We start from the raw sequence: 144,179 nt of genomic DNA on the forward strand, positions 1-144,179 counted from the left end.
GTCTAAACCTCCCTGCCTCCCTTTCCTCCTTCAAGATACTCCTTAAAACCTACCTCTTTGGCCAAGCTTTTGGTCACTTGCCCTAATTTCTACTTAAGCAGCTTGGTGTCAAATTTTGTTTGCTTAATGCACCTGTGAAGCCTTGGGATGTTTCACAACATTAAAGGCACGATATAAATACATATATATATAAATTGTTGGTGCCATTGGATGACCTGAGCCTGCTGCCAGTGGATGACCAGAGCCTGGTGCCAGTGGACGGTGGACGATGTGAGCCTGGTGCCAGGGGATGATGCGAGCCAGGTGCCAGTGGATGGCCTGAGCCTGGGGCCAGTGGATGGCGTGGGCCTGGGGACAGAGGATGACCTGAGCCTGGTGCCAGTGGATGGCCTGAGCCTGGGGCCAGTGGATGGTGTGGGCCTGGTGCCAGTGGATGGCCTGAGCCTGGGGCCAGTGGATGATGTGGGCCTGGTGCCAGTGGATGGCCTGAGCTTGGGGCCAGTGGATGATGTGGGCCTGGTGCCAGTGGATGATGGGGGCCTGGTGCCAGTGGATGATGGGGGCCTGGTGCCAGTGGATGATGTGGGCCTGGTGCCAGTGCATGATCTGAGACAGGTGCCAATGGATTACGTGAGCCTGGGGCCAGTGGATGGCCTTAGCCTGGGGCCAGTGGATTACGTGGGCCTGGGGCCAGTGGGTGGCCTGAGCCTGGGGCCAGTGGATGGTGTGGGTTGGGACCAGTGGATAATGTGAGCCTGGTGCCGGTGGGTGATGTGGGCCTGGTGCCAGTGGATGATGTGGGCGTGGTGCCAGTGCATGATGTGGGCCTGGTGCCAGTGAATGACCTGAGCCTGGTGCCAGTGGATGATGTGGGCCCGGTGCCAGTGAATGACCTGAGCCTGGTGCCAGTGGATGATGTGGGCCCGGTGCCAGTGAATGATTTCAGCCTGGCACCAGTGGAAGACATGGAACTGGTGACAGTGGCTGACCTGAGCCTGGCGCCAGTGGTTGGCGTGAGCCTGGTGCCAGTGGATGGCCTGAGCATGAGGCCAGTGGATGGACTGAGCATTGTGCCATGGATGACCTCAGCCTGGTGCCAGTGGATGACTTGAGCCTGGCGTCAGTGGTTGCCGTGAGCCTGGTGCCAGTGGATGAATAGCGACTGGGGCCAGTGGATGGCCTGAGCCGGGTGCCAGTGGATGACTTGAGCCTGGCGTCAGTGGTTGCCGTGAGCCTGATGCCAGTGGATGACATGGGCCTGGTGCCAGTGGATGATGTGGGCATGGTGCCAGTGGATGACCTGAGCTTTGTGCCAGTGGACAATGTGGGACCAGTGCCAGTGGGTGACGGGAGCCTGGTGCCAGTGGATGACCTGGGCATGGAGCCAGTGGATGATGTGGGCCTGGTGTCAGTGGAAGGCCTGAGCCTGATGCCAGTGGATAACATGGGCCAGGTGCCAGTGGATAACGTGGGCCTGGAACCGTTGCATGACCTGAGCCTGTCACCAGTGGATGAACTGAGCCTGGGGCTAGTGGATGGCCTGAGCCTGAGGCCAGTGGGTGGCCTACGCCTGTGGCCAGTGGATGATGTGAGCATGGTGACAGTGAATGGCCTGAGCCTAGTGCCAGTGGATGATGCGCGCCTGTTGCCAGTGAATGACGTGGGCGTGAGGCCAGTGGAAAATGTGGGCCTGGTGCAAGTTGACGACATGGGCCTGGTGCCAGTGGATGACATGAGCCTGGTGCCAGTGGATGGCCTCAGCCTCGTGCCAGTGGGTGGCGTGGGCCTGGTGCCAGGGAATGCCATGGGCCTGGTGCCAGTGAGTGGTGAAGGCCTGTTGCCACTGGATCACCCGTGCCTGGTCCCAGTGGATGACATCGGCCTGTTGCCATTGGATGATGTGCGTCTGCTGCCACTGCGTGATTTTGGCCAGGGGCCAGTGGATGATGTGAGCATGGTGCCAGTGGATGATGTGGGCCTTGTGCCAGTGGACGGCGTGGGCATCGTGCCAGTGGGTGATGTGGGCCTGGTGCCAATGGATGACGTGGGCCTGGTGCCACTGGTGACCTGAGCCTGGTGCCTGTGGATGACATGAGCCTGGTGCCAGTGGATGACTTGGGCCTGGTACCCGTGGATGACCAAAGCCTGGTGCCAGTGGACAACGGGCCTGGTACCAGTGGATGACCTGAGTCCGGTTCCAGTGGATGAGCTGAGCCTGGTGCCAGTGGATGACGTGGGTCTGATGCCACTGGATGGCCTCCGCCTGGTGCCAGTAGATCATCTGTACCTGGTGCCAGTGGATGACATCGGCATGGTGCCATTGGATAACTTGAGGCTGATGCCAGTTGATGGCCTCAGCCTCGTGCCACTGGCTGGCCTGAGCCTAGAGCCAGTGGATGATGTGCGTCTGCTGCCACTGCTTGATGTGGGCCTGGTGCCCATGGATGACGAGGGCGTGGTGCCAATGAATGACACCAGTGTATGACCTGAGCCTGGTGCCAGTAGATGATATGGGTCTGGTGCCAATGGATGACGTTGGCCTAGTGCCAGTAGATGATGTGGTCCTGGTGCCAGTGGATGGCCTGAGCTTGGTGCCAGTGGATGATGTGGGCCTGGTGCCAGTGGATAGCCCGAGCTTGGTGCCAGCGGGTGATGTTGGTCTGGTGGCAGTGGATAGCCTGAGCCTGTTGCCAGTGGAAGACATGGGCTTGGTACCAGTGGATGACCTGAGCCTGGTGCCAGTGGATGATATGCATCTGGTGCCAGTGGGTGATGTGGGCAGTGCCAGTGGATGACATGCACATGGTGCCAGTGGATGAACTGAGCCTGGTGCCAGTAGGTGACATGGGCCTTGTGCAAGTGGATGAAGTGAACATGGTGCCAGTGGATGACATGGGACGGGTGCCAGTGGATGATGTGGGCCTGGTGCCAGTGGATGACATGAGCCTGGTGCCAGTGGATGACATCGGCCTGGTTCCATTGGATAACTTGAGGCTGATGCCAGTTGATGGCCTGAGCCTAGAGCACGTGGATGATGTGCATCTGCTGCCATTGCTTGATATGGGCTTGGTGCCAGTGGATGATGTGGGCCTGGTGCCAGTGAATGACCTGAGCCTGGAACCAGTGGATGATCTGAGCCTGGTACCAGTGGATGATTTGGGCATGGTTCCACTGGATGACCTGTGCCTGGGGACAGTGGTGGGCCGAGCCTGGTTCCAGAGGATGACGTGGACCTGGTGCCAGTGGATGATCTGCGCCTGGTGCCCGTTGGTGATGTCGGCCTGGTGCCAGTGGATGACCTGAGCCTGGAACCAGTGGATTATGTGGGCATGGTGCCACTGGATGACCAAATCTGGGGACAGTGGTGGCCTGAGCCTGGTTCCAGAGGATGACGTGGGTCTGGTGCCAGTGGATGATCTGAGCCTGGTGCCCGTGGATGATGTGGGCGTGGTGCCACTGGATGACCTAAGCCTGAGGACAGCGGTGGCCTGAGCCTGGTTCCAGAGGATGACCTGAGCCTGGTGCCAGTGGATGGCCTGAATCTAGCGCCAGTTGATGATGTGCGACTGCTACCACTGCCTGATGTGGGCCTGGTGTCAGTGGATGCCGAGGGTGTGGTGCCAGTGGATGACCTAAGCCTGGGGCCAGTGGATGGCCTGAGCCTGGTGCCTATGGATGACGTGGGCCTGGTGCCAGTGGACGACGTGGGCATGGTGCCAGTGGGTGACCTGAGCCTGGTGCCAGTGGATGATGTGGGCCTGGAGCCAGTGGATGACCTGAGCCTGGAACCAGTGGATGATCTGAACCTAGTGCCATTGGATGACATGGGCCTGGTGCCAGTGGATGATGTGCGCCTGGTGCCAGTGGATGATGTGTGCCTGGTGCCAGTGGATGACCTGAGCCTGAACCAGTGGACGATCTGAGCCTGGTGCCAGTGGATGATGTGGGCATGGTGCCACTGGATGACCTAAGCCTGGGGACAGTGGTGGCCTGATCCTGGTTCCAGAGCATGACCTGAGCCTGATGCTGGTGGATGATCTGAGTCTGGTGCCAGTGGACGATGTGGGCATGGTGCCAGTGGATGATGTGGGCCTAGTGCCAGTGGATGACGCGGGCTTGATGCCAGTGGATGGCCTCAGCCTGGTGCCAGTGGATCACCTGTGCCTGGTGTCAGTGGATGACATCGGCATGGTGCCATTGGATGATTTTGAGGCTGGTGCCAGTGGATGGCCTCAACCTAGCGGCAGTTGATGATGTGCGTCTGCTACCACTGCCTGATGTGGGCCTGGTGCCAGTGGATGATGTGGGCGTGGTGCCAGTGGATGACCTGAGGATGGGGCCAGTGGGTGGCCTAAGCCTGGTGCCAGTGGGTGACATGGGCCTGATGCCAGTGGATGACTTGAGCCTGGGGCCAGTGGATGCCCTGAGCCTGGCCCACGTCATCCACCAGCACCGGGCCCACGTCATCCTCTGGAACCAGGCTTAGGCCACCACTGTCCCCAGGCTCAGCTCATCCAGTGGCACCATGCCCACATCATCCACTGGCACCAGGCCCACATCATCCACTGGCACCAGGCCCACGTCATCCAGTGGAAGAAGTGGGCCTAGTGCCAGTGGATGACTGAGCCTGGGGACAGTGGTGGCCTGAGCCTGGTTCCAGAGGATGACGTGGGCCTGGTGCCAGTGGATGACGTGGGCCTGGTGCCACTGGTGACCTGAGCCTGGTGCCTGTGGATGACATGAGCCTGGTGCCAGTGGATGACTTGGGCCTGGTACCCATGGATGACCAAAGCCTGGTGCCAGTGGACAACGGGCCTGGTACCAGTGGATGACCTGAGTCTGGTTCCAGTGGATGAGCTGAGCCTGGTACCAGTGGATGACGTGGGCCTGATGCCACTGGATGGCCTCCGCCTGGTGCCAGTAGATCATCTGTACCTGGTGCCAGTGGATGACATCGGCATGGTGCCATTGGATAACTTGAGGCTGATGCCAGTTGATGGCCTGAGCCTCGTGCCACTGGATGGCCTGAGCCTAGAGCCAGTGGATGATGTGCGTCTGCTGCCACTGCTTGATGTGGGCCTGGTGCCCATGGATGACGAGGGCGTGGTGCCAGTGAATGACACCAGTGTATGACCTGAGCCTGGTGCCAGTAGATGATATGGGTCTGGTGCCAATGGATGATGTTGGCCTAGTGCCAGTGGATGATGTGGTCCTGGTGCCAGTGGATGGCCTGAGCTTGGTGCCAGTGGATGATGTGGGCCCGGTGCCAGTGGATAGCCCGAGCTTGGTGCCAGCGGGTGATGTTGGTCTGGTGGCAGTGGATAGCCTGAGCCTGTTGCCAGTGGAAGACATGGGCTTGGTACCAGTGGATGATGTGGGCAGTGCCAGTGGATGACATGTACATGGTGCCAGTGGATGAACTGAGCCTGGTGCCAGTAGGTGACATGGGCCTTGTGCAAGTGGATGAAGTGAACATGGTGCCAGTGGATGACATGGGACTGGTGCCAGTGGATGGCCTGAGCCTGGTGCCAGTGGATAGCCTGAGCCTGGTGCCATTGGATGACGTGCGCCTGGTGACAGTGGATGAATTGGGTCTGGTGCCAGTGGATGATGTGGGCCTGGTGCCAGTGGATGACCTGGGCGTGGTGCCAGTGGATGACTTGGGCCTGGTGCCAGTGGATGATGTGGGCCTGGTGCCAGTGGATGACCTGAGCCTGGAACCAGTGGATGGCTTGGGCCTGGTGCCAGTGGATGGCCTGAGCCTAGCGCCAGTGAATGATGTGCGTCTGCCGCCACTGCGTGATTTTGGCCTGGGACCAGTGGATGATGTGGATGCGGTGCCAGTGGATGACTTGAGCCTGTTGCCAGTGGATGGCCGGAGCCTGGTGCCAGTGGATGACGTGGGACTGGTGCCAGTGGACGATGTGGGCCGGGTGCCAGTGGATCATGTGGGTGTGATGCCAGTGGATAGCCTGAGCCCGATGCCAGTGGATGGCCTGAGCCTGGTGCCAGTGAATTACATGGGCTTAGTTCCAGTGGAAATTATTGGCCTGGTGCCAGTGGATGACCTGAGCCTGGTGCCAGCGGAAGAAGTGGGCCTTGTGCCAGACGATGACTGAGCCCAGTGCCAGTGGATGACGTGGGCCGGTGCCAGTGGATCAAAAGGACCTGCTGCCAGTGGATGGCCTGAGCCTGGTGCCAGTGGAAGATGTGGGCCTGGTGCCGGTGGATGATGTGGGCATGGTGCCACTGGATGGCCTGCGCCTGGGGTCAGTGGATGATGTGGGCCAGGTGCCAGTGGATGGCCTCGGCCTGGTGCCAGTGGATCACCTGTGCCTGGTGCCAGTGGATGACATCGGCTTGGTGCCTTTGGATGATTTGAGGCTGGTGCCAGTGGATGGCCTGAACCTAGCGCCAGTTGATGATATGCATGTGCTACCACTGCGTGATGTGGGCCTGGTGCCAGTGGATGACGTGGGCATGGTGCCAGTGGATGATCTGAGCCTGGTGCCAGTGGGTGACATGGGCCTGGTTCCCGTGGATGATGTGGCGCAATGCCAGTCGATGGCCTGAGCCTGGTGTCAGTGGATTACATGGGCTTGGTTCCAGTGGATGGCCTCAGGCTGGTGCCATTGGATGATGTGAGCCTGGTGAAAGTGGATGGCGTGGGCCTGATGTCAGTGGATGGCCTCGGCCTGGTGCCAGTGGATCACCTGTACCTTGTGCCAGTGGATGACATCGGCTTGATGCAATTGGATAACTTGAGGTTGATGCCAGTTGATGGCCTGAGCCTAGAGCCAGTGGATGATGTGCATCTGCTGCCACTGCTTGATGTGGGCCTGGTGCCAGTGGATGACCTGAGCCTGATGCCAGTGGATGATGTGGGCCTGGTGCCAGTGGATGACTTGGGCCTGGTACCAGTGAATCACCAAAGCCTGGTGCCAGTGGATGACATGGGCTGGTGCCACTGGATGATCTGAGCCTGGTGCCAGTAGATGATATGCATCTGGTGCCAGTGGATGATGTGGGCGTGTTGCCAGTTGATGATCTGAGCCGGGGGTCAGTGGATAATATGCACCTGGTGCCAAGTGGGTAATGTGGGCAGTGCCAGTAGACGACGTGGACATGGTGCCAGTGGATGAACTGAGCCTGGTGCCAGTAGGTGACATGGGCCTTGTGCAAGTGGATGAAGTGGACATGGTGCCAGTGTATGACATGGGACTGGTGCCAGTGGATGGCCTGAGCCTGGTGCCAGTGGATGGCTTGAGCCTGGCGCCATTGGAATACGTGGGCCTGGTGCCAGTTAATGACTTGGGCCTGGTGCCAGTGGATGATGTGGGCCTGGTTCCAGAGGATGACCTGAGCCTGGTGCCAGTGGATGACTTGGGCCTGGTGCCAGTGGGTGATGTGGGCCTGGTGCCAGTGGATGACGTGAGCCTGGAACCAGTGGATGATCTGAGCCTGGTGCCAGTGGATGATGTGGGTGCGGTGCCACTGGATAACCTGAGCCTGGGGACCGTGGTGGCCTGAGCCTGGTTTCAGGGGATGACGTGGGCCTGGTGCCAGTGGATGATGTGGGTGCGGTGCCACTGGATGACCTGAGCCTGGGGACCGTGGTGGCCTGAGCCTGGTTTCAGGGGATGACGTGGGCCTGGTGCCAGTGGATGATGTAAGCCTAGTGCCAGTGGATTACGCTGGCTTGGTGACAGTGGATGACATGGGCATGGTGTCAGTGGATGGCCTAAGCCTGGTGCCAGTGGGTGGCCTGAGCCTGGTGCCAGTGAATTACATGGGCTTGGTTCCAGAGGATGATGTGGGCTTGTGCCAGTGGATGATCTGAGCTTGGTGCCAGTGGATGACATGGGCCTGGTGCCACTGGGTGACCTGAGCCTGGTGCCAGTGGATGCCCTGAGCCTGGTGCCAGTGGATGATGTGGGCCTGGTGCCAGTGGATGACCTGAGCCTGGTGCCAGTGGATGCCCTGAGCCTGGTGCCAGTGGACGATGCGGGTCTGGTGCCAATGGATGACATGGGCCTAGTGCCAGTGGATTATGTGGGCCTAGTGCCAGTGGATGACCTGAGCCTGGAACCAGTGGATGATCTGAGCCTGGTGTCAGTGGATGATGTGGGCATGGTGCCGGTGGATGATATAAGCCTAGTGCCAGTGGATGATGTGGGCGTGGTGCCAGTGGATGGCCTGAGCCTGATGCCAGTGGATGGCCTGAGTCTGGTGCCAGTGAATTACATGGGCCTGGTTCCAGTGGATGACCTGAGCCTGGGGACCGTGGTGGCCTGAGCCTGGTTTCAGGGGATGACGTGGGCCTGGTGCCAGTGGATGATGTAAGCCTATTGCCAGTGGATTACGCTGGCTTGGTGACAGTGGATGACATAGGCGTGGTGTCAGTGGATGGCCTAAGCCTGGTGCCAGTGGGTGGCCTGAGCCTGGTGCCAGTGAATTACATGGGCTTGGTTCCAGAGGATGATGTGGGCTTGTGCCAGTGGATGATCTGAGCTTGGTGCCAGTGGATGACATGGGCCTGGTGCCACTGGGTGACCTGAGCCGGGTGCCAGTGGATGCCCTGAGCCTGGTGCCAGTGAATGATGTGGGCCTGGTGCCAGTGGATGACCTGAGCCTGGTGCCAGTGGATGCCCTGAGCCTGGTGCCAGTGGACGATGCGGGTCTGGTGCCAATGGATGACATGGGCCTAGTGTCAGTGGATCATGTGGGCCTAGTGCCAGTGGATGACCTGAGCCTGGAACCAGTGGATGATCTGAGCCTGGTGTCAGTGGATGATGTGGGCATGGTGCCGGTGGATGATATAAGCCTAGTGCCAGTGGATGATGTGGGCGTGGTGCCAGTGGATGGCCTGAGCCTGATGCCAGTGGATGGCCTGAGTCTGGTGCCAGTGAATTACACGGGCCTGGTTCCAGTAGATGACCTGAGCCTGGTGACATTGGATGACGTAGGCCTGGTGCCACTGGATGACCTGAGCCTGGTGCCAGTGGCTAACATGGGCCTGATGCCAGTGGAGGATGTGGGTCTGGTTCCACTGGATGGCCTGAGCCTGGTGCCAGTGGATGATGTGGGCCTGGTGCCACTGAATGACGTGGGCCTGGTGCCAGTACGTGATATGGGTCTGATGCCAGGGGATGACCTGAGCCTGGTCCAGTGGATGACGTGGACATCATGCCAGTGGATTACATGGGCCTGGTGCCAATGGATGACCTGAGCCTTGTGCCAGTGGATGACCCGAGCCGTGTTCCAATGGAAAATGTGGGCCTGGTGCCAGTGGATGATGTGGGCTTGGTGCCACTGGATGACCTGAGCCTGGCCCCAGTGGATGGCCTGAGCCTGGTGCCAGTCGATGGCATGGTCCTGGTGCCAGTGGATGACCTGAGACTGGTGCCAGTAGATGACATGGGCCTTGTGCAAGTGGATAACGTGGACATGGTGCCATTGGATGACTTGAGCGTAGTGTCAGTGGATGTCCTGAACCTGGGGCCAGTGGATGGTCTCAGCCTAATGCCAGTGGATGACCTGAGCCTTGTGCCAGTGGATGATGTGGGCCTGGTGCCAGTGGAAGACCTGAGCCTGGTGCCAGTGGATGATATGGGCCTGGTGCCAGTGGATGGCCTGAGCCTGATCCCAGTGGATGGCATGAGCCTGATGCCAGTGGATGACCTGTGCCTGGGGCCAGTGCATGATGTGAGCCTGGTGCCAGTGGATAACGTGGCCCTGGTGCCAGTAGGTGATGTGGGCCTGATGCCAGGGGATGAACTGAGCCTGGTCCAGTGGATGACGTGACATCGTGCCAGTGGATTACATGGGCCTGGTACCAGTTGATAGCCTGAGCCTGGTGCCAATGGATAACATGGGCCTGGTGCCAATGGATGACCTGAGCCTTGTGCCAGTGGATGACCTGAGCCTTGTTCCAATGGAAAATGTGGGCCTGGTGCCCGTTAATGATGTGGTCCTGGTGCCAGTGGACGACATGAGCCTGGTGCCAGTGGCTAAAGCGGGCCTGATGCCAGTGGAGGATGTGGGCCTGATGTCACTGGATGACCCGAGCCTGGTGCCAGTGGATGATGTGGGACTGGTGCCAGTAGATGACACGGTCCTGGTGCCAGTGGATGACCTGAGCCTGGTGCCAGTAGATGACATGGGCCTTGTGCAACTGGATGACGTGGACATGGTGCCATTGGATGACTTGAGCATAGTGTCAGTGGATGTCCTGAACCTGGGGCCAGTGGATGGTCTCAGCCTAATGCCAGTGGATGACCTGAGCCTTGTGCCAGTGGATGATGTGAGCATGGTGCCAGTGGAAGACCTGAGCCTGGTGCCAGTGGATGATATGGGCCTGGTGCCAGTGGATGGCCTGAGCCTGGTCCCAGTGGATGGCATGAGCCTGATGCCAGTGGATGACCTGTGCCTGGGGCCAGTGCATGATGTGAGCCTGGTGCCAGTGGATGATGTGGGCCTGGTGCCAGTAGGTGATGTGGGCCTGATGCCAGGGATGACCTGAGCCTGATCCAGTGGATGACACGCGCCTCGTGCCAGTGGATGATCTGACCCTGGTGCCAGTGGATGTGCTGAGCCTTCTCCTAGTGGTTGGTGTGAGCCTGTGATCAGTGGATGACCTGAGCCTGGGGCCAGTGCATAATGTGGGCCTTGTGCCAGTGGAAGTTGTTGGCCTGTTGCCAGTCAACGATCTGAGCCTGGTGCCAGTGGGCGACATGGGCCTGGTGCCAGTGGATGACCGTAGCCTGGTGCCAGTGGATGATATGCACCTGGTGCCAGTGGGTGACATGGACCTGGTGCCAGTGGATGCTGTGGGCCTGGTGCCAGTGGACGACATGAGCCTGGTGTCAGTGGCTAACACGGGCTCGATGCCAGTGGAGGATGTGGGTCTGGTGCCACTGGATGGCCTGAGCCTGGTGCCAGTGGATGATGTGGGCCTGGTGCCACTGGATGACGTGGACATGGTGCCAGTAGATGACCTGAGCCTGGTCCCAGTGGATGGCCTGAGTCTGATGCCAGTGGATGACCTGAGCCTGGTGCCAGTAGATGACATGAGCCTGGTGCCAGTGGCTGATATGAGCCTGGGGCCAGTGGATGACGTGGACCTGAGCCTGGTGCCAGTGGGTGACGTGGACCTGGTGCCAGTGGATGACATGAGCCTGGGGCCAGTGGATGACACGGGCCTGGCACCAATGGATGACGTGGACCTGGGGCCAGTGGATGACCTGAACCTGGTGCCAGTGGACGACGTGGACATGGGGCCAGTGGATGATCTGAGCCTGGTCCCAGTGAATGACGTGAGCCTAGTCCCAGTGGATGACGTGGGCCTGGTGCCAGTGGATGACCTGAGCCTGGTGCCAGTGGATGACGTGGACATGGGGCCAGTGGATGACCTGAGCCTGGTCCCAGTGGATGACGTGAGCCCGGTGCCAGTGGATGACCTGACCCTGGTCCCAGTGAATGATGTGAGCCTGGTCCCAGTGGATGACGTGGGCCTGGTGCCAGTGGATGACCTGAGCCTGGTGCCAGTGGATGACGTGGACATGGGGCCACTGGATGACCTGAGCCTGGTCCCAGTGGATGACGTGGGCCTGGTGCCAGTGGATGAACTGAGCCTGGTCCCAGTGAATGACGTGAGCCTGGTCCCAGTGGATGACCTGAGCCTGGTCCCAGTGAATGACGTGAGCCTGGTCCCAGTGAATGACCTGAGCCTGGTGCCAGTGGATGATCTGAGCCTGGTCCCAGTGAATGACGTGGACCTGGGGCCAGTGGATGACCTGAGCCTGGTCCCAGTGAATGACGTGGACCTGGGGCCAGTGGATGACCCGAGCCTGGTCCCAGTGGATGACGTGAGCCTGGTCCCAGTGGATGACCTGAGCCTGGTCCCAGTGAATGACGTGAGCCTGGTGCCAGTGGATGACCTGAGCCTGGTCCCAGTGAATGACGTGAGCCTGGTCCCAGTGGATGACCTGAGCCTGGTCCCAGTGAATGACGTGAGCCTGGTCCCAGTGAATGACCTGAGCCTGGTGCCAGTGGATGACCTGAGCCTGGTCCCAGTGAATGACGTGGACCTGGGGCCAGTGGATGACCTGAGCCTGGTCCCAGTGAATGACGTGGACCTGGGGCCAGTGGATGACCCGAGCCTGGTCCCAGTGGATGACGTGGGCCTGGTGCCAGTGGAAGCAGGGAGCGGAGTGTCCTCCGCCGGGTCGGCAGGGGGCGGCAAGGAGAGCTGGCGCTGCCCCGCCCCCGGAGCCATGGGGACGCGGACGGATGAAGGAGAGCGGAGGCCAGAGCTCGGACAGCGAGCACACTCTGTGGCGAAGTCCCGCAGTGGAGGAGCGGCTGTGGCGGGCACCGGCGGAGGAGGAGGAGGGAGAGGAGGGAGAAACCCAGGCGGAGTCCTCCGCCTCCGGACCCTGCAGCCGCACAGGAAGCAGGCGGTGGGCGCCGGGGAGAGGATTTGGCTTCGCGTCTGCATGGACGGGGAGGCGGCGACGACGTCCAGTGGAGCAGGAGGGAGAGGCTGCGGGCTCAGCCCCGAGACCTTCCCGCTACTCTTCGACTCGGACGGCAGGCTGGTGAGAGAGTCTCAGTTCAGGAAACTCATCTTCAGGGGAGGTGAGTGATGCACCCCAGGGGAAAAGAGTTTCTCAGGGGATAGAGGGGTGTGATACCCCCCTTCCCCCCCCCCCCCCCCCCCAGGGGAGAAACGCTCCCCAGGGGGAGAGGGGAATGATGCTCCCCACAGGAGAGCGGAATGATGTCTCCATGGCAGAAGAGCTCCCCAGGGAGAGAGGGAAATGTTCCCACCAAAGTACTTTTGCTCCCCAGGAAATAGAAGTGTGTGATGTCTCCCAGGGAAGAAGAGCCCCTCCTTTGCATGGGGATAGGGTGAAATGATGCCCCCCCTCCCCAGAGAAGAAGAGCCCGCAGAGGATAAGGGGGAGTGATGATCCTAGGGTGTAATAGTTCCCTGGGGAGAAGAGGTCCTTGGGGGATAGAGGGGTGTGAAGCCCCCAGGGCAGAAGAGCTGCCATCCCCAGTGGATATGGGGAGTGATGCCCCCCCCGGGGGAGGGTAGAGTTCCCCAGGGGAGCAGGGTGTGATGCCCACAAGGCAGAAGAGCTCTGCAGGGGTAGAGCAGAGTGATGCTCCCCAGGGGTGAGGAGCCTCCCCGGGAGAGGGGTGAGTGGTGTCCCACTGGGGCAAGAGATGAACGATGGCCCCGGGTGAAAGGTTCCCCAGGGGAGAGGTGAGTGACGCCACCACCCCTCCCCACAATTGTGTGATGCACACCAGGGGAAAGGTGACCAGGGGGAGAAGCGAGTGATTCCCCCCCCCCCCCCTCCCGTCCAGGGGAAGAGGTTCCCCAGCGAGAGAGGTGCGTGATGGCCCCGGGTCTGAAGTTCCCCAGGGGTGAGGTGAGTGATGCCTCCCAAGGGAGAGGTTCCCCGGGGAGAGGAATGGTGTACGGTATAGGAAGACGAGTGGGGAAAAAAGATAAAATACTGCATGTTCAGGCTAATTGCTTGTGGTGTGCTGAATGATAAATTAATACAGCAATATTATTTGTTCTTGTGTGTTGGTGGGTGATAAAGGGTTTATTAAGGGTGAGGTTGTAGTGTGTTTGCTTTGGTGATTCTGGTCGGCAAAGCTAAAATTAATGGAGGATTGTGCTATTTCTGTACACATTAGATTGATGAAAAGGTTAAGCTGCCTTCACTTTTCCCCGATTAAAGGTGTGCTTCTATTGCACTCGCAAACTAACCTATAGTATATTTAAGTATTGTGAGCATGAATGCTTCTGCTTGTAGGGTTGCTATACATTCAAAATGCAATGGCTGGGAGTGTAGCCCTGCATCTGCAGGTAAGCAGGCTGTATAAGCCAGTTGTGAGATGGGTTGTTTAGTATAACTGCACCTTCTTTCCTCCTCAAGTGGCTTCAATACGATGCTAGGATCTCCTGTTTGCTCTCTCGGAATGTAGTAAGCAACTTTGCACCAATTGGTGTGATTGCTACTACAGTCCAAAGTTTTCAGCAATGTGCTCTGTGCTATTTGCCCATTTTAATTCTGTTTGTAATGTGTCATACAAGCAAACTAACAAATTGTCATAAGCCGAGATTGCAAGATTTTCTCCTTGGAACCCTAGAGTTGTCTCTTTTTTGTGACCGCACTATAAATGTTGATAAGAGAACATTATACCAGAACTGTGAGGCTATGCCTATCAGGAAAGTATGGACAGGCTGGGGCTCTTTTCTTTTGAAAAGAGAAGACTGAGGGGTGACCTGATAGAGGTCTTTAAAATTCTGAAAGGTTTTGATAGTTTTGCTCTCAGTATTCAATCTAAGAGGCTGTCAATATAAGATAGTCATCAAGAAAACAAATCAGGAATTCAGAAGAAACTTCTTTACCCAGAGAACATAACATCATAACAACATGGAGCAGGAGTAGGCCATACTGCCCCTCGAGCCTGCTCCGCCATTTAATACGATCATGGCTGATCCGATCACTTCCCTGCCCGCTCCCCATAACCCCTTATCCCCTTATCATTTAAGAAACTGTCTATTTCTGTCTTAAATTTATTTAACGTCCCAGTTTCCACAGTTCTCGGAGGCAGCGAATTCCACAGATTTACAACCCTCTGAGAGAATACATTTCTCCTCGTCTCAGTTTTAAATGGGTGGCCCCTTATTCTAAGATCATGCCCTCTAGTTCTAGTCTCCCCCATTAATGGAAACATCCTCTCTGCATCCATCTTGTCAAGCCCCCTCAATCTTATACGTTTCGATAAGATCATCTCTCATTCTTCTGGATTCCAATGAGTAGAGGCCCAACCTACTCAAACTTTCCTGATAAGTCAATCCCCTCATCCCCGGTATCAACTTAATGAAACTTCTCTGAACTGCCTCCTTTTGTAAATATGGAAACCAAAACTGCACGCAGTATTCCAGGTGTTGCCTCACCAATACCTTGTATAGCTGTAGCAAGACTTCCCTGCTTTAGTACTCCATCCCCTTTGCAATAGATTCCATTGGCCTTCCTGATCACTTGCTGTACCTGCATTCTATCCCTTTGTGTTTCATGCACAAGTAACCCCAGGTACCACTGTATTGCAGCACTTTGTTTGCAATCTTTCTCCTTTAAATAATAACTTGCTCTTTAATTTTTTTTCTTCCAAAGTGCATGACCTCACACTTTCTAACATTATATTCCATCTGCCACATTTTTGCCCACTCACTTAGCCTGTCTATGTCCTTTTGCAACTTTTTTGTGTCCTCGCACATTACTTTTCCTCCCACCTTTGTATCGTCAGCAAACTTGGCTACATTACACTTGGTCCCTTCTTCCAAGTTGTTAATATAGATTGTAAATAGTTGGGGTCCCAGCACTGATCCCTGCGGCACCCCACTAGTTACTGATTGCAGACCAGAGAATGAATCATTTATCCAGACTCTCTGTTTTCTATTAATTAACCAATCCTCTATCCATGCCAATATACTACCCCCAACCCTGTGAACTTTTATCTTGTGGAGTAACCTTTTATGTGGCACCTTGTCAAATGCAGAGTGTTGAGAATGTGGAATTCGCTTCCATGGGGAGTGGTTGTGGTGAATAGTATAGATACATTTAAGGGGAGGCTAGATAAGCATACGAGGGACAAAGGGAATAGAGGGTTAAGCTGATGGAGTTAGATGAGGAAAGACGGGAAGAGGCTTGAGTGGAGCATAAACATCGGCTTGGTGCCAGACTTGATGTCCTGGTCTTCAAACACACTCTTCCTCAGGCGATCAAAGGCTACACTGCCACACTGGAGACGATGTTGGACCTCGTCATTGATGTCTGCCCTTGCTGATAGGCTCCCGAAGTATGGAAAATGGTCCACGTTGTCCAAGGCCGCGGAAGGAGTGTGCGGCAAACCAGACTCCCCACCCACCCTTTCCTTCAACCAATGTCTGTCCCACCTGTGACAGAGACTGTAATTTCTGTATTGGACTGTATCTTAAAGTGGAAGCAAGTCTTCCTCGATTTCGAGGGACTGCCTATGATGATGAAACATCGGCATGGACTGGTTGGGCTGAATGGCCTGTTTCTGTGTTGTACATTCTGTGTAATTATTGCAGTAACCAGGGACTGTTGGGGTGGGGAAGGGGTTACTATGTATTTTAGTGAGGTGTGGCAAAAGTTGCAAAAGCACTTGCACTGGTCCCTGGCGCGTTGCCCGGCAGGACCAGGAACCACATCTTCATTTAAAAAAATTTCTTCAGGTTAGCCACAAATTGAGTCACAAGCCAGAAATTTCTGCAACAGTTTCACTCTTAAATGTGCTGGAGACTAAGATGACTTGTCTGCAGTCAACCAATGTGTATGAATGCCTCACAATATTTCACATTTGCAGGGATTATGCAAAGCAGTCTGGGCTGCAGTGAGGTGCATATTTTAATAGTTGGTACAGTATTTCTTTTTTTCCTTCTTTCGAAATTAACCCAAACCGCCCATCTGGAAACTGGTGGGATTGTGCACAACGCTGGTCTTGTACGATGCCCTGGTTTTACTCTCTGTTAAAGTCTATTGGGGAGGGTGTTAAAACAGCGTTCTTACAAGTGCCCTTTCTCCATCTCTCACTTGCACCTGCCCTGTCTCTATCTCTCACCCGTGTCCGCGCGCCCGCTCTCTCTCCGCCTCGCCCGCGCGCCCCCCTCTCTCCCCCTCTCGCCCGCTCGCCGTCCGCGCGCCCGCTCCCTCCCGGCCTCGCTCGCGCGCCCCCCTCTCTCTCCCCCTCTCGCCCGCGCGCCCCCCCTCTCGCCCGCGCGCCCCCCCTTCTCGCCCGCCCTCCCCCCTCCCTCCTCCCTCCCCTCTCCCCTCTCCCCTCTCCCCTCTCCCCTCTCCCCTCTCCCCTCTCCCCTCTCCCCTCTCCCCTCTCCCTCCCCTCTCCCCTCCTCCTCCCTCCCCTCTCCCCTCCTCCTCCCTCCCCTCTCCCCTCCTCCTCCCTCCCCTCTCCCCTCCTCCTCCCTCCCCTCTCCCCTCCTCCTCCCTCCCCTCTCCCCTCCTCCTCCCTCCCCTCTCCCCTCCTCCTCCCTCCCCTCTCCCCTCCTCCTCCCTCCCCTCTCCCCCTCCTCCTCCCTCCCCTCTCCCCTCCTCCTCCCTCCCCTCTCCCCTCCTCCTCCCTCCCCTCTCCCCTCCTCCTCCCTCCCCTCTCCCCTCCTCCTCCCTCCCCTCTCCCCTCCTCCTCCCTCCCCTCCCCCTCCTCCTCCCTCCCCTCTCCCCTCCTCCTCCCCCCTCTCCTCCCTCCTCCTCCCTCCCTCTCCCTCCTCCTCCCCCCCTCTCCCCTCCTCCTCCCTCCCCCTCCCCTCCTCCTCCCCCCTCTCCCTCCTCCTCCTCCCCCTCCCCTCCTCCTCCCTCCCCTCTCCCCCCCCCCTCCCTCCCCTCTCCCCTCCTCCTCCTCCCCTCTCCCCTCCTCCTCCCTCCCCTCTCCCCTCCTCCTCCCTCCCCCTCCCCTCCTCCCTCCCTCCCCTCTCCCCTCCTCCTCCCTCCCCTCTCCCCTCCTCCTCCCTCCCCTCTCCTCCTCCCCTCCCTCTCCCCTCCTCCTCCCTCCCTCTCCCCCCTCCTCCCTCCCCTCTCCCCTCCTCCTCCTCCCCCTCTCCCCTCCTCCTCCCTCCCCTCTCCCCTCCTCCTCCCTCCCTCTCCCCTCCTCCTCCCTCCCCTCCTCCCTCCTCCCTCTCCCCTCCTCCTCCTCCCCTCCCCTCCTCCTCCTCCCTCTCCCTCCTCCTCCCTCCCCCTCTCCCTCCTCCTCCCTCCCCTCTCCCTCCTCCTCCCTCCCCTCTCCCCTCCTCCTCCCTCCCCTCTCCCCTCCTCCTCCCTCCCCTCTCCCCTCCTCCTCCCTCCCCTCTCCCCTCCTCCTCCCTCCCCTCTCCCCTCCTCCTCCCTCCCCTCTCCCTCCTCCTCCCTCCCCTCTCCCCTCCTCCTCCCTCCCCTCTCCCTCCTCCTCCCTCCCTCTCCCCCTCCTCCTCCCTCCCTCCTCCCCTCCTCCTCCCTCCCCTCTCCCCTCCTCCTCCCTCCCCTCTCCCCTCCTCCTCCCTCCCCTCTCCCCTCCTCCTCCCTCCCCTCTCCCCTCCTCCTCCCTCCCCTCTCCCCTCCTCCTCCCTCCCCTCTCCCCTCCTCCTCCCTCCCCTCTCCCCTCCTCCTCCCTCCCCTCTCCCCTCCTCCTCCCTCCCCTCTCCCCTCCCTCCTCCCTCCCCTCTCCCTCCTCCTCCCTCCCTCCTCCCTCCTCCTCCCTCCCCTCTCCCTCCTCCTCCCTCCCCTCTCCCCTCCTCCTCCCTCCCCTCTCCCCTCCTCCTCCCTCCCCTCTCCCCTCCTCCTCCCTCCCCTCTCCCCTCCTCCTCCCTCCCCTCTCCCCTCCTCCTCCCTCCCCTCTCCCCTCCTCCTCCCTCCCCTCTCCCCTCCTCCTCCCTCCCCTCTCCCCTCCTCCTCCCTCCCCTCTCCCCTCCTCCTCCCTCCCCTCTCCCCTCCTCCTCCCTCCCCTCCTCCCTCCCCCCGCCTCGTCCCCTCCCAGCATCACGCGGCCCTCTGTTTCGTCGCGTGCAGCCGCGCTTCCCCCCCCCCCCCAGCTCGCGTGATCCCCATGAGAATTTGAAGCGCCGCGTCAGCACTGCACTGCAGTGTCATTCTGGATTTTATATGCTCAAGTATGTTTCTTTTGTGACTCAGGCAAGGGTGCTACCATCTGTGCCACCGTTGACACTGGCAAGGGATAATGGTGCAAGGCAAAAAGTGGCGGTAATGGGACAACTAAAGAAACAAAAGATGGGTCTGTAGGAGATGAAAATGACAACTGCAGGACCATTACCAGCACCTGCTGTCCAAAACAATGGGAGCGGTGATTATGATCTGAAATGACTGAATTTAGTGTTGAGTCCAGAATGTTGTAAATTGCCCAATCGAAAGATGAGGTTCCTTGTCCTTTCCATCCAACAAATTACTAATTTTACTTAGTAACGTAGAATTTTACAGCTGAGAAACAGGCCATTCGGCCCAACTGGTCCGTGCCGGTGTTTATGCTCTCCTGCATTTTAAATTGTATGTTGTGGATTCTCTGGCAACTGAGGTTACATTTTGAATTTGAAGACAGCAAAATCACATTAAAATGTTTTTACATTTAAAAGAAAAGGGGCAGAGTGAGAATGCTCGTAAAGTGTATTCATATCTCCCATATAAATACAGAATTGTGGGGCAACAGACGGGGAAGGGGGGGCAAAAGAGAGAAAAAAGTGGCAATTGTGAATAAACAAAACCAGCGTGAGCAAAATATCACTCGTGAATATTTAATTATGCATCTCTCTCGGTGTTTCCGACCGAGTGCTGGTATGCAAATAACATAGCTTGCGACTGACAACGCGCAAAAAAACTTGTGCTTTTCTCTCGTTGTAATAATGATGGTAGTTTCGAGTCTGGACCCCGTGGAATATGTTGACAGAAGGCTGTGTCTCGCAGCAGATGGTCCGGGTGCTCTCTGTTGACGGTCTGGTGAATGATGGTAATTTATTCAGGTTTGTTGCTGGAGTCGGCCAGAAGCCGCCTTCCTGCAAGAGTCACATCTGGGAAACTCGTAACTGCACTGATTCATGCACAGCTGAGGAATGATTCAATGCCTTTTTCAGGTGTTTAGTCTTTATGAACTATGAAACTAAGCATGATCACTGTGAAGTTGTTGCAACTCTAAAGTCAACTTTGCATCTAACCTACAGCACAGACACTGGCCATTCTGCCCGACTGTTCACGCAAGCCTCCTCACACCCCATTTCATCTCACCCCTCTTAACATATCCTTCTATTCCTTTCTCCCTTATGTGCTCATCCAGCTTCCCCGCAAATGCATCTATGGAACCTGTATAAATTTAATCTGCCACGTGTCCGCCCATTTCACCAGCCTGTCTATGTCTTCTTGAAATGTATCATTATCCTCCTCACTGTTCACTATACTTCCAAGTTTTCTATCGTCTGCAAATTTTGAAATTGTACGCTGTACACGCAAGTCCAAGTCATTCATTTATATCAAGAAAAGCAATGGTCCTGGCACCTACCCCTGGGGAACACCACTGTGTACCTTCCCCCAGTTTGACCAACAATCGTGCACCACTACACTCTGTTTTCTGTAACTTCGCCAATTTTGTATCCATGCTGGCACTGTCCCTTTTATTCCATGGGCTTCAACTTTGCTAGCATGCCTATGATGTGGCACTTTGTCAAACGCCTTTTGGAAGTGGGGGTTCACCACGTCGACTGCATTGCCCTCATCAACTCTCTCTTACCCCATCAAAAATCTCGATCAAGTTAGTTAAATACGATTTGTATCACACGAGTGTGATGGAAGACTCTCCACTTGCCTGGATGAGTGCAGCTCCAACAATACTCAAGAAACTCAACACCATCCAGGGCAAAGCAGCCCACTTGACTGGCACCCCGTCCACCACTTCAACATTCGCTCCCTCCATCACCAGAGCACTGTGGCTGCATCTACAAGATGTACTGCAGCAACTTGCCAAGGCTTCTTCAGCTGTACCTCCCAAACCCGCGACCTCTACCACCTAAACGGACAAGGGCAGCAGGCGCATGGGAACACCATCACCTCCAAGTTCGCCTCCACGTCACACCCCATCCTGCCGTGGAAATATTTTGCAGTTCCTTCATCGTCACTGGGTCAAAATCCTGGAACTCCCTCCCTAAAGTCACTATGGGAGTACCTTCACCACATGGACTGCAGCATTTCAAGAAGGCGGTTCACCACCACCTTCTCGTGGGCAATTAGGGATGGGTAATAAATGCTGGCCTTGCCAGTGATGCCCACATCACAGGAACAATGCTAAATAGCGCTCAGCAAGCTCCCACAAAGAGCAATGTGATAATGACTAGATAATCTATTTTTAGTGATGTTGGCTAAATATTGGCCAGGACACCAAGGAGAACTCCTGCTTTTCCAGTAGTGCCATGGGATCCTTTACATCCACCTGAGCGGGCAGACGGGCTTCGGTTTAACATCTCATCCGAAAAACAGCATCTCCGACAATGCAGCACTCCTTCGGTACTGCACTGCATGTCAGTCTGGATTATGTGCTCAAGTCTCTTGAGTGGGACTTGAACCCTGGACTTTCTGACTCAAAGGCACGAGTGCTACCACTGAGCCACAGCTGACACCTAAAGTGTTCAAAAAGAGGAACTAAATGGCGAATCTGAAATAAAAGCAAAAAATACTGCAAATACCCCGCAGGTCTTATCAGCTCTGAAAATAAATAAACTTGCATTAGCGTTTCGGGTAGGAACTCCTTGTCATTTCTGACAAAAGTTCGCCACTTGAAATTGTTCGCTGTCCTTTTAGAATAGACTAGGATTCAGGTTCTCAAGTGCTACTTATTTCCTTCTGTTGTTTATTTTAACAGTCCCTTGAATAGGTATCATAAAATAAAGTTAGACTTATATTTGTGCTTTCACTGTGTTGATCTTGTTACCATGGTAATGGACTAAATGTCATTGAGATGCTGGTGGCCATCCATTCTGTCAACTGTTGTCGCCATTTGAGTTTCCTGCACCACATGTACTCTTTTAAGTAAGTGTAAATAGAAAGAAAGGGAGATAAGGAGAATAGAGCAGGCATATGAGGTTAGGCTTAATACTCTTGGGGAGGAGTAACACCAACACAGACTGGTTTGGCCAAGTGGCCTGTTTCTGTGTTGTAATTTCTATTTCCGTCTTTTGGTTGCGATGTTAAACCAAGGCCACGTCTGCTCACTAAGATGGTCGTAAAAGATCCCATGGCACATGTAGTTTTTGCAGCCCTTTGTGCATTGCAATATCCCTGGGTTATTGCAACTGTAACACCAATCATCGGGGTCAAGTTTCGGCCTGAGTTGCTCCTGTTTTTTTGGAGCAACTGGTTTAGAATGGAGTATTTTATAAATTGCAATTCTCGGCATTTAGTTTGCTCCAGTTCTAGTCAGTGAGAACAGTTTCACTTTGGAACAGAATTTCTTTTTCAAAAGGGGGTGTGTCCGGCCACTTACGCCTGTTTTGAAAGTTTAGGCAGCGAAAACTTACTCCAAACTACTTAGAATGGAGTAAGTGAAGATTTTTGTACACTCAGAAAAACCTTGCCTCCACTTAGAAAATCAGGCGTAGGTTACAAATCAGGCGTAGGGAACGAGGGGGGGGGGGGGGGGGGGAAGGGAAGTAATTAAATTCTACAAGCATTCAACAGTCTTACTTATACAAATAAAGAGCCATCCTGAATAAAAAAATTATAAGCAAAGACAAAATATTCAATGTTCCAACCTGTGTGAAGCAGCAGCAGCCTTTGAACTGCGGTGCTTCAGGCAGGCCTTCCTTCCATCTAGGAGACAGGGGCGGCATCAGTGGCTCCACGGCAGCCGAAGAAACAGCAAACAAGCAGTCTTCGAGCTGCGAAGGGGACTGAGGCCATTCGGCCACGCGATAAGGGCAGCGGCAGTGGCTGGACGGCAGCCGAAGACACAGCAAGCAAGCAGCCTTCAAATCAACACTTTCTTCAAGTCCCTTTAAAAATGGCTGTGTGCCAATGTTCATGCACGTGCGCGCGTGCTCCAACGCGCACGCGCAAGGCTGTCGGCATGTTGTCTCATTTAAATTAGCCCCGCCCCCCCACCACTTCTAGAATTGGCGCGACTCTCTTGCTGCGCCGCGCCAAGCTCCAAAGGACCTGCAGGGAGCTGGAGAATCTGAAGGTATTTTTTTGATGCACTTTCGGGCGCGAAAAACGGGCGTCCAGGTTGGGGCTGCGCCGTTCTAGGCGCGGCCCGAAACTTCACCCCATAGTTCTAGCGACTAAGTGTTGTATTTAACACGTGGGGGAAAAAAACCTCTCAAATCGCATGACTGAGATACAGCAGCTGTGAGGTTAAAAAGCCAGTAACTTGCAAGCACCTCGGGTCCAGCTATTAATGTATTTCACATGATTAATAAATATCTCGTACTCACTGGCATGAGTTTGCCGTTATTTTAAATCTTGCAGGCCAGGTAGTATCTTAATCCATGGTTCAAGGCAACTCGGGGACATCATTTATACCATTAAGGCCTCTGCTACTTCACAGCACGAGATCTGTTGACAGTCCCAACTTCCGGAGCAGCACTGTGAAGCAAATTAGGCAGCACAGGTGTTTGTAGAGGTGTTGAGAAACAGCCTAAGCTGGTGGGGGTTATTTTTCTGGCATTCCCAATTGTAATATAGACACTGCTGCTAAAGCGAGACAAAGTAGCATCATTTCTGGCTGCCAGCAGCTTATTGTTCAGCCCATCTGTAGGAAACTGCAATGGTTGGGGCTTTTGTTCAATGGCCTACATGTATGTTTCCCCATTGGAGTTGGTAGAGCAGCCAGAAAACAAAGTTGCAAACAGCAGATTTTAAAGAACTGCATGCACGCGCAAACACGCATGCACACTATGGCTATGAAGTTTTTTTTGTTCACGTGATGTGGGCGTCGCTGGCAAGGCCGGCATTTATTGCCCATCCCTAATTGCCCTTGAGAAGATGGTGGTGAGCCACCTTCTTGAACCGTTGCAGTCCGTGTGGTGAAGGTACTCCCATAGTGCTGTTAGGGAGGGAGTTCCAGGATTTAGATCCAGCGACGATAAAGGAACGGCCGATATATTTCCAAATCAGGATGGTGTGTGACTTGGAGGGGAAAGTGGAAGTGGTGGTGTTCCCATGTGCTTGCTACCCTTGTCCTTTTAGGTGGTAGAGGTTGTGGGTTTGGGAGGTGCTGCCGAAGAAGCCTTGGTGAGTTGCTGCAGTGCATCTTGTAGATGGTACACACTGCAGCCACGGTGCGCTGGTGGTGGAGGAAATGAATGTTTAAGGTGGTGGATGGGGTGCCAATCAAGCGGGTTGCTTTGTCCTGGATGGTCGAGCTTCTTGGAGTTGCACTCATCTTGGCAAGTGGAGAGTATTCCATCACACTCCTGACTTGTGCCTTGTAGATGGTGGAAAGGCTTTGGGGAGTCAGGAGGTGAGGCACTCACTGCAGAATACCCAGCCTCTGACCTGCTCTTGTTGCCACAGTATTTATGGGCTAGTCCGGTTACATTTCTGGTCAAGGGTGACCCACCCTCCCTCCCCCCCCCCCCCCCCCAGGATGTTAATGGTAATGCCATTGAATGTTAAGGGACGGTGGTTAGACTCTCGCTTGTTGGAGATAGTTATTGCCTGGCACTTGTGTGGCACGAATGTTACTTGCCACTTATCAGCCCAAGCCTGAATGTTGTCCAGGTCTTGCTGCATGTGGGCATCGACTGCTCCATTATCTGAGGAGTTGCAAATGGAACTGAACACTGTGCAATCATCAGCGAACATCCCCACTTCTGACCTTATGATGGAGGAAAGGCCATTGATGAAGCAGCTGAAGATGGTTGGGTCTAGGACACTGCCCTGAGGAACTCCTGCAGATATGTCCTAGGGCTGTGATGATTGACCTCTAACCACCACAACCATCTTCCTTTGTGCTAGGTATGCCTCCAGCCACTGGAGAGTTTTCCCCCTGATTTCCATGGACTTCAGTTTTACTAGGACTCTTTGATGCCCCACTTGGTCAAATGCTATCTTGATGTCGAGGGCAGTCATTCTCACCTCACCTCTGGAATTCAGCTCTTTTGTCTTTGTTTGGGCCAAGGCTGTAATGAGGTCTGGAGCCGATTGGTCCTGGCGGAACCCAAACTGGGCATTGGTGAGCAGATTATTGGTGAGTAAGTGCCACTTGATAGCACTGCTAACGACATCTTCTATCACTTTGCTGATAATTGAGAGTAGAGGTAATTGGCCGGATTGGATTTGTCCTGCTTTTTGTGGGCAGGACATACCTGGGCTTCCACATTGTCGGATAGATGGCAGTGTTGTAGCTGTCATTGATGTAAATTGGTGGAACATGAGTTTGTGCCTCAGCATCGCCACGCAGCAAATTTCCAATTTTGCAAGGCGCTCTACAAGTGCACGTCTTTCTTTCTATAACTATAGTATGAAAATTTACCATAAAATCTGCAACAATCTGAGCACTGTGCATATCAGGTGGAGCACGTGATATTGCGCAGTCATAACTCCTGACTAAACAAACAGCTAATTATTTTATCACATCCTTTTCAAATGAGTACACACAGTACATGTTACTCACAAAATGCAGAACTACTTGCAATTAAATGTATATTCACATGCAGTTGACCATGCAGTGGAAGGTTTATTTCATAAGGATTATAATATAGTGAAATAAATAATGTTGGTAAAGCAACTTATGTTGTCTCTTTACTTGATTAGTAATGAAAATAGTCATTGCTTCAGGTTCAATACCTTTATTTTTTTCAGCATGCAAAGCAATTTACTAACATTGTACTAAACTTTAAAACACAAAATGTCTGTTTTTATATAATTCTGAGCCTGTAGTGAACTCGAATCTGCCTCTTTTCCCTTGGTTGGATTCCTCTGTCACCCGACTTAATATGGCCCCTCCCCTCCAGCACATTTCCATTACAGCCAGCCGAGCCCAAAGACTAAGCTTCAAGGCATGTAATGGCCCAGAAAACCCAGTCGACTGCTTCCTGTGGGCGATTGGGTAAAAAACTTTAAAAAGAAGCACACTTGCCTGAAGCTGCTGCACCCGTGCGAGTTCCCAATCCTGAGGCCTCCACTAACTGCGCGTCGCAGTGCGTGCATGTGAGGACGTGCACAGGGCTGGAGCTGCAGTCACATGGCTCTGGGCAGCCAATCAGGTAAAGTATGTTCTCATTCATAATAATGGGAACTCCGTAAGTTGGAGTTACCATTATTATGAATCAGAACCCCACCCCACCCCCCACACACAAAACATTAATAAAAAATACACTACATATTTACCATTAATTTAAATTAGTTATTTATGTATTAAAAAAAATATTCTCTTTTTTTTAATTATGCTTTAAAATAAATTTAACGTAGTGGGCAAGGGTTTAAAAAAATGTGTTTTTAAAATGTTATTTTTTATGTTTTAAGTGTGTTTTAAAACTCTTACACCTGTAAAAGTGGGCAATGTGCCTGCTTTTATCAGGCGCAAGAGTTTTCAGGACATTTGCTGGGCAAGATATGGGTAAATACCACAATCTTGCCCATGTAAATGTCTTGGCTGATGAGATATGGAAGATCTGTTAAGCTCCAGCTCTAGTTTGACCGATCGGAAAAGCCGGTTTTCAGCTCATGCGCATTGCTTTTGTGATGCCTTCCCGGGTCTGTACACACTCCGTACGGATCCGGGAGGCCAGAATTTCTGCCCCATTATGTCCCTTATCTCATCTGCTCCTAATTCTTAATTGGCCTGCTTTTCTATGTTAACAAGGGTGTCTTACGTACACTGTTTTGCAGCTGTATGGCCAGTCTGGTTTCCAGGCAACTATCTCGAAAGCTTTTATTTGGCAAGTTTTTTTAAGGTCCAGGTACAATGTCTTTTGTTCAATTAACAGTTGCTAGCAAGCTCACACACACATTATCTATGGATTATTATGCTGGCCCACCATTGTACCTAGCCCTATCCTAATTAGACAGAGACGAGGCTTATCTTTGTTTTTAGCTTCCTACAAACTTTCTTTAGTCAATAGTTAATGGAGACCTTGCCCAAGTTTCGGGTGGAGTTGCTCCAATTTTTTTGGAGCAACTAGTTTAGTTTGGAATATCTTAGAAATTGCAATTCTCGGCACTTAGTTTACTCCAGTTCTAGTGAGTTAGTTTAGGTTTGTTTTAGTTCAGGTATTTTTTTTCAAAAGGGGGTGTGTTCAGCCACTTGGGCCTGTTTTGCAAGTTTTGGCAGCGAAAACTTACTCCAAACTAATTTAGAATTGAGTAAGTGTTCACTTTTGTAAGTTCTGAAAAACCTTACCTGGAGTTAAGTTTAGTGCAGGCACAGCCAGAGACGGGGATGTGGGAAGCATTAAACACAAAGGACTGTAGCATTAAACACATCACTTAAAATGGCCTAAAACCTCTTGTGGTGATATTTTTTGCCTTATGAGGACAGTTGTTTCTCTTTTTTTATAAATAAACAAGTGTAGGCTCCCGGCTGAGGCAGGCACATCAACTCCTAATTGTGGCTAAGTTGATCCTTTGGAAATCATCATACCCCATTAGTCCAACCTATTACTTGAATAACTCACCTCAGACTAGATTATCTCTCATTTGTAAAAACTAACTGTTTGGCATTGTGCCTCTGTCAGGGACTGACTGTTAGGGTGGGTTACACCACGTTACACTAACGTACCAATGTCTCCTACACCCGCAACAGCACTCTTTTTCCCTCCCCTCCCCCGCACCCAACCCCTTGCAGCCAGCAGCAGGACCGATCTGTGCGTCTCAGATACTGCAGGGCAATCAGTCGCTGGCTTCCTTGGCCCACGGACACCCATCCCACTGCAGCAGGAGAGATCTCCGAGCCACGACACATCACACCAGCACGCCCCTCGGTCATGGATAGGTGCGGGAGGCAGGCATGACTGAAGGGGTGAGGGATGTCTATCTTTTGCAGGTGTTCCTAAATGTTGTGTGTGATATGATAATGGACCATGATTCAGTTGTAATGTTAAGTAATAAACTTTATTGAAACATTTACAATGCACTTTACTTTAGTGCAATAATTCTTGTCATGATTCAGTTTCAATGTACAATATATTTCATTGAAATCTTTACAATGTACTTTACTTTAGTGCAATAAAATCATTCTTGTATCAAATTTGATATGACTCTTTCTGATCACTTTAAAAACTCCAAATACTTATAAAGTTTTAAAATTAGAAAACTTAGTAAACAATTTCAATTTGTGAACAAGATCACTGAAGAACCTTAAGATAACTTTTAACGCTGTAAATTTAGACAACTTATTAAATGTGAGAACATGTACACTTCAAGATCACTTAAAAACTCCTAAGATCACTTATTTACTTGTAAAGTTACAAAACTTAGTACACAATTTCAATTTGAAAACGGTTACAACAGTGGCATCAACAACTTACTACATCAACACCATCAGCAAAGAAAGGCTGCACCAAGCTCTCATCCACATCTCGGTGCATGTGCACTGCCTCATTGCGGGAGGGGTAGGGGAGGTGGGGGGTAGGGGAAGAGAGGAGGTGGGGGTGTGGGGGAAAGAGGGGGTGGGGCGCTAGGGGAAGTGAGGGGGTAGGGGAAGAGAGGGGGTGGGGGGATGGGGTGGGAGGTAGGGTAAGAGAGGGGATGGGGGGTTTGGGGGAAGAGAGGAGGGTGGGAGGGTAGGGGAAGAGAGGGGGTGTGGGGGCGGAGAGGGTGGGGTGTCCCAGTTTGGGTTTCTACAGAGGCTGATACTGGGATTGCAGTGGGAGTGGCATTTGATTGGCCGGGAGGTGTGTGCTGCTTGCAGCTGCTAACTGCCTGATAGCCTCTGCCAGTGTTTGCGCTGCTCCACAGATTCCCGCACTCAGTTCACGTGGCATAACTGCTATTTGTCCAGACAGTGCTGTTAGCTCATCCCCAACCCCTCTGATGGTGCCCTCGAGGGAACGGGTAAGATCATTGCCCTCCACACCCAATGCAATAACCTCAAGCGCATTTGTTGAACGCTGCATCTCAGGAGAGCCTATTCGGGTTCTCCTCCCTCTCGCCCCGGCTCTGCCTCGCGGCACCCCTCCAGTGCGAGGCACAGGGTGGGACGGTGGGGCCCTGGGTGTTCCACACTGCATTCCACCAACACCACCACTGGGACCCTCTACCTCAGAAGATGTGAAACCATGGAACTTACATCACTAAACGTGGATGGGTACGTGAGGAGATGATGGCATGCCTCATCAGAACCTAAAGCACCACGCAAGGATGGGGGGTGGATGAAAGAGTGGAATGTTAAATGAGAACTCATGGTATTGTCTGGGAGAGTGAGGCCCTGCATTATGGACTGATCCATATTACGATCAACATTCTCCCCTGAACACATATCCAATCCCTCCTCCTCCCCTCCACTGCCTTGGTCTTGATAACACGCATCTGAATCTTCTGGATTGGCATCATGTTCTGCAAAATATAACCGAACAGTCAAATGGTTAGCAGCACAGGAGTGGGCAGGATGGGTGACATGAGTAGTCTTGCACATAGCAGGCTAGGCAGCAGGTTGATTTGTAGGGACACGATGCATTTTCAGAACTTATCCTCTCCCAAGCGTGCGGGCCCAGCTTGTGTATCACTGATTGCTTTTCTCCAGGCACGACTCATCAGGGCAGCAACCCTCTGTTCAGGGGTGTCAGTTGGTGCAGATTTGTTTGTGTTCTTTCCCTTTTATTGTGAGCCAATTTCTTCTGCAAGGATGAAAAAATAGCTTTTTAGAGAGGGTGCCTTTCTGCTGGGCGGGACTTATACAGCTGGTCACATTTACAATTGCAATTCTATTGAGAAAAGGAAGATATTACTTACACTGTTATATTATGTGGACTTGTATTTACTCTGTACAGCCACCAGAGGGCTCTTCCCCTGGAGTCCCAAGACCATAAACTTAGCGACGCCTCCCTGGGTGCATTGCTTAACTGTGAGCATGTATTACATCTGTGAACGCAGGATTCTAAGTCCGCATCGATACCGAGCCACCACACGTGGGATCTGGCTATAGCTTTCATCATTACGATGCCTGGGTGGGTACTGTGGAGGTCATTGATGAAGGTGTCTCTGCCCTTCTTGGGGACCACTACTCGATTGCCCCACAGAAGGCAGTCTGCCTTTATAGACATTTCATCTTTGCGCTGCTGGAACGGCTTTATCTCTTCCTGCATTTCACCTGGGACACTGGACCAGCTCCCGTGAAGCACACAGCTTTTGACTAGAGATAATAAGGGGTCCTGGCTTGTCCAGGTTTTGATCTGCCAGGCAGTGACGGGTGATTGTTCACTCTCAAATGCTTCCATAACCATGGCTAGATCTGCCATGGTGAGCAATGGCAGCCGACTGAGAGCATCGGCGCAGTTTTCTGTGCCTGGCCTGTGGCGGATGGCATAGTTGTATGTGGACGTGTACTCCAAGTGGATTGAATGTGAGATAATGTCGGCTAGCACGTTCGCTGCCACTACTGAAAGCCTGCGGGCCATGTTTGCCACTCACGGCCTACCCGATGTCCTGGTGAGAGACAATGGGCCATGTTTTACCAGTGCTGAGTTCAAAGAATTCATGACCTGAAACGAGATCAAACATGTCACATCTGCCCCGTTTAAATCAGCGTCCAAAGGTCAGGCAGAGAGAGCAGTGCAAACCATCAAGCAGAGCTTAAAGAGGGTAACTGAAGGCTCACTGCAGACTCGCCTATCCCAAGTCCTGCTTAGCTACCGCACAAGACCCCACTCACTCACTGGGATCCCACCTGCTGAACTCATGAAAAGAGCACTTAAGACAAGGCTCTCGTTCGTTCACCCTGATCTAAATGAACAGGTAGAGAGCAGGCGGCTTCAACAAAGTGCATACCATGACAGCACAAATGTGTCCCGCGAGATTGAAATCAATGATCCTGTATTTGTATTAAATTATGGACCAAGTCCTAAGTGGCTTTCCGGCACTGTCGTGGCCAAAGAGGGGAGCAGAGTGTTTCGGGTCAAACTTTCAAATGAACTCATGCACCAGAAACACTTGGACCAAATCAAACTCAGATTCACGGACTATCCTAAGCAACCCACCTTGGACCCTATCTTTTTTGATCTCCCAACATACACACCAGTAACAACGGCACCACGGTTGACCACAAAGCAGAACCCATCATCCACAGCAGCCCAACAGGGCCCAACTCACCAGGTAGCCTAGCGAGGGCCCAACAAATGATTCAACAACACCAGCTTTCGCACACATGATCAATCAGGGCAAGAAGGGTCCCAGGTCGACAAAATTGTAAATAGTTACACTAATGACTTTGATGGGGGGGTTGTTGTTATATATGTGGACTTGTATTTACGCTGTACAGCCACCGGAGGGCTCTTCCCCTGGAGTCCCAAGGGAGCCCACAATCCCTTGGGAGCACAGGTATTTAAGGAGGCTTCACAGGTTGGAGAGGCACTCTGAAGTAAACTCTGCACCTGCAATAAAAGACTACGATCACACTTTACTTTGAGCTCACAGTATTCAGTCTGACTCTTTCTCCATACACAACATTAACGACTTGACCAAGGTCCTGCCATTTCTTTTTACATTGGGCCCAGATCTCCTGGTATTCACCACTCCGCAGTATTCGGCTGCAACTAGGTCCCAGCGTTTCTTGATTTCTTTGGGTGCCACTTTTGTGCGGCCTCTGTTGCTGGTGTCCAGCTCCTGCCATCTCCCCTCAATGACATTAACTAGTGTCTCCACTTCTTCATGCAAGAAGTTCTTCGTTCTCGCTGCACGTTCTTGCATTGCTGTACTGGATTTCCACTCAGTGATTTTTAAAAACACACAGTCCTTTCCTTGCATGCACATGTGCAGCACTCCTTTACACTCCAAGAATCACTTAAAGACTTTTCACTCCTTCCCTTCCTGCACCCAGAAATCACACAGCTCACTTTAAATGAGTGCCTGCCATGTTCTCCCTTTAAATGGCCAATGGCCAATTGCCAAGGTCGAGGACCCATTGCACATGCGCGTACGCTGTAACGCGCATGCGCAAGGGTGCCTACTGTGAAAGAGATGCAGGGCCCTCTAGGCTAGCTGCGATCGACTTGCTCCGCCCCAGGGAGACTCTGCTGCGCCACGCCACGCTCCAGGATGACCCGAGAATTCCCTGAAGATTTCGCCCCACCTTTTTTCCCAGACAGGTTACATAAATCACGAAGGTGCACCGTTTTCAGCAGCATCGGAAACATGGGCCCCTTGAAACTAATGACGATTCTAGCTGTAAGGAAATACTAATTTAAACCAAAAGCTAGTTCATTTGCCTCATAAGCTAATGCTAAAGTAGCCTTACTTTTCCATCAACCTCCCTGCCTCTTCTCCATGTTCCAACATATGACGCTGCATGTAATACGGCACATTACTGTGTTGCAGAGTGGAGGCAAGGCCGCCCCCTATGTGAGGGGGAAATTCAAAAGGAGAATCTTGCTCTGGATGGCATTGCACTGAACTGCAAACTTCTTTGAAGTGGTGTATGGCACTGAGAGCTAAAGAGAGGAGGGGAAACCTAGAAGTGGAGAATACAAGAAGAAATAGAAAGTAAAAGAATGTGCAAGACTTAAATCCACTGTGGAATCATGGCGGTATAGTAACACAGGGAATTGTAAGAATGAACTTGACTGAGGAGATGACAGTGTGGCAAGCTGGGGAGGGTGGGTGAGTTAATGACTGGGGGAAGCTGGGGAGGGTGGGTGAGTTAATGACTGGGGGAAGACAGTGAATTCAAATATATATATATTTTTTTTTAAGTTGTTCACCCGCCTTTGCAGAATGTTGCTGTATACAGCGTAACCCACAATAACGAGAGCTGCATCGGTTTTCATATCCAGTTTTGCCAGACCGTGACTCAGTTTCCCTCTCAGTAAATGAGACAATCGTGCGAGATAACCACGCGATCTCACCAACCCAGCACACACCATCCAAACTAGTCGTAAGAAAGTACGTGTATGTGCAGCCCTTTTGTAAAAGATGTGACAGAATATTGAGCCGTTTTGTTTAGTCAGGAGTTGTGACTGTGCAATATCTTGCACTTCACCTGATGAACAGAACTCAGTTTGCTATGGGTTTTATGGCAAACTTTCACAGCTACAATATTGAAAGAAATGAAAAATGGACTTGCATTTCTATAGCACCTTTCAGGACGTCTCGAAGCATTTTACAGCTAATTCTTTTGACGTCTAGTCACTGTTGTAATGTAGGAAACGCGGCAGCCAATTTGCGCACAGCAAGCTCCCACAAACAGCAATGTGACCAGTTTTAGTGACGTTGGTTCAGAGATAAATGTTGGCCCAGGACACAGGAGAACTCCCCTGCTCCTCTTCAAAATAGTCCCGTGGGGTCTTTTACATCCAACTGAAAGGCCCTCAATTGAACATCTTATCCGAAAGACAGCACCTGCGACAGTGCAGCACTCCCTCAGTACTGCACTGGGAGTGTCGGCCTGGATTTTGGGCTCAAGTCTCCGGAAGTGGAGTTGCACAATGTGGACCTAACTCGGAAGTGAGAGTGGTACCACTGAGCCACGACTTATTGTCAAATGGTCTAGAATTCTCTGTATACAGCAAATTATATTCATTAAAAAAATATGAAAGTAATGCTGTTAAAACTACTGTGTTTCATTTTTATAACAATCCATCTTCGTGGAATAGACAAACCTTATGTGACCTTACCTACTTTGCAGAATAGTGTCTGGGCAAATTGGCCATAGTTAATATGCACCTCGCCATACTAGATCAGTTGTCTTTGAGTCATACCTAGTTTAGACAAAGTGCTTTGTGTGGTTTTGGTATTGAAGAGGAAAGCCATATGCACATATAGTATGTCATAGAATGACATGGTGAGGGAACTAACGGATTGAAATGCTTTCTTTCAGTTATTAACAAGCCAGTCTCTACTGCAGTCAAGTCATAAGAACATAAGAATTAGGAGCAGAAGTAGGCCATTCGGCCCCTTGAGCCTGCTCCATCATTCAACAAGATCATAGCTGATCATCTACCTCAACTCCACTTTCCTGCACTATCCCCATATCCCTTGATTTCTATAATATCAAAAAATCTATCAATGTGTCTTGAATATACTCAATGACTGAGCATCCACAGTCCTCTGTGGTAGGGAATTCCAAAGGTTCACAACCCTTTGAGTGAAGAAATGTCTCCCCATCTCAGTCCCAAATGGCCAACCTCTTATTCTGAGACAATTACCCCTAGTCCTAGACTACCCAGCCAGGGGAAACAGCCTCCCTGCATCTATGCTGTCAAGCCCTTTGAGAATTTTCAGTGTTTCAATGAGATCACCTCTCATTGTTCTAAACTTAGGGAATATAGGCCTAGTCTACTCAATCTCTCCTCATAGGACAATCTCCTCATTCCAGGAACCAGTCTAGTGAACATTCATTGCACTCCCTCTAAGGCAAGTATATCCTTCCTTCTGTAAGGAGACCAAAACTGTACACAGTACTCCAGGTGTGGTCTCGCCAGGGCCTTATCGACATAACAAAAACAGTTTATCTGGTCATTATCACATTGCTATCTGTGGGAGTTGCTGTGTGCAAATTGGCTGCTGCGTTTCCCACATTACAACAGCGATTACACTCCAAAAGTCCTTAATTGATTGTAAAGCGTTTGAGATGTCCGATGGTCGTGAAAAGCGCTATATAAATGTAAGTCTTTTCTTTCACTCACCGTCTCAAGTACTTTTGTAATACTGTCTCAAATTGAATAATGTGGAACTGGCGTCATCTCATAAAGGAGTAAGATCCCTCTAGTAGATGCAGCACAGGAGGAGGCCATTCAGCCCATCGTGCCTGTGCCGGCTCTTTGAAAGAGCGATCCAATTAGTCCCACTTCCCTGCTCTTTCCCCAGAGCCCTGCAACTTTTTCCTTTTCAAGTATTTATCCAATTTCCTTCTGAAAGTTACTATTGAATCTGCTTCCACCGTCCTTTCAAGCAGCGCATTCCAGATTGTAACAACTCGCTGTGTAAAAAGAAAATCCTCTGTATCTCCCCTCTGGTTCTTTTGCCAATTACCTTAAATCTGTGACTTCTGGCTACTGACCCTCTTGCCACTGAAAACAGTTTCTCCTTGTTTACTCTATCAAATCCCTTCAGTTGCCTTGAAACTGGCGGTGAATGCCATCCTGTTTACTTGAGCCTGTGAAGGTCACTCTGTGCCCCAGTTTGTAAATGTCAGCCGTGGCTCAGTTGGTCGCACTCTTGCCTCGAAGTCAAAAGATTGTCAGCTTAAGTCCCACTCCAGAGATTTGAGCACAAAAGTCCAGGCTGACAGTGGGAGCGCTGCACTGTCGGAGGTGTCGCCTTTCGAATGAGACGTTAAACTGAGGCCTCGTCTGCCCCCTTGGATGGATGTAAAAGATCCCATGGTACTATTTTAAAGAAGAGCAAGGGAGTTATCCCAGGTATCCCTTAATCAACATCTCACATTGCTGTTTGTGGGTTCTTACTATGTGCAAGTTGGCTGCCACGTTTCCTACATTACAACAATGACTGCATTTCAAAAAGTATATCATTGGCTGTGGGACGTCCCGAGGTCATGAAAGGCACGATATAAATGCAAGTCTTTTCCTGTAGATACTGTTGCCAAGGTAACTGTGCCATTTGACCCCGCCTCTTCCCCCCCCCCCCACCCCATCCCCCCGCCCCCTTGGAATCCCCTCATCATCTTCCGTTAAATTTAGTGAAAGAACTAAAAGCAATTTCCATATCTTGATCTTGCATGGGGGCGGGGGGAGGGGAATAAAAAGAAATAAAGGATGTGACTTTGAGAGAGCAGTTTGTTAATGTGTGCAAACCTGACTGGCCTTTGATGCCCATTTGATGCGTGCGAGATCACTGTGTGTCAGGTAAAAGCTGTGCCAACAAAAGTCAAAACAGCTTATTTTATTCTTTGATATTTTTTCAATTTCTTTAACCGTTAAAATACATAAGAGGAAAGCTGTTTGATTCTGTATTTATATAATATGGCCAGGAAGTTGTGAGGAAAAAGCTTTTTAAGAATACAGTAATTGTCAGCTCTGAAAGGGCTTGCTGTATTTCTAATCCTTGTACGCCATGCCCTTTCCATGTAGAACTGTCCATTAGTATGCCTGTGTTGTAATGTAATATTTCTAGTCCCAGTTGTGGAATCTGTCACAAAGAACCCCAATGGTATGAAGCTCGGGAACCTTTGATAGAACTGTGACAAAATGAGAACAGTCATCTCCTTCATAACTTAAACAACATCCTGTGGGCATGGCATACAAGAATTAGAAATACAGCAAACCCTTTCAAAGCTGGCAATTACTGTATTCTTAAAATACTTATATACTTATATAATGCAGAATCAATCACATCTGATGTTCTGAAGCTCCTCTCGCCTGTATTAACGGTTAAAGAAATTGAAAACAGTCAAAGGCTAATATATGCATACATATATGTGCATATGATATGTATTTAAGGGGAAGTTAGATAAGTACACGTCGGAGAAAGGAAAAGAAGGATGTATTGATGGGACGAGATGAAGTAGGGTGGGAGAAGGCTCATCTGGAGCATAAACACCAGCATGGACTTGTTGGGCCGAATGGTGTTTCTGAGCTGTAAATACTATGTGATTCTACATTTTTGCTTCTTGAAAGCAAATATTTTGTCTTGGTGTGGGTAGAAGTGAGTTAAAGCAACACATAAATACTTTCCAGGGATTTGTACACTGCTTTAGGGGTTAACTAGGCAGCCTTGGGGGTGGGGGGGGGGGCAGTGGAGAAGGATGTCACCAGGAATTCACTCCATGTCTTTGAAATGCTGGTTGCTATGAAACTTTCAGATGCACGATGTGCTTGAGATAAAGCTAACTTACGCGTCACGTAAATGTTAGAAATCCACAAAGTGTGCCAACTTCAAGCATATTAACCCAAGATCTATAATTATTTGAAACCATCTTTACTTGCCTTTGATCTGGTGTGTTGAAAGCCAAGTGCGGAGGGGTGTAAGTGCAGCTGGTTCCGTATTCTACTACACTTGTTTTCCACATGGTGATGTGCGACTCCTCGGGCATAATCACATTCAAATCTTCAAAGACTCGGTTAAAAGTTTCTGAAGAGGACCATTCAGGTTTTTGACACGGTTATTTTCAAAACCATTTAAAATAGTATATAAATTTAGTATTATTGGATGTTTTTTTCTGCTATATTCATTCTGCAGGCCTGTAATTATAAATATTGTAAATAAATTGGCCTAGTAGTTTTAACCTGAAAAATATGATCCTAAGCTGGTTTTCTAGTTCTAAGGAAAGGATAGGACTGCATAGTGAGCAGCCTAGGCAAGTTCTAGTGTTCAGTACCTTGGTAGATATAATTAATGATTAATCCTCTGGCACTCCTTCTTCCATAGAACTGTTAGTTCCAGATCGTAGGTGGATGCATCTGTCTCTGGAAAGTGAATTTTGATGCGAGCTCGAATAAAATGAGCTAGGAAATACCCCGAATTATAAAACTTCATGAGAAGTTGGGGATGGAATGAGGAAGTTTTCATTTTCATCATCAAAAGATGAGGTTGCCTTTGGGTCTTTGCAACTTTTTGATACCGTTAGCTGTGGCTCTGAGTCAAAAAAAGCTCATGGGTTCAAGCCCCACTCCAGAGACTTGAGCACACAATCTTGGTCAACACTCCCGGTGCAGTACTGAGGGAATGCTGCACTGTCGGAGATGTGGTCTTTTACATGAGCCGTTAAAACCGAAGTCCCATCTGCCCTCTCAGGTAGATGTAAAAGAGCCCACGGTACTATTTCAAACAAAAGCCAGGGTTTTCTACTGAGTCCTGAGGATAATATTTACACCTCAGCCAACATCACTTTAAAAAAAAATTATCTGGTCATGATCACATTGCTGTTTGTGGGACCTTGCTTGTGTGTAAATTGGCTGCCACGTTGCCTAGATTACAACAGTGACTACACTTAATATTTCACTGACTGTAAAGCGCTTTGGGACAGCCTGAGGTTGTGAAAGGTGCTATATAAATGCAAATCATTTTTTAAATGTAGGGTACATCATAGACTTTAAAAAAAAATTAAAGTGAAAGTTCTCCAATAATTGGGAAAGAAATTCACTTAAACCCAGCATCCAAAATTTTCAGCATACACAACGCAGGTTAAGAAGAGAGCTTGAAAGAGTGTTACCACTGGCCAATTTTAACAAACTCTCTCACTATTTTCTGTCCATTAACTTTAATGGATAGAAACTTGTCAGCGGTGTCCCTATGGTTTTTCCAATATGAGCGACGCACAAGCAAGGCTTTCCATCAATAGCACGAACACAATAACGGCCCCATTGGATGGTTCTGAATATTGCAAGCAGTGAAGGTCACAGCTTCCATCTCTGGTCATTCAATCAGGATAATAGAAAGAAGAACGAAACTGCATTTATATAGCACCCTGCACGACCTCAGGACGTCCCAAAGCACTTTACAGCCAATGAAGTGCTTTTGAAGCCTAGTCACTGTTGTAATGTAAGAAATTGTGCAGCCAATTTGCACAATGGCGAGGATGCTCACTTAGCTCATAGATTAATATAAATATTACATAGAATTTACAGCACAGAAACAAGCCATTCAGCCCAACTGGTCTATGTCGGTGTTTATGCTTCACACAAGCCTCCTCCCATCTTACTTCATCTGACCTGATCAGCATATCCTTCAATTCCTTTCTCCCTCGTGTACTGATCTAGCTTCCCCTTAAATGCATCAATGCTATTCGCCACAACCACTCCAAGTTCCACATTTGCACCACTCCCAGGGTAAAGAATTTTCTCCTGAATTCCTTATTACATTTATTCGTGATTATCTTATATTTATGGACCCTAGTTTTGGACTCTCCCACAAGTGGAAATGTCTTCTCTACATCTACTCTATTGAACTCCCTTCATAATTTTAAAGACCTCTATCAGGTCACCCCTCCCTCAGCTTTCTCTTTTCGAGAGAAAAGAACCCCAGCCTCTTCAGGTTTTCCTGATAGTTATAACCTTTCAGTTCTGGTGGTATCCTTGTAAATCTTTTTTTACACCTTCTCCAGTGTCTCTATATCCTTTTTTGTAATAAGGAGACTAGAAATATATGGTCAGCCAGGGTTTACACCTCTGTTTGCTATCCAGTGAACGCTGCTAGTGGTATACATGTTGGAGCTCTGCACCCACGTTCCACATCTCTTGACTCAACTTGAGATGGCAGCCAGGAAAGTTGATGGAGTGAAGGCCAGAGGCAGATATGTGCTGGTGGGAGCCAGAGAGGATGCAAATTGTGATTTCAAAAACATTTATAAGTGTGTCAAGCTGTGTTTCCATGCGTAGCACTCTTGCCTCTTGAGTCAGAAGATTGTGGGTTTGAGTCCCGCTTCAGAGACTTGAGCCCCATATTCCAAGCTTACACTCCCAGTGCAACACTGAGGGAGTGCTGCACTGTCAGAGGTGCCGTCTTTCGGCTGAAACGTTAAATCAAGGCCCCGTCTACCTCTCCGGTGGACGCAAAAGATCCCAATGCACTATTTCGAAGAGCTGAGGAAGTTCTCCCTAGTGTCCTGGCCAATATTTATCCCTCAACCAACACCTAAAAACAGATTATCTGGTCATTATCACATTGCTGTTTGTGGGACCTCGCTGTGCAATTGGCAGCTGGGTTTCCTACATCACAACAGTGACTACACTTCAAAAGTACTTCATTGGCTGAAAAGCACCTTGGGTCTTCCTGAGGATGTGTAAGGTGTGATATAAATGCAAATTTTTTCTTTCCAAAACACTTTTTAAAAAAAAACTCAGACTCCAAGGAAATTCTTAAAAAAAAAATTAAATTTTTCAAATCCTGTTGGGATAATCCTCAGTATATCCTGTAGTGACGCAGTCTAGATCATTTCTCCAGTCCGCATCTGTTATTTGAAGGAATTCCCCAACTTCTTGGAAAGCTGAAAGGACATGTAATAGGGATCCTGAAACATGTTACAAGCTAGAGTTTTAAGATTGTCGACGCCTCCTGGATTCCAGGAGTTTTGAAAAGCGGGTGCACTTCACCGTTACGTTCTCGTGTTCAGGTGGCGTGGATCCCAGTATTCGTAAGGATGCGTGGAAGTTTCTCTTCGGGATGTATCCCTGCACCTCCACAACTCGAGAGCGCAAGACGCTGGCGTTGGAGCTTTACGTCCGCTACAAGATGATGAAGTGTAGGTGGCAGTCCCTGATACCAAGTGGCACCACGATGAGGGTGGATGAATCTGACAGTAAGTTCTGCCCCAACTATGTACCCATGTTTCGAAATTGGAACATTGGGTCACTTCTTTTTAAGTTCCGCTTTGTTGTAGAATTCTGCCGGGGATACTTAAACATAAGAAATAGGAGCAGGTGTAGGCCATACGGCCCCTCAAGCCCGGTCTTCAATAAGGTAGAGAATTCCAAAGATTCACAACCCTTTGAGTGAACCCTAACCCTAATCCTAACCCTTTGAGTGAAGAAATGTTTCCTCACCTCAGTCCTAAATGACCGACCCTTTATCCTGAGAGTATGATCCCCTAAACCATGTTAATAAAAATTGAGGAAAGATACTGGCCTAAATCTTGCTGGAGCAGGGCATCTTGTTGCCTGGCTGAGGGTTAGACTTTTCTTTCTCCCTCAGCCTTCAGCTCCAAACATTTTTGCACCGCAAATTGCTGGAAGTGCGACAGCATCAAGGCATCTGGGACAGCGCGCGTAGCGGGGGATCGGGAACAGTGCAGCCAATGTCTGATACACATCCAAGGTACTGGGCACCGACGACAGCACAAAACAACTGGTTATTTAACACAAACGCGTTTAGGTGCTATGGCTCCGATCTGATAATGTTGGGATGGGTCGCAGTCTATATAGACAGAATGTCCAGATTGGATTTAATTTGATTGATGAATCTGTACTGAAACAGAATAAATATATAAATTTCTTTAACGGACCCGTATGCATAGGCTTAGCTCCTGAACTGCGCCCTATTCCCATCCATATTTCAATACCAATTGCAATCCATGATTAGCGCATGGGCTCAATAAATATTAATGTAAAAATATCAGTTGGGTGAAAATCATAACATGCCCGGCCGTCAAAACACTTATTTTATTACTTAATTCTTTAATTAAACCTCAATTAAGTAATAAAATAAGAATTATACTGCACAGAAGGAGGCCATTTGGGATAAGTCGCTCACGCTAGAATTTCCTGGAATTTCTGCATCATCATCATCATCATCGGCAGTCCCTCGAATCGAGGATGACTTGCTTCCACGCCAAAAATGGATAAGTTCACAGATGTTCCAATGAAAGTCCTAAAATTCCAGGTCCTGCACTACATCCTGAAGGGTGGAAGATGCCTGTGCGTGGATTTTTTTAACGTGTGGTGGCCATTGCACACCAGCCACCATACGGGCTTGACAGAGCTAGGTCTTGGTCCAGTGGCAAGGATTACCCAAGACAACTGAAGACCAGCTCTGCTGCACGGACCTAGTGCACACACACATCGCAGTGTGGGCTGGCCTGTGCTGCCCTTGGGCCCCTGGTCCCGAACTCACGCCTCCCTTGGACCCCGATCATAAGCAGTGTGTACACAACAGGACAGTTTACAACAAGCCCCTGTCGTGCTGACTTATCACGACCTAAAGACACCCTCCCATGAACTAAACTATCACCGGACCCTTACAACACTAAACCCCCTCTGGTTTGGTAAGAACATACAGGCACCCCCCTTTCCCAGCTAAATGACCTTGTGGAGGTGTAGGCTTGGCAATGCTCATCTAGATTGCCCTTGATCTTGCTTGCAGCTTCTTCCCGTACATCTTGGCTACCTGGTTCCGTACCGGCCTTGTGGTATGCGAGTCCCAGTCTGAGTCGAAGTCCGTCTCAGTTGAAAGAGCAAGGCTCAGCTCCTCTTAACATTCTGTTGTGGTGAGGGCAGGAGAGAGAGCGAGAAAGAGCTATCCCAAATGGCTCTCTGATATACCCCTCCAATACACAGACCGCTGTCAGTGTTTTAATGGATGCAGGGCCTCGGCATGGCTTCCAAGCTTCCTCCCAGGTTTGGATGGGTCATCCACTCGAGTCCTTTGTGGTCTCTTCCCAGCTTCCGGGGCCTGGCCTCCAGGATAACAAAAGGTGCTTCAGGTTTGATGTCTACTTGATATGTTTTAATGTCTTTAATGGTTGGTGATGGCTTCGATCTTGTTTCGATCTCCCAGCCGATTTAAGTTAGCGAGTTCATCTTCTCAAACAGTGAGTCGCAAGCCTCGTTATCTATGTGGGCGCCTCGGGCCATTGTTCCCAAGGACAGGCCGTTACCATATGAATGCAACCTGGTTTTTCCATTGCTTCCTCCAAACAGTCTGTCCAGTTTTTAAGAAAGGTATATCTAAAAATCCATGTGGTCTGCGCTGACTGCTACAGGCCCTCTCACAACAATGACGTACGCCATAGATACTACGGCGCAAGATTTCAGTAAATTCAGGTCCAGACAGTGATTGGGGGGAAACCTCTCCCATAATCTCTTGATGTGAAGCAGTCTTGGTTTTACAACGATACGGTCTGTGTAGTCTGATCACCTGAATCCGTTTCAGCGTGAGATCCTTTTCCAGAAGATGGGGCTAGACTTTCCATTAGTTTTGCATTGATACCACCCACTTAACGTCCATTTTAACGCTGAGATGAGGTATACCGCCCATTTCGCAAAAAAATGGAAACTAATGGTCATTTATCACTCACTTATTGCCCAGCGTTACTTTCGGCATTTAGTTAACGGCGAGAATTGATAATACCGCCCGCCCATTTTTTTTACCATAAAGGTCAGACTAGCCAAAACTAACAGCCATAATATTGGCAAGCATTACTTTCGGCATCTCGCCCACATATTGCAAAAAATATCGCTCGCCGAAACAAACGCTGAAAAAAAGTTGCTCTCGCCTGACCTTAACCCAGCGGTATGGACGCCATTTTGTAAATCGGAGGACTTTTCATATAAAAGGCTGCTTCAACTTCTGGGGAGTTTTTATGTAATGTGGAGTTATTTTAAGGTGATTTGAAAATCTGAACAAACATCTTATCATACTGTGGATGATTTGAATTTATTTTAGGTGTTTTAGTAGGTAAATTTATTGTTTGTGAACAATAGCTATAATACTGATATTGTAATGGGGCCTGTAATTTCTCAGCCTGTCTTGATGACTACGCACATGCTGCAGATTACAGATGGCAGAAGGTATATTGAAGAGCATTTTGTGGCCAATCAAAGAGGTGGCAGACTGCTGAGGAGGACAAGAACTTACACCCGATGCACTTACAGGGAGAGGCGGTCTTACCTCAACTTGTCCGATAACACATGCCTTAGGAGACTGCACTTCCGGAAAGAGGTCATCAGTGAGATATGCCAGCTCATTAGGGAAGATCTGCAGCCTATCAGGACCGCACTGTCCATTGAGGTCAAGATAACTGCGGCACTTTCCTTCTTTCTACGCATCGGTTTCTTTCAGGCCTCAGCTGGTGACATTTGCGCTATATCTCAGCATGCCACACATTGCTGCATTCGACAGGTGACTGAAGCCCTTTACGCACACAGGATGGACTTTATCAGCTTCCCTATGACCAGGGAGGCACAGACTGAGAGGGCTCTAGGATTCTCCAGAATTGCAAACTTCCCCAAGGTGCAGGGAGCAATAGACTGTACGCACATCGCCATGCGGGCACCTTTTCAGGATGCAGAGGTTTTTCGGAACCGAAAGGGATTCCACTCCCTGAATGTGCAACTCATTGTCGACCACAAACAAATTATAATGGCAACTTTCCGGGCAGCATCCATGATGCTCATATCCTGCGTGAGAGCACTGTATCTGACATGTTTACCAGTCAGTCACAAGGTCAATGCTGGATGCTTGGTGACAAAGGATATGACCTGGCTGATGACCCTCCTGCGTAACAACCACACAGAAGCGATACAACGAAAGCCACATAGCCACACGCAATATCGTGGAGAAAACCATTGGAGTGCTTAAGCAACGCTTTAGATGCCTGGACCACTCAGGAGGCGAGTTACAATACCACCCTGAGCAGGTAGCTCAATTCGTGATGGTGTGCTGCATGCTGCACAACTTGGCTATCAGGAGAGGACAAGAATTGCCAGAAGGGACTGCCGGTCCATCTCAGGTGAGAGAGGAAGAGGAGGACAAGGAGGTGAATGATGACCTCGGGGCAGACAACCAGGCTGACGATGAAATCCTGCCCCCGCCCCTCTCTAGACCGCAGGAAAGGGCCCGTGGTGGCTACATAGCTGCAAGACTCTTGCGTCAGCAGCTCATAAATGAGTGCTTTGCTTGAAATAACATTGGTGGTATTTACAGAGCTGCAAGACTGCGGTGTCTTCAGCTCATACATGAATGGTGTGCATTATCTTGGTGACAATTAAACTTAAAGTTGATTCAAGTTACGTTGAATTATCCCCTTTCATGTTGAGCATTCACCAGTGTTCAACATTACAGCTATCTGAGAAAATGTGCAACAATGTTATGTTAAATTTAAAAAAATTAATGAGAACATTTGTATAAATTCATAATTATAACTCTTTAAAAAAAAAACACCCCACCCCACAACAAATTTATAACTTTTATACCATTTATTACTTTTTTACATTTCTAATAACACTAATAACACAAATAACACACATGCAAATACAAGGTACCCCCCTCCCAACATTTATTAACTAGCAACAAAAGCAAGAACAATACTGTCACAACTCCAACTCCTGCGGCCATGCACCTCATTTTCCTTTTCGCCCCCGCACCTTCTCCCCACCTCTACCCCTTCCCCCCCCCCCCCCCGACTCCAAGCCGCCTTGACGCAGTGCTCCTCAGGCGCTGCTCATTGGGGGGATGATGGAAGATCCGCTGGTTGGCCGGATGCTGGAGAGGACGTTTCCGAGGAGGAAACGTCCTTTGAGCCAGAAGCAACAGCTTCCTCCTGGCTCGCATGTGTTGTTGGCAATGTGGGTGCAGCACCTTGGGGTTCAGTGCTGCATTCCGGGAACACTGGTAGCCCTCTGGCACTAGTGTTCCTGGTTATCACCTCCAGGGCCACCGCCATCTGCGGCATGTTCTCCGTCATGTTTGCGGATATGGTGGCCAGCTGTTGGGATATGCCTCTCATTGTCTGGAGGATCTGCTGACCTATGTCAGCACTCCTCCTGGACAAATGTACCATGTCCCCGCTGAGATCTGCCAATCGTGGAGCAGTCCTGCTGCGTCGAACCAACCTCCACGGGGTCGGCGCCAGCATGGAGACACTTGGGGTGCCCTGCGGCAAAGTGCTGGGACCTGCTACCTCCACGGTGGAGGAGGACATGGTCGCAGGAGCAGTAAATGTAATCGGTGTGCTTGATATGGAGCTTGTTGCTGCAGGCTCCTCCAACTCCTCACTGTCGTCAGTGGAGAGGACAACCTGAAGATCAACGGATGATATTCGAGGCTCCTCACCACCAGAAGCACAACCCACTGCAGACTCCGCCGCAGGATCATCACCTCACCTCGGTGCTGTTGGCAGTGACTGCGCTCTTGGCTGAGCTACAAAACATAAATGAGGTAATTAGAGGAGAAGGGTATGCTAGGGTCACAGGGTGATTCAAACGCTACACACAGCATATGCATGAGAACAGCACTACCACTATCAAAATAATCACAGACATCACCTTTAATGAATGTAACCAAATTCTGCATTACAATGATTTTCATGAGCCCATCCTTAATTACTTAATACTTTCATCAATCATCTAACTTATTTGGACGGATATGAGTGGGTGTGGCATCTATTGACTTTACATCACGCAATGGAGTGTACTTTACTCACGTGGCATTACATCAGGTTCTGCTGCTACATGCGTGAACAACCAGAGGTGGATCCCCACTAGTGCCAGCGCCCGCTCCTCAATGTCGGTCAGCTCACACATCACTGGTGGGCCGCCACCCGTGCACCGCTGCTCGGCCCTATTCTTCGAAAGCTTCTTCTGCAAAAAGTAACAACAGCATGACATGGCATAAGATCATTGCTAGGTACTGTCACAGATACTGATGCAACACATAACTGACAGATGTTATAATTATTATTATCATTATTAACCTAAAGACATACACCGTAAAAGTAGGATTTGAGTAAAACATTACCAGTCTAACTGCAATACATCAGATCTGAAACTCTGCCGGAGCTGACAAGGTCGTTCCAGCGTTTGCGGCACTGGTTGCCCTCATGCACCTTGTGCGGCACCAATGAGACCACCTCAGCGATCTCGGCCCAAATCTTCTGGTAAACCTTCGGGGTAGGCTTCCTACGCCCACCCCGGGTCAGTTGACCCCAACGTGACTCCACCTCCTGCAGGAGGGCAGCATTTGCCTTGTCCGAGAATCTTCTCGCTCTTTTTTTGTCCTCCCATCTCCAATTCCTCTCCAACCTCACTGCTCTCACCAGCCTCCTTCACCTCTACATCGTGCTCTCTCGCCGCCTCCATTTTATTTTTAGTTTTGTGACTGATAGTGCTATTTTTTATTATTACTCAGAAAAATCGTCCCACAACAGCCAAACAAACCACAAACACCTACACAACACATCCACAAAAGCTTTCTCTCTCTCTCCTCTTCTGCGCATGTATTGATGACCCCTGACCTCCTAAAACGTGGGAAAAGACCATTGCTATGGGCGCTGACATTTTACGATAGAAGAAAAAAAAATACCGCCAACGACAATTTCACATCGCCAGCGCTAACGTCCATTTTATAAAGTGGAAACTAGGGGGTTTGAAAATGGGCGATAATCCGGCGCTCTCAAAACCCATAATAGTTGCCAACACTGGAAATAGCACCTATTTTTGGGCAATAATGGAAAATCTAGCCCTGAGCCTGGTAACCACTTTGGTTTCACACACCGGGTGCAGTGCTTAACAAATATTCACATTCACGCTTGAAACCTTTGTGTTTCCAAGAACCGATGAGCTAATCAACCTTTTTTGTTAACATTTAACTGATACTTTGATACATACAAATAAAAAATTCCATTGCCCTGACTATTGCCTTGGTTTATCAACTCTGGATGTATCCCTGAGGATGCATCACATGAGCTCCCATCTCCACCTGCCTCGCTGTCAAACAACTTTTCCTTCCACCCCCCCCCCCCCGCCCCATCTCCAATACTTTTATACTTAATAAACAGATGTATTCAAACAAAGTGTAAAAAGAAAACACAATTTTTTTCTAATGCCTCTGATTTCTCTCCCCCGGTGTTGCTTGCAGCAGTGTTCAGGAGATTAATCTTAACTTCCTGGAGATTCCATCACAATCATCAGCAACAACTTGCATTTACATAGTGCCTTTAACATAGGAAAACATCCCAAGGCTATCAGACAAAATTTGTCACCGAGCCACATAAGCAGATATTAGGACAAGTGACCGAATGCTTGGGTCAAATAGGTAGGTTTTAAAGAGCAACTGAAAGAGAGATGGATGGAGAGGTTTAGGGAGGGAATTCCAGAGCTTGGGACCTAGGCAGCTGAAGGCACGGCCACCAATGGTGGAGCGATGGAAATTGGGAATGCGCAAGAGGCCAGAATTAAAGGAGTGTGGAGATGTCAGAAGGTTGTAGGGCTGGAGGAAGTCACAGATAGGGAGGGTGGGGTGGGGTGCGAGGTCATGGGAGTATTTGAAAAAAGGATGTGAATTTTAAAATCATGAGTAGGCAACCCTACTACAGGTAGCCATCGTGCTGGCAGTATAACTGGGAGTGGCCAGCTCTACGTCATTCTTGGCAGCTTCCGGTACATACCAGTGTAATGGCACCCTTCGATGTTATCTTACTTGCGAAGTAGATGGTGTGTGCTGGGCTGATCTATGGTATTTCTTACTTTGTCCCTGTAGCCGATCTTTATGAAGCGGCCCTTGCTTATCAACAAACTGGTGGCAATCTTGAAGGGCAAGAAGTGGATCTATCGGAGGAGAAGAGTGAGCAGATGACCTTCATAGAGCTGCAGGCAAAGGTCGGTTTCATAAACGGCAAAAACGTTGCTGAAACTGTACCAAATGTTTGTTTCACACGTGGTATTGACTATACAAATCACATGATTAAAAATTGTGTTTGAAACATTGGAACAGGAGAAGACCATTCAGCCCCTCGAGCCTGTTCCGCCATTTAATTAGATCATGGCTGATCTGTACCTCAACTCCATTGCCTTTGCTCCATAGCACTTAATTTCCTTCCCCAACAAAAATCTATTAATCCCAGTCTTGAAACTTTCAATTGACGTAACCTTGGCAGCTTTTTGAGGGAGGGAGTTCCAGGTTTCCTCCATGCATTGTGTGAAGAAATTCTTCCTGACATCACCCTTGACTGTCCTAGCTCTAATTTTAAGGTTAAGTGCCCTCTTCTTAAGGTTATGTCTGGTTTTGGGCATCCTACTTTGGGAAGAATGTCAAGGCAATGGAGAGGTTTGGAAGAGAATGGGTAAAATACCAGGGACCAAGAGTCTTTTGTTAAGAGAAGAGACTAGAGAAATTGAGGCTGTTTCCATTAGAACAGAGATGATTAAAAGGATATCTGATGGAGGACTTCAAAATTATGAAGGGGTTTGATGAGAGAAATGGGCAAAAGGATTTTCACTGGTTGTTGAGTCAGTAATGAGAGGCATAAATCTAACATAATAACCATAAGGAAGAAGAGGTTGGGAGAATTTTATTTCTATATAGAGGTGTGTTGGGACATGGGATGCCCTACCAGAAACAGCATCCATAATAGCTTTTAACAGGATTGCTATTAAAAATGTAATAGAGTATAGGGAGAGGGTAGGGGAATGCAACGTGTTGAATAGCTCTTTTAGAAACCTGGCACAGACATTATTGAGCCAACTGTGCTGTAAAATACTTAACTCAAGGCTCAATTTTCTCCAGTTATCTGCACCGTTTTTTTGGCGTGTGCTGCTTTTTTTGGTGTAAATTTAAATTTCCCAAGTTTCCCCAAAGTTTCTGCGCCAGGTTAACTCGATCACGATTTTTTTGCAACATAGGGGGCGTAACCTGATGTGTGCGCCAGTTTTTCACATTTATGCAAGTTTGGCCAACTTACATTTTTCCGAGGACAGCGAATGTGACCATTCCCAAAAAACCTTCTGGGCATTTAAGAAAAACCAGCGCACGTTAAAAAATCGGCGCAGAAAGACCATCATTGTTTTTAGGTGACGTTTTGGAGGGAGTCAAAAGCAAAGAATATGTATCATGAAGCTTAATTTTTTCAAAACCAAAAGGGAGAAAATGGAAGTCTAATGCAATTCTTTAATTTGTGATTTTTTTCAAAGTACCACGCCACCACCGAATGTCTCCTCACCGGGCTCGAGGGTTGGAGTGTCGGCCGGCAGAATTGCTCCCTTGCCCGGACGCGGGCTCGGGGATCGGCTTCAAAAGAAGCCCGGAGGGATCTGGTGGGGTGGAAGCCGAACTGAAGAGATGAGAACCCTTAGGCTATACAGCAGCTTCAAAAGAAGCCTGGAGGGTGGGGGGGGTGCTGGATGCCGAGCCCCTGTGTCCGGGTGAGGGAGCGATTCTGCTGGCTGACCCTCGAGCCCGGTGAGGAGACGTTCGGTGGTGGGGTGGTACTTTGAAAAAAATCACAAATTAAAGAATTGCATTAGACTTCGTTTCTTTATTGAATGCCTAGCTTCCCGTTCTAAGCAAGCCTATTGCACGTGCGCAGAACAGGGTGTGGTCCATACTAGGGCATAGACCTTGGGCAGAGAGAGAGAAAAGGAAGCTCTGCTGTTTTGAGCTTGCAAAGCTACAATTAAATTATGGGGGTAATATTGACTGCCATACCTCGTGCAAGTCTTCTGTATGATGGTGCAGCGGAGGAGACGATTGATTTGACGTCATCACATGAGGAACCTCAGAGCACGTAGGATGATGGGCAGGAGGCCTTACCCACATCGGGTATATTGAGACAGGCGTTCTTACATGCACCCAAGTGATGCAGACTGAGAGAAGGCTGTGTTTCCGCAAAGATGTTGTAACCGAGATATGTGAGTTAATAAAAGCAGACCTGCACCCTAGAAGTGTTAGGAGGACTGCTTTGTCAGTTGAGGTAAAGGTTACAGCTGCATTTTCATTTTATGCATCTGGATCATTCCAGGCCACAACTGAGGATGTGTGCGCTATTTCTCAACATGCAACACACATCTGTATTCGGCAGGTGACTGCTGCACTATATACCCAGAGGAATGACCACATAAAGATCCCCATGACTGCCCAAGCAATGCGTGACAGGGCAGTGGGCTTCTCCAGGATTGCTGGCTTCCCAAAGGTACAGGGCTGCATTGATTGTACCCACATTGCCTTGCGAGCACCTTTGGAGGATTCCAAGATGAACAGGAACAAAAAAGGCTTCCAGTCTGTGAATGTGCAGCTCGTGTGTGACGACATGCATCGCATCATGACAGTTGATGCGAGATACCCTGGGAGCACCCATGATGCATTCATCCTACGCGGGAGCGCTATATCTGCCATGTTTCAGCAGCAGCCAGAAGGGCAGAGCTGACTGCTGGGAGACACAAGGTACGGCCTCACCACCTAGCTCATGACACCCCTACGCATAACCCGGATAGAAGCTGACCAGGATTACAACATGTTGCACATTGCGACGCGCAGCATAATAGAGACGGCCATTGGCATCTTGAAACAGCATTTTCGATGCCTGCATCGTTCCGGAGGCTATTTGCAATACTCCCCTGAGATTGTCAGTCAGTTCACTGTTGTGTGCTGCATGCTGCATAACTTAGCCATCATGAGGCAACAGCAGCTGGTAGTGGAAGACCCACCTGAGGTGAGAGTGGCTGATGATGAGGAGGAAGATGCAGAGGAGGAGGATGACGAGGAAGCCGTGCAAATACCTGAACCTGGAGCACGACGGCGTGTTTTTGTAGAAATTATTTTCTTATATTTCTTTGCTAGAAGATTTACAGGAGACTTGTTCCCATCCTACCAGTTTCTCTCGGTGTCCAGCCACTAGGAATTGTATGGAAGCACTTCATGGACTTGGATTCCATTGGTTTATTGCTTCCCTGAAAATTTTGGCTGAAATGGACAACTCTCCAAATGTTGCTATTTGGGCTTGACAGTGTAGATGCTGAGAGGCTGTTTACCCTGGCTGGAGAATCTAGAACTAATGGGCATTGTCTCAGGCTAAGGGGTTATCCATTTAGGAGTGATGAGGAAGAATTTCTTCACTCAGAGGGCTTATGTGCCCAGATATTTAGGTCATTTCCGTTTAACTCCTGTTACAGATGTCAGACATGAAGACAATTAATGGCATAGATTTACAGCATGTATGATTGTTGCACTTTCTGCACTAAAAAGGTCTTGAGTTGGATATTGAAATGTCATTCTGTGGAGAAGATTGCAGAAATTAAATTGACTATAGTGACTCCTAGAGGAATTGCAGTAATTGGTTTTGAAGTGTTACAGATCATCATGATGACTGACTGATAGACTGTGATCTTGGATATTGTGCACCTTGCTTGTGGGCTGTCGACTGAGAATGTTAAGCATAGAAGGGGGAAAAAAGCTCATTTAGGCTGTTAAACCCATTCATTCCAGTGGGTCATGTAAACTTCAGCTCATCAAAATCTCTGCTGCTTGTATTGTAAACGCACCAAGTCCTGTTTACCTATCACCCCCACTGTGCTCACTGACATACATTGGCTCCTGGTCCGGCAACACCTCAGATTTAAAATGATCAACCTTGTGTTCAAATCCCTCTGTGGCCTTGTTCCTCCCTATCTCTGTAACCTCCTCCAGCCATACAAACCTCCGAGATCTCTGCACTTCTCCAGTGCTGACCTCTTGTGCATCCCCGATTGATGGCCATGCTTTCAGCTGCCTGGGCCATAAGTTCTGGAATTCACTCCCTAAACCTCTCTACCTCCTTTAAGAGGCTCCATAAAACAACAACCAAGCATTTGGTCACCTGTCCTAATATCATTTTATGTGGCCCAGTGTCGATGTTTGTTTGGTAGTATTTCTGCGAAGCACCTTGGGATGCTTTACTATGTTAAAGGTGCTATGTAAATGCAAGTTGTTGTTTGTTGAGGGAAGTTGACAATCACCAATAATCACAATTGAGAAAAACGCTTCCTCTGTCCCGGACTTGTTGGGTCACACTGCCCACAGTAGGTCACCCTGAGACCTGGGCCATTGTTACTGGTGGACAATTATACCTCTTCATCCCCTTCTCATAGGAAAGTACAAGGCCTCCACTTGGCAAAGTCAACACACTGTTGACGCCAAGTGCGAGTCCCGCAATTGTTTGAAACTTTTTTTTAATACTCACCATTCACGTGGAAAATTTAAATGTAGATTTCTACAAATTTAAGTTTCCTTTATAAAGCTCGAATATTTTTTTTTAAACTTCCGCATGTGGCAGTATTTGGAGTTGCTGTGCTTCATCTGGTCGTAAGCAAGATTTTATAATAAAAACCCCAAGCCGTTACATAAAAGAATATGGGTCACCATTAAAATGGATTTATTTAAATGTAGCCTGCACAGTTCATTATTAACCTTTGCTGATCTAACACTGATACTTCTAATCGTGGAATCAAAGAATCTTACAGCACAGAAGAAGGACATTTGTGCCTGCACCGGCTCTTTAAAGAGCTAACCCATTAGTCCCATTCTTCCCCCCCCCCCCCCCCCCCCGGCCACACCGGTCTTTCCCCATAGCCCTTCAAATTTTCTTTGCTTCAAGTATATATCCAATTCCCTTCTGAAATGATCATCCGAGCCAAAATTAACAGGACAAGTATGGATTCATTAAGGAAAGCCAGCACAGATTTGGTAAAGGCAAATCATTATTAACCAATTTGATTGAGTTTTTTGATGCGGTAACAGAGTGTTGATGAGGGCAATGCGGTTGATGTGGTGTACATGGACTTCCAAAAGGCGTTTGATAAAGTGTCACATAATAGGTTTGACAGCAAAGTTGAGGCCCATGGAATAAAAGGGACAGTGGCAGCATGGATATGAAATTGGCTAAATGACCAGAAACAGAGGGTGGTGGTGAATAGTTGTTTATCGGACTGGAGGAAGGTACACAGTGGGCTTCCCCAGGGGTCTATTCTAGAACCACTGCTTTTCTTCATATATATTAATGACTTCGACTTGGATGTACAGAGCATAATTTCAAAATTTGCAGATGACACAAAACTAGGAAATACAGGTACAACATCTGAAATCTGGCAACCTCGGGATCGAGTCCGTACTGGTTTTTGGGTTTTGTCGGATTTCGGCTCTCCTCACCTCCCACCGATTCTCCGTTCCTCGCCGCCCACCGATTCCTGCCACTCCTTGCTGCCCGCCGATTCCTGCCACTCCTTGCTGCCCGCCAATTCCTGCCACTCCTTGCTGCCCGCCGATTCCTGCCACTCCTTGCTGCCCCCGGGCACTGCGCCTTTTTTTTTACCAGTTTTCTCATCCCTCGCCACCCAATGTCGCCTTCTTGACCGCCTCAAATATTTCCGGTGTTCGGAATTCCAGATTCGGATGTTGTACCTGTATAGTAAACAGTGAGGAGGATAGTGATAGATTTCAAGAAGACATAGACAGGCTGGTGAAATGGGCGAACACGTGGCAGATGAAATTTAACGCAGAAAAGTGCAAAGTGATACATTTTGGTGGGAAGAATGAGGAGAGGCAATATAAACTAAAAGGTACAATTCTAAAGGGTGTGCAGGGACAGAGAGACCTGGGGTTATATGTGTACAAACTGTTGAAGGTGGCAGGGCAAGTTGAGAAAGTAGTTAAAAAAGTATACAGCATCCTGGGCTTCATAAATAGAGTCATAGAATACAAAAGCAAGGAAGTTACAATGGACCTTTGTAAAACACAGGTTCGGCCTCAACTGGAGTATTGTGTCCAATTCTGGGCACCACACTTTGGGAAGGATGTGAAGGCCTTAGAGAGGGTGCAGAAAAGATTTACAAGAATGGCTCCAGGGATGAGGGACTTCAGTTATGTGGATAGACTGGAGGTTGGTCACCTTAGAGCAGAGAAGGTTGAGAAAAGATTTAATAGAGGTGTTCAAAATCATGAGGGGTCTAGACATAGTAGATAGAGAGAGTCGAGAACCAGAGGACACAGATTTAAGGTGATTGCAGAAGAACCAAAGGCAACATGAAAAACATTTTTACATAGCGAGTGGTTAGGATCTGGAAATCACTGCCTGAAAGGGTGGTGGAGGCAGATTCAATTGTGGCTTTCAAAAGGGAATTGGATAAGTACCTGAAGGAAAACATTTTACAAGTCTACGGGGAAAGGGCAGGGAGTGGGACTAACGGAAGTGCTCTTGCAGAGAGCTGGCACAGTCTCGAAGGGCCTAATGGCTTCCTTTTGTGATGTAACTATTGTATGATTCTATGAAAGTTACTATTGAATCTGCTTCCACTACCCTTTCAGGCAGTGCATTCCAGATCATAACTCACTCTGTTTTAAAAAAAAAATTATTCTCCTCTCCCCTCTGGTTCTTTTGCCAGCTTAAAGCTGTGTCCTCTGGTTACTGACCCTCCTACCATTGGAAACAGTTGCTTCTTATTTACTCATGATTTTGAACACCTCTATTAAATCTCCCCTTAACTTTCTCTGCTGGAAGGAGAACAATCCCAGCTTCTCTAGTCTCTCCATGTAATATCCAAATCATTTGATCAAGCAATGTAACGGAGAAGTATTTCATGGCAAAATAACAATAAACTATTCATGAGATGACATAAAGATGAATGTTTTTCATCTATATTCTCTAGGTTTATGTGGACCGCCAAAGAATCGATTTGCATGAACTGCATGAAGCAATTAGGATCATTGACAAAGATGTGCCAAGAACTGAACGAGTCCTAGACTACTACCAGTAAGTTACTACATGTATGCTAATGATACGCAGCTCTACACCACCTCCACCTCCCTTAAACCATCCACTGTCTCTATAATATCAAACTGTTTGTCTGATATCCAACACTGGATTAGTAGAAATTTCCTTCAATTAAAGATCAGCAAGACCGACGCCATTGTCTTCGGTTCATGCCACATACTCCATTTCCTTTCCACTGATTCGATCTCTCTCCCCAGTTCTCCCCTTCATAAACTTGAGGTCATCCAAAATTCTACTGCCCACCTCCCCTGTGCTTGGTGACCACCTACATTCCCAGTTAAGCAATGCCTCGATTTTAAAAGTCTCATCCTTGTTTTCAAATCCCTCCATGGCCTTTCATCTCCTTATCTCTGTAATCTCCTCCAGCCCTATAATCCCCCTAGACCTCATCGCTCCTCCAATTCTGGCCTTTTGAACATCCCCGATTTTAAAAGGTCCACCATTGGCGGTTGTGCCGACAGTTGCCTAGGTCCTAAGCACTGGAATTCCTTCCCTAAATCTCTCTGTCTCTACTTCTCTTTCCTCCTTTAAGACGATCCTTAAAATTGTTGGAGTGGATTTTCGGACATAGCAAAGCATGATTGGGTAAGCCAATTATCTGCCTTGCCACTAAATGAACTTTGTACCAAGAAGCCTATCTGCTGTCTGCTGATATGAACTCTGCAGCAACAAGTGACTCATGGCCAGGTGCAGGCCACTTTTTAAAGCTTTGCAACAGAATAACTAAAAGAGGAAGGGCCCCCAAACTCGCGCCATGCTATCAGGTTTCACTAGGACTAAAAGGTTGTGCAACAATATGATTGGTTGTATGTAAATGAATTGCATTGCCATATGGATTGATTGGTTGTATGTAAATGAATTTAAATGATTGTATTCCGCCCTCTGTAAACTGCTTATAACCCCGCGGCACCAGGCACTCTGGAAGAAGGTGCTTCGCAGGCCGCGGGATCTCAACTCTTCTCCCAGAGCTCTGTTAGCAATAAAGTTGTCTCTCTTACCTTACCAGAGTCTATGTGAATTTATTTTCACTAACAAATTGGCGTCATGAACAGGATACCGCGGAGCTGGATAGTCGTATGACCCAGTAGAACGGGACAGTAGTCAATTTCTGACCACCCATAAATTATACTGGGGGAAGCGGCTGGCCGGCGAAGTGGTAGCAAACGAATAAAATAGATTAAGTAAGTAAAGAGACATAACTTGATAGTATGTGATAAGAGTTAAGAAATTCAGACTGTAGTGGCGTACAACGCAGACTGAAAGTAAAATAATTAGTGATGCGGGGATTGATTATTTTAGTCCAATGTTCATAGAAGGTGATATAGAAATCGGTGCGGAAGGGAGCTGATCACTCCAACCAAGAGCCGGATTCCGGTGGTAAGGAAACACGTTAATCTTCGCGAGCAAGACAAGAGGTCTCTGCGAGGTGAATCGTGGCCGTGAGTATTTAAGTTCGGAAATTCCATAAACTAGAGGGGAATACAGGAACATAGAGTAAACATCTTCAATGGCAGGTAAGGAAACGGACGTAAAATGTTGACCGCCCGGGTCCCTAATTAACTCTTACATGACCGATCGACAAGTCTTAATTTAAAAAATGCAGAAAGACGGCTGGGATGTATCCCAGACATTAGAACAACCACGAAATTGGATGGCAAAACACAAGAAAGAAAAAACCAAAAAGGCCGGAGTATTACTAGTACATCAGTTAGCAGGACTAGTTGAGCAAGTAAAGGACGTTAGAGAGAAAAGGGAGGAGCCGCGTTAGCAGCCAATGCCGACTTTTCAGGGGGACATTGGACACACGCGGTACCTTTAACCACCGAAGTAGATGGTCAACAGGCGGCCTTTGGCCCTTTTAAAACTGAGATCCAACGAGTTTTAGGTAATGCCCCTACTAATTGGAGTAAAATTACTACAACCAAACAACAAAAGGGGGAAGGAGCCTCAGAGTATGGGGAACGATTATTCCAGATATATCAAGAATACTCTGGACAGGGAAACCCGGGCCGCGGCGACCGAGCATTTATCCAGGCATTTAAGGACGGACTATCCGCTGCACACCAGACCATTATAAAAATGGGAGTAATTGTAACCCAGGATTATGATGAACTGGTCGAGTGGGCTAGTGGCGTTCAGGGAGGAGGCGATGAAAAATCCCAAACAAAGATAAAACAAGAAAGGGTTTTTGTAGCAGGGAGGGGGGCGGGGGAGGACAGAAAAAGGGGACATGCCATAACTGCGGGAAGGTGGGTCACTTTGCCAAAGAATGTAAGGGGAAACGCATGGAAAAACAATGCACATATTGCGGCAAAAAGGGACATTTAGACGCGACCTGCTATAGTAAAAATTGCTATCCTAATAAGGCAAGGACCCTGTCAGAACAGGAATACCAGCAGTGGCAGGAGTACAGAGCCACCCTGTGATGCCCAGCGGCCCCTGTACAAAGTAAAAAGGAGGGAAGGACATATGTGTCTGCACTAGTAGGGGGCCGACAGTGTGAGATGCTAGTGGACACGGGAGCCTCAATATCCATTACCAATCTACCCCTTCCCGTAACCGACAAAAAGGCTTTAATAAACGGAATAGATGGACGGCCAACTCCGGCCTACCTGAGCTCCACCCAAGTGGTGGAAATTGATAATTTATGTATACCCATGAGATTTTACGTCTGCAAGAATCGTGAGGGAACAATATTGGGGAATGACGTAATGAAGGAATTTCAGGCCCTGATTGATTGTGGCAAGGGGAAATTAACATGGCCAAAGGCAGATGGCAGTAAGGGAGATTTGGGACAGATAGCTCACCATATGGAAAGTTTAGGTGTAGCAACAGCCACAAAAACCAACTGGCATACCGAGACTGGAGGATATGGCGGCATTTGTACCCCGGGCACAGACAAAATTGGATACGGGAAAGGCGGACATGGACCCTATTAAGGTCCCTGGACCATCTCATAAACCACACCGGCAATACCCTATAAGACCCAAAGCCAGAACAGCAGTTGTAGAAATAGTAAAGGGACTAGTGGAAAAAGATATCTTAAGAGAAACTGTTAGCACCACTAACTCCCCAACATGGCCAGTAGGGAAGCCAGATAGGAGTTATCGACTAACCATTGACTACACCGCCCTTAATAAGGTCACCCCAAAATATACCCGATAGTGGCCAGTCCCTCCACAATCCTAAATGGATTATACCCTGAACATAAAATCTTTACAGTCCTGGACATAGCCAGTGGCTTCCTGGCACTTCCCCTCGACCCAGAATCGCAAGAGAAATTCGCCTTCATGGTGGAGGATAAACAATATACTTGGACCCGATTACCACAAGAGTTCCATAATAGTCCTGCCATATTCCACCGAGTCATGAGCGACGTACTAAAACAAATAGAAGTACCGGCAGGAAATAGTATTTTACAATATGTCGACGACATATTAATAGCTTTAGAAACCAAGGAGGGACATCAGGCAACCCTATACCTGATGTTACGAGCTTTGGAGACGGCAGGCCTTAAGGTCAACCCCAAGAAAGCCCAGGTAGGGAAAACCCAAGTCCTGTACCCAGGGTACTGCCTTTCAAGGGGGTTGAAAAAAATGCCCTCGGATAGGAAAAAGGCTGTCAAGGACATGCCTAGACCAGTAACGGTAAGTGGGGTGAGGAAGGTACTGGGTCTCTTTAATTACAGCCGGAACTTTATCCCTGAGTTTGCAAAGATTGTCGAGCCTATACAAAGACTAGTAAAGGGAGGAAAACCGGCCCTAGACCTTATAGAGTGGGGCCCTGAACAAGAACAGGCGTATAGTAAACTCAAGTCAGAACTAGTCTCCACACCTGGATTGGGACTGCCTGACATGGGTAAAGATTTCCACATCCACTGTACCAATGAAGATGGGTTCTATACGGCCGTGGTCACCCAAGATCACGGGGATAAAAGGCGACCTATAGCCTATTACTCCACCGCCGAAGGACCGGTGGTGACCGGATTATCCAGATGTAGAGCTGCACTAGACTGTGCAGCTTGGGCAGTAAAAAATAAGCGAGCCCGTGGTAATGATCGGAAACATCATTCTCCACTCCAAACACACGTTGGTAGAAATGTTAAACACAGGAAAACTGAGAACCGTTTCTAATATGAGACGGGCAAAGTGGGAAGCAGTCCTCTTGCCACCCAACAAAGCAGTAACTATAATTAGAGATGTAGGGGAAAACCCCACGGAGGGCATAGTACAAGAGGGAGAGCCCCACGATTGTGGGGACGTGGATATGGACATGGAAGAGGATAGAATAAAAGACACACCCCTTCAAACCGCAGAACAAACCTTGTTTGTTGTCGGCTCGCGAAAATACGTAGAGGGACTACCTCGTATCGGATGGGCTGTAGTTAACCAGGATCTAGAGACAGTCGAATCAGGGCAAATTAGTGGGGGATCGTCAGCTCAGGTGGCAGAATTGGTAGCCCTCACCCGGGCACTGGAACTATCAGAGGGTAAGATCGTTAATATCTATACGGACAGCAGATATGCATTCGGGGTAGTACACGATTATATGACAGCATGGGGGAGGAGGGGTTTTATCACAACCAACGGACATCCCATAAAACACCAGCTGAGAATAGAAGCTCTCTTAGCAGCCAGTAATAAACCAAAACAGGTAACGGTCAGTAAAATTAAAGCCCACCAAAGGGAACCGGACCGAACCAGTCCAGATTGGCTGAGTCACCAGGGAAATCAAGCTGCGGACTTAGCTGCACAAGAGGCATTAGAACAAGAGGAGTGTGAGGAAGCCTCAGTCAGCGCCGCTGTGGTCCGAGACGAACAGATAAGTATCGAGAAACTACACCAGGACACTTCTGAGGAAGAAAGGGTTATGTGAACAAAGCAGGGCGCAACGCAAGGAAAGGATAATGTTTGGAGACGAAACGACAAGGTAATGGCGCCTGAGTGCATACAGAATACCTTATTGGAGTTGCACCATGGCCTGTCCCATTCGGGACGAGAGGCCATGACTGGGAGTCTTGGAAGAGATTGGTGGTGGAAGGGGATGGGGAGAGATATTGCCATCGATGCGTTACGTGCGCACAAAATAATCCAGGCAGGCCCATTAAAATTAAAATGGGACACCAGCCCCGTCCACGGGGGCCATGGGAACATTTACAAATTGATTTCACAGGTCCTTTGCCCCCATCCCATGGAAAAAGATATTGCCTAGTGATTATAGATCAATTTACCCGGTGGGGGGGAAGCTTTCCCCACATGTGATTGCACTGCCTCAACAGTGGCAAGGATATTGACCGAGCAGGTGATTCCCCGATGGGGAGTGCCTCTTCAGATAGATTCCGACCAAGGCACCCACTTCACCGGGAAGATTGTAAAAACAGTATGCCAGCTGATGGGCATAAAACAAAAATTTCACATCCCCTACCACCCGCAGAGTTCTGGAATGGTAGAACGCATGAACCGTACCCTTAAGAACGCCCTCGTCAAGGCCATGCAAACGTCAGGAAGAACGTGGACAGAAGTATTACCTATTATATTGATTAAGTTAAGAGCCACGGTAAACCGGACAACCGGATTAACCCCTTATGAACTAATGACAGGAAGGGCGATGCAATTACCAGAAAGCATCATAACAGGTGGGGCCGACGTAGGCCCATTAAAAGACAAAATTAAACGGTATGTTTTGGAACTAAGCACTCAACTCAAAGGGATGCGTAAATTAGTAAGAGACAATCAGGAAGAGAGAGACGCTTAGAAAGAGCTTAAAAGGCTCCCTGACGTCCCGATGGCGGGACGTTGCGTCATGGTAAAAACATTACCTGAAAAACCAGGGTTTGCACCAAAATGGAATGGCCCATATGAGGTCATAATCAGTGGAGACACCTGTGCCTGTCTGGACATAAGAGGGAAGAGTGTATGGAAACATTGGACCCAGTTGAAATTGTACAAAGAAACTAATGAGTAAACATAAGACATGTGATTCACGATAATGTAACCAGGATACTTGTTTATGCACCCCGAACAGGTGACGACTGCAAGCAAGTCCAAATTAAGGCTACTGCTAATGTGTAAATATTGTATTGTTTGAGCGTCACAAACATGTCTAAGATAGCGTATATAATCGCGTTACTCTATGTTGTCATGGTTGTAAAGCTAATAGGATTAGAAGATAACTTGTTTTTCAAGACCCATATACGTTTACACGGCAATCGAACCGTGTGTTACCCACTAGCCCAATCAGTAGAGGCCCTGTTCGTGGCCACCCCTGGGTGGACCCCCCGTGACTTATATACGGCTGATACCTCGGACGCACCCTGTGAGGGAAAAACGGGCGAATATAGAAGGGGTATACAGGGAAGATGCGTGGAATTAATAAATCCCACAGATCCTGTGTGCAGGGGGTCCCGGGGAAAGGACAAAATGGTATGCTCAGACAATGCAAGCTACTCGCTTTGCTTCTCGGGGCGAGGATGGGGGTGTGTATATGCCCTGGTCCCCGAGAACGCCACCTGTGTGCAGACGCAGTGTGCCCGTCAGCACTGTCGAGTGCATAGAGGCCAGTTTACTTGCACCTGTAACAAGCAAAGATGCCTGAACGTGACTGCAGGGAGGCAAGTTATCTGCAGTCAGTGCAACAGAACTCATGTCAGCTCAGAAACATGGGCATACCCGTTTGATGCTTACCAATTGGTAGGATTGGGCTCAAATTCAAGGGAACCGAGCAATTGGTGGTATAAGCAATTCACAAGTGTTAGCAACACCGATGTAAAGTGTTATAGAGCTAAGGAGGGATTCGTGCTCCTCCTCGACGGCACCTTCAAGACCGCAACACCGGCCCTCCCGGTCCACTTTGCAGCAGGAACTATAGGACCACTCACTGTTCCATGCCCCAAAAGGGGGCATACCCGGAGAAGGATAGTAACACGGGCCATCAGCAAGGAATAATGTCGGTTGCCAGCGTGATCACCGGAAAAGAACATCTGATGGGAACACCCGGAGACGCCGAGGAAAACGGAGTGGACGATGCAGGCACAGACCACTACCTATGAAGCGTAGGCTAGAGCTACAGGCAAGGTGTACATAGGAAATGTCAGGGAAGTAACTTGCCTTGAAGGCTGCATATTAGGCACTGAGCCACCTTCATTGTGGTCATCTGGATTTCGTGAACATCCTCCAGGACCAACAGGGGGAACTGTTGGAGTGGTTTTTCGGACATAGCAAAGCATGATGGGGTAAGCCAACTATCTGCCTTGCCACTAAATGAACTTTGTACCAAGAAGCCTATCTGCTGTCCGCTGATATGAACTCTGCAGCAACAAGTGACTCATGGCCAGGTGCAGGCCACTTTTTAAAGTTTTGTAACAGAATAACTAAAAGAGGAAGGGCCCCCAAACTCGCGCCATGCTATCAGGTTTCACTAGGACTAAAAAGTTGTGCAACAATATGATTGGTTGTATGTAAATGAATTGCATTGCCATATGGATTGATTGGTTGTATGTAAATGAATTTAAATGATTGTATTCCGCCCTCTGTAAACTGCTTATAATCCCGTGGCACCAGGCACTCGGGGAGAAGGTGCTTCGCAGGTCGCGGGATTTCAACTCTTCTCCCAGAGCTCTGTTAGCAATAAAGTTGTCTCTCTTACCTTACCAGAGTCTCTGTGAATTTATTTTCACTAACAAAGTCTACCTCTTCGACAAAGCTTTTGGTCATCTGCCCTAACATCTTATATGGCTCGGTGTCAAAAACAATTTTTGCTAACACTCCTGTGAAACGCCTTGAGATGTTTTATTACATTAAAGGTGCTATATAAGTATAAATTTTTGTAAACTATTGCACAAATATGAAAACCTATATAGGACTGATTGCTTTCAAATTCTACTAGGTAGGCAATTAGGCACCTCAATTAATCATGCATTTGTCAGAAGTTCAGGTTATTTTGTTTGTCTGCCTGATCTGTTCATGTACTTACCAATGATGCCTGTTCCCTTCTCTAGAAAGGAAGGTGCGATCAACCTAATGGTGTTGAGAGACATACTCATCACTTTTGCTGCATTTCATCCAGGTAACGCAGTCATTACATTTGCTTCCCTTGCTAGCGTTGCTTCTTTAAATCATCTATAGAAAAATAATGAAAGAAAGACTCGCATTTATATAGCACCTTTCAGGAGCTCAGGACATTCCAAAGTGCTTTACAACCAATGAAGTATTTTTGCAGTGTAGTCACTGTTGTAGGAAACGTGGCAGCCAATTTGCACACAGCAAGCTCCCACAAACACTAATGTGATAATGACCAGATAATCTGTTTTAGTGATTTTGATTGAAGGATAAATATTGGCCAGGACACCGGGGATAACATCCCTGTTCTTCTTCGAAATAGTGCCATGGGATCTTTTACGTCCACCTGAGAGAGCAGACGGGACCTCAGTTTAACATCCCATCCGAAAGACAGCACCTCTGACAGTGCAGCACTCCCTCAGTACTGCATTAGAGTGTCAGCCTAGATTTTTGTGCTTAAGATTTATAGATACTATGGGCCCAAGTTTCCGATGCTGGAGAAAACGGTGCACCTCTGAGATTACGTAACCTATCTGGGATAAAAAAACGCGCTGAAATCTTACCGGGGAATTCTCCGGTCGTCCTGGAGCGTGGCGTGGTGCAGTGGAGTCTCCCTGGGGTGGAGCAAGCCAATCGCAGCCAGCAGGGGGGCGGGGCTAGGGATCAGCGTTCTTCTGAGTGCCGGCAGCATTGCACAGGCGCGTGGGAGCATGCGCGCATGCGCAGTGGCTCAGCAGGGCGTTTTTCCCCCAGTCTGTCTTAGAATGGTGTGAGTACTGGGGAGGAATGGAGGAGCGTGGGAAGGGGGCACTGGGGAGGTGATCGGTGGGGGAGAGATATGGGAAGGGATGGAGGAGCGTGGGTTGGGGGGCACTAGAAATGATCGGAGGGCTGGAGGAGAGAGCAGGGGGGCCTCCGTCCTGCCTCCCCCCTCACCCCTGCGTTCAGCCCCTACCCCCCCACCCCCTCCCTCCCTCATCCTCCTCTCACTGCACCCCTCCTCCCCTCTCCTCTCCTCTCCCCCCTCTTCTCTTTCCCCCCCCCCCCCCACCCCCTCACTGTCAGAGACAGGGAGAGAGAGAGACATTGACTGATAGAGAGAGACACACACTGACAAAGACACTGACAGAGACACGGAGAGGCTGACAGAGACACCTTCCCTTCACAAAGGTAGGACTTCTATTTTTTATTATTGATTGGTTGCTTATTACTTTGGTCTTGGTGCTTTCAGGTGCAGGGTTCCTTCTATTTTTTATTAGTTAATTGCTTATTACTTTTTGTGCTTTGTTTCGTGCTTGGTTCTTTAAATGTACTGCTTTGTTTAGTGCTTAATGCTTCTTTAATGTTGTTGTGAAGGTGTTTATGGAAAATCCTCTTAACTTCCCCCCCGCTACCCCTGTTGTGATGTTAATGTATCCTTTGTGTACAATGCTTCCCACCCCCCTCCCCCCCCCCCCCGTCTCTGGCTGTGCCTTCACTGAGCTTAACTCGAGGTAAGGTTTTTCAGAACTTACAAAAGTGGACACTTGCTCCATTCTAAGTTAGTTTGGAGTAAGTTTTCACTGCCGAAACCTGCAAAACAGGCCTTTTGAAAAAGAATACCTGAACTAAAATGAACCTAAACTAACTCACTAGAATTGGAGCAAACTAAGTGCCGAGAATTGCGATTTCTAAGATACTCCAAACTAAACTAGTTGCTCCATGAGCGACTCCACCCGAAACTTGGGCCCATACTGTCATGTATTTCACCATCTTGCAATGACAATAGTTATGTAACTGTAACTCATGCACACTATACCTGTACCCTTGAAATGCACACCCTGACCACAGGAGGTGAGCTTGCGGGAGACACTCCTCACCTGGGTTTCCAGGTATAAAAGGGGAGGTCCCACCCAGGGTCAGCGCTCCTTGGTCCTGGGAATAAAGCGAGGGTCACAGAGTGACCGTGTCTGATATATACATGCCTCGTGTGAGTTTGTAACAAGGTGCAGAGACACTACATTTGGCGACGAGAAACGGGAATCATCGACCCACGAGGATGGCCACCGCTGGCACAGAGGAAAGCTACTGTGTGGGTGAGGACTGGGACGACTTTGTGGAAAGACTCCAGCAGAGCTTTGTCACAAAGGACTGGCTGGAGGAGACAGCGGCTGACAAGCGGAGGGCGCATCTACTGACCAGCTGTGGTCCACAGACGTATCCGCTGATGAAAGACCTGCTCGCACCCCAAAAGCCAGCGGACAAATCCTTCGAAGACTCAGCCAGCTGATTAGTGAGCATCTCAAGCCGGCAAGTAGCGTACACATGGCCCAGCACCGGTTCTACTCTCACCGGCGTCGGGAGGGTCAAAACATCTCGGACTTCGTGGTGGAACTGCAGCGTTTGGCCAGTCTCTAAGTTCACCGATGCCTGCAGGGGGGAGATGTTAAGGGACTTTTTCATCGAGGGCATTAATCATGCCGGCATTTTCAGGAAGCTCATAAAGACCAAGGACCTGACTTTAGAAGGGGCGGCGTTGATAGCTCAGACCTTTATGGCAGGGGAAGAGGAGACCAAGCTAATTTACGCATGCAGCCCTGGTTTTAACGTTGCGATGAACCAGGGAGTTAATGTTGTAAAAGTGATACAGAACCCCGCAGGCAGGCAAGAGCAATTCGACACCGCCCAGGCAGGCAGGCAAGGGTAATTCGACACCGCCCAGGCAGCAACAAGCTCCAGGGTGGGCCCGCAACAGGGACAATGGAAAGGGGATCGGCAATTCACGCCATCACGAGGAACAATGCATCCCGTGATGGGACCATTAACACCCTCCCTCAGAGTGCTTAGAAACAGCCAAACGGGCCATCAGACAGGAATGCCTGGGAATAGTCCTTTTGTTCACAGCGCTCTCAGCTCGTGCTGGAGGTGCGGGGGTAGACACACTGCCAAAAGCTGCAGGTTCCAGCTTTATACCTGTAGGATTTGTAATGTCAGTGGACACTTGGCCAGGATGTGCAAAAAGGCAGTAGTGAGGCTAGTCTGCGAGACAGAGGAACCAGACGAGGGGTCTGTAATGCAGGATGAGGCCTGGGAAACAACCATGGATGCTGAAGTTCAGAGAGTTCATGTGGCTGACGTCCACAGCACATACACTAAAACACCATCCATGATGATGAAAGTCTTACTGAATGGCATCCCGGTGCACATGGAGCTGGATACGGGAACAAGCCAGTCACTCATGAGCGCCCAACAATTTGAGAGACTATGGCCACACAGAGCTAGCAGGCCCAAACTGGAACGCATTGAAACGCAGCTACGTACGTACACCAAAGAGACCATCCCAGTGCTGGGCAGTGCAAACTTGGTGGTAACGCATAATGGATTACAGAACCGGCTGCCACCCTGGATTGTTCCGGGAAATGGCCCCACGCTTTTGGGGAGGAGTTGGCTGAGATGAATTGGAAATGGGGGGATGTGCACACCATTTCATCCGTGGAGCGAAGTTCATGCTCGCAGGTATTGCAAAAATTCGAGTCACTCTTTCAACCCGGTGTCGGAACGTTCAAGGGCACTAAAGTAGTGATACGCATCACTTCGGACGCCAGACCAGTGCACCACAAAGCCAGAGCGGTGCCGTACGTGATGCGTGAGAAAACTGAACGTGAACTGGACAGGCTGCTCAGAGAGGGCATAATTTCGGCTGTTGAATTCAGCGACTGGGCAAGTCCCATCGTTCCCGTCCTCAAAGCAGATGGCTCGGTTAGGATTTGTGGCGACTACAAAGCCACCATCAACCGAGTGTCACTGCAAGACCAATACCCGCTTCCGAGAGCGGAGGGCCTCTTTGCCACACTGGCAGGTGGTAAGCTGTTCACGAAGCTGGACCTCATTTCAGTCTACAGGACTCAGGAACTGGCGGAAGATTGCAAGCTTCTGACCACCATCACGACGCACAAAGGATTATTTGTCTACAACAAGTGCCCATTCGGCATTCGTTCGGCAGCGGCTATCTTTCAGCGAAACATGGAAAGTTTGCTCCAGTCCATCCCTGGAACGGTCGTATTCCAAGACGACATCCTTATAACGGGTCGAGACACCAAGGAACACCTCCGCAACCTGGAGGAGGTGCTACGCCGATTGGATCGGGTAGGCTTGCGGCTGAAAAAGGCCAAGTGCGTGTTTTTGGCCCCAGAGGTCAAGTTCCTGGGCAGGAGGGTTGCCGCAGACGGGATCCGGCCCACTGAATCAAAAACTGAGGCGATTCGCCGGGCGCCCAGGCCCGGCAATATGTCGGAGTTGCGATCATTCCTGGGACTTTTGAACTATTTTGGGAACTTTCTGCTGAACTTAAGCACATTGTTGGAGCCGTTACACATGCTCCTCCGTAAAGGTTGTGAATGGTTTTGGGGGGATTGTCAAGAACGGGCTTTCAATAAGGCGAGGAACCTGCTGTGTTCCAACAAACTGTTGACTTTGTATGACCCCTGTAAAAAACTGGTTTTAACATGCAATGCGTCATCCTATGGGATTGGGTGTGTATTGCAGCAGGGTAACGATGACGGCCGACTCCAACCAGTAGCTTACGCCTCCAGGTCACTCTCCCAGGCAGAGTGTGGATATGACATGGTCGAGAAGGAAGCACTCGCGTGTGTGTACGGTGTGAAAAAGATGCACCAGTACCTTTTCGGTAGACGGTTCGAGCTAGAGATGGACCACAAGCCGTTAGCATTGACAGCCTTGCTGTCGGACAACAGGGATGTTAACGTGTCAGCTCGCATACAGCGATGGGCCCTCATGCTGGCTGCGTATGACTACACCATACGTCACCGGCCAGGCACCGAAAATTGCGCTGATGCATTCAGCAGGCTCCCACTAGTCACCACCGAGGGGCGTCGGAGCAGAGCGCCGAGATGGTCATGGCCTTTGAGGCTTTTGACACTGCGGGCTCCCCCATCACAGCCCGACAGATCAAACTCTGGACCAACAGGGACCCCCTCCTATCTATGATAAAGAAATGTGTCCTGACTGGGAATTGGGCGCCCGCACACATGGCATGCCCCGAGGAAGTCAGGCCGTTTCAGAGACGGATGGATGAACTCTCCATCCAAGCCGATTGCCTGCTATGGGGCAGCCGGGTAGTCATGCCTCAGAAAGGAAGGGAAGCGTTCATCAGGGAACTCCACAGCGAGCACCCTGGCATCGTGTTAATGAAGGCCATTGCCCGCTCACATGTATGGTGGCCGGGGATTGACTCAGACCTGGAACACTGGGTTCGCAGGTGCATGACGTGTGCTCAGCTGGGCAATGCCCCCAGGGAGGCTCCACTCAGCCCATGGCCGTGGCCCACCAGACCACGGTCACATATTCACGTAGACTATGCGGGCCCGTTCATGGGGAAAATGTTCCTGATCGTAGTCGATGCATACTCGAAGTGGATCGAGTGCATCATATTGAACTCGTGCACGACATCCTGGTCAGCGACAATGGCCCGTGTTTTACCAGCCATGAATTCCAGGAGTTTATGTCGGGCAATGGGATCAAGCACGTCCGGACAGCGCCATTCAAGCCGGCTTCCAATGGCCAGGCAGAACGGGCGGTCCAAGTCATAAAGCAGGGCATGCTCCCTTCAGTACCGCCTATCGCGCCTCCTGCTGGCCTACAGGTCCCGGCCGCACTCGCTCACGGGAGTCCCGCCAGCGGAACTCCTCATGAAACGCATGCTCAAGACGCGGCTGTCCCTCATTCACCCAGACCTGGCCGACACTGTTGAGGGCAAGCGCCAGTCCTAAACCTAGCTTCATGATCGAGGCTCAAGGGGGAGGTGTATAGAAATAGATGACCCGGTATTTGTTCTTAACCATGCCTTGGGACCCAAATGGCTTGAGGGCACCGTAATTGGCAAAGAAGGAAACAGGGTCATGGTGGTCAGACTAAACAATGGGCAAATATGCCGCAAACACTTGGACCAAATAAAGACAAGGTTCAGTGCAGACACGGAGGAACCGGAAGAAGAGCATGATGAGATAGCACCCACACCACTGCCAGCGTACGAGCAACAAAGACAGCCCTCAGCATGCACAGTCCCTGCGGCCAGCCCGGACAGGCCGGAATCACCTCAGGTGACAGACACGCATGCCGAGGCTCAGCCACCAGAGCCACAACTGCGGCGCTCCACGAGAGAGCGTCGACCAGCCGATAGACTTAACCTCTGAAACTAAAAGACTCAAGGGGGGAGGTGATGTCATGTATTTAACCATCTTGCAATGACAATAGTTATGTAACTGTAACTCATGTACACTGTACCTGTACCCTTGAAATGCACACCCTGACCACAGGGGGTGAGCTTGCGGGAGACACTCCTCACCTGAGTTTCCAGGTATAAAAGGGGAGGTCCCACCCAGGGTCAGCACTCCTTGGTCCTGGCGATAAAGTGAAGGTCAAAGTGACCGTGTCTGATATATACATGCCTCGTGTGAGTTTGTAACAAGGTGCAGGGATACTACACATACCTAATCCCCAGAGGTAGCATTGCGTTTGATATCTGGTGGTGAAGTAGGTGTATTAGTGATTTGAAAATATATCCACCAGTAACTGTCACATTTAAAGGAAATAAATTATTGAGAGGGCAGATAGCTTCACACCACTTTTGAATCAATTAATTTGTAATTTTTCCATCATAAGCATTCTAGGCTTAATATTGTCCCAGCAGAGCACCTAAAAGGAAATTTTAGTTTTTTGAAAAGTAATAAGAAACAAACGGGATTTGTAGAGGGATCAAGAAGTCGGGCTTCAGAATCAGACAGATTTGCCATTCTATAGTCGCCTTCAAAAAGGACCCTGCAATCAATATATAAAACTGGCATTAATAACTCTGGCATTTTTGATCAAAAAATAACTTGTGCGTTACGAGATATTGCCATGTGCATTCCCTAATAAATGTTTTTTTTCCCCCTGTCTTTTAGACGTAAGCTATGCTCAAGGCATGAATGACCTTGTTAGTCGCTTCTTAGAGGTGCTGGACTCTGAGGTGGATGCTTACTGGTGCTGTGCCTTCTACTTTGAGAAAGTTTCTTTTGACTTCAAAGAAGAAGGCTTGATAAGGAAAATTAGTAAGTCTGCTTTAGCCATTCATTCAAATTTGGGCTGAGATCGCTTTCTCTTTCACCGCTCCGCCATTGGTGGCCGTGCCTTTGGCTGCTGAGGCCCTAATCTCTGAAATTCCCTCCCTAAACCACTCCACCTCACTCTCCTTCTTTAAGATGCTCCCTAAAACCTACCTTTTTGACCAAGTCTTTGGTCACCGATCCAAATATTTCCTTATGTGGCTCGGTGTCAAATTTTGTCTAAAAGCAGTCCTATGAAGCGCCTTGAGACATTTTACTACATTGAAGGCGCCATCTAAATGCAAGTTGTTGATCTTTTTGCATGCTAAACAGCTATCTGTGGGTGCACAGAGGGTATGGGTTAGGCAAAAATTCTGTCACATTGAGTGACATTGAGTTTAACTACTTGTGAGGAATACTACTAGCACAGTTGTTACTATATGGAAATATAACCATCCTAAAGTAATTGTGGCAGTGAGTAAACTGACTCCATCTAGCACCTGTTTAGACTCAGCAGTTTCACTTTTCCTGCAATGTCTCCTATTTGATTAAACAGGTTGAACCTCTTATCCGGGACTCCCTTATGCAGCACCACCCCTTGTCCAGGACCATTCCCGGCCGTCGGGTGGGACATGCACAGAACGCGGTCGGTCAAAATCCTTCCTTCCCTGCCAACTCCCGCGATTGTGATTATTTTTCTAAATGGTTATCTATTTTTCTCTTTATTATTTTGTTGCAGATCTATGTTTTTGTTGCAGATCCCCCCCCCCCCCCTGCGGCCTTCCTCGCTGCTACACTTCCAGCCCCCAGCCAGCCAGCCTCGAAACATCACCAGACTCCCGTGATCGGTCTCTCAACATACATTAAAAAAAAATTCATACAGGGTACTCACCAATATAATCGTTCTCCTCAATGACAGGATTATCGGCTGCCTCCTCTTCCCTGCAGCCACAGTCCTCGGGCTGACTGCTCCTCCGCTCAGCGCTCCCTCCGGGGGTCCCACCATCACTTTGGGCCCGCTCAGGCCGACAACCTCCTCTTTCCCCCCGCCCCCCACCTTCGACCTCGAGCCGCCTCCCTCCTTCCTTCCCCCCTCCCCAGGCCGCTGACCTCCCCTCAACCGGCAAAATCCCTTATTTGGCACAGGCCAGGTCCCGAGGGTGTCGGATAAGGGAGATTCAACCTGTATTAATATTACATTTTTAAATGTCCTAGTGTTCCTTACAAATCAGATCTTTCATGCCGCAAGCAGAATGACAGTGCACTAAACCAACTATGGAAAGAAATTCCGAAGATATGTTGATGCAAGGTGTAAATATGCAGCAAAGCCCCAAAGAATGCTGAGAGGATCTGCAGTAGAGAGGAAAGAAAGACTTTCATTTATATAGCGCCTTTCACAACCTCAGAACGTCTTGAATCACTTTACAGCCAATGAAGGACTCTTGAAGTTTATTCACTGTTGTAATATAGGAAATTCGGCAGCCAATTTGAGCACAGCAAGATCCCATGATCAGCAAATGTGGGAATGATCACAATCTGTTTTTTTAATGATCAGATAATTCTTTTTTTTTTCAATTCTGGTTGAGGGATAAATATTGACCAGGATACCGGGGAATACTCCTCTGCTCTTCAAATAGTGGCTGAGTTTTATCTGGTTACACTCTGCTGCCAGGGGTGAGGCAACCCGAATCGTCTCAGGGTTATTTCAGGCAGGTGTGGCTGTCACGTGTGGTGCAATTCTGTTACCAGTCTGAGGTGAGGGGGGGCGGGGTGGAAACGGAATTTAGTGTACCATCGCCCTCCCCCCCCCCGGCCCCCAGCCCCCAGCCCCCAGCAATAGTAGTCCCATTTTCTATCATGCCACTTTGCCCGGTCAAATTTGAAATCTCACCCCGAGACCCTTCGCCACATGCAACACAAGCGTTGATCGAGCATTAAAAAATTCTGACGGTGTTTGATAGAGTAGACATAGAGATCTTTCCACTTCCAAAACTAGATGCTGTAAATATAAGATAATAACTAATAAATCTAATAAGTAATTCAGGAGAAACTTCTTTACGCGGAGTGTGGTTAGAATGTGGAACTCACTACCAGCATTGGGAGGATGAGGTGAGTAGTATAGATACATTTAAGGGGAAGCTAGATGAGCCCATGAGGGAGAAAGGAATAGAAGGATATGTTGAGAGGATGAGATGAAGTAGGGTGGGAGGAGGCTCATGTGGAGCATAAAGACTGGCATAAACCAGTTGGGCCGAATGGCTTGTTTCTGTGCTGTACATTCGATGTAAATGACAGACTGTATGCTGTATGATATGCTTCCCTCATTTAAATGTTAACAATTCGGCCCCTGCCCACCCAGCATAAGGCATTTTGATCTCAATGTTAACCATGAAATTTAGATGAAGTGTTCATCAATGGTGAACTTCCCTTGTGCTAACACATTAAAGGAATCATGGATGCAAAGAGCTGCTTTGCTATTTTCAATAGATCATTTTAAAAAAAGAGCACAAAGATGTGAAAACGAATGAGATTTTTTTTTAACGTTATTCTCTTCTTTCTAAACAATTGTGAACTTTAACCTTTGACTTAAGACCAACGCTGTTTGAAAAGTGACTCCATCTGCGTTTGCCCTTGTGAATTTTACATTAGCAGCATGTGTGCTGGAGCCTGCAATTCTCCTTGCACTGAGGTTTCTTCTCAGCCATGTTGTCATTGGAAGGGAAGAGGGGTCCAGAGATCAGGCACATTCCCAGATAGAGAGGGAAATCATGTTGAATCACCCTGGGCTGCTCATATGCGGGGTGGGGCATGTGAGCCTCTGAAGGCTCAGCTCAGAAGCAGTAATGGTGGAGGCCTGTGAACAGATAGCTAGTGCACATAATATAAAAACACAAAATGCTGGAAATCTCAGCGGGTCAGGCAGCATCTGTGGAGAGAAAAACAGAGTTATCGTTTCAGGTCGATGACCCTTCATCAGGAGTTTTTATTTCAGATTACAGCATCCGCAGTATTCTGCTTTTGTGTAAGTTGTTGTAGCTAGTGCACATGATTGGCTGGAGAATAGATTGTGTCCTGGGAAGACCTGAAAGGCAGAGAATCTTGCAACACAAAGAGGCCATTTGGCCCATCGTGCCTTTGTCTTTGAAAGAACTCTCCAATTAGTCCCACTTCCTTCTGCTCTTTCCCCATAGCCTTGCATTTTTTTTGTCCCTTTTCAAGTATATATCCAGTTCCTTTTGAAAGTTCTCTTTGACTCTGCTTCCACCACCCTTTCAGCCATTCCAGATCATAAAAACTCAGTGTAAAGAAAATTTATTCCCATCTCCACTCTGGCTCTTTTGCAAATCACCTTAAATCTGTGTCCTCTGGTTATTGACTCTTCTGCCACGGGAAACCGTTTCTCCTTACTTACTCTATCAAAACGCTTCATAATTTTAAATGCCTCTATTGAATTCCCCCTTTACCTTCTCTGCTCTAAGGAGAACAAACCAAGCTTCTCTAGTCTCGCCACGTAACCGAAGTCGCATCCCTAGTACCTTTTTTTTTCAAATACACTATGTCTTTGATTTAGTGTTGGCATATGCTTTCTTTTTAATGTGAATATGTTTCTAATCTAATGTAATGCTGCTGTTTCAATGTTACAGAATTGGCACTTTGCTGCCATCTCCTGCCCAACACCCATGTCATGCCAGTTTGTGCTTTTATCGCTGTTAGTTACCTCTGCTTCAAGGCAATGCCCTTGCTCATCAAACTATGAAACTAATGAACATCAAGACCTTGGGAGAGTGTGCAGAGGAGATATACCAAAATGGTACCAAGATTGAGGGACTTCAGTTATGTGGAGAAGCTGAGATTGTTCTCCTTGGAGCAGAAAAGTTTAAGGGAGATTTAATCGAGGCGTTTAAAATTATGAAGGGGTTTGATAAATATTGGCCAGGACACTTCATAGGATCTATTCCGTACACCTGAAAGCAGACGTTTCTCCTTATTTACTTGGTTTGATGTTTCATCTGAAAGACGGAACCTCCGACAGTGCAGCGTTCCCCTCAGTACTGCACTAGAGGGTCGGCCTAGATTTTGTGCTTTAAGTTTCTGGAGTTGGGATTGAACCCAAAACCTTCTGACTCTATGAGGCGAGAGTACTATCAACTAAGCCACAGCTGACAGCTATGTATGCACATAGGGCACAGAAATCCATGTGGTTTCCAGCGTAATTTCTGTGGGAGACTGTTGGAAGCGGGTTGAGGCCTGGTTGTGGAGATTCTCTGCTGTTTCCAACATGTCTTGTAAGAACTTCCGCCATCTGCTTACAAGGTCAGTGCAGTCAGGGGTGGGGATTCCCTATGCCAAGATTTCCAGTGCATTGGCCAAGTTGGGTGCTGAAATATCTCTTGAGGCCGGTACACTCAACGGGCGAAAGTGGGCACCGGGCCAAGTAACCAGCCTCGATCTCCAAAGAAAGCCAACATAGTTTTATTTCAAAAATTTCTAGGAAACATGGCCAGGGTCAGGGAATGTTCGGCCAGTCACTCTCCCCATTCTCCCTCCCCAGTGTCGGCCCAGAAGATGTCGGAGATGCATTGCTAATAGCCACCTGGCCCATGCAAATTAGATCCTATCCCACTGACCTCGCAAACTCTGGTGAGGTCAGCATTGGAGGGCACAATCCTGGCAAGACGCGCCAAATCATGCCCTGATAAACCTCAGTTAGCTTCTTTGGTCCCTTGGTTTACTCCCGATGTTGACTGCTAGCTTCCTTGCAACTCCTTGATCTGAAATGGCAATCCATGTCGAGAAAAAGTTTGTTTCCGTTCCTGGCCTGAGCCTGACCTAAGGCTATTTTACTTGAAGGCCAGATGCAGGAGAGGAAAGTAAATGTGTGCGCTGCCCCAAACCTAACGTCTCAGTGTAGGGTATTTGGATATTGGCACTTCGGTGCACAAACAACTGTCTGTGACTGGCCAGTGAACACGCACAAAGTCATGCTCTCATGTTGGCACCGGGGCCAGTTAACGGGCAGTCAGCCATGTGCATAGGGCCTCGGCAGCTGAAGGCACGGCCGCCAATGGTGGAGCGATGAAAATTGGGGATGTGCAAGAGGCCAGAATCCAGAGACTGACTGCACTGTGTGACACAAGTGTGGCACAGCGGTGTGTATATATATATGTATATAGCTCTTAACTAGTTGTAGAAATGAGGACCTGATGGAATTGAAATGATTCATGTTTGTGACCTGTTCCTATTAATGACTATGCTGAAACCTAATTAAATGTAGTGAATAGATTGGGATGTGGTTCAGTCCTGGGACTCCAAACTCATGGCTGTCTATGTCTCAAAACAGTGCTGTTAACCATTAAGCTGTCAGTCCACCAGATATTGATCTGACTGAATAGTGGAGGATGTTTTTAAAGAGCAATAATAATATGAGAAACCAGAACTAGAGGCCATAAATATAAGATAGACATTAATAAATCCAATAGGAAATTTAGGAGAAACTTCTTTACCCAGAAAGTGGTGAGAATGTGGAACTCGCTTACCACATGAAGTGGTTGTGCCAAATAGCACAGATGCATTTAAGGGGAAGCTCGATAAACACGAGGGAGAAAGGAATAGAAGCATATGTTGAGAGGGTTAGAAGAGGAGTGGGAGTAGGCTTGTGTAAAGCATAAATGCCAGCATGGAGCAGCTGGACCGAATGGCCTGTTTCTGTTGTAACTTCTGTGGGCCCAAATTTCCCCATGAGTTGCACCGTTTGTTTTTGGTGTATCTTGATTTTTCTGGTGTATCTTTTTAGTTGCAAATATGGCCATTTAATTTGCGCCAGTGTAAGTGAGTTCGTTAGGTGTTTTGTTAGGTCAGTTTTTTTTTCAAAAGGGGGTGTTCCCAGCCACTTACACCATTTATGCCAATTTGGCCAGAAAAAAGTTGTACTAAAATAACTTAGGGCAGCGTATGTGTCCACTTTTGTCCGCACAGAAAGACCTTACTTACAGTTAAGGAATCGGTGCAAGTAACTACATTTCAAGCACCACCAAGCAAAGCACAAAAAGTAATAAGCAATTAATTAATAAATAAAATAGAAGGGACCCTGCACCTAAAGCACCAAGACCAAGGTAATAAGCAATCAATAAATAAAAAATAAAAAAATAGAAGGAACCCTGCACCTAAACAACATTTCAAGCACCACCAAGCACCAAACAAAGCACAAGCAGTAATAACCATTCAATAAAAACTAAAGAACTGAAGTAAATAATTAAATGAACAAATACGAAGTAAATCCTACCTTCAACTAAACTCAGCACGGCTGGCCGTGCGGGAGTCCCTTCGGCCTGGGATAGAGGAGGGAGAACTCGACTGCCGCCCCACTGACTTTCAACCCTTTTTGGGTGGGAATTTTTTCCCTTTTTGCCCATTTTCCCTTTTTCCCTTTTTGCCCACTGACATCTTCAAAGAGCTTCACACACACAATATTTGTAATACAACCTAACTGCATGTTGCTGGTTATTTATTGATACACAGGATAGGATGTAGGTTAAGCACATGGCTGTCACTATATATGCTTCTTTAACATAACAAGACTGCCACCCAACCAAAGGAACGCAAAGCTAGCCCAGCATGACAAGCGACGTCGCTACACGACAAGCTATCCTCAGTCCAAACCACTAGACTGCAGCCAAAGACGACCCACCTCTCCCCCCTCTCTCTTGCCCCGATCAAAATTCAGTCGCACCAACCTGTTTCTTGCAGCCCTCAGCGGCCGGCCTGTGCGGCAGGCCATTCGGCCTGGGATAGGGGTTGGACGCGTTCTGCAGGCATCATTATCACAATCATGGGACGGAGCTACTGTGCATGCACGACCGCTCTACTGCGCACACATGCAGCTGCCGGCACTGTTTTCGGCGCAGGGCTGTAGCTCCGACCCCCCATGCCACGTGGAGCACTGCGCCGGGACACACAACAGAGCGGCCAGAATCGTAAGTTTTTCAGCGCACAAATTCGGCGCATTTCGGGAGAGTGCACCAAAAAAAGGGGTTGGGGAAAGTTGGGCCCTATGTAAGTCCATATCAGTCTGTAATCTGTGAGAAGTGCCAAAGAAGTACCTTTCATTTTCCTTGCAGTATCACTTCACCATTTTAATTCAGTTTATCTGAACTTCATGGCCAGATTTTGGTGGGAACATTTATTCAAAAGTCCAGGTTCCTGGACTCCCCAGCTGTGCTGCCTGCTTTGGGGCTTGCGCGCAACCTTTAAAATCGGGGCCTTGTGTGGGATCACATGTGAAGGATGGTCAGTTGAGCATGGTTGTGAGGCACAGTTGGTACCTTTGGAACCATAACCTGGGATGAATCAGGAGAAGGCGGCAAGAAAATTGCGTGCTTATTAGGTGGGGTGGAAAAGAGATTGTACATTTTATTTGCTCGTCCATTGTCAGAATTCTTTTATTCTGGGTTTTGATTTGGTAACCCCTGTGGGGCCACATTTTTGCACATGGAATCCAAGGGGCATAATCTTAAAGTTAGAGCTAGGCCAGAGGGGTCATGTCGGGGAATCACTTCTTCACATAAAGCGGAGTGAAAATCTCGAATTCGCTTCCCTTTCCCCCGCCTCCCCAAAAGGCTTGGGGTCAATAGAAATTTTCAAAACTGAGATTGATAGGTTTTTGTTAGTCAAGGGATATTAAGTGTTACGGAACCAAAGCGGGTAGATGGAGTTAAGATACAGATCAACCATGATCTAATTAAATGGTGGAACAAGCTCGAGGAGCTGAATGGCTTCCTCCTATTACTATACATCCTTTAGCATGGCCTGTCTCAATGAAGGGCTTTCATTAATGAGCTAAGACCTGTTTTGATCATTACCTTTCAGTTTTAAGTTTGTTTGCGATAATTAACTACAAAGTACTTTGTGTGTGTCCAGGACTCGAGGAGCAGCTCCTGAAGGAACTGGACTCGCAGCTTCACGCTCACCTTCTGAGGGATGATGTGAACGGCCTCACCTTCTGTCACAGGTAAGGTAACGATAGCTGATCATCACCACCTCCTTTTCTCTTTCCAGGTCCTGGCAGATCTGCTGATACTTATTTTTAAAAGAGCAATAATGAGATGAGAAGCCAGAACTAGGGGCCATCAATATAAGAGTCACTAATAAATCCATTAGGGAATTCAGGAGAAATTTCTTCACCCAGAGAATGGTTAGAATGTGGAACTTGCTACCACATGGGGTAGTTGAGGCAAATAGCATAGATGCATTTAAGGGGAAGCTCGATAAATACAAGAGGGAGAAAGGAATAGAAGGATATGCTGATAGGGTGAGATGAAGTCGGGTGGGAGGAGGCTCGTGTGGATCATAAACACCGGCATAGACCAGTTGGGACCGAATGGCTTGTTTCCATGCTGTAAAATTCTATCTAGTAGCCATTACCTCATTCTTCATCTTTCGTTTAGCCTCCATATACAAGTAGGATATTGCCGTTGACCCATAGGAGGAAATAACCCAGCGGCACTGTCCCAAGGTCTGATTTAGATCCTTAGACTAGATTCTGCATCACTTTGATATTCCTCCTATTTGTTGAAATAATCTTTTCTTGGAGCTGTTCTTGTTCCACTGTAACTTCGCCAGAAGAGTGAGAGAAAACCTGTTGTGCTGATACGACAGTGGAGTGACTCTGAGGAAATTCCCGTTCCAATGCTAAATTACCCATTGAAGGTTCATCGACCGTAGCACCTTCAGTCAAAACTTTTGATACGTTTTATCAGCTATGTATTATTTATTGGTTTTGAACCTGAAAGTCAAACTGAGACTAGATTTATTTTATGTTGTTGGGATGATTTGAAGCAATTCTTTAAGTCTCAGGGCACTCAGCAATTGCACCTCATTTATGGAGATCAGTTTCCAATGCTCATATCAGTCCTCAAAACACAAGTAATGTGTTTATATTTCAAGATTTCCATGCAGCCCTTCCAGTGACTTCCTACACGTTCAGTGTTTTTAATTCCATGCACGCACTGATCACTGCATACTTAAGTACCTGTATTACTACGGTGATGAGAGAATTTGTGCTGTTGCGTTTTGGGGGTTTGGGTTTGGTCAACTGAGAACTCTGCTTTCATAATAAACATCTCCGTTAGAAATAACATTCAGGTTAGTTATCATACAGCACAAAAGGAGGCCATTTGGGCCAGCATTCCTGTGCCGGCTCCTTTGAAAGAGCTAGTCAATTAATCCCAATCACCTCTTTTCCCCCCATAGCCCTGAAAACTTTACCTTTTCAAGTATATATTCAATTCCCTTTTGAAAGTTACTATTGTATCTGCTTCCACCGCCCTTTCAGGCCGTGCATTCCCAGATCAGAGAAATGATCTAGGTTATAGGTAATAGGAGTTCGATTCCATTCCAGAAAATCCGAGGGGAATTTGACACAAGCACTTTGAGCAGTTATATAAGAATATAATTGCGATCCTCATATCGTAAAGTGCCACAAAAACTTGTTTTTTGATGTAAGATCATAACCCATGCCCTCAAAACAAAATTCTTTCTATTAAAAAAAAAATGCTTTGGGTATCGAGATGACATTATAAAATATGGTGGGAGCAGACCCTCTGTTAACCTTCTCTTTCCACTTTCTTAACGTGCAAAATAAACCTTCTGCCTGAGTTTGACGTGCAGATCTAAGTGTCTGCTTGTCTGCTGTGCACTATGACAGAGTACATCAATCCATTTGTTTAATGTGCTTCGGGGGAAGTTAATAACAACTGTCAGTCCATTGAAGAGATTTCACTGTTGTGGTTGAACATTCAAAGGACACAGAGAAAAGGATTGATTTGTTTTAACATAAGAAATAGGAGCAAGAGTAGGCCCTACGGCCCTTTGAGTCTGCTCCGCCATTCAATAAGATCATGGCTGATCTTCCACCTCAACTTTCCCGCCCGATCCCCATATCCCTTGATTCCCTTTGTGTCCAAAAATCCATCGATCTCAGACTTGAGCATCCACAGCCCTCCAGGGTACAGAATTCTAAAGATTCACAACCTTCTGAGTGAAGAAATTTCTCCTCATCTTAGTCCTAAATGGCTGACCCCTTATCCTGAGACTGTGACCCCTAGTTCTAGACTTTGCAGCCAAGGGAAACAACCTCTCAGTATTTACCATATCAAGCCCTCTCAGAATCTTATACATTTCAATGCGATCACCTCTCATTCTTCTAAACTCCAGAATATAGGCCCATTCTACACAATCTTTCATCATATGACAACCCTCTCATGCCAGGAATCAATCTAGTGAACCTTCGTTGCAACTCTCTCTAAGGCAAGTATTTCCTTCCTTGGGTACGGATTTCTTAAAATAGAAAGGTGGCACTTGGACAGTCGACAGGTGTCAGAAAATAATTAGGTCCTTGGGCATGCTGGTTTTTAGGTTTTCCACTTGCATACTGTGGCACTGGAGCTGCATGAATATTATAGTCATCCAGCTACTCAAATATTGTAGTCATCAAGCTCCTCAAATATTAGTATATTTTATTGTTGTGTTAAGGCATTCCCCCCCCCCCCACAACAACTGGATTTTAGTTTTAGTTTGGGGGGGGAAATGCCTTAATTCTGCCCCATTATCTTCCACTATTATTACTTTTAAAATTTATTTTTACTGTTTTCTATCAAGTCTTATCTGCGGTAATCTGTCTTCTCATTGTTTAAAATTGTTTACTTGCATTCATTCTTCTTTTGGAGATGAGCCATTTTTAAAAAAAAATTTTTTTTAACATCAAACATGGAAGAGGTGTTTGTGGTACTCAGAGGGTTAAAAAAATATCTTTTGAGTGCTGAATATGTCACTTCATTTTTTTAAATGGAAAAATACAAATCTTGCACATTATAATAGCAAATGATTGCCACAAGCATTTTTATTTCATATTTAATAAACTGGAAGCAGACTGGAAGCCTAGTGTTCAGATTGTTTCCTCGCATTATTAACATTATGAAGGTGTGTGATAGGGTAAACGTAGAGAAAATGTTTCTACTTGTGGGCGAGACCAGAATTAGGGGCCATAAATATAAGATAGTCATTAATAAATCCAATGGAGAATTCAGGAGAAACTTCTTTACCCAGAGAATGAGGAGAATGCAGTTGAGGCGAATGCCATAGATGCATTTAAAGGGGGAAACTAGATATTACATGAGGGAGAAAAGTATAGAAGTTTATGCTGATACGGTGAAATGAAGTAGGGTAGGAGGAGGCTCATGTGGAACATCAGCCATGATCTAATTGAATGGCAGAACAGACTCGAGAAGCTGAATGGCCTCCCCTTGTTCCTATGATATTTGGAGGTTTAATCTTCTGTAAAAGATCAATTGCAGTTCAGGGAATGCAGTGATGGGATGGTTCTGTAATTGGCTTCAATATCCTGATGTAAGAATGGAAAAATTAGCCAGTGTTTCTACTTCTGACCATTGTCTCGAGACTCCCTCCTAAAATGTTATTTTTTATTCATTCATGGGATGTCGGCATCGCTGGCACAGCCAGCATTTATTGCCCGTTCCTAATTGCCCTACACCGGCTCCTGTCTAATCTCTCCTCTGTAGCCATCAGAACCTCAGTCTGTGTTTCCATGGAGGTGGAGGGCCCTGACTGCTCCCTGGCTCCTTCTTAGATGAATAAATACAAGATCGTTATTAATAAATCCAATAGGGAATTCAGGAGAAACTTCTTTACCCGAAGTGTTGGAATGTGGAACTTGTTACCACAAGGAGTAGTTCAAGCAAATAGCGCAGATGTGGGAGAAAGGAATAGAAGGATATGTTGTCACGGTGAGATGGTGAGGGGTGGGAGGAGGCTCGTGTGGAGCATAAACACCGGCATGGACCAGTTGGGTCTAAATGGTCTGTTTCTGTGCAATAAAATTTTATTTAATTATGGTTTTGAATAGAAGTGGGATAACAGCCTGTTCCATTCGTCCCTCTGGGACTGCCTTCCTTTCCCTGTTGGCAGGTGGCTGCTCCTGGGATTTCAGCGGGAGTTTGAGCACAGCGACGCAATCCGTCTATTCGAGATCCTCAGCAGTCACCACCTCGAGTTAAACTCGCTGGAGGCAGAAAGGGCACGTGACTCAGAGAGAATGTCTTATTTCGAGAGGGAAGGTGAGTGCCCCATGAAATCAGACGCAACCTTGATTGTGTCAGCGAGCTGCCAAATAGTCCAGATTGCCTTTGTTTGACTAATAAGCTTCTGCTTGTTTGTCAACTGTTAAATACTAACATCGCACTCTGTCCCACTGTGTACTATTAATGTTATTTTTATCCATCTGTTCCTAGTTCCCTAGTAGGTCCATTACAATACGAACATACGACGGGCAGCAAAAGACCAGCTGGTCTAACAAGCCTGCTCCACACTATGATGACCAGGGTATCATGTCTAAACACGTCTTTCTTCCACCCCCCCCACCTTCCCAATAGAGGCAAAAAAAAAGAGTAAAACCCAGAGCCAATAAGAGAATAATAAAATTCCTCTCCAACCCCCTCAGGTGATCCAAACCTGTCCAGGAGATCACACGGACCAAGTATTATCTATAAAGACACTTACCTGCTATACAACAATAACTTGTGTTTATATCGCGCCATTAATATAGTAAAACGTCTCAAGGAACTTCACAGGAGTGTTAAAAGACACAAAATAAAGATAGACACCGAGCAGCATAAGAAGAAATTATGGCAGATGACCAAAAGTTTGGTCAAAGAGGTTTTCAGGAGCGTCTTAAAGGAGGAGAGCGAGGTAGAGAGGTTTAAGGAGGGTGTTCCAGAGTGTAGGCCCAGGCAGCTGAATGCATGCCCACCGATGGTTGAACAGTTATAGTCAGGGATGCTCAAAGGGGCAGAATTTGAGGAGCGCAGGCATCTCAGGGGTGTTGTGAGTCTGGAGGAGATTACAGAGATAGGGATGGGCGAAGCCATGGAGGGATTTGTAAACAAGGATGAGAATTGTATAGGATGTGATCTCTGTCCCAGTCAAGAACTTTAACCCTGCTCCCTCTTGAAGGCACCTACCACACCAGCCAGCAATATATTCCAGAGGCTCACTACACTCTGGAAACAGAAGAAGCATCTACAGTGGAGTTCCAAGCTGTGATAGGGGAGCTGCAATTGGTGTCATTCCCCTCTTGATAAGGAAGTGAAAATTAGCCAGGATTTCTGCTACTGATCACCACCCAGTGATCTCAGCTGATGTGTGCACAGGTGTTGACACCAGATAAGAAAAGGATCATAAGTGCTTGTGATACTAAGCACAATCAAACACTATGTTCAGGCTCACACGGGTGTGGGACCAGAAGGTGTCTGTACCCTATGCAATCAGATAGAATTATGAATCAGTAACTTCAGAGGGGGAGAAGTGGAAAACAGAATGACTTTGTTGGGCAGTATGTGTGCCACCGAGTATAGGACATGATTTGCACCAGTAATTCTGGAGTGTCGGGTCTGGGTTTACACCAGTAATTCTGGAGTGTCGGGTCTGGGTTTACACCAGTAATTCTGGAGTGTCGGGTCTGGGTTTACACCAGTAATTCTGGAGTGTCGGGTCTGGGTTTACACCAGTAATTCTGGAGTGTCGGGTCTGGGTTTACACCAGTAATTCTGGAGTGTCGGGTCTGGGTTTACACCAGTAATTCTGGAGTGTCGGGTCTGCGTTTGCAACACTCAAAAAAGACTTGAAGAAAGACTTGCATTTCTATAGCGCCTTTCATGATCTCAGGATGCTTTGCAGCCAATTAAGTATTTTTTGAAGTGTAGTCACTTTTGTAATGTAGAAAACCCGGCACCCAATTTGCACACAGCAAGCTCTCTCAAACAACAATCTGATAATGACCAGATAATCTGGTTGTGATGTTGGAGCAGGGATAAATATTGGCCAGGATGCCGGGGCTAACTCTTCTGCTCTTCTTCAAAATAGTGCCATGGGATCTTTTACGTCCATCTGAGAGAGCAGACAGGGCCTCTGTTTAACATCTCATCCGAAGATGGCACCTCCGACAGTGCAGCACTCCCTCAGCATGGCATTGGGAGTGTCAGCCAAGAATTTCACCCCCAGAATGTTGTCCAATGTCAGGATGTGATTTACGTATCTGAAGTGGGACTTGAACCCACAACCTTCTGACTCAGATGAGGGTGCTACCCACTGAGCCATGCTGACTGTGTATTGCACCTTATGTGTTCCGTGCAATACACATAATTATGACTGGGGAAAGTTCTGTCTGTACAAAAGCAAACAAAAAAGAAAAGCATTATCTAGGATAGATATGGGAATGGATCCATTTCTGCCCCAGCACGATTGGCCATGAGACATACAACCTCTCTGCTAGCGGTTTGTAGCTTGTATGTGAAAAAGAAGTGAAGTACAGTTTTAAATGTGAAAGGAAAGTTGAAACCATTTCCGAAAATACATTATCAAACTCATTGGGTGGGTAACTCCCTGAAGTGATTACACCATTGGTTTTGTTAAACAGAATCATGTTGAGAACACTGCTGTTACACTGCAGACACCACATGAAAGCAACGCAGTTTTCACAATGAATTGACACAGAAGCTGCAGTATTTTACTGAAAAATCCAACGCCTGCTCTCAATTTAATTTAAGCCCGTGATTCAAGGCGGAATACCTATCCCCAGCTCCCTTGCTAAATGTGTTATTTTGGATTTATTAATTTGACGCTGGAGGATACTATTAGATATAGCAATTTTCCTGGGTCAAGAATTTCACCCCCCAGAGTGTTGTCAGATACCAGGATGCGCTGTAGTTTTCGCGGAGGATTGCATCATCTGTTTGCTAAAATCCAGTTCTTTGCAGGACTTGTATAAACTGGTGCAAGACATTGGCCTCAAACCACAAAGCCACTTTTAATTAGTAAGGAATGAAGTATGATTTATGATTAATTATACTAAGAGCATAGGAACAGGAGTCCACCATTCAGCCCTTCGAGCCTCCCCCGCCATTCAATTGATTCATGGCTGATCTGCACCTCAACTCCAAAAACCCACCTTAGCTCCATATCCCTTGATACCGTTACCTAACAAAAATCTAGCGATCTCAGTCTTAAAAGCTACAGTTGTCCTCCAACACTCACAGCTTTTGGAGTGAGAATTCCAGATTTCTACTACCTGTGTGGAAAAAGTGCTTCCTGATTTCGCTACTGAACAGCCTGGCTCTAATTTTAATATGTTCTCTTGTTCTTGATTCATCCATCAGAGGAAATAGTAGGGCACAATTTTCCCCAAACCCCTGTTTTCTAGCGTACTTACTCGAGTTGCACCGCTTCAGTAGGAGATGCTCCAGAAATAAATCTTCCTACTTTCGCCACTGTTTGGCCTCTTCTCTGCAGCCGCGCAGCGTGGCCAGTCGCCTCGGGGCTGGAGTCTGCAGTCTGTGCCGTGACGTCTGCGCATGCGCGGTGGCAGTTCAGCACGACCCTTGAGTGAAAGGCTGTGTTCAAACTGTCTTTGAAGTGGCGAACCTGCCAGAGTTGTACGTTCACTACAGTGTCGAGCTCCCAGCCTACAAACTGCGCTGCAATAGGTAATGCCATCAGTACAGCGCATCGCTGCAATCACCATATTGTTAAGAGACTGAAGGCTGTTTGTTCAAAATACCATGGCTGAGGGAATAGTTCAGCGGCTGCATTGAAATTGTGACCGTGCTTATTGTTAAAGGGGCTGTATGGCATGCTATTGTTTACCAAGTTGTTGGAGGGTCTGTATGCTCCCTCCCCCCCCCCCCCCCCCCCCCCCAGCCTCTACGTTGACTTGCCGCCACTCTGTGGCCCCGATGCCGGCCAGTTAGCTCCCTCCTTCCCCCAGCCCAGGCCAAGTGGCCTCCTGCACCAGCCCACTGCCTTCCCGGGCTGAGTGCAGAAAGGTAAATTGCAGTTTGATGCTGAAGGTACGACTTCAATTTTTTATTTCTTATAGAATTGCGGTAATGATTATTTCTTGATTATTTTAATTGTGCGAAGGATGGTTTTGCAAGTCTGTTCCCTCTATTGAATGGATTTTACTTTTCAATGTTTCGTTGTTAGTTTTTGTTTGCAAATGCACTCGCATTGATTTATTTAACATTGCTAAGGCTTGGTTGGTTCAAGTCCAGATCCTCTCCGTTTCCCGCCCCTATCCAGGCCTCCGATGTACTTATCTGCGGCAATTTCTTTAACTCTCCACAAGGGTTTTCTCGAGTGGCCACATACGTTGGCCTAAGTAGAAACTGAGTAACTATTAGCTGGCCAAAGTTGCCTAAATGGCCAGAACTGGCATAGGAGGCTGGTAACGCCTCCTTTTGAGAAAAAAAACTTACCTAAAAATATTGTAACTAAGTCAGTTACCTGGTGCAAGTTGATTGGGGAAACTGGGGATTTTTAAGTTAGGCCAGAAAAAGCAGCCTACTCCAAAAAAAAAGGAGCAAATACTGGGGAAAATTGAGCCCTCTATATCCACCCTATACAAATCCTTAACGTTTTAAACACTTTGATCAGATCACTCCTTAACCTTCTTTACTCAATGAAATATAAGCTTATACAACCTGCCCTCGTAATTTAACCCTCTAAATCACGGTATCATTCTAGTGAACTTACACTGCACTCCCTCCAAGCCCAATATGTTCTTCCTGAAGTATAATGCCCAAAACTGAACACAGTACTCCATGAGAGAATTTTTTTACACAGCAAGGTAAAAAGGGAATTGGATAAATACTTGAAGGGGCAAAAACTTGCAAGGCTATGGGGAAAGAGCGGGGGGAATGTGACTATTAGAAAGCTCTACCAAAGAGCTGGCACAAGCACGATGGGCTGATGACCACCTCTGATTGATTCTGTATGTCATGTATGTAGACCATGTATACTAACTGTATAGTCACATAAGGTGTGCCACTAGAGGGCAGTGTGGTGAGAGACCTGAGGGTCACCTGCATAGGTGTGCAGGGCCCAGTATAAAAGGCTGCCCACCATGCTTGTGTCTCACTCTGGAGTTACAATAAATGGGACTAAGTTCACAACAGCTCAAGTACAATACTAGACCTCGTGGAGTCATTCATAAGAATATTAAAGACAACAACTGGCGACGAGATTACGAACTTTCACGCAAAAATGACTAACGGTGCATTAGAAAAGTTCTCAGAGGGTGAAGATTGGGAAGCCTTTACGGAGCGGCTCGACCAATATTTCGTAGCAAATGACCTGGTAGGCAATGATCTGGCCATGCTAGCAGATAAGCGCAGAGCTATCCTGTTGACCAGTTGTGGGCCCACGGTCTATGGCCTCCTCAGGGTCTTGCTTGCAGCAGAGAAAACAACGACCAAGTCATATGAGGAGCTGAAAGTGCTAATTCAGGACCAACTCAAACCGAAGGAGAGCATCCTCAAAGCCAGGCATCAATTTTATACACACTGTAAGGGGTGGTCCCGGGGGTCAGGTTCACCTCTGACCTACTTGAGCGGTTCGAATCGCTCCCACTCCCTTGGGTTCTAGACTCTGGATTTATTTGGAGGGTGTGATAAATTGCAAAGGACAACTGGTTTGATGCAAATGAACTTTGATTTTATTACAGACAAGAAAATACAATGTCAAACTTATAATCACTCCAATAAAGATCAATACATTACACATTCAAAGGGGGTTACAGTAAGAATTACACCTCCCACCTCCCAATACCTAATCCTAGCTAGGTTAGACTCCAGGGCAGGCAGGGACTATGCTTACCAATCCTTTCTGGTCAGTTAGCTTAGCGGTAGTTCGCAATTTCGGGGTTCGTTGAATTCTGTAGGTTCTGCTTGCCGTACCCCGAACGTCGGAGAAGACTTCTTACTGCGCAATCTTCAGTTGGGTTGATTCCGCTGATGCGGTAAGGCGTGTTTTGGATCTATGGGGTAAGTACCCGGTTTCCTTTGTTAGAATTAGGTTCAAAGTCTCTTTAGGTAATGTTTTCACCTGTTGGTAGTCAGGACTTAGATTGTAGAGTGGAAACTTTCGATTCTTCGGTTTCTTTTTGTTGGAGTTTTGTTTCGAGTTTGGTCAATCGCGGTGGTTTTTCGGTGGTACCACGTTGGCTGTGGTCAGTTGCTGCCGCGATGGTGATGTCCTTCCTTCCTTTTGGACTTCAGTACTTCAAGGCTGGAGAAGTTAGTTTACAACTGTCGCGTTGGTTTCTCTCCCTTCTGATGACACAGGTACAGAATGGCACACTCATAGTATGGCATCTGACGTTGTATGGCATACCCTCTGTTAAAACAGGGGGCCAGTTTATACGGTTTGAGTTGTCCTAATCTTCGTGCCAAATCAGTCCAGAATTCTTTGTTTAAATTTGGCGGGCTTGACATTTCTTTGTGATATTTTGGCGGGCTCGTTAAAAGTTAATATGTCTTGGGTGGGTTGCTCTTCTGAATCTGTTTCCTGATGGAAATATTAGCTTGGTAATCGCAATGTCTCTGTGCTTGGTTTTTGCAAAAAGACTGTAGTGGGCCCTTTGTTCTTATTCATGTTGAAGATGGCTTTTCTTGGTTCAGTTCGATGGCTGGCCATCTCTGAGTTATTGTTGTAATGTTAATGTCTCTTGTGGAGAAGGGTTTTCGAGTATCCATTTCTCCAGACAATTTACCTTAGTCCCAACACCCAGATAGTTCCAATAATCAAGTTAGCTTCTTTAGTTCCTTGGGCCCACCCACAGACTTGAATTTATCTTGTAAAAGACCAAAATTCGATTAAAGTTCGTAGTTTCTTCCACAAACACTTTAGGATTTCAAATTTTACGGTATATAGTCCCAAATTAAATTTCCTTTCCAATGAGTCTAAACACTGGGGGGGGGGGGTTCCCGTGAATTTTGACCTTTCAACACCGCCACCCCGAGTGCCAGGAAATCGTGAAGTACGCTGCCAACCTCAGGAGGCTGGCAGGACCGTGTGAATTCGGCGCATCCCTCGCCGATGCGTTGTGGGACGTCTTCGTAATTGTCATTGGTCATGGGGCCCTCCTTCACAGGCTACTGTCTGCCGAAACCACCGTCACTCTGCAGAAGGCCATCTGCATCAGCTAGGCGTTCCTGACCTCAAGCTGCAGCTCCAAGCAGATGATGATTCACTCTCAGGACTCAAACCCGGCAGGTACTTTAAATAGAATGGCACCTTTCACAGGCAGAACTGTTGAATGTGAATCTGTCCAGGGCAGAGCGTACATGTCCACGAGTCCTTTAACTCAGAGTAAGTCGAGAAGCACCATGCTGGTGTTGCGGAGATAATCACAGGGCTCATCAGTGTCGGTTCAGAGACTATGTGTGCAAAGGCTGCAACACAAAGGGCCACCTCTAGCGAATGTGCAAAAGAGCTGTGACTCACCACGTGGAAGAGGAGTCAGCAGATGGCTGTGAATCCAGCGCGGATTACGAGGAGATGGCTAGAGAAGGCAGCTCAGTCCCAGGACGAAGTGTATGGATTATATATACCTGCATCACAGATTGTCCTCCAGTGATAATGGAAGTCGAAATAAATGGCGTTCCAGTCTTCATGGAAATAGACACGAGGCCGAGTCAGTCAGTAATAAGCCAGGAAGCCTTTGAGAGGCTACGGAACGATCAAGCTGAACGACCCAAGCTGGTCCCGGTCCAGGCAAAGCTGCGCACCTACACCAAGGAATTGATATCAGTTGTTGGTAGTGCGGATGTAAGTGTATCGCATGATGGCGCGGTGCACAATTTACCATTGTGGATTGTTTCAGGTGATGGACCAACGCTACTTGGAAGAAGATGGATGGGGAAGATTCATTGGAATTGCAAAGACTTCATCCCTCCAGCAATCGACATCCCCCATGCTCAGAGGCAGAGCAAGCCCCCACCTTCGGTTGGACCAGGCACCGGAGAGCAGATCCGCGCAGCTCCCGAGGTACAGACCGCTCATCACGGCTGCGTGGTGATGATCCGGCCGAGGCGACCCGAACGTACCTTCCCGGTTTCAGTGGCAGGACTCCTGGGGAGAAAGATTGGATCCAAGGGCGCCTTCCCAGCTTCAGTGGCAGAATCCCTGGGAAAGAATATCGCGGCAGTCGACATGGACAGGGAAAAGATGGCATCCAAACCACGAGGTGCAGCGCTAATGGAGCAATGACACGTGGTTCCACGCAAGGAAGACGATTGGGGTAAAAGTAGTAAGGCCATTTTAAAGGAGACCATTTTAATGAACTGCTTGAAATTGGTAACCAATGTAAAAGTCCTGCTGTAACGAGCAAATGTTGTTGAGCGATGTCGAGTGCAAATTGCAATCAGCCAATGTAGCGGGCGAACACCTGACGGTCGTCTATAGGTCCAGCGGGCTACCCAATGCTGTAGCCTGTGTCCCCGGGACCAGAACGATGTATCATAAAGTGTCCCCACAGCTGACAGAAGTAGACAAGCTGCAGAGTAAATGATCCCCGGAGAGCAGAGGCACCAGTAGCGATACCCTGCCTCAGATCGGTTTAACATTGCAGGCACCCGATGGCATGAACCGCCACGGGCCAGAAACAGTAAACTGCGCCTATGCTCGCAGTCGGCTACCATCGCCCACCACCCGGGTGGAAAAGGCGCAGCCCACAAACCCACTCGCCACCATGGCAATGCCCAAGAGCGAAGGGTCACCTGCAACGGCACCTCCAAACGGGACCTGGACCAGCCAGGATTCCAAACTAGAGAGTGCTCACAACGGTGCCCTCAAGAAAAGCGAGTCAGCAGTCCCCTGCTAACTGCTAGACAAGACGAGGCAGCCCCACCATCACTTAGACGAAACGCTCACCCACTCAGACCGCTTCCCAGGGAGCAGCAGCGACACTGTGCAAACGAAAAGGACAGGAAGGTCACAGACACATCAGCTGTCTTTGGGCCTGCCTGACAGTAGGAGTAACGGCAAGAGCCCTGAACTCCGGCAACTTGAGCAAAACGAGCTCACCTCGCCCACAGACCCACTAGCATGGGGCGCTGCACCACCACCAGACGACCCGGATCTCATCCGGCCGTGCTGGAACTAGACTGCCCTTGTGTACCTGTACTGAGATATCTGTACTGATCATGTAAATGTACCACACAAAAAGAAACGCAACTGTAATCCACCCAACAAATGTACCAAGATGTAAATGTAAAACCCATGTGATGAACTTGAATGCAACTTACATGTAATGGGCCATTAGCATGATCTCTGTGTGGGGGGGAGAATGGAGTAGTCATGGACTCTCAACCTGAAACCACGGGGACCTCCACTGGCAACAAATCTCACTACCAACCCACTCAAGCTAGAAGTGACCCTCCAATGGTCAACCAGGAAGAGCAAAGCCCAGGTCACCTTCAATGTATGAGTCAATTTGCATTAAAGACTTGGGGGAGAAGTGATGTCGTGTATGTAGACCATGTATATTAACTATATAGTCTCACAAGGTGTGCCACCAGAGGGCACTGCAGTGGGAGACCTGAGGGTCACCTGCATAGGTGTGCAGGGCCCAGTATAAAAGGCTGCCCACTATGCTTGTGCCTCACTCTGGAGTTACAATAAATGAGACTAAGGTCACAACAGCTCAAGTACAATACTAGACCTCGTGGAGTCATTCATAAGAGTATTAAAGACATAACACTATACAGGTAGTGAAATTCTCTGCCACAAAATGTTATTGGACATTAGTTCTTTTAAAAGGAATTTATTTGAAAAACAAATGAAGGATATGGAGGAGCAGGTAGGAGTGCAGGACGAGACTAGATGGCTTATCTGGAGTAAAACATGGAAAGTGTTATAGAAACATAGAAACATAGAAAATAGGTGCAGGAGCAGGCCATTCAGCCCTTCTAGCCTGCACCGCCATTCAATGAGTTCATGGCTGAACATGAGACCTCAGTACCCACTTCCTGCTTTTTCGCCATACCCCTTGATCCCCCGAGTAGTAAGGACTTCATCTAACTCCCTTTTGAATATATTTAGTGAATTGGCCCCAACCACTTTCTGTGGCAGAGAATTCCACAGGTTCACCACTCTCTGGGTGAAGAAGTCTCTCCTCATCTCGGTCCTAAATGGCTTACCCCTTATCCTTAGACTGTGACCCCTGGTTCTGGACTTCCCCAACATTGGGAACATTCTTCCTGCATCTAACCTGTCTAAACCCGTCAGGATTTTAAACGTTTCTATGAGGTCCCCTCTCATTCTTCTGAACTCCAGTGAATACAAGCCCAGTTGATCCAGTCTTTCTTGATAGGTCAGTCCCACCATCCCGGGAATCAGTCTGGTGAATCTTCGCTGCACTTCCTCAATAGCAAGAATGTCCTTCCTCAAGTTAGGAGACCAAAATTGTACACAATACTCCAGGTGTGGCCTCACCAAGGCCCTGTACAACTGTAGCAACACCTCCCTGCCCCTGTACTCAAATCCCCTCGCTATGAAGGCCAACATGCCATTTGCTTTCTTAACCGCCTGCTGTACCTGCATGCCAACCTTCAATGACTGATGTACCATGACACCCAGGTCTCGTTGCACCTTCCCTTTTCCTAATCTGTCACCATTCAGATAATAGTCTGTCTCTCTGTTTTTACCACCAAAGTGGATAACCTCACATTTATCCACATTATACTTCATCTGCCATGCATTTGCCCACTCACCTAACCTATCCAAGTCACTCTGCAGCCTCATAGCATCCTCCTCGCAGCTCACACTGCCACCCAACTTAGTGTCATCCGCAAATTTGGAGATACTACATTTAATCCCCTCGTCTAAATCATTAATGTACAATGTAAACAGCTGGGGCCCCAGCACAGAACCTTGCGGTACCCCACTAGTCACTGCCTGCCATTCTGAAAAGTACCCATTTACTCCTACTCTTTGATTCCTGTCTGACAACCAGTTCTCAATCCACGTCAGCACACTACCCCCAATCCCATGTGCTTTAACTTTGCACATTAATCTCTTGTGTGGGACCTTGTCGAAAGCCTTCTGAAAGTCCAAATATACCACATCAACTGGTTCTCCTTTGTCCACTTTACTGGAAACATCCTCAAAAAATTCCAGAAGATTTATCAAACATGATTTCCCCTTCACAAATCCATGCTGACTTGGACCTATCATGTCACCATTTATAGAATCTCTCAGCACAGAAGGGGGCCATTTGGCCCATGGTGCCTGTGTCAACTCTTTTTGAAAGAGCTATCCAATTAGTGCCACTCCCCTGCTCTTTCCCCATAGCCCTGCAAATGTTTCCTTTTCAAGTAAGCATCCAATTACCTTCTGAAAGTTACTATTGAATCTGCTTCTACCAGCCCTTTCAGGCAGTGCATTCCAGATCATCATAACTCACTGCATAAAAAAGTGATGAACAGAACGGCCTGATTTTAAATTGCATTCTATAATTCTTTGTACAGGAAATAGTAATATTGGGCTCAGTTTTCCCCAAGCTCATTTTCTGGCGTATTGCCAGAGTTACGCCGGGTTTTCTAGGCCAGAAATGTGCCATAAACATTTTTCTAAAGTTTCCCCGATCTATAAATCGAATTTGGAGCCGCGCAGCGTGTCAATCATCTTGGGAGGGTGGAGCCTGCTGTCTGCGCCAAAAAACGACACCGCACCTTCTGCACATACGCGGGAAAAAAAAGTTACGTTTTTGACGTCGTTCCAATGGACGAGTATGCTCAGTACAACTCGGATTCAAAATCAGCCATTTTTAAAGAGCCAGTTGTGTGTGTGAGAAGGAGTGCTGTGTGAGAGCATTGGAAAAATCGCAGCTGGAGCAATATAAGATGCAACGCGGTGCAAGAACCAAGAATTTCTTGCAGGATGAAGTGGAGACACTAGTTACTGTGATTGAGAACAGATGGCAGGAGCTGGACACCAGCAGAGGTCACATAAAAGTTCCACCCAAAGAAATGAAGAAACGCTGGAACCAAGTTGCAGAAGATGATTGCGCAGTGGTGGACACCACGAGATCTGGAAGCCAGTATAAAAAGAAATGGCAGGACCTTGGTCAAGTAGTTAGTGTAAGTAATATTTTCATATATTCAATGCAATTGCAATTGTAAATGTGACCAGCTGTATATGTCCCACCCAGCAGAAAGACACCCTCTCTAAAAAGTTGTATTTTCATCTTTGCAGAAGAAAATGGCACACAACAAAAGTGAAAGAACTCAAACAGGAGGAGACCCAGCAAATCTGCACCCACTGACACCCTTGGAAGAGAGGGTCGCTGCTTTAATGGGTCCTGGCTGGAGAAAAACAATCAGTACTGTACAAGCTGGGCCCACACTCGAGGGAGAGGGTAAGTCTTGTAAATTCATCGTGGTCCTTCAAATCAGCCTGCTGCCTGGCCTGCGCTGTGTGAGCCTACTCATGCCACCCATCCTGCCCCCTCCTCTGCTGCTAACCATTTGACTGTTCTGTTATATTTTGCAGAACTTGAGGCCAACCCTGACGATGCAGAAGAAGATTCAGACGAGGATGAGCCTGAAGAGGAGAACATTTTCCAATCCAACTCTCCAGACCAAGAACATGGGGGTGAGAGGCAGTGGATGGAGCTGGATGAAGCTCCCACTTTTGTACTGAATATGGAGGAGGTGCTGCTCATGAAGGTGACAGCCCTTTCTGTGACCAGTGGTTTGAATGTTGGTGGGGCATTCCATGGTCTCACACCTTCCGAGGTTGCGGGTCCCAGTGGTGGAGTGCAGCGAGGCACACCCAGGGCCCCACCGTCCCAGGCTGCGGGTTCCATTGTTGGGGTGCGAGGCTCAACTGCGCTCTCCTGAGGTGCAGGATCTAACAGATGTGGTTCAGATGATGTCATTAAGTACGGAGAACAGTGACCTTACCCGATCACTCCAGGACACCATCAGTGGGGTGAGTGATGAGGTAGTGGGACTGTCTGGAGAAGTAACAACATGCTCACGAGAAATGGGAATGATATCGGAGAACATCAGTGAGGGAATAGTGGCCATGAGGGAGGGAATGTCAGAGGTAGTGCAAACGTCATCACTGGCCATTAGGGAGGGAATGTTGCAAGCCGCTGAGACACTGTCAGGATGCATGAGGGACGGTATGTGTGAGTTAGCTGCTGCAATAAGGGAACATGCCCAGACCTCGCGCCCATTGACACAATCAGCTGCCACTCCCACTCCAATCTCCATATCAGCCTCTAAAGAGCCCAATGCCAGCAGGCCCTCCAACTTGTTGCCTGGTGCTGATGCCTCTTACCACCCACCCCCCCCCCCTCCCCCGCCCAAGAGGTGCGTAGAAGGAATAAGCTTGGTACCAACCCCAGAAACACTGCACCACCGCCTGCGGGCAGGGGTGGTGGAGAATTCAAGACCAAGCGCAGCGGGCGGTCTTAGACTGGGGGGATGAGAGCTAGGTGCAGCCTTTCTTTGCTGCTGTTATTATTGTTACTGTTGTAACTGTTTTCAAATTAAAAGTTTTTTGTATGTTATGTAAATTTACAAGTTTATAAGTGATCTTAAAGTTTTTAAGTGATAATAAAGTAAATAAAGTGGATGTGGTGTATTTGGACTTCCAAAAGGCATTTGACAAGGTGCCACATAAAAGTTCACGGGGTTGGGAATAATATATTAGCATGGATAGAGGATTGGCTAACTAACAGTAAACAGAGAGCCAGGATAAATGGTTCATTCTCTGGTTGGCAACCAATAACTAGTGGGGGTGCCGCAGGGATCAGTGCTGGGACCCCAACTATTTACAGTCTATATTAACGACTTGGAAAAAGGGACTGAGTGTAACGTAGCCAAGTTTGCTGGCGATACAAAGATGGGAGGAAAAGCAATGTGTGAGGAGGACACACAAAATCTGCAAAAGGACATAGACAGGCTAAGTGAATGGCAAAAATTTGGCAGGTGGAGTATAATGTTGGAAAGTGTGAGGTCATGCACTTTGGAAGAAAAAAATCAAAGAGCAAGTTATTATTTAAATGGAGAAAGATTGCAGAGTGCTGCAGTACAGTGGGACCTGGGGTTACGTGCATGAAACACAAAAGGCTAGTATGCAGGTACAGCAAGTGATCAGGAAGGCCAATGGTATCTTGGCCTTTATTGCAAAGGGGATGGAGTATAAAAGCAGGGAAGTCCTGCTGCAGCTATACAAGGTATTGGTGAGGCCACACCTGGTTTCCATTTTTACGAAAGGATATACTTGCTTTGGAGGCAGTTCAGTGAAGGTTCACTAGGTTGATTCCGGGGATGAGGGGGTTGACTTATGAGGAAAGGTTGAGTAGGTTGGGCCTCTACTCATTGGAATTCAGAAGAATGAGAGATGATCTTATCGAAACGTATAAGATTATGAGGGGGCTTGACAAGGTGGATGCAGAGAGGATGTTTCCACTGATAGGGGAGACTAGAACTAGAGGGCATGACTTAGAATAAGGGGCTGCCCATTTAAAACTGAGATAAAGAGAAGTTTCTTCTCTGAGGGTTGTAAATCTGTGGAATTTGCTGCCTCAGAGATGTGGAAGCTGGGACATTGAATAAATGTATGACAGAAATAGACAGTTTCTTAAACAATAGGGGAATAAGGGGTTATGGGGAGCGGGCAGGGAAGTGGAGCTGAGTCCATGATCAGATCAGCTGTGATCGTATTGAATGGTGGAGCAGGCTCGAGGGGCTGTATGGCCTACTCCTGCTCCTATTTCTTATGTTCTTATGTAAAGTTTGATTCAAGAATAATTTTATTAAAGTTAAGTACATTGTAAACTTTGAATAAAATATATCTGACATTAAAACTGAATCATGTTCCATTAACAAAACACAACATTACAGAAGTGACCTCTCTCTCCCTCCTCTCCTCTCTTACCCCCACGGCTGGTTTTGTAGCCGCTCCCCAAATCCCTAGCCCGCCCTGAGCCCCTTGCTTGTGCCGGTCCAGCTCCAGCTCACCCAGCACCGAGTGCCTTGCCGGTGTCGTCCACCCCACCCCCCCTCCTCCCGTGTGCCTTGCCAGTCCTGGTTCTTCTCTTTCCCCCCCCTCCCCCCCCCCCCCCCAAGCCCCGAGTTTCTTGCCAGTCCCAGCCCCGAGTGCCTTGCCGGTTCCCCGCTCCTAGCCCTGGCCAGTCCCCGTTCCCTCCCCCCTCCCGCAGCCCCGAGTGCCTTACTGGTCCGGTCCCCAGCCCAGGCCGAAGGGCTTGCCGGTCCGCTCCCCCGCCCGACCCTGGCCCCGAGTGCCCTCCCGGTCTGCTCCCCCGCCTGACCCTGGCCCCGAGTGCCGTACCGGTCCACTACCCACTCCTAACCCGGGCCGAAGGGCTTGCCGGTCCAATCCCCGCCCGACCCTGGCCCCGAGTGCCGTACCGGTCCACTACCCACTCCTAACCCGGGCCGAAGGGCTTGCCGGTCCAATCCCCGCCCGACCCTGGCCCCGAGTGCCGTACCGGTCCACTACCCACTCCTAACCCGGGCCGAAGGGCTTGCCGGTCCGCTCCCCCGCCCGACCCTGGCCCCGAGTGCCGTACCGGTCCGCTCCCCGCTCCTAACCCGGGCCGAAGGGCTTGCCGGTCCGCTCCCCCGCCCGACCCTGGCCCCGAGTGCCGTACCGGTCCGCTCCCCGCTCCTAACCCGGGCCGAAGGGCTTGCCGGTCCGATCCCCGCCCCTATCCCAGGCCAGATGGCCTCCTCCCTCCGAGTTCCCGCACCTAACGATACCCGAAAGGCTTCCCCTCCACCCCCACCCCCCCATCCACCCCCCCACCCCTCTCTCTCTCTCTCTCTCTCTTTCCCCCCCCCCACCTCTCCTGCTGCCGCTGTCCGGGCATCTGCTGCACTTACCTGCACCGATATCCTTACCTGCGCTGATTTCATTAACTCACCAGAAGATTTTTCTGCGGAGGCCACATACGCTGGCCTAAGCAGAACTGGAGTAACTCTCAACTGATCAAACTTGCCTAAATGGCCAGAATTGGCGCCGGTGGCAGGTTACGCCCCCTTTGGCTGAAAAATAAACTTACCTAAAAAATTCGTAACTAACTGAGTTATGCTGGTGCAAATTGATTGGGGAAACTGGATTTTTAACAGGCCAAAAAAAGCAGCCTGCTCCAAAAAATCGGGGCAAATCCCTGGGGAAAATTGAGCCCATTGTGTTCAGCTCTTTTAAAGGATTAGTATTGTGCAATTGGGCTACATAGATGTTTACAGTGCAGAAGAAGGCCATTCAGCCCATTGTGTCTGTGGCCATTCAGCCCATTGTGTCTGTGCTGGTCTTTTATCTTTCTCTGCTTCAAATATTTATCCAAGTTCCCCTTAAAAGATGCAATGTCTCTACCTCAATAGCTCCCTGTGGCAAAGCATTTCAAACGCCAGCTTTTGCAGCCTTGATGGGCCGAATTTAGTGCCAATTTAAAATTCATGACCACTTGTCACTTCCCAACCCGAGGAAGCAGTCTTTCTCTATACAGTGTATGAAAACTACCTTTATTGAATCTCTTCTTAACCTTCTCTACTCCAGTGGATATAGTCCCAGAATCTCAAACCCTTAATTCATAGCTTCAGTTTCCCACCTCGGGCATCACACTGGTGAATCTAAGTTCTCTATGGCTTTAAGGTCCTTTCTATAATGGAATACCCAAGTCTGCACACAGTCCTCTAACTGTGGCTTAAACAATGATTTTGTATAAATTTAACATTATTTCTTTGCCCCCTTGTACTCCAGTCTTTATTTACCTATACTAAATTCAGGGAATTATGTATTTGAATACTTGGATCACCATGTTCATTTACACCCTTCAGTGCTGTTCCATTGAGTCCCATTCCTTGTTTTTCCACCAAAAATATATTACCGCACAGTTACTTGTATTTAATTGCATCTGCCGCCTGTTTGCCCATTCCACTAACCTTTCTATGTCTTCCTGAAGTCTGACGGTGGAAATAGCGATTTAAAAGAAAATGCAGCTTGCAATTAAAAAGCCTCTAGTTTTTAGCAAATCTGTAATCTTTTTTTAAAAATTAGCAACAGTATTTTAAAAGCTGACTGACATTTAAGACGTCTTCCCGCTGTTCTACAACTTTTTTTTTCCTTCTGAAACTGTAGAAGGCCAGATTAGGCCAGAGTTACCGTCCGCCAATATCGATTACACCTTTGAACTCTTCATCTGTGCCGCGATACTGCTGGAGAAAAGGGATCTGCTGTTGAAGTGCATGGATGAAGTGGAACTTATCCAGTTTACAAAGAGGTAAATGTACAAACGCCCACTCTGTGTTAGTCACTGTTCTCAATAACACCAAGAACAATGCATTGGCTTTATCTGAGTTTAGTGCTAAGAGTGTAGAATTAAACAGTGTACATAAGAAATAGGAGCAGTAGTAGGTCAGTCGGCCCTTTGAATCTGCTCTGCCATTCATTAAGATCATGGCTGATCTTCTATCTCAACTCCACTTTCTCGCCCTATCTACATATCCCTTGATTCCCTTAGTATCCAAAAATCTTATCGATCTCTGTCTTGAACATACTCAATGACTGAGCATCCACAGCCCTCTGGTTTAGAGAATTCCAAAGATTCACAACCCTCTGAGTGAAAAGGTTTCTCCTCATCTCAGTCTTAAATGGTCGACCCCTTATTCTGAGACTGTGACCCCTAGTTCTAGACTCCACAGAGAGTGCTCCCACAATGGTGTGAGCTGAATAATTCCAGGCTATTGACCCAATGGCAAAGAAGTAGCAGCAATGTATGTCCAAGTCAGGATGGTGTGTGACTTGGAAGGGAGCTTGGAGTTGATGGTGTTCCCACTCGTGTCCTTCTCGGTGGTGGAGGTTACGTGGAAGGGAGGTGCTATTACAGTAAGGTGAGTTGCAGTGCAACCTATAGATCGTCCATTCTGCAGCCACATTGCACCATTAGTGGCAGGGGGTGGATATGGAATCCAATAGCAGGGGTACTGATCAAGCAAACTGTTCTGTCCTGGATGGATTGAGCTTCTCGTGTGTTGATGCTGCATCCACCCAGACGAGTGGTGAGTATCATCACTCTCCTGACTTGAGCCTTGAAAATGATGGAGAGGGGGTCAGAAGGTGACCCACTCATTACAGAGTACCCAACTACTGCCCTGCTCCTGTGGCCATGGTGTTGATTGAGCTGGTGCAGTTCAGCTTCTGATCAATGATGACCGCACCCCCTCCCCCCCCGGCCAAGATATTGATGGTGGTGGCGTTAGTCAAGTGGTGGTGGCTGGGCTTTCTCTTGTTGGAGCTGTTGGTTACCTGGCACACGTGTGGCACAAATATTACCTGCCACTTATCAGCCCAAGTCTCGTCCCACTGTAGGCTGGCATGGGCTTCATTATCAAGGGAGCTGTGATTGGAGCTGGACGCTATGGAATTCTCAGTGAATAGCTCCACTCATGACCTTATGATGTAGGGAAGATTTTTGATGAAGTAGCTGAAGATGGTTGAACCTAGGATAGTTCCCTGAGGAACACCTAGAGTGATGTCCTGGGGCTGAGATGATTAGCCTCCAACAACCACTTTCCTTTATGTCAGATATTACTCCAGCTATTTGAGAAAGAGGCTTGGGTACCTTTTAGAAAGGATCATGGTTGGTGTAGCATAGAGCCATGAAATTTGCCATGAGGGAGAAAGTAATTGAAGGATATGCTGCTAGGTTTAGATGAAGTAGGGTGGGAGGAGGCTCATGTGGATCATAAACACCGGCATAGACCAGTTGGGCCGAATGGCCTGTTTCTGTGCTGTAAATTATGTGCAAGTCTATGTGAAAGACCCATACCTAGTCGGCACTGGCTGCTGCCTCAGATAATCCATGAATTTCAGACTTTGGAGAATGCGTAGTGTGAGGAATAGAAACAGGATGTTCACTGGAGAATTCCTGGTGAAGTTTTTCTGTTGTAACGATTGACGTGTGGATTAGGGATAAATGAAGCGGTTTCAATTTGTTTTTATTTTAAGGTCCTTTACTGAACTCACCACTCATTAGGGAATTAACCTTTGGCATTCACTCCTCTGACTCAGAAGGTGCAGGGCTGGAACCCCGCTCCAGGCTGTCCCGGTGAGTGGAGACCCACTGAGTTTTTGGTCTCCATCCAGTGGAATACTTGCATCTGATCAGTGTGGGTGCCCCCCCATCACCAATCATCTGGGTTGTGGAAGCCTATAAAACCCTCCGGACATATAGGATTAAACACTCCATCAGCTGATATAAAGTTGGTTATGGCCACAGAACTCTGAGATTGTTAATCAGCCTGCGAATCCTTCCACTACTTCACTCTATTCTCCATGGGAAGAGCGAGAAGTTACGAAGACAACAACCAACCATTCATTGAACTCAGTAAGATACAAACTCATGGAGCCAAAATCTCCCTGAAAACTTATCTTGGTTTCAAGAATTTGTACGGTTAGGGTTCAGATTTACCATTAAGCAACCAAGGTTGATAAAAAAACGATTGATTAGATCAAGGTCAAGTGGTTTCAAACTATTTGACCAATGCCATCCTCAACACTAAATGGGCCAGTATTGGAATACTGGACCCGAACAGGATTGAGAGAATGACTAGTCTGCCATGCCAGCAGATGGGTATACATAAGAACATAAGAAATAGGAGCAGGAGTAGGCCATTTGGCCCCTCGAGCCTGCTCCACCATTCAATAAGAACATGGCTGATCTGATCTTGGCCTAAACTCCACTTCCCCACCCGCTCCCCATAACCCTTGACTCCCTCATCGCTCAAAAATCTGTCTATCTCCACCTTAAATATATTCAATGACCCAGCTTCCACAGCTCTGAAGTAGAGAATTCCAAAGATTCATGACACTCTGAGAGAAGAAATTTCTCCTCATTTCATTTTTAAATGGGTGACCCCTTATTCTGAAATTATGCCCCCTAGTTCTAGATTCCCCCACGTAGGGAAACATCCTCTCTGCATCTACCCTGTCAAGCCCCCTCAGAATCTTATATATTTCAATAAGATCACCTCTCATTCTTCTAAACTCCAATGAGTATAGGCTCAACCTTTCTTCATAAGACAACCCCTTCATCTCAGCAATCAATCTAGTGAACCTTCTCTGAACTGTCTCCAATGCAAGTACCAGCAGATGGGTATACCAGCAGGCCACGCCAGCAGATGGGTATACCAGCAGGCCACGCCAGCAGATGGGTATGTCAGCAGACCACTCCCTGAACGATGTCTTGCCTCTTATAATTACAGTGCACTTGTTCATTATTTCTGTTACATCACACTGTGTACCTTTAGCTTGCAGGGAACGCTGAACTTGAACAACATTCTAAAAAGAGCAGAGCAAACGTTCTTCCATTACTGCAACAAATCTGTGCTGGACTGTTTCAAGAAACTCTATACGGAACAGAAGAAAAAGAGCCTCTTTGGGTTTAAGCTGATGAATTTGTTTTCCTGACAGACTATAGAGTCACTGACTGCATCCACATTAAGGCCAGCGAGGAAAAGCTCTTGCGGCATTTCAGGGACTCATGGAAGCTAGACAATCTCCAAAACCAGCATGTCTTTGCGGAACCCTTTTTATGTTTACATTGTATTTTTAAGCCCGGTTGTTGATTGGTCAGTATTATTACTGCAAGGTCCCAGCCATAAAAGTCTTCAGTTTAATTTTTTTTAAATGCGGCACAAGTTTGAAACTTTCAAAACATCAGCTACTTAAGTCCAGTTTGACCTATTTCTCACAACAGGACTCCTTTGTTGAGTTAATCAATGAACACTGACCAGTAAATATTGTAAAGAGGGTCCTTCTGCCCCATCACGATATGCTCTTTTCAGGATGATTTCTGCCCTCCCCTTGCGTTTGGGTCTCACGGTGCCTCACACCATTACCTAGCCGAGGAGGAGTGCGTGTGGTCAAATATGCTGGTCCTATCAAGGCTTCTCAAGTTGGCTGTTACGAGAGGTGCTCAGGAGGAGCCCTGGGGTGATTGTCCTTCATTCCAAGGTGGTACCTCAGCTCTATCCTTTCCTACAACAGCATGGCTGAAACTGGGAACGCAGTGTGTGGATTACCCTGGGCAAGGACCTCCATTCTACCACTTTGTGGCTCAGTACTTTAATTAAGTAACTTCACTGTTGCCAGTATAAATATTTTGCAAACTGCATTTAGCCCCAACCAGTGGAAATTCAGTAGGCTATAATGAGCCTGGATGTGTAAAGGCATTTCACCTTCAACATTTTGTCGTGTTTAAAAAAAAATGTTTAATGGATCTTTTATTATTGTTACTGAATAATGTTAATTAAAAAGTGATCTTGGTATTGGCCCTTCATTGAACTCCATGAAATTTGATGAGAATTTGTTTCATGTGTCCAAACCATTCAGCTAACAGAGGGTACTCTTATACTGATGCTGCCCACTTAATTGTACAAAAGGAAAAGCCTGATTTTCCCTGAAAAGAAAGAATGCATTTATATAGCGCCTTTCAGGATGTCCCAAAGCACTCAATTGACCTAGCCTAGTAATTGTTTTGAAGGAACCCGGGCAGCCGATTTGCACACAGCAAGCTCCCACAAACAACAATGAGATGATGACGAGATCATCTGTTTTTAGGTGTTGGTTGAAGGATAATTATTGGCCAGGACACCAGAGAGAACTCCCTTGCTCTTGAAAATAGTGTCATGGGATCTTTTCCGTTCTCCTTGATGTAACATCTCATCTGAAAAACGGCACCTCGGACAATGCGGCGCTCCCTCAATACTGCACTAGGAGTGTCAGCCTAGATTTGTGCTCAAGTCTCTGGAGTGGGACTGGAATCCACCACCTTCTGACTTGGGCTACCTATTGAGCCACAGTGATTTATATGTTCGAATGGGGCAACAATTCATCCCAACCTAGTTCGTTCCACAGAGTTTGGCCTTTTGATGCAGTCGGCAGTGTTCAAAATGTCTATAACTTAGACAGCAGAACACGCTACTTGGTGAGCTAAATATGCTGTCAAGATGTCAACTGAGAACCAAAGTGTTTCTTGGAGGAGCTTTGTAGTGAAGCAGTTTCTGCGGTGCTGAAGTGAGGGTTTAAACCGAGATCACACTCGAGCTGCCCAAGTCGGGGGACAGGGGAGGAATCACACCTACACATATCATAAACCACAGTGTAAATATGATTTTATTGCAGTTTGGATTCAGAAGAGCAGAGAAAGGGATCAGAACAAACCTGGCCAGGGCGGCAAAAATAGCATTAAAATAAAAAAAAAAAGACTGTAGAATTAATTGGAACAATGCAAAAATCTTTTGAATTGCTGAAACTGTTCCATACACAGTATATTGATTTGACAGCTTGATCGAGTGCTTTTGCCGCATGTGTTGACTGATTGATTGAAGGGTCCTAACTACAGAAGCAACTTCAAGCTGCTGAATGCAAGTTAGTAGAGACATTTCTAAATATCCTTTTGACAAAAATTTAGGCTGACACTCCAGTGCAGTGCTGAGGGAGTGCTGCACGGTCTTTCGGATGAGACGTTAAACCGAGGCCCCATCCGCCCCCTCAACTGGATGTAACAGATCCCATGGCACTATTTCAAAGCGCACAGGAGTTATTCCCTGGTATCCTGGCCAATATTTATCCCCAATCAACATCACAAAAAAACATCATGTCATTATCACATTGCAGTTTGTGGGATCTTACTGTGCGTGAATTGGCTGTTGCGTTTCCTACATTACAACAGTGACTACACTCCAAAAGTACTTGACTGCAAAGCACTTTGGGACGTACTGAGGTCGTGAAAGGTGCTATATAAATGCAAGCCTTTCTTTCTTGTGGAGCTTTAATACTATTTGATATTTATTTGAAGAAATATTTTAATCTAAATGTAACTGAAAATTATAAAGATGTATTCAGCATTGTTAATGATTATGTTCTCATAACACACAAGCAACATAAATAGCACAGACCTATCAACTGCCAACCGTATGATAGAATCAAGTGCCATTTTTGTATTCCTGGAGTTTCGATGTGTTCATCATTTTGATTCATCTCTTTATTCAAAAAAGAATTTTTTAAAAATCAGTTTTTTTCAGACAATCTCAACATGACTAAGACGAAGCTAGATAAACACATAGGAAAAAGGAATAGCGGGATAAGCTGATGGGGATGAATGAAGTAAGGTGGGAGGAGGCTTTTGTGGAGCATACACACCAGGCATCAACCAGTTAGGCTGAATGACCTGTTTCTGTACTGAAAACTTCTGTGTAAATACCTGTAAGCATTTTTGAAGAAAAGATTGCCTACTTTATGTAAATGTTAATGCGCCCCCGGGTTGTGATGTCATCGCGCCCCCATCATTATGCGATAGTATTAACTGTTTCTATAGCCATTTAACCCCAGGAAGCAAGATCAGATTCTGGAGCAACTCCCCAAATCCAGTGATTCACTCTTGCTTTGCTTCCTATTGTGTGTGCACGCTGTTTGGTTCAGGCCGGCTTACTAACATTCTTGAGGAGTGGTACAAATGCAAGGAGGCAATTGTTTACCCGGGATCGGAGAGTGTTCCTCTGTTCATTCCAATGGTGATGATTTGGTACAAGTCTCCAGGTTGTGACGATACTGTAACAGGACGGTTGCTGGAATAATCGTGCAATTGTCAATTTCTTAAATTACCTCCTTTGTGATTAATCACAATTTTCAATTTGAAAAGATTATAAATCTGGGGGGAAATGAATTTCTGCAGTGGTTCACCTACTCATGGCCAAAATCACCACCTGGTCCCTCAAGTTTCTCCACCACCTTTGCAAGATTTAGATGCTTTGAATATATAGGGGACTAAAGCTGTATTTCCCAAATAGGCATGCAAGCAGCAACTTGCATTTATATAGCACTTTTCACATCGTAAAACGTCCCAAAGCATTTCACAGGAGCGGTCTCGGACAAATATTTGACATCAAGCCACATGAGATATTAGGACAGATGACCAAAGCTTAGTCAATAAGGTAGGTTTCAGGAGAGTCTGAAAGCAGGAGAGGTTGGGGGGGGGGGGGAGAGAGAGAAAGAGAGAGAGAGAGAAAGGGTGGGTAGGAATTGTGGAGAATTCCAGTGCCTAAATTACTGGTAAAATTCAATTAACTCTGCACCAAAATATCAGACGACATTAGGATTGGCAAGAGTTTTTCTGCAATGCAGCTGTTATCATTTATGGACAAAAGTTTACTATATTCAGGCTCTTTGACCCAATGATTAAATATGATTATAATTCCAGTCATTAAGGGGTGATCTAATTGAGGAATTTAAGGTGATCAAAAGGAGTTGATAGGCTAGATAGAGAGAAACAATTTCCTCCAGTGAAGGGTATCTAGAACAAGGGGGCACAACCTTAAAATTAGAGCTAGGCTGTTCAGGGGTGATGTCAGGAAGTACTTCTTCACACAAATGGTAGTGGAAATCTGGAACGCTCTCCCTCCCCCAAAAAATAGCAGTTGAGCCTGGGGATCAATAGAAAATTTCAATACTGAAATTCATAGATTTTTGTTAGGCAAGGGTATTAAGGGTTACGTTACCAAGGCGGGTAGATGGAGTTAAGATACAGATCAGCCATGATCTAATTGAATGGCCGAACAGGCTTGAGGGGCTGATTGGGCTTTTCCTGTTCCTAGGTAACTGCAGAAACAGCAATATGGTTACACTGACAGGTTTGGACCCATTCCCAGTTGTTTTCCTTCATGCCTACGCAAAGCTGCGCTGTCTAAATTTGCATGCAAATCTGATAGAGAAGCTTATCCATAATGTACATACACAGTTCCTTTAAATGAATCATCCACTCAGGGCATTGAAGATTAAGATCTCTGATGCAGTGTTGTCATTCTTTTGCATATGATTTATATTCAGGGGTATTTGACAATTCGGAAGGACAGACAGAAAGGAAGAGGAGGTGGGATAGCACTGTTAATAAAGGATGAGATTAGTGAGTTAGTGAGAAATAATATTGGCTCAGAAGATCAAGATGTTGAATCAGTTTGGATGGAGATAAGGAATAATAAGGGGAAAAAGTCACTGATGGGCGTAGTCTAAATGCCCCCCTAACAGTAGGTAATGCCCCCCTAACAGAAAGAAGGGGGGAGTAAGAGAAAGGATGGGTGGGAATCAAGAAATAATACAGGCATGTAAAAAAGGAACGGCAATAATCATGTGCGATTTTAACCTTCCGGATATAAAAGGGGTCGGAGGGTCTAGTAAGGAGGAGGAATGAGGGAAATCCTTATTAGTCGGGAAATTGTGTTGGGGAAATTGATGGGATTGAAGGCCGATAAATCCCCAGGGCCTGATGGACTGCATCCCAGAGTACTTAAGGAGGTGGCCTTGGAAATAGTGGATGCATTGACAGTCATTTTCCAACATTCCATTGACTCTGGATCAGTTCCTATGGAGTGGAGGGTAGCCAATGTAACCCCACTTTTTAAAAAAGGAGGGAGAGAGAAAACAGGGAATTATAGACCGGTCAGCCTGACATCGGTAGTGGGTAAAATGATGGAATCAATTATTAAGGATGTCATAGCAGTGCATTTGGAAAGAAGTAATATGATAGGTCCAAGTCAGCATGGATTTGTGAAAGGGAAATCATGCTTGACAAATCTTCTGGAATTTTTTGAGGATGTTTCCAGGAGAGTGGACAAGGGAGAACCAGTTGATGTGGTATATTTGGACTTTCAGAAGGCTTTCGACAAGGTCCCACACAAGAGATTAATGTGCAAAGTTAAAGCACATGGGATTGGGGTAGTGTGCTGACATGGATTGAGAACTGGTTGTCAGACAGGAAGCAAAGAGTAGGAGTAAATGGGGACTTTTCAGAATGGCAGGCAGTGACTAGTGGGGTACCGCAAGGTTCTGTGCTGGGGCCCCAGCTGTTTACACTGTACATTAATGATTTAGACAAGGGGATGAAATGTAGTATCTCCAAATTTGCGGATGACACTAAGTTGGGTGGCAGTGTGAGCTGCGAGGAGGATGCTATGAGGCTGCAGAGCGACTTGGATAGGTTAGGTGAGTGGGCAAATGCATGGCAGATGAAGTATAATGTGGATAAATGTGAGGTTATCCACTTTGGTGGTAAAAACAGAGAGACAGACTATTATCTGAATGGTGACAGATTAGGAAAAGCGGAGGTGCAAAGAGACCTGGGTGTCATGGTACATCAGTCATTGAAGGTTGGCATGCAGGTACAACAGGCGGTTAAGAAAGCAAATGGCATGTTGGCCTTCATAGCGAGGGGATTTGAGTACAGGGGCAGGGAGGTGTTGCTACAATTGTACAGGGCCTTGGTGAGGCCACACCTGGAGTATTGTGTACAGTTTTGGTCTCCTAACCTGAGGAAGGACATTCTTGCTATTGAGGGAGTGCAGCGAAGGTTCACCAGACTGATTCACGGGATGGCGGGACTGACCTATCAAGAAAGACTGGATCAACTGGGCTTGTATTCACTGGAGTTCAGAAGAATGAGGGGACCTCATAGAAACGTTTAAAATTCTGACGGGGTTAGACAGGTTAGATGCAGGAAGAATGTTCCCAATATTGGGGAAGTCCAGAACCAGGGGACACAGTCTAAGGATAAGGGGGAAGCCATTTAGGACCGAGATGAGGAGGAATTTCTTCACCCAGAGAGTGGTGAACCTGTGGAATTCTCTACCACAGAAAGTTGTTGAGGCCAATTCACTAAATATATTCAAAAAGGAGTTAGATGAAGTCCTTACTACTAGGGGAATCAAGGGGTATGGTGAGAAAGCAGGAATGGGGTACTGAAGTTGCATGTTCAGCCATGAACTCATTGAATGGCGGTGCAGGCTAGAAGGGCCGAATGGCCTACTCCTGCACCTATTTTCTATGTTTCTAAAAGGTTACTGCATAAGATAAATGTTCATGGGGTTGGGGGTAATATATTAGCATGGATAGAGGATTGGCTAACAAACAGAAAACCAAGTCGGGATAAATGGGTCATTTTCCGGTTGGCAAACAGTAACAAGAAGGGTGTCGCAGGGATCGGTGCTGGGGCCTCAACTATTTACAAACTATATTAATGATGACTTGGATGAAGGAACCGAGTGTAACGTAGCCAAGTTTGCTGATGATACAAAGATGGGTGGGAAAGCAAATTGTGAGGAACACACAAAATCTGCAAAGGGATATAGACAGGTTAAGTGAATGGGCAAAAATTTGGCAGATGGAGTATAATGTGGGAAAATGGGAGGTTATCCACTTTGGCAGAAAAAAATAGATAAGCAAATTATAATTTAAATCAAGAAAAGTTGCAAAGTGCTGCAGTACAGAGGGACCTGGAGGTCTTTGTGCATGAAACATGAAATGTTATTATGCAGGTACAGCAAGTAATCAGAAAGGCAAATGGAATGTTGGCCTTTATTGCAAGGGGGATAGAGTATAAAAGCAGAGAAGTCCTGCTATAGCTGTACAGGGTATTGGTGAGGCCACATCTGGAGTACTGCGTACAGTTTTGGTCTCAGTATTTAAGGAAGGATATACTTGCATTGGAGGCTGTTCAGAGAATGTTCACTAGGTTGGCTTGAGGTAGGTTGGGCCTATACTCATTGGAGTTCAGAAGAATGAGAGGTGATTTTATCGAAACATAAGATAATGAGGGTGTTCGACAAGGTGGATGCAGAGAGGATATTTCCACTCATAGGGGAAACTAGAACTAGGGGACATAGTCTCATAATAAGGGGCCGCCCATATAAAATCAGATGAGGAATTTCTGCTCTCAGGGTTGTAAATCTGGAATTCTCTGCCCCAAAGAGCAGGAGACTGGGTCATTGAATATATTTAAGGTGGCAATAGACAGATTTTTGAGTGATAAGGGAATAAAGGGTTATGGGGAGCGGGGCGGGAAGTAGAGCAGAGTCTATGATCAAATCAGCCATGATCTTATTAAACGGCGGAGCAGGCTCAAGGGGTCAAATGGCCTAATCCTGCTCCTATTTCTTATGTTCTTATTCCAATTCCCACGATTAACGTAATATCTGGATTTAAAGAAATTGTAGAATTGGTTTCGGATTGTCTGAATCTGTTGATGGACTTGGGCATTTTTGCTTTCCCAGCAGCGCTGACGAGAACACACTGGAGGACGGTGCTCACACCTGAGCAGTTAAGGTAAGGACCTGTACCGACTCTCCTCTCCCATGGAGAATTGGTAATGGGCCCACCCAACAGCTTAACAATTGGAACAGTCAAGTGCTCCAAATACAGCTATTGGGATTGGAAATGACTCTGTGGGGCCGGGAGTAGCTGGGCTTCCCTACCTGTCTGCGTGCTCCAGAAGGAAATCAGCAATGGAACAGCAGAAACCCCACAAATACACTGGAAAACGATCGTGAGAGGCTTGAACTAAAAGAGTAAGACAACTACTAAAAAGAAAATTGGATTGTGAGAAAAGCGTGAGCAGAATAAAGATAGAAGACTAAGAGTAGGGAAAACAGCAGAGAGAATTCCAGGAATTTGCGAGAGAGAGAATGATTTATTTCGTGCATGACTACTGCCATACAGTAATTATAAATATTTGAGCTACATTGTGCAACCCTTATGTAAAATAGCATTTCTTTCAACCTAGTGAGCAATGCCATGAGAGATCTTCTATGGGCACATGTATATATTGTGTGATGACTTGATCACGTATGATCTGAATCAGTATTGGTGTGAGCTGTGGCTCAATGGGTAGCACTCTAGTCTCTGAGTCAAAAGGTTCTAGTTTCAAATCCCTGCCTGGAAAGTCAAGAACTTTGGGCTAGAAATTACCCAGCCTGTCGTTTTTTTGATAAATAACGTCATTTTTGTGAAGAAATAAGAATTAAAATTGCCATTTTTTAACCGGGTAAATTTGGCCACAAAATAAGTCTGTTGTTAAAAAACGGGGTTGCACGAGGATTCGCGGCGGAAACCGCGATCTCGTGAACTTTAGCCCGAGGCCTATCAACGCTAAAAATACAGACCCTGGGAGGGGAGCGAAAACACAAAAAAAAAATTGCAAAAAAAATCACAAAACATTTAAAAGACCCTTAACTAAGTAATCGCTGCAAAAGAATAAAAGAATAAAAACTTTAACTTACCTTTTTTGCAGGTCTTCATATTTACCGATGTTTGAGGCTGCAATGCAGGCTTTTCTCGTGCGTTTTTTTTTCACCCGAGTACAGGTTCGCCAAACGGCCAAATTTAAGTGGTGCGATTTATTTTGCGTTGCACGTTGGCGATCCGCTTTTCGGCGATATTTCAAAACCGCCATTCTTAACCTTTGGGGAATTTTGTGAAGTTTGTTTTAACGACAAAAAAGCACTTTTAATACAAAAAAAAAATCACGTTAAAACGTGCATTAGGCTGGCGAATTTCTCGCCTCAGTCATAGTGTCAGGATAAGGGGTCGGCCATTTAGGACGGAGATGAGAAAATTCTTCATTCAGCGGTTTGTGAATCTTTGGACTTCGGTATCCTAGAGGGTTGTGGATGCTCAGACATTTGAGTATATTCTAGACTGAGATCGATAGATTTTGGGAAATCAAAGGATAAGAGACTGGAAAGTGGAGTTGATGTCAAAGTTCAACCATGATCTTATTGAATGGTCGAGCAGATTCAATGAGCCGCATGGCCTGCTCCTGCTTCTTATGTTCCAGAGTCTCGAGCACAAAATCCAGGCCGACACTCCCAATGCCAATACTAAGGGAGGTGCCATCTTTTGGATGAAATGTTAAACCGAGGCCCCATCTGCCCTCTTCGGTGGATGTAAAAGATCCCATGGCACGATTTTGAAGAGCAGGAGGAGTTCTCCCCAGTGTGGCCAATATTTAGCCCTCAACCAACATGACTATATATATTTTTTTTAATATTATCTGGTCATTGTCACATTGCTGTTTGTGGGACTTTGCTGTGAGCAAATTAGCTGTTGCGTTTCCCTACATTACAACAGTTCAAAAGTACTTCATTGGCCGTAAAGCACTTTGGGATATCCTGAGGATGTGAAAGGCATTATATAAATGCAAGTCTTTATTGAATATCTGTAAAAAGGGACCAGAAACAGAAATCAATTGTGTGTAGGGTGGGGGCGGAAAAATGAGAGATTTTAATCCTTTACAGACACTAGTCAATCTCCTGTGGCATTGGAGAGTCAAGATCCGTATAAAGACAAAAGACTTGGATTTATATAGTGCCTTTCACGGCCACCAGATGTCTCGGAGAGTTTTACAGTCAATCAAGTACTTTTTAAAGTGTAGTCACTCTGTTGTAATGTAGGAAACGCGGCAGCCAATTTGTGCACAAGCAAGCTCACCAGCAGCAATGTGATGATGACCACATAATCTGTTTTTTGTTATGTTGGTTGAGGGATAAATATTGGCCAGGACACCAGGGATAACTCCCCTGCTCTTCTTCGAAATAATGCCACTTGAAAGCAGACAGGACCTCAGTTTAACGTCTCATCCGAAAGTATAGAGTGCTCCAACATTTTATCTGGATGTTCCCAAAGAACAGGCACAACCTCTGCCTCTTCGGAACCCTCTCTCTAATCAGATCCAGTCCTTCCAGCTGAGCATTTATTCTATCCCACATCAAAATACTGTTCCGACAATCCAGGTAAGATTATCAGAAATAACTTGAAGATTCTTACTGTGGCCTTTTTAAAAAAAAATTTGCCGATGTATTTGATATGTTCCAATCCATGGGGACAGTACCCAATTCCAATGAATTCTACAAATTCCTTCAGTGATTTCCATAGCTATTTCGTGGTGGCCAATAACATATTTCGACTACTAACTTCCTTTTCTATCTTCCACATCCACCCAACGAGACAATGCCCAGTCTCTTCCTCTCGGCAACCCATAAATCTTCCATGACAAAGTGCAATTTGCTTCTCCTTGTTTCCTACCTGGCGCGCACACAGCTCTGCAACTGGTCACAGCTCATCCTCTTCCTTTAACTAGGCTTCAGTAACTCCGATTATATCGATTAGCTCACTAATTACCATTGCTACAAAATCAGGCCATTTTATATTTACACTCCCGGCATGCACCTCAGTTCATTCATTGTGCTCCTTGCTGAATTCACCTGACTCGTAGAATTACACAGAATGTACAGCACAGAAACAGGCCATTCGGCCCAACTGGTCCGTGCCAGTGTTTATTCTCCACACGAGCCTCCTCCCACCTCTCTTCATCTCACCCTATCAGCATATCCTTCTACTCCTTTCTGTGTTTATCTAGCTTCCCCTCAAGTACATCTGTGCTATTCGCCTCAACTTGTGGCAGCGAGTTCCACATTCTCATCACTCTCTGGGTAAAGACGTTTCTCTCTCAGTTTTGGGGCCATATCAATTCCTAACAATTGATCCATGCTGTTATGCTTGATCACCATGCTTCTCTAGCATGAATTCTTCAATTAGCATCAGCAGAAAACGAAATAAACTGGTTGAGGTGCGAACCCAGCTCCACATGGAGAGAAACAGAAAACTGATTTAAAAAGCCTAATATATTTCTGTAAAAACTAGACTAACTCATTCCAGGAACACTAAGCATTGTATTGTATCTTTATTTTAAGAAAATATATATATGAATATATATATAACCTATGTAAAAAGAAATAATATAGTTGGGGGAGGGGGAAAAGGAGACTCTTAAACCAGCATAAATAGAATAAGTTAGGTCACATTTATTCAGATTGATATTCACTGTAAAGCTTTCTGTAAAAGTTCTAGCTCCTTTCTTTGGGGTTTGGTAACCTTAGTGCAGCCATAATCTTCCAGTTGTAGGGGAATGTACTTTTCCAAGAGGCGCAGGCCCTGCCCAGCAGGGCTGCTGTGGAGCCTGGTCCATGACGGGTTAGATTCCCCTTTATATCCAAAGAAAGCAATACTCTCTGCAAAAGAATAAAGAGAACAGTGTCACGCGGGCAGCATACAAACATGAATAGTTCCCTGTATAGTTCTGAGAAAATACTGTAAATGTTAAGTAATTAAAGCAGAGAATTTTGATAGAACACCAATCAACCAACTAAACTTGGAAAAATAAACCTGATACTTTTGTTTTTTGGGAAATTGGGTTTGGCTCATTTGATTTGTTTTACTAAATGTGCATGCCTGAAGCAAAGCAGGAGTCGATTCATTTCTTAAGCACGAGTTGCAGCTCTTAAAAACTTTGCAAGTGTGCATGATGTCTTATACACGAGTCAAAGAACTGTAAATTACTACAGGTTGAGCGTCCGAAATCCGGAAACCTCTGGACAGAGGCCGTTCCGGATTCCGGGTATTTACGGATTTTGGAATGTTTGCCTGGGTCAAGGTAGGTGGGGTCTGGCAGCCAAGGTAAGGGAGGGGGGGGGTGTGCGAGGTCGAGCCACCGGGGGCAAAGTCGGGCCGGGCCAGGGAGAGGTCGGGGTGAGCGAAGTCGGGCCGGGCCAGGGAGAGGTCGGGGTGAGTGAAGTCGGGCCGGGCCAGGCCAGGGAGAGGTCGGGGTGAGTGAAGTCGGGCCGGGCCAGGCCAGGGAGAGGTCGGGGTGAGTGAAGTCGGGCCGGGCCAGGGAGAGGTCGGGGTGAGTGAAGTCGGGCCGGGCCGGGCCAGGGAGAGGTCGGGGTGAGTGAAGTCGGGCCGGGCCAGGGAGAGGTCGGGGTGAGTGAAGTCGGGCCGGGCCAGGGAGAGGTCGGGGTGAGCGAAGTCGGGCCGGTGGGGGGGGGGGGGGCCCGGATTTCAGAACATTTTCCAGTTTTCAGATGACCCCACCACGGATCGGCCCGGATTTCGGAACATTCGGAATTTTGGAACTCCGGATTTCGGGGACACAACCTGTACTATATGCAATCGAATAGAGTCACATGTAGAATCAAAAACCAAGGAAGCCTATCTATATATTCATAAATCTTGCAACTAAAATACTGAGTATATGTGTACAAGGTTCAAATTGTGGACATTTACAAAAGAGGAAAGGAGAGAAGACGTAGAAAAATATGAGAAGTATGAGAGATTAGAGGGGTTTCGATAAGAGTAAATAATAAGAACCTGTTTGCACTGGCGGGAGGCCGGTAATCAGAGGACACAGTTTTAAGGTAATTTGCAAAAGAACCTGAGGGGGAGTGGAGGATGATTTTTTTATATGCAGCGAGTTGTTGTGATCTGGAATGCACTGCCTGAAAGGGCGGTGGAAGCAGATTCAATAGTAACTTTCAAAAGGGAACTGGATATATACTTGAAAGGGAAAAACATTGCAGGGCGATGGGGAAAGAGCAGGGGTTGTGGGACTAATTGGATAGCTCTGCCAAAGAGCCAGCACAGGCAGGATGGGCCAAATTACCTTCTTTGGTTGCTGTATGATTCTAATGAGAGATTGGAAATGTAGGGACAGTATTAAGAGAACCGATTGCAGCAGTGGTCTTAAAAAGGAACAAACTAGGTTAGCAGAACTGTGCCCCAGATTACCCATGTGCAATACCATGAGAAATCTGATAGATTTATAAATTAATTCTAGTGCAGTTAGTGCTGCTCAAGACCACAGGATGTTAATGACAGACAGTGGGGAGTGTATACATGGCAGTAATTTCATTAAAAGGATTTAAAATTGCATCAAAAATCAGATCATCAGACCTCAAGTGGTTCATATCTGCCATTTGAATCCTTGGATGAAATTACAGGCTGGAAATTGCTCCAATATATCTCAGTCATGTAACTTGAGGAGTTCATTCGGGTTTTATTGCTAAGAGCAGCTGCCTGAGATACATCACTGACTTTTATCACTTGTTTTCAGGGATTGACACATTCGGCCCAGACACATATTTCCCACTTGAAATTTGTGTGTGATTAAAATTGTGAGATTATATTAATATACATTCTGTTTCCCACTTTGATTGTCAAGTATTCACTCATACCATCACAAAATTAATGGCATTTGTCCTTTCATAAGCCTTGAAATCCTCGAATGCCATTTAGCACTCAGTTTACAATGGTGTTATGCTAATCACCAATGCTGTACATTCAAAGTAGAATTAGGATGTGTGCTGAACTATTTAATATAACTGAATTTTTAATACGTTCTATTACCAACACCTTGTGCGCCAGCCAACATACTGCAGTGTTCTTCAGAAACATTAAAAGCTCCTTTGCCACAGGCTCTCCTGTGGCAATTAAAACTGAGATGAGGAGGAACTTTTTCTTCTCAGAGGATGGTTGTAAATCTATGGTGTCTGAAAGAGTCAGTGTTCCATATTTTTATGGAGTGTGTCAGGTTGCAGCCCCTGTTCCAATATTTAAAGGGGCTGCTCCTCAAATTCTGGATGCACTTCAGTCCCACACTCCTGATCTTTGGGCACCCTGTGCAGAGGGGAGCGGGTAGGTCGGAAGGTCTCCTCATGGGACTGCTCCTGGACATGGCCAAGGTGGCCATTAACCGGTCCAGGCAGCGGGCAGTTGAGGAGGTCGTTCAGCCCGACTGCCTGCTTCTCTTCCGCGGTTATGTTCAAGCCAGGGTGTCCCTGGAAATGGAGCACACGGTGTCCACCGGTACGCTCGCGGCATTCCGTGAGAGGTGGATGCCGGAGGGACTGGAGTGCATCAGTACCCGCGGCAACCAAATTTTAATTTGATTTAAGTTTACGGTAAAAAGTTAATTTGTTTATTTGTCGAGGGCACTAAACCTGACAAATAAATAAATTAACTTTTAATAAGGGGGCACTTGATTTGTGGTTTCAACTTAAAATAGTTGTAAATCTATGGAATTCTCTGCCCCAGAGAGCTGTGGAGGCTGGGTCATTGAATATATTTAAGGCGGAGATAAACAGATTTTTGAGCAATAAGGGAATAAAGGGTTATGGGCAGGGAAGTGGAGCTGAGCCCATGATCATTTCAGCTATGATCTTATTAAATGGCAGAGCAGGCCTTGAGGGGCCAGGTGGCCTACTCCTGATCCTATTTCTTATGTTCTTATGCAATGCTCGGGAAAAGAGGAAGAGATTGAGGTTGGACACCACACTGAGTTGGGTATAAGCCGTAGCTCAGTGGGTAGCATTTTCGCCTCAGTCAGAAGGTTGAAACTTCTGTGCTGCACTGTCGGAGGTGCCATCTTTCAAATGGGATATTAAACCAATTAAATTAAATTAAATGGGACATTATGCCCTCTCAGGTGGAGGTAAAAGATCCCACAGACACTAATTCAAAGAAGAGCAGGGTTGTTCTCTGCAGTGTCAAGGAAAATATTTTATCCCTCAACCTACATCATGAAAACAGAGATTATCTGATCATTATCACATTGCTGCTTGTGGGAGCTTGCTGTGTGCAAAATTGGCTGCTGCGTTTTCTACATCATCAGCAGTAGAGGCGATCCCTCGAGCGAGGATGACTTGCTTCCACAAGAGTTCACAGATGTTTCAATGAAGGACCCAATGTTCCAGTCCTGAACTCCAATTGAGGGGGTGGAAGATGCCTGTGTGTGGATCTTTTTAACGTGTGGTGACCGTTGCACATCAGCCACCACACGGGCTTGACAGAGCTAGGCCTTTATCCTGGCAAGTGTTAACCAGGGCAACTGGAGACTTGCTCTGCTTCACGGACCTAGTGCGCACACATATCTGTGTGGGCAGGCCCGTGCTGCCTCTGGGCCCCGTACCCTCATTCACCGCTCCTCTGCCACAAACATTCGCCGCACCTCCGCTACGATCCTTACATCTGCATTTCCTACATTACAACGGTAATTACATTTTCATTGGCTATAAAATGCTTTGGGATGTCCTGAGGTCGTGAAAGAAGGTATAGAAATGTAAACCTGTTTAGTGTTAGGAAGAGAATTCTTTCATGTAGTTTTGAATAACAATATACCAAGGTTACCAGTACAAAAGCAAAACACTGCAGATGCTGGAAATTGGAAATAAAAACCAAGTGCTGGAGGTACTCAGCAGGTCAGGCAGCATCTGTGGAGAGAGTTAACTCTGTTTCTCTACTACAAATGCTGGCTGACCTGCTGAGCATTTCCAAATTTCTGTTTTTATACCAAAGTTACCACCTCATTTCAGGATGGCGTGGTACAAACTAAGCTCACTCTGTTTATCTAATTAGGGCTGCTCCCGGAGGATTCAATGAACCCAGTATTCCTGTTTCAAGCGAGTGTAAGCTCCAATCACAAAACCTGAGGTCCAGGAAATCTATCCCACTGTAAATAACATTACTGTGGGAAATTTCCATTCCACTCATGGGCATTTTGTTGGGTTTTGTTTTAATTAAAATTGTGATTTCATCAAAATGCAGAAAGAAAAAAATGTACAATTGATAAAACTCAACAGTAGATTAGCTTAGTTGTAACTAATAAGAGAATAGTGTAACTCGCCAAGGCTTCTTCGGCAGCACCTCCCAATCCCACAACCTCCACCACCTAGAAGGACAAGGGCAGCAGGTGCATGGGAATACCACCACCTCCAAGTCACACACGATCCTGACTTGGAAATATATCGCTGTTCCTTCATCGTCGCTGGGTCAAAATCCTGGAACTCCCTCCCTAACAGCACTGTGGGAGTACCTTCAGACTGCAACAGTTCTAGAAGGCGGTTCACCACCACCATCTCCAGGACAACTAGGAATGGGCAATAAATGCTTGCCTTGCCAGCGATGCCCACATCCTGTGAATATATATATACACACTATACATTGGCATGCTACTTATAAAGGTATATAAAGTTACAGAAGGACTAAAGACACATACCTTTTTTGTGAAGCTGTGCGGGTTTTGCCGTGCCCAGTGCTACCAGCTTTTCAGAAATGGCGTCAACGTCCCCACTAATTGTGTCTTTTGAACCCAGTAAAATAATGGATCTGGAAAAGGAAACAACTCTCTTGCTGACAAATGCAAAGCTATGTGATGCTCAACAACATCGGAACAGAAGGCCATTCAGCCCCTTGAGCCTGTTCCACCCTTCAATTAGATCGCAGCTGATCTGTATCTTATCTCCATCTACCCGCCTTAATTCCGTAACCCTTAATACCCTTTGCCTAACCAAAATCTATCAATCTCAGTTTTGACATTTTCCAATTTTCCAGCCTCAACAGCTTTTTGGGGAGAGAGTTCCAGATCTCCACGACCCTTTGTGATAAGAAATGATTCCTGACATCACCCCTGAATGGCCTAGTTCTATTTTCAAGGTTATGCTCCCTTGTTCTGGACCTTCCCACCAGAAGAAATAGTTTCTCTCCATCTACCCCATCAACTCCAACAGCTTTTTTTTTGGGGGGGGGGGGGGGTGGCGCGGGAGAGAAAGAGTTCCAGATTTCCACCGTCCTGTGTGAAGATGTGCTTCCTGACCACCTCAACTGGTATTAATGAGATTAAACCACGTATCTTATTTGCCTGATAGAAACAGGAATCATGAAACATAAGAACATAAATTGGAGCAGTAGTAGGCCGTACGGCCCCTCAAGCATGCACCACCATTCAATAAGATCATGGCTGATCTTTTACTTCAACTCTACTTTCCCACCCTATGTCCATATCCCTCAATTCCTTTAGAGTCCAAAAATCCATCGATCTTAGTCTTGAATATACTCAACGATTGAGCATCCACAGCCCTCCGAGGTAGAAAATTCCAAAGATTCACAACCCTCTGAGTGAAGAAATTCCTCCTTATCTCAGTCCTAAGTGGCTGACCCTTTATCCTGAGACTATGGCTCCTAGTTCTAGACACTCCATAAAAGGTTACAGTGAATAAAGTTATGGAGCCATAGGAATAACCAAAATGGCTCTCATGATTGTAACCATTGCTATAGGAAACTATATTCTTTTCTAGCTGTTTTCGCCTTTGTTTTTGTCAATATTCCTCTTACTCAATATTCTTGTAAAGGAAAAATTATGGGGAAGGAGCAGGGGCAGTGGGAATAATTGGATAGCTCTTTCAAAGAGCCTGCACAGGCACAATGGGTCAAATGGCCTTTCTTCTCATTGATACCAGCTGTGTAGTTCAGGAAGCACTTCTTCGCACAAAGGGTAGTGGAAATCTGGAACACTCTGTGGCTCAGTGGGTAGAACTCTTGCCTCTGAGTCAGGAGGTTGTGGGTTCAAGTCCCACTTCATAGACTTGAGGACAAAAATCCAGGCTGACACTCCCAGTGCAATACAAAGGGAATGCTGCACTGTTGGAGGTGCCGTCTTTCAGACGAGATGTTAAACTGAGGTCCCTTTTGCGCTCTCAGGTAGACGTAAAAGATCCCATGGCACTATTTCGAAGAAGAGCAGGGAGTTCATCCCGGTATCCTGGGCTAATGTTTATCCCTCAACCAACTTTACTAAAACAAATTATTTGGACATTATTGCATTGCTGTTTGCGGGATCTTGCTGTGTGCAAATTGGCTGTCGCATTTCCTACATTACAACAGCGACTACACGCCAAAAGTACATAATTGGCTGTAAAGTGCTTTGGGATGTCCTGAGGTTGTGAAAGACACTCTATTTTTCTTTTCTTCTGTGCACTATAATTCTATACGAGTCCCTGCTCCCTATTTCTGTACTTTCTTTTCACCTAACTTGGGGTCAAATCTCGTCCAGACTGATGAGATGAATCTCTCCTCTGTCTGCTCACTGTAATGGTCTAATTTGACACGAGTTTGGGCAATTTCAATCCAGCTCCCGCTGGACATGGGCCCACAGCACAAAATAGTCCTTAATTTAGTATGAGTGGGCAATCTCACTCAAAGACTGGTGCGGGAAGTGAAAATAACTTTCACACTGCTGTAGCAACCTCTTCTGAGGGTGGGTCTGCAGCACACTGTTAAGCAACAACAACAACTTGCTTTTATGTAATGCCTTTAACATAGTAAAACATCCCACAGGCTCTTCACAGCAGCAATTATCTAACAAAATTTGATATCGAGACACATTAGGAGAGGTGACCAAAACTTGGTTGAAGAGGTAGGTTTTAAGGAACGCCTTAAAGGAGGAGAAAGAGGCAAAGAGTTACAAAGCAACACACAAGCATTGCAATTGTGGCTGCTGAGTTTCCATTGCTTTCTAGACTTTACAAGTGTCCCTTGGGGATCCCAGATTACTTGTGCTGCTCCTCCCAATGTTGCAGACAAATCTACTGACTGCACTGCCCCAGAAAGGATGTTTGCTGCAACATCGGGAGTCAAGAGCTAGTACAACAACAACTTTAACGTAGTAAAACATCCCAAGGAGCTTCACAGAAGCGTTACAAAATTCGACACCGAACCACATAAGACGATAGTTTGGTCAAAGAGGTAGATTTTAAGGAGTGTCTTAAAGGGGAAGAGAGAGGTAGAGAGGCGGAAAGGTTTAGCGATGGAATTCCAGCGCTTCGGGTCTCGACAGCTGAATGCATGGCCGTCAGTGGTGGAGTGATGCACATCGGGGATGCACAAGATGCCAGAATTCGAGGAGTGCAGATATGTCAGAGGCAAGAGTAATGGGAGTTTTACCCTGCATCTGGCTGTGTTATATTTGACCTGGGAGTGCTCGAAAAGAGAAGAGTTTGATTACCTATGGAAAGATCCTTCACTTTGAGCACAAAAATAAGCCTCATAATCCCATCAGGAAGTGAGGCATTTCACAGAAGCACCCTGTACTGCCAGAAGGATGTCGATACGATAGAGAAGGTACAGCGGCGACTCACTGGGATGCTGCTGGTACCAGGAAACACCAATACAAGAAAGACTTGAAAAGTTGGGTCGGCTTTGGGGCGGTTTGATAGAGCTGTTTATTATAATGAAGCAAGGAAACACAGCAGATAGAAACTTATCCTTGGGTTCACATTCCCCCAGGCCTCGCCCCTCACTATCTCTGTAATCTCCTCCAGCCTACAACCCACCGGTATCTCTGCACTCCTCTAATTCTAAGCTCGTGCACATCGCCAATTTTAATTGCTTCACCACTGATGCCTTCAGCTCCCAAGGCCCCAAGCTCTGGAGTTCCCTCCTTAACCACTCCACTTCTCTACCACGGACTTCCTCTTTAAGACGTTCCTTAAAACCTCTCTCTTTGACCAAGCTTTTATTGTCCTAATATCTCGTTATGTGGGCTTGGTGTCAAATTTTGTTTGATAACGTTCCTGTGAAGCTCCTTGGGATTTTTTAACTACATTAAAGGCACTATATAAATGCAAGTTGTTGTTGTCTAGATTGAGGGACCATAGAAAACCGATTAACTGCAAGAGATTTAGGACAGAAACCCCTGCTAGAAATGAGTTTCTGTGCAAATTTGGGAGTCAACCCTGTGATTTGCACATTAATGTGCATGAACATAAGAACATAAGAACATAAGAATTAGGAACAGGAGTAGGCCATCTAGCCCCTCGAGCCTGCTCCACCATTCAACAAGATCATGGCTGATCTGGCCGTGGACTCAGCTCCACTTACCCGCCTGCTCCCCATAACCCTTAATTCCCTTATTGGTTAAAAATCTATCTATCTGTGACTTGAATACATTCAATGAGCTAGCCTCAACTGCTTCCTTGGGCAGAGAATTCCACAGATTCACAACCCTCTGGGAGAAGAAATTCCTTCTCAACTCGGTTTTAAATTGGCTCCCCCGTATTTTGAGGCTGTGCCCCCTAGTTCTAGTCTCCCCGACAAGTGGAAACAACCTCTCCGCCTCTATCTTGTCTATCCCTTTCATTATTTTAAATGTTTCTATAAGATCAACCCTCATCCTTCTGAACTCCAACGAGTAAAGACCCAGTCTACTCAATCTATCATCATAAGGTAACCCCCTCATTTCCGGAATCAGCCTAGTGAATCGTCTCTGTACCCCCTCCAAAGCTAGTATATCCTTCCTTAAGTAAGGTGACCAAAACTGCACGCAGTACTCCAGGTGCGGCCTCACCAATACCCTATACAGTTGCAGAAGGACCACCCTGCTTTTGTACTCCATCCCTCTCGCAATGAAGGCCAACATTCCATTTGCCTTCCTGATTACCTGTTGCACCTGCAAACTAACTTTTTGGGATTCATGTACGAGGATCCAAAAAGAGTTTCATGCACGAGGACCCCCAGGTCCCTCTGCACTGCAGCATGTTGTAATTTCTCCCCATTCAAATAATATTCCCTTTCACTGTTTTTTTTCCCAAGGTGTCACACTTTCCGACATTGTATTCCATCTGCCAAACCTTAGCACATTCGCTTAACCTATCTAAATCTCTTTGCAGCCTCTCTGTGTCCTCTACACAACCCGCTTTCCCACTAATCTTTGTGTCATCTGTAAATGTTGTTACACTACATTCTGTCCCCTCTACCAGGTCATCGATGTATATTGTAAACAGTTGTGGTCCCAGCACCGATCCCTGTGGCACACCACTAACCACCGATTTCCAACCTGAAAAGGACCCATTTATCCCGACTCTCTGCTTTCTGTTAGCCAGCCAATTCTTGATCCATGCGAATACATTTCCTCTGACTCCGCGTACCTTTATCTTCTGCAGTAACCTTTTGTGTGGCACCTTATCGAATGCCTTTTGGAAATCTAAATACACCACATCCATCGGTCTATCTCTATCCACCATGCTCGTTATATCCTTAAAGAATTCCAGTAAATTAGTTAAACATGATTTCCCCTTCATGAATCCATGTTGCGTCTGCTTGATTGTACTATTCCTATCTAGATGTCCCGCTATTTCTTCCTTAATGATAGTTTCAAGCATTTTCCCCACTACAGATGTTAAACTAACCGGCCTATAGTTACCTGCCTTTTGTCTGCCCCCTTTTTTAAACAGAGGTGTTACATTAGCTGCTTTCCAATCCGCTGGTACCTCCCCACCACGCAAAATTGGTCCTGTCGCGTCATCAGTCACACCCAAGAGGCAGTGTGCCAGTCACAAAGGAGGAGGGAAGTCTGCTGGTGGGTATTCAGCAGATTTGGCAGATACTTAGCGGAGTTTCAAAAAGTGAAAAATTAGATCAGTTCCCACATCATCATCTCCCGCCTTCATGAGCACTCAAAAAACATTAAGAAGATAATATATATTTTTGAACAGCAGGCAGAGGGTAGGGTATTGTGCAGCATGGCTGGTCTATTGATGATATCACATCAATGCTGTAAGTAGCCCTATACTCATGATGGAAGGAATTAGGATGGGATGGGACAGGACGGGGGAATTAGAGTAACACTAATTAATGACTGGAAATACTCAGCAAGTCAGACAGCATCTGGAGTGAGAAACAAAGTTAATGTTTCAGGTCAATGACTTTTCGTCAGTACTGAAAAAAGTTAGAGATGTAACAGGTTTTAAGCAAGTACAGAGGCTGGGAATGGAGGGGAAGGTAGGGAAGAACAAAAGAGACGGTCTGTGAATGGCTGGACGGCCGGGAGAGAGTAAATGATGGTGCAAGGCAAATGGAGATGGTAATGGGACAAGTTAAGAAACAAAAGATGGGTCTAGATAGGGTGTAAATGGGAATGGCCGAATCATCAACAGCTGCCACCTGAAAAAATGGGGGCAGAGATTATGATCTGAAATTGTGGAACTCAATGTTGAGTCCTGAAAGCTGTAAAGTGTCTAATCATAAGTGAGGTGCTGTTCCTAGAGCTGACGTTGAGCTCCATTGAAACAGTGTAGGAAGCTGAGGAGCAAGAGGTCAGAGTGGAGTGGGGTGGAGAATTAAAATGGCAGGCGAGTCACAGAAACATGTTGTCGAATGCAAAGTAGGCGTAACTAAATGTTGCCTCTTGCCTGTACAGCTCTGAGATTGTGCACTGCTTTCTCCTCTTGTTCTATTTCCAAGTAAAACCCATGACCTCCACCACCTAGGTGGTCAAGGGCAGCAGGCACATGGGAACACCACCACCTCCAAGTTCCCCTCCAAGTCTCACACACCATCCCAACTTGGAAATATATCGCTCATTTCTTCATCGTCGCTGGGTCAAAATCCTGGAACTCCCTCCCTAAAAGCACTGTGGGAGTACCTTCACCACACAGACTGCAGCGGTTCAAGAAGGCGCTCATCATTACCTTCAAGGGGTAACTAGGGATGGGCAATAAATACTGGTCTTGCCAGCGATGCCCACATCCCATGAATTAAAGAAAAATAAATCCTGTCCAGTTCCCCATTCTAAAGAAAATAAGTGCAAAGTCACTTTGCCCTACCTTTGAGAAATTCCAGTGTTCAGGTATTTGGCCATGATTGCATCAGCTTTGGTAAACGATCTATTTTTGGTAACCATTCCACTGCAAGCATCAACCGTCACCATGAAAAATCCCTTTTGAAACGGGAACTTAATGCCATTCACCTAAAAAGAAACATGTTGTCATTACGTGGGAGGTAGATGTGAAGAGATGTACGTTAGCATTTCTCAAAGTTTTTATTGTTCTGTAACAAATGTAAGAGACCGTTCTGGTCTTCTTGCGTGTACACAAATGTAACTGGACCCACACACTTCTTACAGCCAAGATGTGGCCAAGTGACCTCAGACTCCAACTAATGCCACTCTTGAACTGGACATCAGGAGACATGCAACAGTATCCCAGCTACAGATCACTGATCTTCCCTCCCTCCCTGTGGCATGATGGCTATCCACTTTGCCATATGGCCGACAGCAGGATCTCAAATCAATGGGAGCAATTCAAAATCTGTTTCCCAGAATAGTTCTTATTCTCTGTGCCTTCATAGTGCCAATCTATTCTAAACCCCACCATCGCTATCACTGCATTGATAACATATTAGATGAAATTATTAGGAACAGTAGGAGGCCATTCTGTCCCTCTAGCCTGTTCCACCATTCAATTAGATCATAGCTGGACTGTATCTCAACTCCATCTACCGATCTTGCTCCCGAACCCTTAATACCCCTTGTCGAACAAAAATCTATATCTCAGCGTTGAAAATTTCACAGTGATGTTCAGTAAAACAGGGGCAGTTCAATATGTACTGACCCCTGGTGGACCGGAAAAATGAGAGACCTGCGCACTGTTGGAACCATCCTGAACCTGGCAAAGGAGTAATAAAAGATCATCATCATCAGGAGGCCATTCAGCCCATCAAGTTTGCGCTGGCTCTTTCGAAGAGCAATCCAGTTAGTCCCACTCCCCCATTCTTCCCCCATATCCCTGCAATTTTTTCCCCTTCAAGTATTTATCCAATTCCCTTTTGAAGGCTGCTATTGAATCTGCTCCACCACCCTTTCAGACAGTGCTTTCCAAATCCTAACCACTCTGCATGAAAAGGTTTTTCCGTATCTCCTCTCGTGTTCTTTTGCCAATGGCCTTAAATCTGTCTCGTCTGGTTATCAACTCTTCAGCGACTGGAAACAGTTTTTCTTTATTTGCTCTATCTAAACCCTTCATGATTTTAAACACCTCTATCAAATCCCTTCTTAGCGTCTCTGCTCCAAGGAGAACACTTATTACCCCACCTTATACACAAACTCAACTGGTTATTTTGGTCACACTTAAAATTAATAGCTAGTTTATATTATACCACTTCTGTTTGCCTTGCTTTTCCATTTTCTCTTGTTATATTGCGGGGCCCCAACATAAAACAACTATGCTTGCAAGTGCTGTTTAAACGATGCAATGTAAACTTTAATTTATGACCACTGACTCTCCCTCTTGGTTGGGGTAAAGTCCCCAAGACAGAGTATTTAAAAAAATGCCATGGGGGTAGATTGCCCTCTTACTTGCACTTGTTATATCAAAATCGGCTGAACCAACTCCAAAAATCAGGGAGTTTTAAACGCAAGTGAGTTACGCCCAAAACCACTTACGCTCGTTTTTCCACGATCTGTTATGCTGGTTAAAGATTCCATTTATCTGGAACAGGCCCCGTCCACAAAACTGGTCCCGCCCCCAAACGACACTGCGATTCCACTGATTGTGCTGGTTCGGGAAGACTCTTCAAATTGTGTTCAGTTTTACACAGGCACTAATGGGCACGTTTTAAAAGTTGTTTCATATCAAAAAATATTTAATTTACTGAGAAACTGACTAGTGTACATTAATGAAATAAGAAATGGGCCAGCATAGTTTTTTTTAAAGTCATTTTCAGTGATTTAAAATCGGGTTACTCACAGGTGGTGGACTGAGCACTCTTATTAAAACGGCTTATTTTTTGCTGATAAACCCATTTTCAGTTGTATTAATAAAACAGTACCAGGCCATCACTCTGAAATACATCACAGAATACTTTTTAATTGAAAGAAAGGGAACAGAAACAATGATGTTCTATGACGCTGCCCGATTGCGCTGGTTCATGGAAGATTATACATTTGTGATTATGCAAATGAATTTTAGCGGAAGCTTGAACTGTAATATAAGCAACAACATTTCAAGTGTGCTTTGGTTGCTATTTCCCCGATTGAACCCACAGAGGAACCTCTACCCCCATATCTTTAGCACAGAAAGGATAATGCTTCACACTGCCTCTGATGTTGGGTCTACTGCTGGCAGTGCTAAACTTCCAGTGGGTTCAATTTCAGGCGTGTGCTGTGAAGAACTAATTCACTGGAGTGGGTAGAATAGCTTCTAACATTACCAATATCTGATGGGCCAGAAGGCACTAATTGCATCAGCTGAAAACTAATTCACTGTTTAGGAACACACGATCAGTCATACTGACAGCCCCAACATGCCTACGCTCAATAGCAAGCCAGGTTAGAATGACAGAAAGTCACATCACAGAGTATGCCGATATTGAAAGATGCACAAATGGACACACGCGTGCACAGAGACACACACACGCGCACATAGACAGACACATACACAGACACTCACACATGAACGCGTGCATGCACAGACACTCACGCGCACAGAGACACACACATGCAGAAACATGCACAGACACACACGCATACATACATGCACAGAGACACACACAAGCACACATACATGCACAGAGACACACACAAGCAGAGACACACACATCTTGATTAGGAATCCTTTATCAAGCTTCAGCGCCATGCTGGGAGCAATCTGTGCATCTCTCTTCGCTTGGCAACACAGATTTACATCATAAAATGATGGGATTGTCACTACAATTGGAAAAAACCAGCATGCTGACAATTATTAGTCTGTACATCTAGAAACAGTGCCCACCATAAGCTGCGAGAAACCAGGAAACCAAACACAGCAACCCAAATTCTTTAAATCAATAAGTTATAAATTTCATTCTTTAGTCTGACAAGAAACTAATTAAAAAAGACTTTGCATCTGTTTCAGGGTCAAAAGAACACATTAAAGTAGCAAGAAAAGATCACTCAGCCCATGTTAAGGTCCTTTAAAAGGAAGCACCCATCGTCTGTCAATATGTAGGTCAGTTTTAATGACAGGACTTCCATTTTCATACCAGCTTCAGAAACCATTACTCACAGAATAATACCAGAGAGAATTTCACAGGGTGTGTTCTAAATTCTTGCACACCTGCATATTCTTTCCTGCTCATCGCCATCGTACACTTTCTTTGAATTACATGCTGCGTCACATGATCTTTTACGACCACTCCTGTTTCGAAGGTGACTGGAATAGTTCAAGGGTTACTTACAGAAATATAGGACTCGCTGCGCCCCTGTTGGATCTCGGCCTTGCTGAGGGATTGGATCTGCACGAGGAGGTAGGTTTTGTGTGGATCACTTGTAAAAACTAGCTGCAGAATATGGACAATATTAAAATTAGTTCTCGTCTGAAAAAGATCCAGTGGCTAATTCAGTTTTCACGTAATGATGCTTTTTGGATTATACAGGTACTAGCACACGGAGAAACAAATTGCCTGAATTTAAGAATTTGGTTGGAACATAGAACAGGAGGAGGCCATTCAGCCCCTCGAGCCTGTTCTGCCATTCAATTAAATCATGGCTGATCTGTATCCATCTACCTGCCTTGGTTCTGTAACCTTTAATACCCATTTCCTAACAAAAATCTATCAATCTCAGTTTTGAAATGTTCTATTGACCCCAGCATCCACAGCTTTTTGGGGGAGAGAGTTCCAGATTTCCACTACCCTTTGTGTGAAGAAATGCTTCCTGACATCACCCCTGAACGGCCTAGCTCTAATTTTCAGGTTGTGCCCTCTTGTTCTGGATTCCCCCACCAGAGGAAATAGTTTCTCTCTATCTACCCCATCAAATCCTTTCATTGTTTTAAACACGGTGATTAGATCACCCCTCAGTCATCTAAAATCAAGGGAATACAAACCAAGTTTATGCAACCTATCCTCATAATTTAATCCTTTAAGCCCTGGTTATCATTCTGGTGAATCTACCCTGCATTCCCTCCAATATATCGTTCCTGAGGTGCAGTGCCCAGAATTAAGGTAATATTCCTGAAGGGATCTCTACAACTGAAGCATCACTTTTACATATTAAGCCAAGACCCCAGCTGCCTGTTCAGGAAGAAAGCCATCATGTCACTATTCAGAGAACAACAGGGAGCAGTACCAGTGCCCAGGCCAACATTTCTAAACCAACGCTACCAAAAACACATTAACTGGTTAATCATCTCATTTTACTTTTTGTGAGGTCTTGCCAGGTGCAAATTGGCCGCCCTGTTAAACTACATCACAGTGAATGCATCTTTGGCTGTAAAGTGCTTTGGAACCTCCTGAGAATGCGAGAAGGTTGCTACATAATTATATAAAATGTACAGCACAGAAACAGGGCATCCGGCCCAACCAGTCCATGCCAGCATTTATACTTCACTCGAGCCTCCTCCCATCCTTCATCATAGAAACATAGAAAATAGGTGCAGGAGTAAGCCATTCGGCCCTTCAAGCCTGCACCGCCATTCAATGAGTTCATGGCTGAACATGCAACTTCAGTACCCCATTCCTGCTTTCTCACCATACCCCTTGATCTCCCTAGTAGTAAGGACTACATCTAACTCCTTTTTGAATATATTTAGTGAATTGGCCTCAACAACTTTCTGTGGTAGAGAATTCCACAGGTTCACCATTCTCTGGGTGAAGAAGTTTCTCCTCATCTCGGTCCTAAATGGCTTACCCCTTATCCTTAGACTGTGACCCCTGGTTCTGGACTTCCCCAACATTGGGAACATTCTTCCTGCATCTAACCTGTCTAAACCCATCAGAATTTTAAACATTTCTATGAGATCCCCTCTCATTCTTCTGAACTCCAGTGAATACAAGCCCAGTTGATCCAGTCTTTCTTGATATGTCAGTCCCGTCATCCCGGGAATCAGTCTGGTGAACCTTCGCTGCACTCCCTCAATAGCAAGAATGTCCTTCCTCAAGTTAGGAGACCAAAACTGTACACAATACTCCAGGTGTGGCCTCACCAAGGCCCTGTACAACAGTAATAACACCTCCCTGCTCCTATACTCAAATCCCCTCGCTATGAAGGCCAACATGCCATTTGCTTTCTTAACCGCCTGCTGTATCTGCATGCCAACCTTCAATGACTGATGTACCATGACACCCAGGTCTCGTTGCACCTCCCCTTTTCCTAATCTGTCACCATTCAGATAATAGTCTGTCTCTTTGTTTTTGCCACCAAAGTGGATAACCTCACATTTATCCACATTATACTTCATCTGCCATGCATTTGCCCACTCACCTAACCTATCCAAGTCACTCTGCAGCCTCATAGCATCCTCCTCGCAGCTCACACTGCCACCCAACTTAGTGTCATCCACAAATTTGGAGATACTACATTTAATCCCCTCGTCTAAGTCATTAATGTACAATGTAAACAGCTGGGGCCCCAGCACAGAACCTTGCAGTACCCCACTAGTCACTGCCTGCCATTCTGAAAAGTACCAATTAACTCCTACTCTTTGCTTCCTGTCTGCCAATCAGTTCTCAATCCACGTCAGCACACTACCCCGAATCCCATGTGCTTTAACGTTGCACATTAATCTCTTGTGTGGGACCTTGTCGAAAGCCTTCTGAAAGTCCAAATACACCACATCAACTGGTTCTCCCTTGTCTACTCTACTGGAAACCTCCTCAAAAAATTCCAGAAGATTTGTCAAGCATGATTTCCCTTTCACAAATCCATGCTGACTTGGACCCATCATGTCATCTCTTTCCAAATGCGCTGCTGTGACATCCTTAATAATTGTTTCCATCATTTTACCCACCACTGATGTCAGGCTGACCGGTCTATAATTCCCTGTTTTCTCTCTCCCTCCTTTTTTAAAAAGTGGGGTTACATTGGCTACCCTCCACTCCATAGGAACTGAGCCAGAGTCTATGGAATGTTGGAAAATGACTGTCAATATGCATCCGCTATTTCCAAGGCCACCTCCTTAAGTACTCTGGGATGCAGTCCATCAGGGCCTGGGGATTTATTGGCCTTCAATCCCATCAATTTCCCCAACACAATTTCCCGACTAATAAGGATTTCCCTCAGTTCCTCCTTCTTACTAGACCCTCTGACCCCTTTTATATCCTGAAGGTTGTTTGTGTCCTCCTTAGTGAATACCGAACCAAAGTACTTGTTCAATTAGTCTGCCATTTTTTTGTTCCCCGTTATGACTTCCCCTGATTCTGACTGCAGAGGACCTAAATTTGTCTTTACTTACCTTTTTCTCTTTACATATCTATAGAAACTTTTACAGTCCATCTTAATGTTCCCTGCAAGCTTCCTCTCGTACTCTATTTTCCCTGCCCTAATCAAACCCTTTGTCCTCCTCTGCTGAGTTCTAAATTTCTCCCAGTCCCGGGTTCACTGCTATTTCTGGCCAATTTGTATGCCACTTCCTTGGCTTTAATACTATCCCTGATTTCCCTTGATAGCCACGGTTGAGCCACCTTCCCTTTTTTATTTTTACGCCAGACAGGGATGTACAATTGTTGTAATTCATCCATGCGGTCTCTAAATGTCTGCCATTGCCCATCCACAGTCAACCCCTTAAGTATCATTCGCCAATCTATCCTAGCCAATTCACGCCTCATACCTTCAAAGTTACCCTACTTTAAGTTCTGGACCATGGTCTCTGAATTAACTGTTTCATTCTCCATCCTAATGCAGAATTCCACCATATTATGGTCACTCTTCCCCAAGGGGCCTCGCACAATGAGATTGCTAATTAATCCTCTCTCATTACACAACATCCAGTGTAAGATGGCCTCTCCCCTAGTTGGATCCTCGACATATTGGTCTAGAAAACCATCCCTTATGCACGCCAGGAAATCCTCCTCCACCGTATTGCTTCCAGTTTGGTTAGCCCAATCTCTATGCATATTAAAGTCACCCATGATAACTGCTGCACCTTTATTGCATGCACCCCTAATTTCCTGTTTGATGCCCTCCCCAACATCAGTACTACTGTTTGGAGGTCTGTACACAACTCCCACTAACATTTTTTTCCCTTTGGTGTTCTGTAGCTCTACTCATATAGATTCCACATCATCCAAGCTAATGTCCTTCCTGACTATTGCATTAATCTCCTCTTTAACCAGCAATGCTACTCCACCTCCTTTTCCTTTTATTCTATCCTTCCTGAATGTTGAATACCCATGGATGTTGAGTTCCCAGCCCTGATCATCCTGGAGCCACGTTGCTGTAATCCCAATCACATCATAGCTGTTAACATCTATTTGCACAGTTAATTCATCCACCTTATTGCGGATACTCCTTGCATTAAGACACAAAGCCTTCAGGCTTGTTATTTTAACACCCTTTGTCCTTTTAGAATTATGATGTAGTGTGGCCCTTTTTGTTTCTTGCCTTTGTTTACTCGGCCTTCCTAATCTAATCTCATCTAATCCTATCAGCATGACCCTCTATCCCCTTCTCCCTCATGTACTTATCTAGCTTCCCCTTAAATGCATCTATACTATTCGCCTCAATACTCCATGTGTAGCGCGTTCACCACTCTCCGAGTAAAGAATTTTCTTCTGAATTCCCGATTTGATTTGTTGGTGACTATCTTATATTGATGGTCTCTAGTTTTGCTCTTCCCCACAAATGGAAACACTGTCTCTGTGTCTACTCTATCAAAACCTTTCAGAATTTTAAACACCTCTATTAGGTCACCCCTCAGCCTTCTCTTTTCAAGAGAAAAGAGACCCAGCCTGTTTAGTCTTTCCCCAGTGCCTCTATATCCTTTTTATAATATGGTGACCAGAACTGCACACAGTAATCCAACTATTGCCTAACCAAGGTCCGATACATAAATTTAAGTTGTATCTTTTTCAGCAAAATAAATGTGTCCAAAAATGGAATAAAGTCACCCGCAGTAATTCAAGTGTGTGTATTAATAGAACAAGGACTTTCTCAACCAATTGGAAGGGATATCAGAATTGCATTACTTCCCAATGCTTCAAGGGGCGATATAACTTACGGCATGTTGACATCAAATGTACACATCATATATACACACGCACTGACAAAAGCGACACTCCTCCGTGCTGCACACTATCCTGCCTACAATGGTTACTTAATGCGGTCTGTTGTATCTAACGAAGAATACAGTCATTTCAACAGATTCATCACTGTGAAAGTAATGTGCGGGAAACACAATTCCAAAACACAAACACATTACTGTAGCAATAGCTTCAGTTTGAAATATGAGCCTAGCGAAATTTTTAGAATAGACAACTTGACAATTTTGAAACCATGATTTCATGGAGAGCCTTCTATGAAGTGTATTGTACTTTTCCCAAAGGGATTTATTTACTGTAAAGACTCCAGAGGACACACCTTCCTCCCTAACTTTGACCAAACAAATCACAGTCTCTTGGTTGCAAACAATAATTTTTGTTAAGAATCAGAAATTGTTAACAATATGTAGGCTTTTCTCATTTTCTGCAATTGTTAGCATTTAAACCTCCTTCCTTCTCTGGTTTCACAACCCGTTTCGAGTGAGCACGAGACCCTGGACAGTGTAGTAAAGGGAACAGACTTTATTGATTTACAGCACAGTGATTGGCCCAACTGTACACAGAGAGAGACACTTTTCCACTTCTGTATCTTTTGAGCTTCCTGAAGAGCTATTGAAAACTGTGCTCCTTTATACACCATATTTATCCTTCATCAAAGGTACATGTCACAGATAAGACCTCGTGACGTATTTATTCCCAAATCCTTTGGCGATAGTGCTCCAGATTCATGTAAACACTTGTAGTTATTTACGTCAAAGCTACTCCGCTCAAACAAGATTTCCTGGCCTAACTGTTCTTAACCGCTTTGAAGAACAGGCATTTATCAACCATTATCTTTCTATACTAGAGTTAATGGATCCCTCTACTTATGTTTATTACCCTAGCCTAACTTGTAATTCGCACCAAGTCCTGCTCACCCACCACCTCTGAGCTCGCTGACCTACATTGGCTCCCGGTTAAACAATGCCTCGATTTCAGAATTCTCAGCCCTGTTTTCAAATTCCTCCATGGCCTCGCCCCTCCCTATCTCTGTAATCTCTTCCAGCCCCACAACTCCCAGAGATATTTGATCTCCTCTAATTCTGCCCCCTTGACCATCCCTGATTATAATTGCTCTGTTGCCAAGGCCCTAAGTGCTGGAATTCCCTCCCTAAACCTCTCTACCTCTCTTTCCTCCTTTAAGACACTCCTTAAACCTACCTTTTTGACCAAGATCTTGATCATCTGCTTTCATTTCTCTTTATTAGCATCAAATATTTTGTCTTAATATACTCCTGTGAAGTGCCTTGGGACATTTTACTATGTTAAAGGCACTATATAAATTACAAGTTGTTGTTGCTGCCGCCAAAGTTAAACTTTAATCACTCGTGGCTGACGTCATTACGGTCATGTATTTCTTTGCACATGCACTTTTCATATATAACACACAGACTCTAAAAGCAGAAGATAAATTATGCTTCCTTCTCACGACTCTTCATAGCCCTCCTGTTTATCTTGGAAAGTCTGTAGCTGCTCCATGATACAAGATTAACTATTAACCCTTAACGCCCCAAGATGTCCAAGGTATAACTCTCTTGGATGCCCAATAGGAGTCTTACTGTGACTCTGTCTCCTTCGTAACAAAAGGTGAAAATTGACAGGAGGCTGAGGGCATTGATTCCTCACTGGAGGCATCATCATCAAAGGCAGTCCCGTGGAATCGAGGAAGACTTGCTTCCACTCTTAGCATGAGTTCTTAGGTGGCTGTACAGTCCAATACAAGAACCACAGTCTCTGTCACAGGTGGAACAGATAGTCGTTGAGGGAAAAGGTGGGCAGGGAGCCTGGTTTGCAGCACGCTCCTTCTGCTGCCTGCACTTGATTTCTGCATACTCTTGGCAACGATACTCAAGGAGTTCAGCGCCCTCCCGGATGCACTTCCTCCACTTAGGGTGGTCTATGGCCAGGGACTCCCAAGTGTCAGTGGGGATGTCAGGGAGCTTTTGAGGGTGTCTTTGTAACGTTTCCTCTGCCTGTCTTTGGCTCGTTTGCCGTGGATGAGTTCCGAGTAGAGCGCTTGCTTTGGGAGTCTCGTGTCTGGCATACGAACTATGTGGCCTGCCCAGCGGAGCTGATCAAGTGTGGTCAGTGCTGCGATGCTGGGGATGTCGGCCTGGACGGGGACGCTAATGTTTGTGCGTCCCAGGGGATTTGCAGGATCGCTGGTGGTATTTCTCCAGCGACTTGAGGTGTCTCTGAGCCATACAGGAGGGCGGGTATTACTACAGCCCTGTAGACCATAAGCTTGGTGACAGTTTTGAGGGCCTGATCTTCAAACACTCTTTTCCTCCGGCGGCCGAAGGCTGCACTGGCGCACTGGAGGCGGTGTTGGATCTCGTCGTCAATGCCTGCTCTTGTTGATAGGAGGCTCTCGAGATATGGGAAGTAGTCCACGTTGTCCAGGGCCGCGCCGTGGATCTTGATGTCTGGGGGGGGCAGTGCTGTGCGGCGAGGACAGGCTGGTGGAGGACCTTTGTCTTACTGATGTTTAGCGTAAGGCCCGTGCTTTCATATGCCTCGATAAATATGTCGACTATCTTCTGGAGTTCAGCCTCTGTATGTGTGCAGACACAGGCGTCATCTGTGTACTGTAGCTCAACGACAGAGGTTGGAGTGGTCTTGGACCTGGCCTGGAGACGGCGAAGGTTGAACAGCTTCCCACTGGTTCTGTAGTTTAGTTCCACTCCAGCGGGGAGCTTGACAACTGTGAGCATGGCAGCGAGGAAGATTGAGAAGAGGGTTGGGGCGATGACGCAGCCCTGCTTGACCCCGGTCTGGACATGAATTGGGTCTGTGATGGATCCGTTGCTAAGGATCACGGCCTGCATGTCGTCGTGGAGCAGACGGAGGATGTTGACAAACTTTTGGAGGCATCCGAAACGGAGGAGGAGCTCCATAGACCCTCGCGGTTGACAGTGTCAAAGACCTTTATAAGGTCAAAGAAGGCCATGTATAAGTGCTGGTGCTGTTCCCTGCATTTTTCCTTCAGCTGTCACGCTGCAAAAATCATGTCCGTTGTGCCCCGGAGGGGACGAAATCTGCACTGCGACTCTGGGAGGAGCTCCTCAGTCACAGGGAGAAGACAGTTAAGGAGGACTCCAGCGACTTTCCCAGTGGTTGATAGCAGGGAGATTCCTCTGTAGTTGCCACAGTCGGACTTGTACCCTTTTTTAAAAGATGGTCACGATAACTGCATCCCTAAGATCTCCCGGCATGCTCTCCTCCCTCCAGATGTATTTGCACCAGCAGTGCCTCTCTGCCATACTTCAATGCCTCAGCAGGGATTCCATCTGCTCCCGTAGCCTTGTTGTTTTTTTAGCTGTCTTATGGCTTTTCCTACCTCGTGTAGTGTTGGGGTCTCACTGAGGTGGTGGCGGGTAGCATGCTGCGGAATGGAGTTGAGGACACTCGAGTCAAAGGCAGAGTCTCGATTGAGGAGATCTTCGAAGTGTTCCTTCCAGCGGGCCCTGACTGCCTCGGTGTCCTTGATGAGTGTTTCCCCGTTCTTGGCCAGCAGTGGGGTGGGGCCTTGGGTGTTTGGCCCGTAGGTGGCCTTGGCTGCGGTGGTGAAGAATCCTCGCACATCTTGGCTGTCGGCTAGCTGCTGTATCTCCTGCGCTTTCTCCATCCACCACCTGTTCTTTAGGTCCCGGGTTTTTTGTTGGACCTCAGCCTTGAGCCATCTATAATGCTGCTTTGCTGCTCCAGAGTTGGGTTGCTGCTGGAGGCTCAGACATGCCCTGTGTTTGCAATCTATTAGTTCTTGAATCTCCTGATCATTCTCATCAAACCAGTCCTGGTGTTTCCTGGTTGAGTGGCCAAGCGTCTCTTTGCAGACAATGGTTATGGAGGCCTGGAGGGCAGACCAAGCGCTGTAGACATTCTGCATCAAGGCACGCCAGGTTAGCTGTGAGGCGCTTACTGTAAAGGGTTCTCTTAGCTGGGTCCTTAAGTGCCCCAGCATTGACTTTTTTGCGACACTGCTTCTGCTGTCCCCTTTGCTTTGGAGCTATGTTGATGTCGATGATGGATCGGATTAGGTGATGGTCCATCCAGCAGTCGTCAGCTCCTGTCACAGCACGGGTGATGCGTACATCCTTGCGATCCCTGGCTCAGACGATGACATAGTCGATCAGGTGCCAGTGTGTGGAGCGAGGTTGTTGCCACGATGCCTTGTATTTGTCCCTCTGGCAGAATAAGATGTTGGTGATGACAAGTTCATGCTCTAGACATTTTGTCATGAGTAGGGTACCGCTAGAGTTGGCTTTCCCTACCCCCCTCTCTGGCAATTACGCCTCCCCAGAGGTCTGTGTCCTTGCCGACCCTGGCGTTGAAGTCGCCGAGGAGGATCAGTTTGTCGCCCGCGGGGACGCAGGTCAGGGATTTTGAGAGGTTGGAGTAAAAATCCTCTTTGGCCTCATCTGTTGCATCGAGTGTTGGGGCGTAAGCACTGATGACTGTGGTGCACTGCTTCCGGGATAGGGTGAGTTGAAGCATCATGAGGCGTTCGTTAGTCCCACAGGGGAAGGCTTTGAGACTGTCGACCAGCTTGTTTTTGATGGCGGCGTTCTGCCTCTGGTTTCCCTTTCCAGAAGGTGGTGTAACCTCCACCTTGTTCCTTGAGCTGTCCTTCCCCTGCCTGCAGGGTCTCGCTTAGGGCTGCGATGTTGATATCAAAGCGTCTAAGTTCCCGGGTAACTATGGTGGTGCGGCGTTCCGGTCTGTCACTGTTGGGGTTGTCCATGAGGATCCTGACGTTCCAGGTCCCGAACTTCATGTTAACGGAGTGGAAGATGCCTGTGCGTGATTTCTTTTAACGTGGGGTGGTCGTTGCACACCAGCTACCACACGGGCTTAGCTGAGCGAGGTCTTGGTCCAGTGGCAAGGGGGTCCAGGATGACTGGAGACCAGGCACTGCTATATGAGCCTAATTGCCTACAGTGTGGTGTTGGCTACAGGCTTGGCGCTGGGTAGCACCCTTGGTGGTAGGTGATCCAAGGCTTGGTTGGGGGCAGGCATTGGGGGGGGGGGGTGGCAGTGGTGCACTGGGATTCAGAATGGGGGGGTCACAGCCATTGTACTCACCATGTGCTGGAGGAGGAGAGGAGGCCAGGCCAAGTATGCAGCTCCCTAGGGAGCTCCCCTGCTAAACAGCTCCTCGGCAACTCCCATCTTCAACCTCCCCCCCTCCCACTGTCTAAACTTCCCCAAGCCCCAGCCCTACGCCTAATAGATCCTAATAGGGGGTCTTAAACACTTAAATCCCCGCCCTAACCCCAACCCCGCGAATCCCAAAAGTTCGGGTCTACCTCAGGCCTCCCGTCACACTACACATCGGTGACTCGACATGACTTTGGCCTCCCGGCTGGACCTCCTGCGGCGACTGGACCTGGCTATCAGGCCTCCACCTCCTCCCCCCACCCATCTGGACTTTCCTCACTGGAGTATGGTTCAGTTGGCAACGGGCCTTGCACTGCCCAAATGCCATTCGTGAACAAGATGATGAATGTTGGCAAACTATTTTATCTTTTAAGGGGATTGGTACACCATCAAGACAGATCAATGACCTCACTTGAAATCCATTTCCAGGAAGGGTCAATAAGTAACAGTCAGCAGTAGAAACTCTGGCTGAGTTTCCCATCCCGAATCCAAGGGTGCTCCAACCAGCTATAGTTCTACCACTGCCGTTCCATGAGAGATCAGCTAGCACAGTACAGACCGGCTGTTAAAACTGGAGCCTTCCTGGTCTCAGCTACTCACCACATTAATAGGCAAATAAAGTAAATATTACAAAAGTTCAACAAGATATCAAATTAAAAAAAGACTTGCATTTATATAGCACCTTTCACAACCTCAGGTCGTCCCAAAGTGCTTTACAGCCAATTGAGCACTACTGAAGTGTTGTCACTGTCAACGTAATGTCGGAAATGCAACAGACAATTTGCGCACAGCAAGCTCCCACAAACAGCAATGTGATAATGACCAGATAATCTGTTGTAATGATATCAGTTGAAATAGTGCCATGGGATCTTTTGCAAACACCTGAGAGAGCAGACGGGACCACAGTTTAATGTCTCATCCGAAAGACGGCACCTCCAACAGTGCAGCACTTAGTCAGAAGTTTGTGGGTTCCAGTCTCAAAGACTTGAGTATAAGATCTAGGCTGACACTCCCAGTGCAATGCTGAAGGAGCAGATCCCACAGCACTATTTCGAAGAGCAGGGGAGTTATCCGCAGTGATCAGTCCAATATTTATCTCTCAGCCAACACCCAAATCAAATTATCTGGTCATTAGCTCATTGCTGTTTGTGGGAGCTTGCTGTGCACAAATTGTCTGCCGTGTTTCCTACATTACAACAATAACTACACTTGGCTGCAAAGTGCTTTGGGACGTCTTGAAAGCGCGAAATATGTTATATAAATGCAAGTTCTTTTTTTCATAATGAGTAGGTAACAACTGAGCCACAATGTGTGCAGTCTGATCGGTCTAGGGAGCACAGGATTGCCTGGCTAAAAGCACACCTCTAAATTGGATTTAAAAAGGGGAAGAGTTTACCTGAGAAGCTCCACAGTTTTCACATTTGTCCGAGCTCTTTGATGGCATTGCTACAATGGCTTTCGGAGGCGTGGAATATTTTGGGTAGGCAGCGGACATGCAGTTGCTCATACCCTGTGACTGCATCGTGGCCACAACCTTCACTCGCTCACAGCCCTGAGTCGAGCAGTAGCTGTGCCCTTCCCGAGTGTGCTGTGCCTGGAGCATTAGAAACAGCAGCCTAAAGATGAAAGATGAGCATTCATTTATTTTCGCAATTCAACACAGGTGATGGTGTGCACATGTGGTGTGAACTTTTGAACATATGCAAAAACTGCCCTTTAGACTCTTAGTGAATTGGTTCCAAAATGCTTTTTCCTCCCCTAGACCCTTCAGCAAGGTAGTTTATAGCACACAAGCAAGCTATTCAGCACAACAGGTCTATGCTGGTGCTTATGCTCCACACGAGCCTCCCATCTCTCTTCCGCTCACCATATCAGCATATCCTTCTATTCCTTTCTCCCGCATGTGCTTATCTAGCTTCCCCTTAAATGTATCTATGGTAGCGAGTTCCACATTCTCACCACTCTCTGGGTAAAGAGATTTCTCCTGAATTCCTTATTGGATTTATTACTGACGATCTTATATTTATGACCCCTCGTTTTAGACTCACCCACAAGTGGAAACATCGTCTCTCTGTCTACTCTATCAAACCCTTTCATTATCTTAAAAGACCTCTATCAGGTCACCCTTCAGCCTTCTCTTTTCTAGAGAAAAGAGCCCCAGCCAGTTCAGACTTTCCTGATAGGTATATCCTCTCAGTTCTGGTATCATCCACGTGAATATTATTTGCACCTTCTCCTGTGCCTCTATATCCTTTTTATAGTATGGCATCTTAGAATCAATTCACAAAAAGTATTAAAATTTTGCACCTGTAAACACGTCCGGTCCACATTTCCCCCATTTTAAATGCCTTTGTCACATTTAGAATGGAAACTGCCTCTGCAAACTAGTCATGCTGTAATTACAGCCTCCCACCAAATGGCGGTGCTGTAGCACCTCAGTTTTGAGCCTCCCAGCAACTTAACCTGGTACTGCTGAGAAACTCCTCAGCTCCAATCAGCTCCACTTCTCAGATTGCCCAGATATTTCATAGAATGATGAGGCCATTCAGCCCATTGTGCCTGTGCCAGCTCTTTGAAAGAGTTATCTAATTGGTCCCACCCCCCCTTCTCTTTCCTCCATAGCCCTGTAAAATGTCCCCCTTCAAGTATATATCCAATTCACTGGACACACATTTTAAAAAGTCATCAAATAAATTAGGCCTGACTGCAGAGAATGGTCAAGTAATGGAGTTTTTATCTATACAGACAATCCCAGAATTGTACAGTTGTTTGATCAATTGTTCCTTTGATCTAGGAGTATGAACTGTGCGAATATTAAATTCAAATGGAACAGTTTTGTATTTTTTTAAATAATTAAGTAATAAAATGTTGGGGGTTGGAAAATAAGTTTAATTTCAAATTTCTATGAGGGCGAGGTCAACAGCAACTTATGCACCTTTAACGTAGTAAAACATCCCAAGGCGCTTCACAGGAACGTTATCAAACAATATTTGACACTGAGCTACATAAATAGACATTAGGACAGGTAAAGAAGTAAGTTTTAAGGAGTGTCTTAAAGGAGGAAAGTGAGGTTTAGGGAGGGAATTCCAGAGCTTGGGGCCCAGGCAGCTGAAGGCACGGCCACCAATGGTGGAGCGATGAAAATCGGGGATACGCAAGAGGCCAGAATTGGAGGAGCGCAGAGATCTCGGAGGGTTGTAGGGCTGGAGGAGATTACAGAAATAGGAATGGCGAGAAGGCCATGGAGGGATTTGAAAACAATGATGAGAATTTTAAAATGAAGGTGTTGGCAGACTGGGCACCAATGTGGGTCAGCGAGCACAAGGTTGGTGTGTGAATGGGACTTGGTGTGAGTCAGGACATGGGCAGCAGAGTTTTGGATGAGCTCAAGTTTATGGAGGGTGAAAGATGGGAGGCTGGCCAGGAGAACGTTGGAATAGTCAAGTCTCAAGGTAGCAAAGGCATGGAGCATAACTCTAGGGGCATCTGATCATCTCTACCCTTTCCCACAGGAATCACACTAACAGCAAACACAATGGCAAGTGCCACAATATTATAGGGATTAAAACTTAATTTTCTGCAGAAAATGAAGAAAATATTTCTGCCCCGATTAAAAACACTATCTAAAAAAGTAATGATGTGAATCCAAATGGTGTCATGCATTGTCTACACATTGTTGAGCATCCAGCACATTATTCCTCCAGTTAGGAAACAGCTAAAGAGGAAAGGATGGACATACCCGGTACTATTGTCAAAATAGTATTTTCTCTCCACTGGTTTATTCTGCAACTCTTTCAGAGAAGGCACCGCTGTGTAATCCTCCACGCTGTGGGCCGTTGAGTTTTGTCTTTGGTAGATGTCAGCCATGACTTGGAACACAGTGCTTTGGGGATAGCACAGACCAACCTGAATCCAATCATCTCTACAGGAAGTAAAAAACAACAAACAAATAACCAACCAACAGATCTGGTCATGATCACACCCAGAAGGAACGTTTGTGGGGAAACCCTTTAGGGGACTTGTTGCCATAGTAGGACAGCAGCAGCCTGACCCTAATTCAAGCACTAAATTAGCAATTTCACTCAAAAAGAATGTTAAATTAATAGAAAATGTGACAATACTATATACCCAACGAGCTCTACTCCCTCCCCAAACTGAAGTTGTGGATAACGGTGTACTGTTGGAGCAGTGTCACGAGAGCTTGGTTCTGCAGTTAATCACACTATACCTGATCCAGGAGTGCTTGATGCAGATGCACTAAAAAAGTGTCAAATTTTGCTGGAGCACAGCATCTGGCGACATGCTCCGTTAGTCAAACATTTTCCCCCACCCTTCAGCTTGAATATAATTTGCGCCGTAACTTGCTGGAAGTGTGAGCTGATAACGATGCAGCGAGGGCAACGGGGCATCTGAGACCTCAGTGAATGACAGGACCAACAATCTATCTCCTTAACCAATGAGGTTCAAAGATTGAGAAAGAAACAGGGGAATGACGGAGAAGAAAATCGCGTGAATTACAGTCAAAACAGATACAGAATTGCTTTTATGTAAATGCAAGGAGTGTTAGAAGCAAATTGTTAGAATTGCAATTATATGCTGTGGTGGACAGTTTAGACGTATTGTGTATTTCTGAGACATGGCTAGATGACAATGATGGCACAGAAATTCACCTAAAGGGCTACAAGGGTTTCAGAAAAGATAGGGTAGGTCAAAGGGGAGGTGGGGTTGCTATTTTTATCAATGAGAATCTAACAGCTACAGAGAGACTTGATAGTGCCTCAACAGGCTCAACTGAAGTTATCTGGGTTCAAGTGGACCAAGCTCACGGGCAGGGATTAATTATCGGTAATTGTTATGGCAGACCAAGTAAATTGCAGACCAATTAAACAAATACTTTGGTTCTGTCTTCACTAAGGAAGACACAAATAACCTCGCGAAAATACTAGGGGACCGAGGGTCTAGCGAGAAGGAGGAACTGAGGGAAATCCTTATTAGTCAGGAAATGGTGTTAGGGAAACTGATGGGATTGAAGGCCGATAAATTCCCAGGGCCTGATAGTCTGCATCCTAGAGTACTTAAGGAAGTGGCCCTAGAAATTGTGGATGCATTGGTGGTCATTTTCCAACATTCCATGGACTTTGGATCAGTTTATATGGATTGGAGGGTAGATAATGTAACCCCACTTTTTAAAAAAGGAGGGAGAGAAAACAGGGAATTATCGACCGGTGAGCCTGACATCGGTAATGGAGAAAATGCTAGAATCAATTATTAAAGATGTAATAGCAGCACATTTGGAAAGCAATGACAGGATCGGTCCAAGTCAGCATGGATTTATGAAAGGGAAATCATGCTTGACAAATCTAGAATTTTTTGAGGATGTAACAAGTAGAGTGGATAAGGGAGAACCAGTGGATATGGTGTATTTGGACTTTCAAAAAGCTTTTGACAAGGTCCCACACAAGAGATTAGTGTGCAAAATTAATGCACATGGGATTGGGGGTAACGTATTGACATGGATAGAGAACTGGTTGGCAGACAGGAAGCAAAGAGTGGGAATAAACAGGTCCTTTTCAGAATGGCAGGCAATGACTAGTGGGGTACCACAAGGTTCAGTGCTGGGACCCCAGCTATTTACAATGTATAGTAATGATTTGGACGAAGGAATTGAGTGTATCTCCAAGTTTGCAGATGACACTAAGCTGGGTGGCAGTGTGAGCTGTGAGGAGGATGCTAAGAGGCTGCAGGGTGAGTTGGACAGGTTAGATGAGTGGGCAAATGCATGGCAGATGCAGTACAATGTGGATTAGTGTGAGGTTATCCACTTTGGTGGCAAAAACAGGAAGGCAGATTATTATCTGAATGGTGACAGATTAGTAAAAGGGGAGGTGCAACAAGACCTGGGTGTCATGGTACATCAGTCATTGAAAGTAGGCATGCAAGTACAGTAGGCAGTTAAGAAAGCAAATGGCATGTTGGCCTTCATAGCAAGGGGATTTGAATATAGGAGCAGGGAGGT

The 144,179-nt window shown here is 47.1% G+C and overlaps 2 protein-coding genes across 5 annotated transcripts in view; one reads left to right on the forward strand and one right to left on the reverse strand.

The window, feature by feature from the left end:
• The first annotated feature begins 12,246 nt into the window (after positions 1–12,246).
• Positions 12,247–103,006, forward strand: LOC139268783 (TBC1 domain family member 15). 2 transcript variants are annotated; one of them, XM_070887476.1, is made up of 10 exons: positions 12,247–12,639; positions 39,754–39,939; positions 47,613–47,731; positions 54,527–54,630; positions 62,648–62,715; positions 69,650–69,796; positions 77,708–77,798; positions 81,773–81,921; positions 98,819–98,960; positions 101,989–103,006. In XM_070887476.1, exons 1-10 carry the CDS (start codon positions 12,276–12,278, stop codon positions 102,146–102,148), a joined length of 1,530 nt encoding a protein of 509 aa, XP_070743577.1. In that variant the 5' UTR covers positions 12,247–12,275; the 3' UTR covers positions 102,149–103,006. The 2 variants fall into 2 exon arrangements, with proteins under 2 accessions (XP_070743577.1, XP_070743585.1); XM_070887484.1 differs by lacking the exon at positions 39,754–39,939.
• Positions 103,007–113,350: 10,344 nt separating this feature from the next.
• cemip2 (cell migration inducing hyaluronidase 2) overlaps positions 113,351–144,179 on the reverse strand; it is a 166,173-nt gene continuing 135,344 nt past the window's right edge. For 2 of the 3 annotated variants that reach the window (XM_070887505.1, XM_070887497.1), the window contains exons 19-24: positions 141,903–142,085; positions 139,560–139,779; positions 128,165–128,266; positions 124,777–124,919; positions 118,395–118,504; positions 113,351–113,577 (exon numbers count right to left, since the gene is read on the reverse strand). In XM_070887505.1, coding sequence (XP_070743606.1) covers positions 113,387–113,577; positions 118,395–118,504; positions 124,777–124,919; positions 128,165–128,266; positions 139,560–139,779; positions 141,903–142,085 — 949 coding nt within the window. In that variant the 3' untranslated portion in view covers positions 113,351–113,386. Of the gene's footprint in view, positions 113,578–118,394; positions 118,505–124,776; positions 124,920–128,164; positions 128,267–139,559; positions 139,780–141,902; positions 142,086–144,179 lie in introns of those variants that run through there. The other variant, XM_070887515.1, reaches the window with a different exon arrangement.

Source organism: Pristiophorus japonicus, chromosome 1 (assembly GCF_044704955.1).
Source record: "Pristiophorus japonicus isolate sPriJap1 chromosome 1, sPriJap1.hap1, whole genome shotgun sequence".
NCBI classification, from domain to species: Eukaryota; Metazoa; Chordata; class Chondrichthyes; family Pristiophoridae; genus Pristiophorus; species Pristiophorus japonicus.

Bases quoted from the DNA above. Each gene is read 5' to 3' on its own strand.
- LOC139268783 (XM_070887476.1), top strand. From the start codon at position 12,276: ATGGGGACGCGGACGGATGAAGGAGAGCGGAGGCCAGAGCTCGGACAG. The intron at 39,940-47,612 runs GTAAGTTCTGCC...TTGTCCCTGTAG, and splicing joins GAGGGTGGATGAATCTGACA to CCGATCTTTATGAAGCGGCC. The intron at 47,732-54,526 runs GTCGGTTTCATA...TATATTCTCTAG, and splicing joins TCATAGAGCTGCAGGCAAAG to GTTTATGTGGACCGCCAAAG.